Source organism: Scleropages formosus, chromosome 23 (genome assembly GCF_900964775.1).
Source record: "Scleropages formosus chromosome 23, fSclFor1.1, whole genome shotgun sequence".
NCBI classification, from domain to species: domain Eukaryota; kingdom Metazoa; phylum Chordata; class Actinopteri; order Osteoglossiformes; family Osteoglossidae; genus Scleropages; species Scleropages formosus.
In genome coordinates this window covers 6,349,469-6,487,801 of record NC_041828.1, presented here as the reverse complement: position 1 = coordinate 6,487,801, position 138,333 = coordinate 6,349,469, and the positions used below count along the sequence as shown (strand labels likewise).

General features: G+C 48.1%; 11 protein-coding genes across 25 annotated transcripts; 4 read left to right on the top strand and 7 right to left on the bottom strand.

The window, feature by feature from the left end:
* Positions 1–24,403: 24,403 nt before the first annotated feature.
* LOC108935596 (sclerostin domain-containing protein 1-like) lies at positions 24,404–26,671 on the bottom strand. The gene is made up of 2 exons (XM_018754349.2): positions 26,375–26,671; positions 24,404–25,338 (listed from the first exon to the last, which is right to left on the bottom strand). Exons 1-2 carry the CDS (start codon positions 26,568–26,570, stop codon positions 24,872–24,874), a joined length of 663 nt encoding a protein of 220 aa, XP_018609865.2. The 5' UTR covers positions 26,571–26,671; the 3' UTR covers positions 24,404–24,871.
* Positions 26,672–26,711: 40 nt separating this feature from the next.
* bzw2 (basic leucine zipper and W2 domains 2) lies at positions 26,712–47,682 on the top strand. The gene is made up of 13 exons (XM_018754459.2): positions 26,712–26,864; positions 34,420–34,493; positions 39,113–39,183; positions 39,953–40,129; positions 41,374–41,477; positions 42,228–42,293; positions 42,553–42,688; positions 43,103–43,212; positions 45,080–45,250; positions 45,659–45,805; positions 46,052–46,190; positions 46,283–46,405; positions 47,333–47,682. The coding sequence occupies exons 1-13, from the start codon at positions 26,733–26,735 to the stop codon at positions 47,359–47,361; spliced, it is 1,479 nt and encodes a 492-aa protein (XP_018609975.1). The 5' UTR covers positions 26,712–26,732; the 3' UTR covers positions 47,362–47,682.
* Positions 47,683–48,696: 1,014 nt separating this feature from the next.
* Positions 48,697–55,639, top strand: tspan13b (tetraspanin 13b). Its single transcript, XM_018754367.2, has 6 exons — positions 48,697–49,181; positions 51,939–52,106; positions 52,790–52,870; positions 53,519–53,632; positions 53,836–53,946; positions 54,759–55,639. Exons 1-6 carry the CDS (start codon positions 49,119–49,121, stop codon positions 54,831–54,833), a joined length of 612 nt encoding a protein of 203 aa, XP_018609883.1. The 5' UTR covers positions 48,697–49,118; the 3' UTR covers positions 54,834–55,639.
* Positions 55,640–57,605: 1,966 nt separating this feature from the next.
* Positions 57,606–61,701, bottom strand: agr2 (anterior gradient 2). Its single transcript, XM_029248494.1, has 8 exons — positions 61,685–61,701; positions 59,878–60,020; positions 59,496–59,559; positions 59,332–59,384; positions 58,423–58,499; positions 58,025–58,086; positions 57,846–57,931; positions 57,606–57,655 (listed from the first exon to the last, which is right to left on the bottom strand). Exons 1-8 carry the CDS (start codon positions 61,699–61,701, stop codon positions 57,606–57,608), a joined length of 552 nt encoding a protein of 183 aa, XP_029104327.1.
* A 3,359-nt stretch (positions 61,702–65,060) lies between these two features.
* ppp1r10 (protein phosphatase 1, regulatory subunit 10) lies at positions 65,061–70,395 on the bottom strand. Of its 2 annotated transcripts, none has more exons than XM_018754319.2 (17): positions 70,289–70,395; positions 69,953–70,039; positions 69,696–69,831; positions 69,440–69,491; positions 69,238–69,330; positions 68,983–69,120; positions 68,704–68,809; positions 68,434–68,534; positions 68,221–68,321; positions 67,911–68,070; positions 67,545–67,691; positions 67,205–67,451; positions 66,972–67,047; positions 66,652–66,867; positions 66,429–66,555; positions 65,911–66,312; positions 65,061–65,639 (listed from the first exon to the last, which is right to left on the bottom strand). In XM_018754319.2, the coding sequence occupies exons 1-17, from the start codon at positions 70,393–70,395 to the stop codon at positions 65,530–65,532; spliced, it is 2,406 nt and encodes an 801-aa protein (XP_018609835.1). In that variant the 3' UTR covers positions 65,061–65,529. The 2 variants fall into 2 exon arrangements, with proteins under 2 accessions (XP_018609835.1, XP_018609836.1); XM_018754320.1 differs by having other exon boundaries at positions 67,911–68,019.
* Positions 70,396–71,988: 1,593 nt separating this feature from the next.
* On the top strand, positions 71,989–78,563 carry mrps18b (mitochondrial ribosomal protein S18B). Of its 3 annotated transcripts, none has more exons than XM_029248234.1 (8): positions 71,989–73,657; positions 76,073–76,227; positions 76,709–76,880; positions 76,964–77,061; positions 77,318–77,386; positions 77,822–77,888; positions 78,011–78,070; positions 78,245–78,563. In XM_029248234.1, the coding sequence occupies exons 2-8, from the start codon at positions 76,153–76,155 to the stop codon at positions 78,439–78,441; spliced, it is 738 nt and encodes a 245-aa protein (XP_029104067.1). In that variant the 5' UTR covers positions 71,989–73,657; positions 76,073–76,152; the 3' UTR covers positions 78,442–78,563. The 3 variants fall into 3 exon arrangements, with proteins under 3 accessions (XP_029104067.1, XP_029104068.1, XP_029104066.1); XM_029248235.1 differs by lacking the exon at positions 71,989–73,657 and adding an exon at positions 74,974–74,989; XM_029248233.1 differs by lacking the exon at positions 71,989–73,657 and adding an exon at positions 74,986–75,036.
* Positions 78,564–78,574: 11 nt separating this feature from the next.
* abcf1 (ATP-binding cassette, sub-family F (GCN20), member 1) lies at positions 78,575–88,505 on the bottom strand. The gene is given in 28 exon segments (XM_018754452.2): positions 78,575–79,078; positions 79,297–79,369; positions 79,468–79,532; positions 79,628–79,796; positions 79,901–79,933; positions 80,018–80,088; positions 80,650–80,724; positions 80,841–81,012; positions 81,257–81,369; positions 81,460–81,584; positions 81,779–81,862; positions 81,952–82,100; positions 82,201–82,340; positions 82,553–82,638; positions 82,956–83,056; positions 83,364–83,486; positions 83,573–83,668; positions 83,773–83,856; positions 84,139–84,222; positions 84,380–84,475; positions 84,852–84,923; positions 86,264–86,413; positions 86,664–86,698; positions 86,835–86,958; positions 87,380–87,454; positions 87,708–87,737; positions 87,740–87,759; positions 88,286–88,505. Coding segments are annotated over 28 exon segments (2,676 nt in total). The 5' UTR covers positions 88,350–88,505; the 3' UTR covers positions 78,575–78,911.
* Positions 88,506–89,399: 894 nt separating this feature from the next.
* On the top strand, positions 89,400–94,825 carry c23h6orf136 (chromosome 23 C6orf136 homolog). Of its 2 annotated transcripts, none has more exons than XM_018754337.2 (7): positions 89,400–89,459; positions 90,625–90,874; positions 91,287–91,979; positions 92,079–92,167; positions 92,356–92,556; positions 92,900–92,969; positions 93,291–94,825. In XM_018754337.2, the coding sequence occupies exons 2-7, from the start codon at positions 90,776–90,778 to the stop codon at positions 93,432–93,434; spliced, it is 1,296 nt and encodes a 431-aa protein (XP_018609853.1). In that variant the 5' UTR covers positions 89,400–89,459; positions 90,625–90,775; the 3' UTR covers positions 93,435–94,825. The 2 variants fall into 2 exon arrangements, with proteins under 2 accessions (XP_018609853.1, XP_018609852.1); XM_018754336.2 differs by having other exon boundaries at positions 89,411–89,524.
* A 283-nt stretch (positions 94,826–95,108) lies between these two features.
* On the bottom strand, positions 95,109–108,035 carry bag6l (BCL2 associated athanogene 6, like). 5 transcript variants are annotated; one of them, XM_018754474.2, is made up of 25 exons: positions 107,320–108,035; positions 105,879–105,974; positions 105,366–105,483; positions 104,660–104,898; positions 104,202–104,273; positions 103,997–104,119; positions 103,553–103,716; positions 102,921–103,050; positions 102,222–102,425; positions 101,853–102,075; positions 101,442–101,501; positions 100,806–101,125; positions 100,643–100,721; positions 100,227–100,555; positions 99,760–100,057; positions 99,445–99,614; positions 99,244–99,297; positions 99,048–99,150; positions 98,140–98,264; positions 97,842–97,976; positions 97,683–97,751; positions 97,279–97,497; positions 96,667–96,774; positions 96,108–96,254; positions 95,109–95,955 (listed from the first exon to the last, which is right to left on the bottom strand). In XM_018754474.2, exons 1-25 carry the CDS (start codon positions 107,344–107,346, stop codon positions 95,854–95,856), a joined length of 3,714 nt encoding a protein of 1,237 aa, XP_018609990.2. In that variant the 5' UTR covers positions 107,347–108,035; the 3' UTR covers positions 95,109–95,853. The 5 variants fall into 5 exon arrangements, with proteins under 5 accessions (XP_018609990.2, XP_029104265.1, XP_029104267.1 ...); XM_029248432.1 differs by having other exon boundaries at positions 97,279–97,494; XM_029248434.1 differs by lacking the exon at positions 107,320–108,035 and adding an exon at positions 106,839–107,164.
* A 1,730-nt stretch (positions 108,036–109,765) lies between these two features.
* Positions 109,766–117,938, bottom strand: LOC108935675 (regulator of G-protein signaling 18). 3 transcript variants are annotated; one of them, XM_029248400.1, is made up of 8 exons: positions 117,806–117,938; positions 117,653–117,736; positions 117,267–117,541; positions 115,997–116,556; positions 115,759–115,817; positions 115,550–115,680; positions 111,126–111,292; positions 109,766–110,764 (listed from the first exon to the last, which is right to left on the bottom strand). In XM_029248400.1, exons 4-8 carry the CDS (start codon positions 116,465–116,467, stop codon positions 110,594–110,596), a joined length of 999 nt encoding a protein of 332 aa, XP_029104233.1. In that variant the 5' UTR covers positions 116,468–116,556; positions 117,267–117,541; positions 117,653–117,736; positions 117,806–117,938; the 3' UTR covers positions 109,766–110,593. The 3 variants fall into 3 exon arrangements, with proteins under 3 accessions (XP_029104233.1, XP_029104234.1, XP_018609986.1); XM_029248401.1 differs by having other exon boundaries at positions 117,385–117,541; XM_018754470.2 differs by having other exon boundaries at positions 117,385–117,541; positions 117,653–117,938.
* A 1,764-nt stretch (positions 117,939–119,702) lies between these two features.
* On the bottom strand, positions 119,703–134,371 carry atat1 (alpha tubulin acetyltransferase 1). Of its 5 annotated transcripts, none has more exons than XM_018754481.2 (13): positions 133,958–134,371; positions 133,324–133,384; positions 132,620–132,711; positions 131,081–131,138; positions 130,512–130,625; positions 129,701–129,802; positions 127,407–127,452; positions 124,847–124,921; positions 124,406–124,631; positions 122,063–122,166; positions 121,581–121,773; positions 120,190–120,685; positions 119,703–120,090 (listed from the first exon to the last, which is right to left on the bottom strand). In XM_018754481.2, the coding sequence occupies exons 1-12, from the start codon at positions 134,047–134,049 to the stop codon at positions 120,385–120,387; spliced, it is 1,464 nt and encodes a 487-aa protein (XP_018609997.2). In that variant the 5' UTR covers positions 134,050–134,371; the 3' UTR covers positions 119,703–120,090; positions 120,190–120,384. The 5 variants fall into 5 exon arrangements, with proteins under 5 accessions (XP_018609997.2, XP_018609998.2, XP_018610000.2 ...); XM_018754482.2 differs by having other exon boundaries at positions 134,163–134,371; XM_018754484.2 differs by lacking the exon at positions 133,958–134,371 and adding an exon at positions 133,473–133,551.
* Between the last annotated feature and the right edge of the window lie 3,962 nt (positions 134,372–138,333).

The following is a 138,333-nucleotide window of genomic DNA, read 5'->3' as shown; positions in this document are numbered from 1 at the left end:
CCACATCTGGAAACATCTCTCATTCATGTGAAACAATTGGCATGATTTATATCATTGCGCTGCGCTCATTAAGAGGGGAGGAAGTGGAAAGTGAAGCGAACTGCAGCCATGTGTAAATCATGCCTTTGAAACCTCCTCGTGGTTTACGTTCTCATTCTCCCTCTAACCAAAGCTGTTGTTTTGCGAGAACCGCGCGGCAACAACCCAGACAAGGTGCCAGGACGTGCGCCTGTGAACACGACCCTTTCAGACCCTGTTCATCCTGCTGCCAGCTCTCAGAACTCTCCAAATTCATCTCTTTTCCCTGAAATAGTACCGCAAAGACTCTGTGCAGCGGCGCTGCGTATGTATCCGTCCAAAAATTGGAACTAGGCTGTGACTGACTGGTGTTCCATCCAGGGAGTACCCTGCCTCACATCCTGTGCTTCCAGGATAGGCTCCGGACCACCACGGCCCTGCATCAGGGAAGCGATCATTGATGGTGAAATAATAGATAATCAATTAAGACTCATAATTAGATTGATTTTAACTTGAATAAAATATTTCTTTGTGTGGTTATCATCTCAAAGGATAATTTGTAAACAGCTCTTTGGGGAGCTCAAGGTCAAAATCAGCTCAAGTCTTCTGCACTTTCATCTCATCATCTCCACCCCTTGCCACGTATCACAACACTCTAAACCCCCCCCATGGTTCTGCATTTTCTCAGTTAGTCCATTTAAGTATTTTTGCTGCACCTGAGTCCCATCATCTACTCAGGAGCTGATGGTAAATGAGCAGGTGGGTGTGGCTTCACAGGTATTAACTATATAATACAGTTTTTAAATTGTGAATGACTGGTTTAAACTTTTAATCATACTCATGATTTTATGTATATGTATCTCTGTAGATACATATAAAAGCACTGAGCAGATAGCATGTCAGGGGAGAAACAAAGCAGCATGCATGCACCTCCGGTAGAAGTTTCCAACCCCCCCCCCCCCCTTATCCTTTACCATCCATCCATCCATCCATCCATCCATCCACCCACCCACCCATCCAAACTGCTATGAGCTTCCACAGTGGGGGACCAGAGAGTGAGGGAAGGGTCAGAACAGGAAAGAATTGGTCTACTCAGATTGATATGGGAAAGGCCCAGATGTGATGGCAACAGACAGCTGGGGGACCAAGCAAGCGAAAGTCCTGGAGGGAGAGGGAACGAGCGAAGTCGGAAAGGTAAGAAGGCGGGAAGGGAGGACTGAACCCTAAAATGCAGTTTTTGCACTCCGGACAGTTCCTACGCGTCATTTCGACGGGATTCCTAACGCTCGCTGAGCGGAAGAGTCCATTTGTTGCGTTCAGGTGGTAGTGCCTCCCAGCCGTAGTGCGTGACTAGGGTTAGGGTAACCGTTAGTGTTCAGGGTGAGTCCTGGGGTTATAGCTAAAGTGATACATGTACAATCAATCTGTTTTGCTGCATGGCTGCAGTTCTGAGTGGAGGCTGCTGAGTGGGTCATAGGTGTTAACAAGGAAATAATAATAAAAAAAAAAAAAAAGAAAAATCTCTAATTTCTCTGCAGAGCTTCTCGGCAAGAAACGGTAAATGACTCTTGAACGTTTTCCTTCTGAAGGCGGAGCGTCTCACCCTGGCTGCCAGAATGTAAAACAAATGATAGATGGTATTGACTTGCACAAATCCCACAAACAACTCTCCGTTAATCCCGAAATCGGCTCCGGCTGCCTGCATTTATTTTTCAAACAATTAAGGGGAAACTCTCGGGATTTACTTTCCGGAGAATGAGGCCTCATCCACTCGGGTTTGTTTTTCAAACAATTATGAGCAATCCCTTAGTTAGTGCTCAATTATAGCGTTAGGTAAGATCACTGCTGATTACTAGTTTAACCTTGGGTGGCCGTGTGTGCAGCTGCTGTTTTAATACCTTCAAAAATACATATACTCTGTGTGTGTGTGTGTGTGTGTGTGTGTGTGTGTGTGTGTGTTTCCAGAGTCCCAGGGACACCTTTGTGCACAAGGAAATGACACATACTTCATCACTCATACACGCAAAGGACAATTTGGAGCCTCCACTTGGCCTGAAACCCATGTCTTTGGAGTGTGGGAGGAAACCAGAGCACTTAGAGAAAACCCACATGAACGTACAGGGAACATAAAAACTCTACACAGACCAAGCTGGAGTTGTACCCCGGTCTGAACCCAGAGTGTGTGAGCCGTAGGCACCAGCGCTACCTGCTGCGCCGCTGTGCCATCCTCTAGTCAGGGTTAGTGAATTTTTTGGATGACTATAAAACCGTCTCATACATAACAAGAAAATGAGTAATAGGGGCTCCCTCTCAATTCCTCAGCAACTCACTCCTCAGTTTTATTATCCTGTTAATTATTAGTCTCATTCATAAATTCTGGGGCAAACACAGCAGAACGATTCGCTGTCAGGTGGCGTCTGCCATCATTTCGGTAGGATTTTGGAACGCGGGGTGGAGGGACCCGGCAGCGTGGTACCTGGATGGGATCGGCTCTCGCTGGCGCACTTCACGCGGCTCACGTCATGTTTTTTGTGGCGCGCTGAGTAAATACACACACCCTCCAGAACCACGAGGAGACGGAGCTGAATCCCCGTCTCTCTCTAAATGGGGCGTGTCGCGTATCGCTCCGTGTTTACGCTGAACTTGGTCGACCTTGCAGGGGGCCTGATTAGGGAAACGCATGCTCATTAGGATTAAAAAAAAACCTCAATTTATACCATGCGCCAAACGCTGAGTGTTGTAAACTCAGTTCGGGACATGTTTACAGGTCCGTGCCACGGTTTGGTTCAGTTCGAAATGAATCAGCCTTATCGGAACGCCGTCTGCTGCTCCAATGGTGCTGGGAAGTAAATAGGTTGTAAATCAATGCTGTGTCGGCGATCAACGTGTTAAGCGGTGAAGAACGGCCTTCTTGTGCCTCCTGTCATCGGGAGAAGAGCTCACGGTTGGCAAACTTTACACCTTCGACATGAACGAGCCATTATGCACCATGAAGGGGCAGCAGGTAGCCTGGATTTGTGAATGTTGTTGGTTCAAGCCCCACTGCTGCTGCAGAACCCTGGATCAGGGGTGTTGACTCAACGGCAGTTGACATCAATGTCAACTCCTTCGTCCGTCTATCTGGTTGCTGCTCATCATTTTCTTTCTCCTCTAAGTTTTACATTTATTTAGCAGATGCTTTTCTCTAAAGAAACTTCCAATGGATACTATGTAGTGTTACCAGCCCACACATGTTATTCACCGCAGTGATTTACACTGCTAGATACACCACTTACACTGGGTCACTCAACCATACATCAGTGGCACACACTCTCTCTCTCTGTCACTCGCACACTATGGGGGACCCTGAACAGCATGTCTTTGGAGTGTGGGAGGAAACCAGAGCACCCATAGGAAACCCACACAGACACAGGGAGGACATGCAAACTCCACACAGACTGAGCGGGGATCAAACCCATGTCCTCTCTCACCACCCAGGTGCCGTGAGACGGCAGTGCTACTCGCTGTACTACCGTGCCGCCCCATGGTTTTACAGACGTTACGATCTTCTGACATCACTGTCATCTTATGTGCTTCCAGAGACAGTTCTGGTTTGATCCAATATCCATCTGTTTGATTTCCTGGCTGTCCATGGTGTCCTTAAAAGTCTACCCAGCACCGCAGTTCAAAGGGATCCATGGTCTCCCTACTCTTTTTTTTAAATTTTATTTTATTAAAAAAAAAAAAAAAGGTCCAACTCTATAGTCTTACAGAAAATTCCATTGCCTGAGCAGTTTTTGTCAGTACGTTCAAGAACTTTCTCCAGATCTTTCCTTGGAGCCCTGCCCCGTGCTAGTCCTTGTGCATCGCTTCGCAGCTAGACCCCTCATTGTTGACTTTAGATCGCAAGAAGCAGAAGATGTCAGCTGCTGCTATGTCTGTTCCATCAACCTGGAAGGTCCCTGCTCCCGATCAAGGTACTTAACCTGAATTACCATAGTAACACCACCAAGCCGTATAAAATTGGTCCACCACTGTTTGGATTAAAATGTCAGACAAGAGACATTAAGAATCATACCTCAGTCAAAACTGTGGATTGCACTGGGTCTGTATTAGACGGGTCGTACCGCGGTAAGGGCCAGGAGGTCGTGTTGAGATGGTCCGCGCTGATCTCCACGAGATGCACGGAGGGGCTGGAAACCAGACGAGGGATTTCGGCGTCAGACGCTGGGCGACGCAAGACAGCCCAAGTGATTGATCTCCTTACCATCGAGCTTCAAACATCCTTCCAAGGCCAAAGGTTGGATTTTATTTCCATTTTAATGAAACACGTAAGATGTCCAAAACCGGGTTGAAGAAACGTGGTTTTTGTACTTTGCTTATATTTCAAACTGATACATCTTATTTCCAGCAAAGCCATGGTAATTTAGTCCCCTTGTTTCTAGGCAGTGAAATTGTATTTTTATGAAAAATACACTAATATTAAGAAAGAACTGAATATTGCCGAATATTATTTTTCAAGTAACGAGTACAAAACACTCAATTTAACCAACAATTTTAGTAATAAAACACGTCCTTTGCATTTTATCAAGTAAATTCGGCCTTGCTCTGATGTACCCTGTGCGGTTTTCATTAGCAATAGGGTATAAATCCAGTTCAATTCCAGCCGTGAAGCCAATATAACGTTTTCAAAAAGCGGTTTAATACACGGTAAATCAGATAAAAGCATTCGGAATAAAAATGAAACATGCGAACCTCATGTGAAACAGTGTCACACGCCAGTGACGCAAAACAAGAACATATGACCTGTGACACTGGGGGAGGGGGGATGTGGTCACATGGCTCAGGGTATTAATGGAAAGAAAGCCCCCCCCCCGTCCCCCAGCCATCCCGCTAGTCCTGGGCTGGGTTTCCTGCTCCAGAACTTGAATTTATTTCTGGGCTGTAAACTCACGGAGGCCCCGCTTCCCTGTGATGTCGCCCCCACCGCACCCCCCACGAGGCCCCGACCACAGGGGAGCCGCGCACTCCGACGTTACCGCACCGTGTTCTGAGATGCGCTCCCGCGCCGTCGTGGTGCTGCGGCAGCCCAGGGCTCCTCGGTCTGGGTTTTACATCTTTAATCAGAACGGCCTGGTCTCTCCGAGCTCCAAACCCCAACCCCCCCCCACCGCCAGCGGCCCTGCTGTCAAAGGTCTGTCGTATCAGGCCTTAAAAGCAGGAAATGACATCACCGGCGGTTAAAAAGCGTTCTGTGACATTAAGGAACACGAGGCCCCAGGATTTACGGCGCGGCTCCGAAAACTGCTCGCGCCGGCAGAAACGCTGGAGGAGCACGAGATCGGGACGCAGCCGACGGGCCCTTCGCTGCCGGGTCGGAATAAGAGCGGCCCGTTGGAGGTTCTGAAACGGAGATGATTTATAACGTGTGCTGAAGTATGAGCGTGCGCCAAAACCAGGCCTGTGGAATGGAACACCCGCACCCCCCTCTGGGATTCTGGTACCGTCCGGCGAGGATCCGCTCGGCGACAGTCTCTGAGCTCCAGGCCCTGCGGTAAATGCACGCCACGTGTCCCCTGGTGGGGCGGTTCAGCCAGAAGTCCCGGAGATAAACGTGTAGAGCAGGTTCCACACCTGAAGGTACCCGAGGGACCTTTTAATACCTAATATTGCAACTCGTTAAAGTCCCACAATCTGCATTCTGTAAATAATTGTTTAGCTGATCACCATTTTTCCGGCTCAGCCGGTGCGCAGTTTCTATGCTCTACCTGTGTTCACATGGGTTGTTCACATGGTCCTCAAAGACATGTGTTTCAGGCGAACTGGTCACTCTGAATTGCCGTGAGTGAGTGAGTGAGTGTGATTGCCCTTCACGCACTGCTGTCCCAGCCATTGTGTATCACGCCTCGTGCCTTATGCTTCCAGGATAGGCTCCAGACCACCGTGACTCTGCATCGGACGAGCGCTTGATAACGAATGTTACACGAGTAATGAAGTAACTATGATAAGACTGCGGGAAACGTAAAGAAAAGATTGCAACTATTTGCATCATTCCTTAAAGGGATGAAGGACCTTCACTTTACGGTGCGTGTGAGACATCGATGGCTCCGAGCTCCCAACTCTTGAAAGGCAGAGGCCTTATCCGGAACCATCTCACGGAGCCATTCGGCGTGGCAGGAGCCTCGCCTGATTGGTCCTGAGCTAATCCAGGCAGTAGGTCCACGTCTGTCCAGTACTGTCCGGTTCCCCAGTAAACTGTGTTTCACATGGTTGATGTTGGGCTGGTTTAAGCGAACACTGCTGGCGATTTTGTTGGTTACACATGCGGTGCTGCCGCACCGGTGATGCCTTACATTTATTCATTTAGCAGATGCTTTTCTCCGAAGGCATGTACATCTCATAAAATATCACCGCCCAACACGGGGCTCGAACCCACAACCCTGACATTAAGAATCTCGTGCACCACCAACTGAGCTAGCCGCTCCTCTCTGGGCCTCGTTCTTGCCCTCGGTGGTGCGGACGGAATATTCTTTCACTGACCGTGAACATTAGAGTGGATGATGGATGGCCGGCTGTACTTAGCTGATGCCACGTAGTTGCCTCCAGCAGGGGGCGCAGCAGTTCACATTCACACTGACTCATTGCACTCGGGTCCAGTGCGCTTGTTCTACGAAGCAATGAGTCGGTGCGGAGGTGCAGCGGTTCGAGCTGCAGCCTTTCGGAGCTGGAGACTGCAAGTTGAAATGCCCCCTCTTGCGGTAGTACTCCTGACCAAGGGGTTTATCCCGAATAGTTCCAGTGAAGTTTAATCTGCTGTATAAAGGGGTAAAATTCGCTGCAGGTAAGCCAACGGTCTAAGTCGCGCTGGAGAAGCAGGAGCTAAATGAATAAATGTAATTATTTCCTGGCGCTCCGCATTCCCTGGCGTCCAGCGGCCTCTAAACGAAGGGCTCTGCCTTTTTTCCGTTGGCGTCTCCCTCGCGGCTTTATTTGCGTCCAACGTGGAGCCGCGGAAGCTGGGGAAGGCGGACTCGCGGAGATTTATTCATCTCCCGCTTCTCCGCGGGTTCTTCTCCTGCGCCGTGACCTCTGAGCCCAAACCTGCGGCCAGACCTAATTACCCAGAGTGCCGCTGTGGCGGACGGCCAGCTGCGTTCAGAAGAGAAGCGAATGGAAGGCTGTCATCATTTTCCCATCTGTGGTGCGCTTATGAGCGCAATTACCGCAGGACGGGGGAAGCCGTGCGGATAGACGGCCAGTCCGTTCTTTTTTTTTCCCCCTCTCATCAGGCTAATGACATGAGGCGGATTTGTGGCATGTGGTTCGCTGGGTGTCTCACAAAGGCCGATGCTCCCTTGGGTGCCAAATGCTCTTGATGAGAAGGAACCCTGGAACCCAGGGCTCCAGAATGACCACCTAGGGAGCAGTTTAGGGAACAATTCTCAGAAGCAAAACGGACGATAGGTTAAACCTAACATGGTCACTGAGTATAACGAACAAGTTCTGTTAATAAATTCTTGATCGACTGATGTATGGGAAGTTGGGGGTGTGGTGGTGCAGTGGGTTGGACCACAGTCCTGTTTTCCAGTGGGTCTGGGGTTCGAGTCCTGCTTGGGGTGCCTTGCGGCGGACTGGTGTTCCGTCCTGGGTGTGTCCCCCTCCCCCTCCGGCCTTACACCCTGTGTTGCTGGGTAGGCTCCGGTTCCCCGTGACCCTGTATGGGATGAGTGATTCTGAAAATGTGTGTGGGTGTGTGTGTGTGATGTATGGGAAAATATTTGGAACCAAATTTACACATGAACAGGTGAGCCATCTTTCTGTTTGTCAGGCCTTCCGGGAATATAATAATTTCCAAATGAAATGCATTAGGAATTAAACGGTGACATCAGACAAACTATCCGCATTTATATCCCTCTGTCTGTTGCCGAAACGCAAGTGGCTCCGCAGAAAAACGTCTGCTGAACGAAAGCGTGTAAAAGCCAATAAATGTTTTCTGGAGCCCCCTACTGGCGCTCTGTGGTATTACAGCTGCAAATCTTAGTGTCGCACAATTATTTCACCACCAGATGGCAGTGTTACTAAACATAAGATCCCCGTGTCCACCCTCAGCGCAGGGAGACACCAGCGCTACCCGCTGTGCCACCGTGCGGCCCTGAGTATAAAAATATAAACGTAAGATGTAACCTGAAGACTGTCAATGACGGTAGAAAAAAGTGTTTATTTAAATTAACCATAAAAATATCTCCTCCTGTGGTAAAGGTGTAGATCCATCCCAGAACAAAAGACATCCACCTCAGCTCTGAAATCACACTTCATGAACTGTGGCCATGAGGAGAGAGAGAAATGTGGACAAACCCTCCTGTGGCCATTTCAAGTATGAGGGGGGCCTTCTTGGCAGAAACCCTGAGCCATTGCAAAAAGTAAACGTAGCCTTTACTGGGACTGGGATCCCATGAAACAGAGTGGCATCCCACCCGTGGTGTACCCTCCTTCATGCCACGTGCCTCCTGGATAGGTTTCCGACCGCTGCGACCCCGCAACTGAGAAGCAGTTAATGATAGTGGACAGATGGAACACTTTATTTTGTAACATCTGTGCTTTTCCACTACACTGTACTGCATCAAAATAATTAAATCATTTTTTTCCCCCAAAACGGCCAAAGATCTGTTTTTATTTGTTTTGAAATACAGTATGTCGTGAAATATGTTTTCTGATGTGTCTCCAAATTTCAAAACGGATCGATCATGAAAGCAACTCAAGTGTGAATGGGGTTTATGGGGAACAGGGGAGACGTGGAGGAACAAGCAGTTCAGAGATGTTTGCTGACGACCGTCTGAACCGCAGCGTCACTCGGCACTCTCGGAGAAACACGCACACACCCTTAAAATGACTGGAAAAGCCACTTCTCTTAAGTCTGCCGTGTGCGTAAGTGCAGAAGAAATACCCCGGACTCTTGTGGCTTGTTGCGTATGTCAGATTTTGGATGTGGATTCAAATCCAGGTAATCGTGCGAAGTTTGTTCTCCCTGCGTTTGCGTGGGTTTCCTCCCACACTCCAAACACAAGCGTTTCTGGTGAACTGGTCACTCTCAATTGCTCATGGTGTATGTGTGATTGCCCTGTGTTGGACTGCTGCCCCATCAGGGTGTACCCTGCCTCATTTCCTGTGTTTCTGGGATAGGCTCCGGACCATCGTGACCCTGCACTGGACAAGAGGTTCATCATAATGGATGAACTAAATAATGTACACATGAGGCAGAGATGGGGAAGATATGAAGGAAATTGTAGAAGACAGCACAGAGGTTTGTCAGCCCTCTTTGGGTAGGAAAACAGCATCGTAGAATCAGAATTATGTCTACATGTTTGGGTTATTAAATACAGTAAAGAGAAACATAACTGTTGAGTGTTAGTTTACTCTTGTTTATGATCCCTCCCCCGCCCCCCCAGTCGTTGCTGTCCTCCTAAAGCCTGTTAGTCATCTAGTTCTGTTGGAGTGACTTTCATTTAGCTGATGCTTTTTGCCAGAGTGACTTGCAGTGATTTACCTATTTACAGAGCAGGGTAACTTTTATCAGAGCAGTTCCTTAGAGTAAGTACTCTACTCAAGGGTACTACAGCGGTAGGTGGGATTGAAACCTATGACCTTCAGAGTCGAAGACAGCAGCTCTGGCCTCTGAAGGTGATCGTTTCAGGATTACGGTGGCCTACCGGAGTCTCAGGAAAAATCTCACACTTTGCCTAAGAATCTCATGAGGTTAAAAAGGATTTTTAAAATCCGGTTCTCAGGGGAGACCTTAAAGGTCCTCGAGCGGCTGTGTTTTTGCCAAGGTGCGGCGAATGAAATTCTGAGTCACCGCAGCCTCTCGTGTGATCCCAAAAGAGCTCGTTCAGGCCGCTAGCCAAACACGTGTGCCCCACGTATGAAAAGGCGTAGCCGCGCAAAAGTTCTCTCGGTGAACCCAGCATCCAAGATTCATTGATGCGGTCATCAGTTCCCTTACGCCTTTACCTCCGGCCCTTTTACAGCGGCGCAAACGCCTCGGTGACGCTCGCTGCTGAAGACGTCCCGGACCCGGATGAGCGTTTCCCGCTTTGCCGACGCAAAACAAACAAAGCGGGCAGCGCCACCAGCTGTGCAAATGTGCTGCATCGCAGGAGGTCGCCCCCCACGACCGACGTGCAGCACTCTGTCTGCGGATGATGCCTGGAGGGAGTGCGGGAGACACCTGAAGAGTTCACCTGGTCACCCGCCCATTGGCTCCGCCTCCAGGTCCCCCCCCAAACACTGTTTGTGCTCAGCACCCGCCGGTTGCTAGGGTTCCCTCTTTGGCAGTAATTTTTAATTATATACCAACCGGGGGGACGTTTTTAATCTTCTCAGGTATCATTTCGCGTATTCGTAGGGTTGTGTGGCTTCCGGCTCCGTGCCGCCACCTTTACTTTGTTTTTCCGAACCCTCCGCGGTGTAATTTAGATCATACTGGTCACATGATGTTTTCCTTGGTCAGGAGAGCGTTTCCTTTAACTGAAGGTGGAGTGCGGATCTGATATAACGTTTTAATTTGTGCACTTCTGAACAAGCTTGCGGCGAAAACCCAGTGATTAGTCGAGCTTCCTGGAACGTTTAGATTCCGGAACGTTAAGATTTGTATTTATTCATCGCTTAAACATCCGTCTGACGTTATCGATTCTCGCTTCGCCGCGCCAAACGCTTTTACGTGCGGCAGGAGTGCGAGCGCCGCTCACTCCAGCCTTTGCACCTGGACACTTGCGGTTGATGGTTGTCATGACAACCGCCGCTGAAGAGCATGCTGCGGTGCTAACGAGAAAGCGGCAGCACTGTGGGACGGGGGCTTGTCAACTGCCGTGACTCATCTCGCCGTTGAGAACCGTTTGTTTGAGATGAACAAAACAATAGCATTTAATAAAAGCTACATAAAGTAAAGAAGCGATGGCTGGCAGACCACGCAATTAGCAGGGCTCGCTTCGCTGCAGTTATTAAACACCGCAGTGCCGCTGGGTTCTCTGTCAGACACTAGTAATAACCCTCGGCGCACGTGACAATGACGCAGAAGCGAAGGAAGGACTTTGAAGGTCCTACATCAGCAGTTCTGTGTTTAACGGTGTGATGATTGGCACTTTTCTGGGGGCTTGAATGAGACCCGTCAGGAGGGTTCGAGGCCACAGTGGAGAAGCAGTCTGAGCTCTGTCTGAGCGCGACACTTAAGGAGTTCCTACAGCTGCTTTCATTACTCGGGACGCTATTTTGGGGTGGCAGGTAGCACCGGTGCCACACAGCTCCTGGGCTGTTGGTTCCGACATGCGTTCAGACTGAGTTTGGTCCATGTGGGGGTTCGCATGTTGTTCACATGGGTTTCCTCTCGTAGGTCAAAGACATGTGGTTTAGGTGGATGGGTGACTCTGAATTGCCGTGTGTGTGTGTGTGTGTGTGTGTGTGTGTGTGTGTGTGTGTGAGAGAGAGAGAGACTGGTGTCCTGTCCATCCTGTACTCTGCCTCCACCCTGTGCTTCTGGTATAGGCTCTGGACCACCGTGACCCTGCGCTAGACAAGCAGTGATGGATGAATGGAACCTATTAGGATTACAGAAACTCGCAAATTCCAATTTCAATCGAGCCACTTGATCGATTGCTTGTGTTGCACTTGGACAAAAAGGGCCGTCTAGCCCCCGCTCGAACCGCTCGTTCCCGGAAGACGCCGAAGGCCGAAGCGTAGCGAAAGGGAGCCGAACCGCTCGGTTATTTGTGTTACTTTGCCATCGTTGCATGCGACGTAAAATTTAGCTCTGCGCCCGGACAGCTTCAGCGAAATGTGCCTTCAATCGCGCACGCCACCCAGGCACCAGAGTCCGCCGCCGCTTCATATGGAACACATCAGCGCTCGAAAACTGTTAATAACTAAATCATGTTCGGTCACTCATCAAAAAGGCTCGGATGCTTGCGTTGGCTATGAGGTTGGTAAAAATGTGACCCGAGCGGCGCACTTGTGCCTTTGAGATAGTGCCACACCGTCCCAGAATGCACATGAGCTCCGGGCCGCAGCACGCAAGCCGTTCCGCCGAAACGAAGAGCGGACGAGGGAATCGGGGGCAGCCGGCAAGACACTCTCGCTCAGATGCGGTGAAGCAACGTTCCAGCAATCGGAAGAAACCTCAACCGGCTTGACTAGACAACACCGGCCATGGATGGGTTGACGAGGTGCCCAACCAGGGCACAGGTGGCACGTGCCTTCGAGGTTCGCAAAGAACGCAAACTCTCTAGCTCCACAAGGCTCACGGCACAGAAGATCCATCGAGTCCCGCTCTCGAAGAAGGAGCCTCGAGAAACTCTAATGACTCGGCTGGAATATTTCGGAAGAATGTGAATTAAGGTATCTACGGTAAATCCGGCGGCACCATTCTTCCGCAAACAAGAGAGCGTCGGCACAACGAAGGGATCGCGGCAGCGCGCAACGCGGTAATCCTCCGCGCGCTCGGTCCCGATGGAACTCGAAGAGCTCGCCGGCGCTTGGTGGGTGGTGACATTCCGAGCCGTGTGAGGAAACGCATCCGTGTGCGCTTGAGCCGTGAAGCCAAACGGGGGCCGCATTCCTGCGCTTTTACGCTGATTAAAATGTTTACCGGCGCTCGCTGCAGGAATCCGTTAATTACACTTGATCTCAGAATCCATCACACGTATGAAATTCTCCCTGCCCGGAACAATTAGAAACGAGTACAATAGCTGAAGATGAGCGATGTTGCCGAGAAGAGAACAGCGGAGCGGCTCGTGTGACCGGTTCTTCATCAGGCCTCGGCCTACCGCGTACAAGGCTCGCATCTGGAGCGGTTGAACACCCTTTCGCTCTGCGTTCTTTACCATCGTGAGCATCGCCTTCCATCGCTGCATGTCAGTGCCCCGTAGTTGTGAGAGAACCAGTCGTTCTCGTTCTCAAACATCGAAAAGTTGTCTTTGCTGTAACGGATCAAGTTCCTCGTTCACACGACCGCAGCGTTGCGATGACATTAATTACTCGAGATCTGAGTACAATGTGTTTATTAGGACATGAATCCAGGCTGCAGGTTGAGGAGGTGTTTCGTGATATGAGGGATGTCGATTAAGGGTTTCCTGATGAATGGTCTCCAGGCTGAGGAAGTGCTTCCTGAGAAGGTGTATGTAGATCGAGGAAGTGCTTTCTCGTGAACTGGGTCATTTGTGTGCATCTCTCCCCTTTCCCTCGGGTTCATCACGGCCAAAGGTGGAAACGTGAAGAGTCGGGCTGTTGGATCGAGTGCAAACAGTCGGTCCGGTCAACGCGACACCGCACGCTCAGAATCCCCCACGTTTCTTCATCTATCCTTCAAGAACCTCCCTGTTCTTGCAGTCCTTATTGACTAAATTTTTGTGAACGTTTAAATCACGCATTTCCCAATCACTGGGAACATGATATTCTATTAGTCTGTAAAACTTGTCAGTAACTGGCAAGGAGCTTTGCAGGAGCAAAAAAAAAAAAAAAGTACCGTTAATGACACCGTATTCTTTATTGGACTGCTGCCATTCCATGAGGCCTTGGAGTCATCCATTCATAAGCTGCTCTTTAAAAGAGGAGGTGCCGTCAAAGGCGTTTTCGAATTCTTTACCCCCTCCCAGCAGCCAGCGGTGACCATGGAGACTTGCCTGGAGAGGAAATCCACAAGGAGACACGGCGTCTGGAATGAGGGGCGCGAAGGTTCCTTCCTGCGTTCGTCTTTCATTCCTCGCAAAGTGCGCATTCCTGAGGAGCGCTGTGCAAGCGGACCTGGGCGCCAGCGGACGCGCGGAAGCCGCGGCGTTCCCTTGCGCCCGGAACACCTGAGAGAGGAGCCCGGTCTCGCCTCCCTGCGGCCGCAGAGCCGAGGAGGACGGCGAAGGCGGCGGCTCCGCGCCGTGATCCGTAGCCCCGTTATTTGAGACCTGATCCGTTTCTGCGGAGGCGCTCGGGACTCTTTAGCTCAGGTGCTCTGAAGTAGAACGTGTCTGAGGTTTGATCTTGTACCATAACTATCCCGTGCTGCACTATGTTGTATCCGTTATCAATAACCGCCGGTCCAGCACGGGGTCCCGGTGATCCCCGTAACCACTGGAGGCGAAACAAGGTACAACCTGGCTGAGACACCCGTCCATTAGAGGGCAGTCGCTCTCACACGCACACTGAGGGCAATTCAGTGTCTCCATTTCACCTGGAACACAGGACTACGAGAGGAAACCAGAGCACTCGGAAGAAACCCACGCAAACTACACGCACAGCTGAATTTGTCCAAACCCAAAACTCAGGCGCTGGGAGGCACTCGCGCTACCCGCCGCACCGTCGTGCCTCAGACCGGATGAGACGAACATTTGAACCCGAACGGAAGAAGGCGAAATACAGTAAATGAATTCCAGAGGCAGCTTATCTAAACGTGCCACTACGAAGGGCTCCTTTACCTTCGCCGATTTCGCGGCGCACCAGCGCAAGGGTTTGCTTTCGCACACGTGTACGAGCCGAGTGTTTATTCGAGCGAGATCCGCACGGCGACGGGCTGAACGCAGAGGTCGGGACCGTGCGCTCGAGGGACCCGCTCTCGGAACGCAACCGTCGAGCTGCGGCCGTGCCGCAATTTGGAAGGATCGCGGTATCCCCCGCTTCACGTTTACTTAGGAGGGTTTTGAAATCTTTGCTCGAGTCGGACTTGTCTCGTCATAATGCGACGTGTTTGTTCTCCCCCCTCGGAGCGGAGCCGGCAGAAGAAACGCTCGGGCTCCTCGCCGCGCACGAGAAAGCGGCTATTGTTTGCGGCGCGGCGCGGCGGCGAGAGTAAGCCCTCCCTCCAGGCAGCTTGGCCCGAGATCCTCTGTAAGCACGCCATTGTTTGGTTCGAGCTCCGTCTTTATACAGTCGAGGGGGAAAAACGTCCGGGCTTTAATCAAGTCAGCGTATGAAATTTCACTGATTAAGAGCTGTTGTGAAAGCGGTATGCTGGATGGCGACCAAAGCGCCCGCCGCTTCGTGCTTTGTTTGTTTTGTTCCCTTTTAAACGCTTTCCTCTTGAATCATGCGCTTCCAGGGGTGAAGGAGTCGCCGCTCCGCCGAGGACGAGTCGGGCGTTTTCCGTCGGCTCGTCTTCGGGGCGCTCGAAACGTTGCCGTGCGACCGACGGGTTCTCGCCGCCCTCTGACCCCCCCGTCATGACAACGGGGCCTCGAAGAAGGAGAACGCAGGCTTTACCGTTTCTGTGATGTTCTCTCACGATCCTGTTCGAGTTGTTTGCTTGATCCCTGCAGGTGTTTCATGGCCCGCTGATCTTCTCTTCAGGTCGTTGATGGCCAAATCGCCTTCAGTGTGAGACTCTCTGTGTGTGTACGCGCACCACTGGAATACCGTTGTTCACCATGGACCACACCTTGTGCCCCACGCTTTGAGATGGTAGGTAGAGGGAGCAGAAGATGTTTGCAAGTGTCAAGCAGGTCAAGAAAGATAGATTTGGCAGGAAGTGGATGAGCAGCATTGCTGGATGGGATGACAAAGCCCCACCCCTGCAAAGAGGCAGTGCTGCTGGGGATTTGGATGAGACCCCATGTCCGTCTGCAGACTCGGCAGTAGAGGAAGGGGGCGACAGGTTCTAGTGGGGTTAGAGCCGTCTCCTTTTAAAGTGGAAGGCCCAAGGTCTGAATCGCTGCTCCAGCAGCTGCACCCTTGACCAAGGTCTTTACCATGAAACAAAACTGTGTAAATTACAGCTGTATAAATCGGGAAATTACTGTAAGTATCTCGGTGTGTGAACCTAACCCTGCCAGCAGCCTTGGGCAGAGGCTTCGGAGAAATAAGTGGTACCAAGGCACCGTTTTCCTAGAAGGCCCTTTTGCTCTAGATGGTTCCATTTCTTGAGCCCAAACAGCACCGGACCAAGTGAGGGTGAGAGGTCACTCATGCAACACAAGAACGTTGTTTCAGTGTTAATTTATTCACTATCAATAGTTGCTTGACCAGGGCAGGGTCACTCTGGGCCAGAGCCTGGCAGTGAAGTGATAGATACACCCTGGATGGGACTCCAGTCCATAACAGGGCTTCACACACACCTGCCATAAGGGCAATTCGCAGTCACCAGTTCACCTGAAACATGCAGCTTTGGACTGTGGGGGGAAACCAGAGCACCTGGAGGAAACCCACGCAAACCAGGGGAGAACATGCAAACTCCACACGGCCCGAGCTGGGTTCCGACCCATGTCCGAACCCGAAGCCAAGGAGATACGAGTCACCGGAGCTACCCGCTGTGCCGCCGTGCCGCCCTTCGAGGTCAATAATGCGGAACAAATTTGCATTGTGCACAGGAATGCAGAACCAAGTGAGTCTTATCATTGGAATTGAAGTTGAAGCGCGGCTTCTGGGCAATCTAATTTATACGTTTAAACAAAAACACGGCATCGCGAGAGATCAGTCGGGCTCTGAGTCAGTGTCCCACAGCAGACCTGTAAACACATGGGAAGCGGAGTCGCAAACATGGCTTGCGGCACAGCCTGGCATCTCCGCTCTATTGTGCAGCCTGGAATGTTAAGATGGGGAAGTGGGGGGGGGGAATCACGTACGAGACTTATGAGATTTTGCTGCGAAAAGCAGGTTCATATTTGCGGTTGTTTTAAAAGGACAACCAGACGTGTATTTAGACAAAGCCCGTTAAAGAGGGTAAGAACGCGGGAAGCGTACCGGATCCAGCTGGCAGAGCGGCGTCGGCCTGAAAATCTCTGCTCGGAACCTTTGCCTTGGATGTCGTTGCATTTTCTCACATTTTTCAGAATTATTTGGTTTTGTCCTTAATCTGTTTAGACGTGATTGTCTCTCAAAATTGCCGCAATTCAAGGTTAAAGCACGAACTGCGGTCCGCGGCTTCCACGGAGGAGGTCCATCCCTGCGTGACCGTTCCGAGGGTGTGTGCACCGAAAGGGCACGCCCGCTTCCTTACGCTCCGACTCGCTTCAAATGTTGTGGAAGTACATTCCCGGGAAATTACTTCCCACTCCAGGTACTGATGACTCCCACTGGAGTCTTTCAAAAGTATTTTTTTTTTTTTTTTTCCTTTTCTTTTCCCGCAACGTGTCTCCCAACAAAGTGGCCGCGGAGATCAGAACGGAAGACAAGACTCCTGGTTTGATCGGTGACCGATGTTCCAGCGATAACGGCGACTCGGCGGAAGAGAGGGAGAAACGCTCGGTTCACTTATTTCAAAGAATTTTCTTGAAAATTGTCATCTTTATTGTGGGGGCTGACAGAAAAGAACTCGTTTTACAAGGCCTTACATCAGTGAAGTGCGTTCATTTCAGTTTCTCGGGAGGAAAAATAATAATTAATAATAATGTTAAGGGGAGGGCACGGTGGCACAGCGGGTTTGGCTGGGTGCTGCTCTCTGGCAGGTCTGGGGCTCGAGTCCCGGTTAGGGTTCCTTGTGATGGACTGGCGTCCCGTCCGGGGTGCGTCCTCCTCCCTCTCCAGTCCTGCGCCGCCGGGTTAGGCTCCGGTTTGCTGCAACCCCGCTCAAACTGTGTGTGTGTGTGATTATTATAATAATAAGGGTGATTTCATGCTGTAGAGCTACCAGACTCGAGCGTTATTCATATTAACGTACTAATTGACAATAATTAAACAGGCAGTACAGTAAATGACTGCATTTTCCAAAGACCTCTACCCCCAGAGTACCAAGAATTCGATACCAAGAATTCACTCAAGAATGTACATGTGGAGGCAATTTCGCAGAGGAAGGCAGATGAATCAGCCAATTTGCACGGATCCAAATATTGCTCTTATGGTGAATTTATAACAAAGCAAGGCATTGTAGCGTCTGGAGAGTGTTTACTCAAAGCGGAGCTTTCCAACACGTTGGAAAAACGCAGAAGAGCGCCGATCGACCGACGAGCGTTCCCGTCGACCGTCTTTGAAGCAGGACTAAACCCTAACCTGACCGAGAGTCGGGACCGCAAATTGCCAAGTAGGATGGAAACATATTTTATTGGGTAGCCGTCGGTGTTTCCCGGTGTCATTGCATCGAACCTAATATTAGCTCCCGCCCTTGGAGAGGCGAGGGACAAAGATTAACTTGATCGGGTCGCTAAGTCCCGGCCACCTTCCTCCCCGTCTCTGTCCCAAAGGGGAACTGAACCTGAGCCTGGACCTTGAATAAAATACCAAAGAACAACGTTTTTCATCTACATCCAAATGAAAAATTTAAATGTTTTAATTTTTTTTTTTAAACGTGCATTTTCGGGATCCGACGTTTCGTTCCGTCTTCCGGCGCACCCCTCTCAAAAATGCGGTCATTTACTGTCCTCTACCCAGACTGCCCAGGAGCGTGTACTAGTAAGTGTGCTCTCTTTCAGCCAAAGTGCCAAAACCAGCACCGCTTCCAACACCGGTGAAATATGTGCGTTGGGAGGGGAAACGATCCCGAAACAGAATTTCGTGAAAGGTTGTGAAAGTTTGGCACATCAGAGTAGCGAATACGTCTCATATATTCATTGCGGGAGAAGCGAAGCGTTAAACTGAGCGGTGGGATGGTTGGAAAAGTTTGCGCACCCGTCATACATCTTGGGGAGGAGAAGAGGGAGAGAAGACCTCCGCGCTGACCTCTCCGGGGGAATTCTGCAAACGCCTTCGCGCTCTGTGCTCTGCGATAAGGACCGGCCTGGCTGTCATCCCTTACTTTTATTTCCCCCAGTCCGCAAGGCCACGGCTGCGCTCTCCGGGAAACGCCAAACGGGACGCGTCGCCGAACGAGAGCGAAAGAGGCCCGCGGTCGCCAGAGGAGAGCCGTTTATTTGTGAGAAAGAGCAGTCTTTACGACCGAGATGTTCTCGCGTTTCGTCGGCGCGTTCTTCGTTGCTCTGGGAGGGCGATCCACGTGGGGAAGCGATGGAAACGAACCCCGGAAAGGGAACGTCGACTGGTGCCAAAGCCCAAAGTGCGCACCAAGAAGAAGGTCTTTAAACCACATTCTCTTTGAAATGAACCTTTTTTTTTCCTCTCCTCGCAAGACACATTCCGGCTGTTCGTTTCCTCACCTGGGGTGTAGCAAAAAATCCGTCCAAGAAGCGAGCAGCATTTCACGTGCGACGTCGACTCGTGCGCATCGGTTGGGTCACGCGGCGCAAATGATCTCCTCGCATGCGTGACTGTTTGTTTACTCGTAAATGCGAGCCGTTTCTCTCGAGCGCTCCAAGTGACTTGGATGTGGAACTATATTTGGACCACAGCAAGAACAAGAAATAAAAAGCACCCATCCATCCCATCCATTTAAGACAGATGTTTTGGGAATTGGCAGAAAGTGCCAAAAAAAAAAAGAGAATTCTGAGATTTCCCCACAGTTGTCAATCAGTCTCGCCACAAATTAACTGAGAACCGACTCTGGTGCGATGACATATATTAGATGGTAAAATACCGGGGGCTTCTGGAGGACTTTGGAGGACTTCGCAGGACCCGGCGCTGTTGCCGAGGCCGGTCGGAAGGAAAAGGCAGATTTCCCAAATATGTGCAGCTGAACAGCACATTTTTATTGCGTTTATGAACCACACAGGGTCACAGCAACACACTGGGAGAGGCTCTCCTGGAGGTGCGAGTTAAAATCGGTCCAGGCATGGTCCTCCGACAGTCGTTCCCAGCACACCCTCACTAAACGCTTAGGCCTACCGGGTCCGTCCATCGGTTTTCCCCACCATCTGATCCAACTCACCAGCAGAAGGTGATCCGTTGCCAGCTCAGCACCCCTCCTCACCCGAGTGTCCAGAACATGTGGCCTCAAGTCAGATAAAACGACTACAAAGTCAATCGTTTACCATTGGCCCAAGGAGCTCTGGTACCAAGTGCGCTTATGAGCATCCTTGTGTTCGACCATGTTATGGACAATCCATGACCAGCACAGAAGTCCAATAACATTTCACCGTTCGGGTTCAGATCGGGCAGGCCGTTCCTCCCAGTCACCGCCAACGTGAGTGTTGAAGTCCCCCAGCAGGACTATGGAGTTTGTAGGTGGGGCCCCATCCAGAACCCCACCCACTCTCTCCAAGAAGGTTGAATACTCTGAACTGCTGTTTCCTGCATAAGCAACACAACAGTCAAAGTTTTCCTCTCCGCGACCCTAAGTCGCATTGAGGCGACCCTCTCGTCTACCGGGATAAACTCCAACCGTATGGCAGCCAGCCGGGGGGCTTGCGAGTATCCCCGCACCCGCCCGGCACCTCTCACCCTGTGCAACTCCTGAGTAGGAGAGGGACCACCCCCTATCGAGGAGTTTGGTTCCAGAGCCAACACTGTGAGTGAAGGTGAGCCCAACTATATCTAGTTGGTATTTCTCAACCTCCCGCACCAGTTCCAGCTCCTTCCCCCAGTGATGTTACATTCTACATGCCAAGAGCCAGTTTCTGTTGCGAGGGGTCGCGACGCCACGCGCCACCCTGCCCGCTCCTGCGCCCGATACGCATCGCACCCAACCTCCATGTTGGACCTTGAGGTGGTGGGCCCGTGTGGCGCTCGCCTAGGAACACTACCCCCAGGCCTGGCTCCAGGGGTAGGTCCCGGTGACCCTATTCCGGGCAGGGTAAACGATCTCCTGTTTACTGTTTCCATGGAGGTTTTTGGGTCGTCTTAGTCTGGATCTTCACTCCAGACCCGTTTGCCTTGGGAGACCCTACCAGGAGCATAATGCTCCCAACGACATAGCTCTGGAGATCCCTAGATCACGCAAGCCCTTCCGCCACGCCAAGGCCCCGGTCCGGGAAGGGGGAATTAAATTGGCGTCCCATAAAATCCCAGATAGTTATTTCATAATGCATTTTTGCCTCCTTTCCCCAAAAACAAGGGATGTTTTCTACCTGGCATATAGAAGCTCAAATGCGCTATAGGTGACATCACTTTTAATTGTAACTCGGTGCACCGGTTGTGTCTCTTCGAACCTCAAGCTGTCAGGGTTATTTCTTCGTATCTCCGGGGATTGGGTGGCGGTTTGCAGTCTCGCTCGGCCTGGAGGGAGTCTTTTATTGCCACGCCTGGCACTTTCTTGGGCTTTTTGCGATTAGTTAAGGTCCGTTGCAATTGTTTGCACATGTTCAGGAACCTTTTCGTAACGGCAGACACCTGCAGAGGTGCGAGCTGATTTCCAAGGTGGAAACCTGATGCTCTCGTCCTGCAGAAGGTACCGTGTCCAAGGTGACAGGTATTATTATTATTATTATTATTATTATTATTATTATTATTTTATTTTTTTATAGAGCGCTCTTCTCACACAGTGACACAGAGCGCTTTAACACAGACATAAGGCAAGAAAAAGATACAAAGAACAAAGAAAAACAGATACAAACAAAGAAGACATTTTACATTTATAATTATTCATCTAGCGCACGCTTTTCTCCACAGAGACGTACATCTCAGGCCTTATAGCGGATGATAAAATATATGGTGTGAACCTAAGTTCTCATTAAACTGCCTCCTCCACGTGGTGCCGAACCTGAGCGGGCAAAAAAAGAAAGAGATTGTGTCCCGTCTATAGGGACACAGGACGTTAATTTCCGCCGAACATTTTACGACAAAGATGCGGACTGAGTTTCTCAGCCTCGTTGGCTCTTCTGGGAATATAAAAATAGTTGACTGGTAACGCTTTGAGACTCCCCAGAGGACGGACAAGTATTTTCAGCCAACAGGGAATTTTATTAAATTCACATTTTCCTGCTATTTCTGTAATACGGGAAGGAGATAACGTAGCGGTCGCTATAATCCAAAGACGTGGCTTCAAATCCCCAATCCTGTGTCGGCCAAATAGCGCTTAACGATAATTTACATTTACATTTATTCATTTATCAGCTGCTTTTTTTGCATCCAAATCTCTCCTCCTGTTGAACTAACATTTTTTGTATTGCTCTCTCACATGCACATCACTAATGAAAAGCATCGGCTACATGAACGAACGTAAATGTGCCGCGTGCGTCTTCTGTATGTTTAGGTGTACTTAAAAGAATTTCTGCCCTTATTTAGTCTTAATTTCCTTCATTATTTTTAATATCATCCTAATATTTTGATTACTAATTCGTAGGACTTTGTAGAAGATCCAGAAATGAATCTTTTTCCCCTCATTTAAATAATGGGAAAGAACCTCCCAGTTTATAGACTCAGTATATGGACCTTTTTCGGCAACAAATTAGGTCTGTACAACCAGGGATACCTGAGCATTTTTTCCACACCAATAACGTAGTAAATGTTTATGCAGCACGTAGGAGGCCAGGAGGAAAGTGGCTCTGAAAGAGATGTGTTTTGAGGCTCTTGTTCAATGTTGAGGATTCAGTAGTTCTGAGTGAGAGAGGGAGTTCATTTCCCCACACCGGCGTCCAAACTGAGAACCTTCTGGCTACGTATGGCTGCAAAGCTACCGCAAAGTGTCTCAATTGCCAAAATATTGCACACGCACTTTGAAATCTGCAGCTGCCTCATCAACACAAACAAACACTCAGAAATGTGCAGATGCTCAACAAACACAAACCAGCTTTTTTGGAACAGCTTTTTATTTTTTTTCCACTATATGACTGTTATTGCAGGGAAGCCTCAGCCTGTTGGTGAGATTTAGAGATCCAGTTATCTTTGCAGGATATCAGGGTGAGATTTTAGCAACACCCCCCCCCCCCAAACACACACACAGTTGAAGCTATATGAAGAAGTAATTGTCAAAGACCAAAAAAAAGCACATCCCATACCCAAAATGATGCAACGATGAAATGATGACTCTCGGTACACAGACGTCCTTAAAGCCAGACACAAACATGCGCAAGAAGACCGTAACCTGTATGAAATTGTGACGGTATGAAAAAGGGTTACAAAATGTGTAAAAGAAACACTGGAGAGCTAATAATTAGAGTCTCTCTAAAACCACAGCCGACTGCAAGCGCTGCGCTGTTGACAAAACTACGGTCTTAAGCATGAGGCTTATACATAATAAGGAATTTCAATGAAAGGATGCTTGTGGAAGAAATCACTTCAGTCTTTTCTCTTTAAATCCCAGAAGAAGTCTTTCGTCATTATCTATCCTTCGGTTACTGATGACCTCTTGTTCGGTGCAGGTCACGGTGCTCCAGAGTCTGTCCCAGCAGGATGGGGGGGGGGGAGCAGGGTACACCCGGGGCAGGATACCCGTCCATCGCAGGACAATCCCCCATCGTTCGCTCATTACGCGCATACCGGCAAATACACGCAAACTCCGCGCTGATTGAGCCGCATTCGAACCCGCGTCCGAACGCGCGACTCCAGCTCTGCGAGGCACCGCCACGCTGCCCTTAGACCCGTAACGTATAGCAATGGGTGTCATGCGAGAGCTGCCCAGCATTAGGAAGAAGGTACAGCTGAGCTGCACCCAGCGCGCATTTCGGTGGAGGGAAAAACTCGAGCTGATCTCAGCGCAGTACCGTACTTGCTGGAGTCGGTGAGGAAGTGCTGCCGGGAAGCTTCTGGATGCATTGCGCAACTGTCCCTGCGCTACCGGTGTTCTGGGGAAAGATCAGCCAACAATTACGGCAACGGGATTTATGCATTTTTCAAAAGGAAGGTGCCAAAGACGCCGCTCCTGATGGATGAGGCGACCGCGTGTCAGTGTTCCTCGCCGTCAGCTCCTGGGCTCTGGGTTTGGACCTCCCACGGTCCAAATCATTTCTTTCAGATGAACTGGCGATTGCGAATCGCCCTTTGTATGCACCCCAGCTCACACCGTATGTTTTGAGGATAGGCTCCGGACCACCACGGCCCCGCGCTGGGAAAGCAGTTACTGTCGTCGGATGTGAAGGATCTCGGCAAAGCAAGGAGAGACCCCCCACCGCACCGGGGAGGAGGTACTCGTGAGGCCGTTGCGAAGGGAAGCCGCGCGCTGGAATGTCCCACCTTGCAGGAAGGTGCCCTCGTGTAATTCAGCACCTCGTAAAAACAGCCGGAGGAAAACGGGAGCGGCGGGAGAGGCGTTTGAACCCCCGGATCGTGCCGCGAGCGAAGTCCCGCGCCCCGTGTGGTCCGTCCCCCCCACCCCCTCGCGGGGCTTCCCTCCTCCTTTCATTTCTAAAGACCTCCTTATAACTGCACCCTTTCAAGGGCAAAATGAGGGGTTCCCGCCGCGCGCCCTGCCAGCTCCCCCCGCAGCGGCGCCCGGATCGCGTGGGGCCGCGCGCGGGTGGTGGCTCTCGGGCCGGAGCCTTTCGCATCCGTGCCGTCGAGGTTGCGAACGCCGGGAGTTATTGCCCAACTTTGGCGTTTACTACATTGTGACACGTAACAAATGCAGCGAGGACTCCGCCAATTACACAGGCCTGCAGCTCCAAGTGCTCCTCGAGTAGCTCTGTTACAAAGTTCTGTAAAATGCGATCAGTACAAAATAGTGAAAAGTAACAAATATCACAAGAATATTTAATAACATAGAGGGAAACACATTTTTCCATGTGCACTTCAGAGCAAATTAGCCCCAGTGAACCGCAATGGAAGGAAAATCTCAGAAGAAAGGTGCCGTGAGAGCCGCTCGGTTTTACCGCGGATCACGAAGGACAGGGCTGCACGAACCACGGAAAATTAAATATTAAATCTGTTCCAGCAAGACAACACTGTACGCGGGGGGGGGGGGGTTATGACAGTGTGTGCTATGTACACCTGGGAAGGCGGGTTGCTTTTTGACTCATCTCACTTTACAAAACCTGAGCAAACAGGGAGATTAAGTCGAGAGAGAGAGAGAGAGAGAGAGAGAGAGAGAGAGAGAGAGAGAGGGCGCACACACACGAGCGCACGCGCGCACACACACACACAGTCTCTTAAATGTCCGTAGCATGCAGTGGAGAACTGGTCCCAGACACACAGTCACCAGAGCTCATTCATGCTCCATTACGGCTGCCCTCCATTTGTCGGTAGCGTCCTCCTTCCGGTTGCCATGGTGACTGCTCTTGGGCTTGGGCTCCTTCCGTCGAACCTTGGAGCGCTGGGGTCGCGACGGGGCTGCCTCCTGGGGCCTCTGCCCAGACTCATTGTGCTGTCGCGAGCAGCGCTTGCACTTGCAGGAGGTCACCACCCTAACCCTGTAGGACCTGGTGCTTCCGTCCGGGCACAGCAGGTGGACGCGCTGGACCCGGGTGCGGTCCGTAACGCAGCGCCGCTGCCGACCGCCTCGCCGGGCCCAGAACTTGCCTCCGTAGCCTCCGCCGATCCAGTTGGGGAGCACGCGAACGGGGACGCACTCCCCGGCGCACACCAGCTCCTTCACGGGGTTCGGGCTGGTGCACCGGCCGTCCGAGATGTACCTGGTGGACCGGAGCTCCTTGCACCCGAGGGGACCGTCCTCTGTGGACGACACGACAGGGCGACGCGCTTCAGTCCACGCGAGCGCCACCGTACCCGTCCTCCGGGCTACGGTTTCGCCCGAAATCATACTTTGAGCGGCTGCACAACTAGCCGTCCCACCCGGTCTTTTCCTTCTCCGTTAGCGCAGCTGTCATTTTACGCCGTTTCACCTATTTTAGACCCGATTACTCACCCGTTAGTGCCTTTCTGCACTCTGCTCATAAATCTAATAGACACCGCACTCTCCGTGACCCCTATGGATTTAATGAACCAGGAGCTGGGAGGCTTTTTCCTTCCTAAAACATCCTCATCTATGTTTACAGGCGCGTACATGCATGTTTGTCTACGCTATGAGCCGTTGGGAACCGAAGCCAAATCGCCCGTGCGTGCGCGCGTACTTGGCCAAATAAACGGGATCCTGATTCCGAGAGCCCAGAACAAGCAGGTACCGGGTTCAGGGTTCGAGAACGAGCAGCAGGGTCGGTAGACATGCCTGCAAAATGTGGCGCCAGGTCTCCTGCTCCTCCGAGCAGCTGTCAGTGTTGCAGCGTTAAGAGACTCTGTGTGTGTGTGTGTGCGCGCTCACTGTCTGCACTTGAACGTGATGACTGTTATTATTACTATTGTGTGGCTCATGCCTTTCACCATGCTTTACAACAGCTTACAAGGTAAACTACTGGAAGATGAAAACGCAGGATAAATATTGTGCTGCAGATCAGCAGGTAGCGCTGGTGCCTAGAACCACTCCTGGGCTGTGGGTTCGGATGTGGGTTCGAATCAAGCTCAGTCTGCGTGGAGTTTGCGTGTTCTCCCAGGGTTCAGTGCCAGGCAGGGCAGGCACGCGAGCACCAGCGCGACCCTCCAATGACGGACCGACGGACGGATGAAGAAAAGCAGTAAATTCAAGGCTTAATAAACGAGACGCGACGAGAAGAAAGCGGGGTGCGAGCAGAGCGCGGAGAATCATGGGAAGGAAGGCAGAGGGTGCAGACAGCGGTACCTCCTGTGTTCGTTTGCTGCGGAGGGCACCACTCACCTCCCCGGAGGCTGTCCCCCCCGCGGCGCCCCCCGCTGCGCGCTCTGTTCAGGGACGCGTTGTCCGCGCGCTCCCGCATCGGGTCCTCCAGGCTGGAGGCGCGCAGCTCCGTGGCGTCGTTGCTCAGGGGCTGCGCGCTCTCGAGGAGGACGCACAGCAGAACCGCCAAGGGGAACTCGCACGCGACCAGGGCCATTTCAACTCCCCCCCAACACACACACAGGCGCGCGCGCGAGAAAAGACACGTTCGCGCAGGGGGTGGGTGCGTGGGTGTGCGTGCACGCGCGCCGCCGTCCTCCCGACGCCCGTCGCTCTCGGACGCGTTGTGGATGAGCGCCTCTGCCGCAAACCTTTATGAATGGCACGCGCGCGAGAGAGCGAGCGAGTGCGCGCGCGCGCCCCTCGGACCACGCCCCCCCACCGCGCGCTCCGCGTTGCTCCCGAAACACCTGACACCTCCGCGCCGCATAATTCCGGAGCTCCAAGTCAAGTGCGTTGGTTTGTAGAGAGCGAAAGAACGAACTGCATGAGAGGCGTTACAAGGGAAGAGGAGAAAACGCCGAAAATCATGTGCTGCTAAGTTTCCCATGATTTACTGTGTTTATTTACTGTGTTTCCCGCACTGCTCCTGTTCTTCGGTGTGACACAGCAACGGCTCCTCTGATCCTAAACCAGGGTAAATCCAGCACTGGAAGCAGGGTTCCCATGCAAGAGTTCACTTTCGGGACAGCAGGTGGCGCAGTGGTTAATCCTCTTGCCTTATAGCCTGAAGGTCCTTGGTTCAAATCCCTCTCCTGTTTCACCCTTGAGTGTCGCTAATACTGCGTAGAGTAAACCGGTGTAAAGTTGACTACTGTTGCGGGTCACCTTGGACAAAGCAAAGGTGCTGGCGAAGTGGAAATAATTAATTTATATTGTTAATAATGTTAATGTTGGTTCAATCTGTCGCACAGTTTATTCCCCTCTTCAGCTTTGCACTAAAGTTTCCAGTTCGAATCCCAAGCGAAGCACCTTCTAGTAAGTACGGCAGGTGTAAGAGTCCGTGGACGCGGGTACGAGAGCCTGGGCCGCCCTGCCTGCCGCTTTATTGACGTCGCGCACTAAGAGCGGCGAGGACTGATTCCCCACGAGAGAGGAGAAAAAGTGATGGTCACATTTTTAAAATTTATAGTCATGTTTTGCGAACTCCTATCTGTAACTTCTCTCTTGACGCCGCTGACCGGAAAGGTGTTGGAAACTATGTCGCCTGTAAATATTTTTGTCAGTTTTACGGCACCCCGTCATTGCTGTTAAAATAATGTTTTAGCGAGCAAGATGCGGCGCAGATCTTCTGGACGGAGAGAGCCAGCGGCTTCCAGGAACGGGAAGAGCGCCGCGCTCGTGTCCATTGCGCGTGGAGTCCTTTTCACGAGGACGCGCCAACCCGACGACCGAGCGCGCGACGTGAAGAAGGCCCGAGTTCAGGAAACGTGGCCGTTTCCGCTGCAGGCGGAGGCCCGTCGCGGGAAAGTGAGACGTGGCGCCGAAGTTCATGAGAAGAACCCTCCGAGAAGCACCTTTCATAAGGGACTTTCTTCACGCCGCGTTGCGTCTTCCTGGGTTCCAGTCTCATCTCCACGTGTGAAATATCTGAGCGGCTCATGAAAGCAACGAAGGTTCAAAAATAAGTTCCGTATCAAGACGTTTCAAAGTGCAGTTTGTTCCGATGATGGTGACGGCAGAGGAATTGTGCTTAGAAATATGAGCGAGGAAAGAGAAAGGTGGCCATCTAGTGTCGGATGAAGAGGTGCTGGGGGGGTTCAGCTTTACTGCCTCGCGTCTTAAAACCTGTACCGCAGAAATACCATGGTATACATTTTAATTACATTTAAAGCGAATGAACGGAGCCCTGTTTTTATGCGGGAGGGTTGCGCTGTAGGTGTATTTGCATGTATCATTTATCGTTCCAATTTTGGCCCAAGAATGCATCAAAAATCATACGGATGGAGTGCGCTGGAACGGCGCGGCTTCTTCGTGAGGCTCTTTGGCTTAAAACATAGAATGCGGGAACCCAGCTTGTAGCGTGGTGGATGGAGCTGCTGGCGTGGGATCCAAAGGTTGCGGGTTTGAATGTTGCCCCCTGCCATAGTGCCCTTGAGCAAGGTACTTACTCTAAAGTGCTGCAGTAAAAATGACCCAGCTTCATAAATGAGTAAATAACTGTAAGTGACTTAACACTGTGTGTTGCTTTGGAGAAATTAATACATGTAAAACATCACTGTAATACATTCATAGTTAAATGTAATGGGCGGCACGGCGCTACAGCGAGTAGCGTTGCTGCCTCACAGCACCTGGGTGGTGCGAGAGGACACAGGATCGATTCCCCACTCTGTCTGGAGTTTGCATATTCTTGGGGTGCTCTGGTTTCCTCCCACAGTCCAAAGACATCCTGTTCCGATTCACCCACCCATAGTGTGTCAGTGACAGAGAGAGTGTTACACTGGGTCGCTCATCCATACATCAGTGTAAGTAGTGTATCTAGCAGTGTAAGTCACCTTGGTGAATAAGGTGTGTGGGCTGGTAACACTACATAGAGTTCATTGGAAGTTGCTTTGGAGAAAAGTGTCTGCTAAATAAATAAATGTAATAATGAAATGGATTTAAAGATAAATATATTAATGTCCACTGGATGAAATGAAATCATTGGACAAGGTGACCAAAACACAGAAGGGATCCTGATCTCCTGAGTGAGACACAATGTCACCGAGGTTCCCCAAACTCATGCCTCGGAGGGAACACGCAGCCGCCCGCTGCTCTTACCCCTCTCAACCACAAGGTGGCGCAACAAATAACATAATTGATTTCATGTGGGGCCTCTTTTGCTGGGCCATTTCTTCATCCTGTGGCCCTCCAAAAGCCATAAATAAAAAACATATGACAGATTCACAGACTTAACAAAAAATCCTTAGTGCGGTCACCGTTTTTCTCTCCATTACCAAATTTTTTTCTCTTCTGTGTGTTATAATGATGCATTCAATACAAAGAATTTTTAACAGAGGAGCTGACAGTGAGGCTATTAACTTTACCGTACTGCAGCACTAATCCATCGGCGCAGTACCGCAGCACAGTAGGAATGCTGTGTACCGACAGCACTCCATGGGCACGGAGCCCACAGGCTACAGGTTCTTTACCCGACCCGTTCTCGGGAACGCGTGGTAGTCGGAAGAAGAGGGACCTACCGCACATCACCACGGTGAAAATGACACGTGTCCTGCTCGGAACCGACACCCGCGTGCTCCCGAGTGTAGGACGGACTCGGGCGGAGACGCTGTCCACATGGCCGACACGAGGCCTGGAATTAACCGGGCCTAAAATTAGAACGTGCAGCTTTATCCCTGTCGGAGGACCTGCTTTTGCACGAGCCGCTCCCGCGCGGCTTCGTCTGGCCCCGACCGGAGCCGCGACCCTGCATACCTCACGTTCTCTTCGCCCACGTGAGACGCACGGGAGAGGGAGCGACAGAAGTGTGGCCCTCGTGCCCCGGACAGGTCCGGCTGCTCGTGGTTTTCAAAAGAGGCGTGAGACTGAGATTGTATTTTAGCCCAGAGAAATAAGGAAAATGTTGTATCTTGTCTCTTCTCTTCATCCCGTAGGTCCAGCAAAAGCACTGTTTGTCTCATTAATAGATTTTGACAGTGTAAGTGGTACAGCCATAGAATTCATGGGCATCGCATTCGCAAAAATGTACACATTTATTCACTTAGCAGACGCTTCTCTCTGAAGCGACTTCCAGTGAACTCTATGTAGTGTTATCGGCTCACACCTTATTCACCGTGGTGACTTACACTGCTAGATGCACTACTTACACTGGGTCACCTATCCACACGTCAGTGGAACACACACACACACACACACACACACACTCTGTCACTCACACACTATGGGGGAACCTGAATAGCATGTCTTTGGAGTGTGGGAGGAAACCAGAGCACCCCGAGAATATGCAAACTCCAGACAGACCTAGCGGGAACAGCAGCGCTGCTCACTGTGCCACCCACACGCGCACACCGTCGGAAACCGCTTATCCCATACGGGGTCGTGAGGAACCGGCACCTAACCCGGCAACACAGGGCGTAAGGCTGGAGGGGGAGGGGACGCACCCAGGACGAGACGCCAGTCCATTGCAAGGCACCCCAAGTGGGATTCGAACCCCGGACCCAGCGGAGAGCAGGACCTGGCCCAATCCACCGCACCCCCCTGCAAAAATGTATGATTAAAAAAAACCAAGGTTACATGAAAATTCCATTAATTTAAACATAAAAGTATAAGTATAGTGTTGCAAATATTACTTCCTCGTGGACTATTCGATACACACGATTAATTCACTGGGGACAAGTTGTAGAAATGAGCCATATGCCCGAATGTGCTGTGCTTCCGAGGGGGCGTCTCATAGCTGTAATTTCGAAGATGATGTGCGCTGCCAGGGCTCGTCAGTCAAGTTTCGGGGGGGTTGTTTTCCCATCAGTCACGTCAGCACAAGTTGAGCGATTGGAAGGCTCAATAAGAATATAAATTCCTCCAGTACGGAGCGCCTCTATGTGCAGGTACACATAAAGTGGCTCAAAATTTTTTTATATGCTTTTTTTTTTAAGTTAGAGCTTTTATCCAGTGTTACAGCTGTTTCCAATAACACATTTGGACATATTAGTACGGTAAATTAAATCATATAACCACAGAAGGACCCCCCCCCTCCCGTAAACTCCACAGGAATGAAATTTGTAAATCTGAAAATCCCTAAAATACCCCAAATTCACACCAAGTTGTTATTAATTCATTGAACTGATACTTTTCTCCAAAATGACTCGGCGTTGTATTTGTAAAGACTTTCCGTTAATACAGCGCGGTCATTTTTACCGTATTAATTCAGGGTGAGCACCTTGCTCGAGGCTACTAGAGCAGGGGCGGGATGTGAACGTGTGCAACATGACAGCTCTAACCGCTACGCCACCCTCTGTCCCCAAACGACCGAATCACAAGGCACGCGCGTCTGTTTTATATTCGCTCGTTTGGAATTGGTCACGGTTAGAAATGTAAATGTGTCCGAAACACGCTGGAAAATTTTGCACCTTTTCCCGCACCAGAGCCCCGCAGTCTCTCCCTGACAGTTATATTTAGAGAGACCTCGTGTGGAATCCGGGGGCTCAGCACCATTCCGGCGAGCGCCTCGGAGGAGACGGACATGTCCGGCAACGCGACGCTGGACCGCACGTTCCCTCAGCAGGGCTCCGTTCGCTGGAATTGTGATTATTTATTCACCCCCCCCCCCCCCAAATCAAATTATACAGCTAGGTTCATACACCAAAATACTCATGTATCCATTTAAATACTTATTTATACTTCCGCTGTATGTACAACACTTACTTACCCTGGGTTATTTTTAAAATTCGTTCATGGTGAGGAAGGGTACTAGACCTAGGGGCCGAACCCGGGTCCTTAAGTAGAAGGGGACACGCAAGCGCTGCACCACCCACTGGCCTGTGATGTTCCTATAATAATGTATAATTATATTCCTCTCGGGGGGGCGCAGTGGCGCAGTGGGTTGGACCAGGTCCTGCTCTCCAGTGGGTCTGGGGTTCGAGTCCTGCTTGGGGTGCCTTGCGACGGACTGGCGTCCCGTCCTGGGTGTGTCCCCTCCCCCTCCGGCCTTACGCCCTGTGTTGCCGGGTAGGCTCCGGTTCCGCGTGACCCCGTCTGGGACAAGCGGTTCTGAAAATGTGTGTGTGTGTGTGTGTGTGTATTCCTCTCATAGCAGAACACGCTCTTCCGTGGACACCTTCTCTTGTTCCCTCCGCTGAATACGGTCAGAAAGTATTACCTTATTTACTAAAGATGAGGTGCTTCATGGTTATGTGGCAGGATACATAACACACACACACACAGGATGTTTTTTTCTCGTATCATGTTCTCATCAATACTCTGCATTGGAGCCCATTATTCATTATGGGGGGGGTGGCACAGCGGGTTTGGCCAGTGTCCACCGTGTGGTGGGTCTGGGGCTTGAGTCCTGCTTGCGGTGTCTTGCAATGGACTGGCGTGCCGTCCAGGGTGTATCCCCTCCCCCTTCAGCCTTGCACCCTGTGTCTCCGGGATAGGCTCCAGCTCACGGCGACCCCGCTTGGGACACGTGGTTATTGATGTCGGTTGGTTGTTCGTTACTGATCCTTATGACTTATTTATGACTTATTATTAATAATCCTTAATCCTTATGAACAATGTTGCTCATTATCATGATGCCAATAGAAGTTGGAATTCTCCTATTATAAGAATATACGAAATAGAACAATACAACGTGCTTATAAACAAACCCATGTTTATTCTTTGTGCTGTTGATTTAAACACCCTGAGGGCCCCAATAAATCCGAAGTTTTACGGACAAAAAGATAACTATACTGGTATATATTGTAATTAAGTGGTTCATGGGTAATAAGTTGTAATATGGTTAATGAGTGATGTCTTGAAGAAGAATAAAAATTTAAAACCAATCAAAGTTACTAACTACCTACTGCAGTTTTTACCCAAAAAATTCCTTTAAGCATTTAAGTTACTCTTTGCACAAATAGGTGTATAAAATTTTAAATAACTGTTAAAATAATTTAGGGACAGCACTCTAACAGTATTAACATGATGCACAAACCGTGCATTGCTTATGTACACAGATTAATAATGTTACACCTCTTCTTTCTTCCTATTTTTATTCGGCTCTTTGAGAGATTGCAGATTAGAAAGAAATTTTTAATCATTCTATTAATTAATTTTAGGGGGGGCGCAGTGGGGCAGTGGGTTGGACCGGGTCCTGCTCTCCGGTGGGTCTGGGGTTCGAGTCCCACTTGGGGTGCCTTGCGACAGACTGGCGTCCCGTCCTAGGTGTGTCCCTTCCCCCTCCGGCCTTACGCCCTGTGTTGCTGGGTTAGGCTCCGGTTCCCTGCAACCCCGTATGGGACAAGCGGTTCAGAAAGTGTGTGTGTGTTAATTAATTTAAAAATGAAATGAGCCAGATTTGTTTCAAGTTCCTGTTACTGAGACCATGCAGAATCACACACACCCGCTTGTCCCATATGGGGGTCACAGCTTACCGGAGCCTAACCTGGCAACACAGGGCATAAGGCTAGAGGGGGAGGGGACACACCCAGGGTGGGATGCCAGTCTGTCCTAAAGCACCCCAACGGGGACTTGAACCCCAGACCCACCGGAGAGCAGGACCTGGTCCAACCCACTGCACCACCACACCCCCCTCCATACAGAATTTGTTATAACATATTTTTATACCCACATTTCTGCATAATTTTACTATAACGCGCAATTTCATAAGATGATAAAATCTTGCCTTCCATAAATGACATCTATTGAAAAAAATATGAGGACAAGTGATACTTTTCAACAACAAAGAAAAAAGTAGTTCATTATTTTCCTTCGCTTCAAAATCCAGGGGTTCAGGGTCATTCATTACAACCTTCAACGGACTGGTAGTGGAGGTTGGACTGAACTGAACACCTGGTGGAAAATCACAGCAAGGGTCCAGCACAGGAACACTGTACCACACGTGTGCTCACACACACACCTGGAATATGAAAAGGTGCAATGGGCTCCAGACCCGATCTCCCTTCTCCAGGGAAACCGCGCCGTGCGGTTGACCGTGCGGTTAAATAATTCCAACGTGGCCAGAGACGGATAAACTTCCCTTGCGTGCGATTCATTCGCAGATGCATGCGTGTCTCACACGGAAGCCCTAACATCACACGTCTCTGAGACGTGCACCAGCCTTTGTGTGGATCAGACCATGTGGAAGCAGAAAGAGGGAGACATGCTGTAGTACATGGCAGAGTAAATAAGCATCACTTTCATCGCTGGTACTCCTGTTATTCGGTCTCTAGGAGATCGCCGGCATTTTTCGTGCCGATCGTGTTTCGGGAACCATCTGAGGGCGGAGCCGGAGTAAACGCAGTGCAGTAAAAGTGAGTAACCCCTGTGTTTGAGCCCTGTGGATTAACACCCTGTGTTTATTATAGGACCGGAGCTCCAGCCTCTCACTACATGGTCTGTGTTCTTCTCCACAACTCGGTCCTGGGTCTTCCACTGCAAGGTAAGGCCGGGCCCCTTTGTCAGGTGCCACACCTGGACAGAGACGCTGGACGCACCCCGGTGACAATTTCACATCGTCGGACGGGAGGGCACGTTTGCGGATGCGTAACTAATAACCTTTGCCGAAATATATTCTGCGGGGTCACGCGGATCGTTGATGGTTTCCGGCGCAGGAAAACCAGGAAAAGTCATTTCCTTGTGTAGGAGAAGGGCAGAGAAAGAGAAATTAGGGAGATGTTAGGTTTTTTCATGCGTTTTCCCAGAAAAGGAGGAGATTGATGTTACCGTCATTCAAACTTGCTTTCTATTGAAGTGCCGCTTGAGGATCTCCAGCACTGGAAATTTAACTTCAATATAAAACGAGGCACTTCAGTACGAAACAAGTTTTTTAACTTTTTTTTTTTCTTTTCTATGTAAATTGATGTTTGGGAGTGGAGCAAATGAGCTTCTGCACTGATGGGAGTTTGAGAGATGTTCTGCATGTGCTGCTGTTGAGCCAAGTTGTCAGAACCTGAGATGGACCTTAAAGAAGGTTGAGGATCTGCGGGTTCTGGTGGTGCTCTTGGCTTCTGAGATTGCGGAGATTTTCTGGGTGACATTGGGATTCCGGAATAGCCGGTGGTGTTGTATGGCAGCTCCTACTCGGGGTAATCACCGGCCAGCAGTAAGCGTGTCCAAGCTCTGACCGCCCTCGTGCCTTCGATACCAAGACGTGGAGCGGCGGACTGATGCTGAGCCCTTCGCGGTATCAGAAGCACCGCGACAAGCCGTGACTGCCTCTTGCACCCAGCTCGAAGGGAAAACCTCTGAAACCTCTGACCGTCACAAGCAGTAGGTGAACTAATAAGCTCGACCCAGAGGGCCACAAGCAGACTGCAGCTATGAACATAGACTTTTAAACCTGTAGGTTGTTAGGTCAGATCCCACCGCAATCGCTTCTGCCTCGACTCGAGCAAGACGCTTAATGTGAATTAGTCCACTAAAATGTCCAAGTGTATGGTGTGGGGACTGGACCTTTCACCGGTATTGCTATTGTGCCCCAAGGAGACGCGAGTGCTGGACTGGGGAACGCTATAATTAGCCGGGCATTAGCGCTACATGACTGCGCGCCACACTATATTTTGCCCGCGGCCCCGGAGAGCGGTAAGCGCTTAAAAGGCAGTGGCACGTGGCACCCGTCTCCGGGCGCCCCGCTTTGCTCGGACGCCGTGTCCGGGAAGATATATGCACACCTTCTCGTCCTTTCTCTCTGGGTCTGCCTTTCGGTCCCGACCGCATGGATTCCAGGGATTTCGCAGGGGCTCTTATTTGGAGCCGTGCCGCGAATGGGAATTGTCTTGTAACGAGGACGTGCGCGCGATGTGCGCGAACGCCAGGCTGCGTAAACTCCGGCCCGCGTCCCTATCTCGCCGAGAGACCTGGTGTATAACACACCTAGAATGGAAGCGCGACTGTTTATGACAGCTTTTGGCAGCAGGTTCTTCCGGCCTTCTCGGAACATCTGAGAGGCTTCTGGAAAGTTCTGGGTTGTCAGACGCTTGTTTGTGAAGACCAGAGCCACTCTGATGGCTATATAAAGTATGTCGGCGTGTTCACTCCGACAGCTTAGACGCAGTAAAATGCGCAGCGGTAAAAGGAACTCTGAGAGGTGTCTGTCTGAAGGTACAGAGTGATGAGTTACAGTAAAGTGAAAAAAATGATAAAATGTGGTAAAATTTCAACGAGTCTCAGCCCCAGTTTTAGCGTCACATTCACTTATAGTTGATTAAACTTCTAACTGAACTTGAGACCCGGAGGAATTCCTTCCGAGAAACCGCGTTTGGTCTCTTTCTAGCGGAGAACATATGAATTAATGGACTTGGTCAAAACCGAGCGCACTAGAAATTTGCTTCATTTCAGCAAAAATTTCAGTAATGAACATCTAGAAGGGAATTTAAAATGTAACGCTGTTGTTGTGCTCAAACGCTAATTGATAATACTTAATTTAGGTGCGTCGGATTATGTGTCTTTATTTGGCTTGTTTGCCGTCCCAGATAAGCACCCAGCGTGAAGTGAAAAAAGCCAAAAAGTCCAAAAGAGCCTGAGTTGTGATGTGTCCACCCAGCCGACACTTGTCTGGGGAGGAGAGGGAGGTGCAACGCCCAGACCCGCAGCGACGCTACGCCCAGTGGCGCAACACGACCCCCCCATCCCCCGTACGACGGCCCACCTCCCAGGGCGAATCACGTCTGTGGCTCATTTGCAAAGTGAAAATTGCCGATCTCTAACACACCCCTCCACTTTCGCACATCCCCCACAGAGCGTTCGCTGCTCCGGGGGAGCCGTGCAAAGCTGAGGTGTGACAAGGGAGTGTGTGTATGGTGCCTGCCTCCTCCCCCGCCAAACCTGAACCCCCCAGGGCAGATTGTGCTTCATTCCGTTTCGCTGGGCCTGTTAGAGGGGTGCGGTGGCGCAGCGGGTTTGGCCGGATCCTGCTCTCTGGCGGGCCTGCGATTCGAGTCCCGCTTGGGGTGCCTTGCAATGGATTGGCGTACCGTCCTGGGTGTGTTCCCTACCCCTCCGGACTTGCGCCCTGTGTTGCCGGGTTAGGCTCTGGCTTGCTGTGCTCCCCCCCCGCTTGGAACAAGTGTCTTCAGCCAGAGTGTGTGTGTGTGTGTGTTTGTGGGACTGATTCACCAGCCCTCACCCTGCTGTTTACCTTACAATGAACAGGGTACTGAAAGTTCTGCATGTCAGCAGTGAACTGACTGTACTGTACATCATATGGGAAAGTCCAGCCAGGAGGTGGTGCAGTGTTCAGAGCTGCTGCCTGTGGACTTGGAGGTCCCAGGTTCAAACCCCCCTCCTCTTGTGGTACCCTTGGGCGGGGTACTTAAATTGCTGAAGTAGAAATTACCCAGCTGTACAACAGAATAGGGTAAATCACTATGAACTGCTTCTGAAAGAAAGTCAGCTAAACAAATTAGTGTAAATGTGCAGACTGCTTACCCCGCTCCACTGTCTCCCTACACACAAAGCGATGCTTGACACCAGCACCCGGCATGGGACTCAAACGGAGAACCTTGTGCTGCGAGCGCATGCCTTGAACCAAAAGGCGGTCTATTGCCACTTAGTGGTGTGAGAAGAATGCAGCTCCGCGGTGTGTTTTCATGCCGCCCGATCCATACCCACGCGGGGCAGTGCAACTGAAGTTTCCCGAGCAGTCTAAGATGTTCCTCAGGGTTACCGTGGGTTTTCTTTGTAATCCAGACTTCCCCGCAGCGCATCTCCCGGCACGAACAGTACAAGCTTGTTAACAGACAAGGGCCTTGGGTTCCTGTCACAGTCCATGGTAAAGTGTTAACAAGGCAGAAAAGCTGTGGGTGCTGCTGGAGCTGCTGAACACGGGGGTGAGGATGGGGTGTGTGGGGGGGGGGGGTACTCACCGCACGGTCTTTGTGTTCCTGGAGCACCGTGACATCGTGGCAACAGTGCCGTAACAAGGCTCCCGTGCAACTGTTTTTCGATGGAGTCATTAATGCAGTTTGCGTATAAATGTATGTTCTCATTCAAACATATTTATGACCTTTATTCATATCCTGCTATGATTTCTGCTATGTTGCTTTGATTTGTGTGATTTAGTGAGTATTGTTCTGTACGCTGAGTGAACGGTGGTCTTCTCGACACGAGCGCTTTTGAAATGGTGTCTTCAACCGGTTCCCTTCGGTGTCGGCCGCAGTAGCCGTTGGCCGAACGGGTGCTTTATATAAGGGTTAGGGTCTGGACCGGAGCGGTTCTGCGCACCCGGCTCAGCACAAGCACCTCTGAAGGTAGCGGGTCTGTTCGTTATGACCAGGGGGTGCACAGATCAACAGTCCCAGCCAGCTGCTGGGGAGCCGGTTAGATCCGGCGTGACGGAACGACCGTGCCCTTGCGGTAACACGAGACGCGTCCCAGACCCGAGTGGATCAGGAACGCGGATGAGCCCTCTATATATAGCCCAGGGCACGAGGCAGGCGGACGGACGGGCAGGAGAGCCATGCGAGAGCCATTAACCACTCGCTGCGGTGCACAGCAGCCGGTCGACATGAGTTCATGGGTTGTTTATGTTTGACCCGGCACTCTGGTGAAAAAACCAAGTGACACTTGCCAGCAGTAATTAGACAAGGGCAACTGTGGTTTGGGGCAAGTACTTTTAAGGGCAAACCGGTGTCATCGAGGGTTTGTCGGCAAAATCACAGATAAATGAAGTGCTTGTTGTTGGAACGCTTTCGGAACGGGAGCTGGATATTTCTTTATTGATTTACATCAGCTTTTGCGTTTCGTCTCAATTTTGATGCAAGTGAAACGAAAGAGCGCTTTTAAGACACATAGGAGTTATCAAGGAGTGCTGTTACTCCGCTTTACCGCGTAGGTGTCGCGCTGTCAAAGTCCTACAGAGGTGTCTGTGTCTGTATGCAAAGGTCACGGAAAACCGAAACGCCCTTCAGCGGGAGTGAAAAATAGCGGTTACTGTAAACGTCGAGTTCCTGTTCGATTTCGTTGGACTGCGTCGGCATCGCTTTAAACAGCGCTGTGTGTTTCTGCCCGCTGGATCCGCCTCGTCACGTCGTCTGCTTTGCGCCTTTTTCTCCTCCCCAGGACTTTTATGAATACCGGCAAGCAACAGAAACCAGTGCTAACGGGGCAACGGTTCAAGACCAGGAAAAGGGGTGAGTGTCCAGACCCGTCCCGTTGAGGTCGAGGGCCGCTTCGACGTCTGGGGCCGTTGTGCTGGAGGGCCGGGAAGGAGTCTTTCACCGCACCTCTGTGCGGTGGCGCTCGGAAGCTGTGCGGGAGGACTCCAGCCCCCAACACGTGTGCCATTCCAGAAGTTCCCTTCCACGAATAGACTATCTTCTGGCGGGGCTCTCTCTGGCCGCGGCGGTGATGCCGTTATATTCCGTGGAACACGGCAGCGGGACAGCGACGTAGTAATCGCCTGCTGGGCGTGAAACTGTGAATAACGGACCACGCCACGCGTCTTCTCGCACGCCTTACGTCACGCTGCAAGTTATCGGAAGGCGTTCACGCAGTGAGTTTGAACACTTTGGATGAGGCTGGATTGCCAAATACCCGGAAGACCTCAGCTGTTGCCCACCTTACTCCCTCTGAAGCTCTCTAATCTGGTCTGGAGAAGAACGGCATGCAGACCCTGAGAGGTTGCTAGTAGATGATAGGTAGGGATTGTTTTACCGAGCCAAGCAGTGTGGTTCATATTTAAGGTAGACCAGTAAAAAAATTCCACCACCCTTCACAGATCAGCCTATGATATATATCGTACACATGGATGTTGTCCCCATTTAGCGTCATTCACTTCATGCGTCTGCTCCAAACCTGGGGCAATTTCATGCAATGCTCCTGTGGAACTGATGGGACCCCAGGCCACATGTTCTTGGAGAAGGTCTCCTGTTCACAGCGCATTCCTCCCCTCTCCTCCAGATGAAAAAGAGAAGTTTGAGCCCACGGTGTTCCGAGATACAATCGTTCAGGGCCTCAACGAAGCAGGAGGGGACCTGGATGCTGTAGCAAAGTTCCTGGATGCCACCGGGTCGAGACTGGACTACCGCCGCTATGCCGATGTGCTCTTTGACATCCTCATCGCTGGGAGCATGCTTGGTGAGTTTCCCGGTGGCCTGCCAGAGATCTTGGGGCACGGGTAAAGCCTAATGGGTTCGTGTAAAATTGAATGACGCCATACTGTTTCATTTCGCGACTGTTTAAAATATTCTGCTGGAATTTTCGGAAGCACTCAATGTACTTCCTCAAGGTGAGTACCGCAGCGTTGCAACTGGGGCCTGGGGCACCAGCGGTATTTAGAACCGTCTGAGCTCAGGATGTTGTTGACAGAAACAAGGGCAACGTGATCGCCGCGGGATTTGGCAGATTACGGGGAATTACGGTATTAATCAAAGGGATCTGCTCCCTTCTGTGTTGGGGGCACCATGTGGTCCTGCCACTAACTGCACTCTCCAGTTCTTGTCGATGCTTTAAACGAGGCTTAACGGAGGAAATATTCCATTTTCAAGTTTTTCTCACAGACGTTATTAGTTTTGATGACCAGAAACTCAAAGGTGGCGTCCTTTTACCTCTTTGTTTTTGTCCCCCGAAGTACAGAGAAGTGTTCTACTGAATTTGAACATCGGGCTTGTTTATTAGAAGATTTTGTACCCTTGCAAAATTCAAAGTTGTTCTTATCCAAACATAACGGGAAAAGCCCCTGTGGTGTGTTTTCCTGCTCTCCTGCTTCCTTGGTATCACGTTTGTCTTTCGAAACACATGCGGGTGTCGTCGGTCGCATTTCTGTTCAGAGTAATGTGCGTGACCCAAGTCCAGAGAGGAGATGATGTCCCGGTAATCGGACCAAGCCGACGCGCACCCTCCCGCCTCGTGTAATCGGTCAGGAAGTAGCTCCTTTTTGCCCACAGCTGTGCCCTCCTCCAGGATGGAGATGTTGCTCGGAAGCCAATTAGCTGCTAAAAGGGTTACCGTGGCCCGGGGGGGTGCCCTAAGATCTAGCCTGCTTCTGGGTTTGGAAGAACCCGCAGTAGATTACTGGAGCTGTAGGGGGTGGGGATGAACCGCTCTTGAATGGAGGACTTATATTTCAGCACCGATGGTGTCCTGAAGCTCCTGCTGTATCTTTCCGTTTGTTTACTGTGTCCATGGGAATGACTTGCTATGACACGGTTTTGGGTTCTGATGAATATTAACTGTGGACCTGGCCGGGCCATCTATTACCTGTGTGTTTATTTAATGACTTCTTAAAAATTTGGCAGTAACTTGTGTGCACGCAGTGGTAAACAGGCTTTGTTGGAAGGCCAGGGAGCCCCTGATGGCGCAGCTTACCTCTCCTTTCCCAGCTCCGGGAGGCACCCGCATTGATGACGCGGACAAGAGCAAGGTCACGACGCAATGCGTGTTCCGCGCTCCGGAGGAACACGCCGCAATCCGCACCTATGCCCAGGTGAGCCCGCTTTCCGTAACGGGGAAAAAGGAACGTCAGCCAAATGTTCACCGCTGCTTTCTCAGATATGGTATGATGTCACTTTTTGGCCGTGAATCCGATTCCTTCATTGACAGGCTGCATGTTGCCCCCTTTATTTTCATTCATTCATTCAAGCGGTCATATATTTATGCCTGCAGAACGGTTAGCGTGCGTTTCGCATCTGCAGGGCTAGCAGAGGTGGGATTGAGGCGAGGGGCAGCCAAAATGGGACGGAATGTGGTCCTGAAAGGTTTTAAGATCTGCTGCCAACCCCTTAGATACCCTGGATATCCAATATGTCATCAACGCCCCATAATTTCATATAACCCTAAGATTACCTCCCGTCCAGCTCGCCCTCCCGGCACGGCTAGACAACAGGCTCTTCGGTCGGCCGCGTTTTTGAGCATCCATCCCTCGCGCTAAACACGACTGCACCCCCAGAGCTCATGGATGTAGTCTAGCAATAAGGCACTGCACTTTACCCATATTTGGCAGTTTTCCAGCATTCGGGTTTCACTCCGTCAACTCCAGAGCAATTTGGACCTGTTGAGTGCAGTCTCTCACGTGCTGTTTTTTCTCTTCTCACCTTCCAAGAAGACAATACCACTCAGTCACGCATAGCGTTTAAAAGTGCGGAACAGATGGCTGGTAGCGGCACTGATTTCCGTCTGGCACGCGTCGGGATTGCTGTGTATTCCTCACTTTTCACTTTCTTATGTGCGCTTGCAGGTTTTCAACAAGCTCATCAGGAGATACAAATATCTAGAGAAGGCTTTTGAAGAGGAGGTCAAAAAGGTAAATGCACCCTCATTAAACCTCTGTTCAATGACATCATTCTTCTGGTGGGGTCAAAATTCCATATATGCACGTTGCCCACGTGCCCAATGTGTGGAAAATGAATGGTCCACAACCAAGAGGTGCACCTTCTTCTAGTTACAAAGCCAGCAGTGTTGACCCTCCAGTCCCTACAAGGGTGCGGGATGCAGCCGAGGTCAGCGTCACCCCTCCGCCGTCTTTGGTCACCTCCCGTCTCTTTGGGCCTCTGCACATACAGCTCCTGCTCTTCCTGAAGGCCTTCAGCGAGGGTGAGCAGACCAAGCTGGCCATGCTGACGGGGATCCTCCTGGCCAACGGCACGCTGCCGCCGTCCATCATCACCAGCCTCTTCAGCGACAACCTAGTGAAGGAAGGTCGGTTGGCACCATGCCATGTGTGATGACAGCCGGCAACGTTTCTGCGTTTAGCGGCATCAGATTTCCACTTAAATCCCATTTCCTTCTTTTGGCTGCAGCTTCTTCCTTTTATTTTGTGAATGTGGAACTAGCGACTATTTTACATGCGGCATTATACTTTCCATGCCTTATACGGTACTGAAATATCTGCATCACATACCCGCATATTTAACAATATTCAGTAGGTACTTGGTGTTTTGCATCACTGCAGTGCAGGATTGTAATACTTCCACGTGCACTCTGATCACTCATGTCTGCATGATGCCGTCTGATCCCGCAAGAGCTCCACGAAGACCTGCGGTGACTGTGCCGTAACAGATCTAGGATGAAAGGTTGCGCTGTAATGTTTCCGACACTGTTCCCGATGTGCAGGCATCTCAGCGTCCTTCTCCGTCAAGATGTTCAAGGCATGGATCGCCGAGAAAGACGGCAACGCGGTCACCTCCGCGCTGAGGAAGTCCAACCTGGATAAGAAGCTCCTGGTACTGGCTTGGCTCTCGTCTCGCCCGAGTCACGTGCGCCGCTCAGGGAAGCTCTGCCGTCTCCGCTGCGGCTGTGTTGTCTCAGCACAAAGTCTCCATGGTGCCGGTATTACACGGTCCCAGCGGGCGCAGGGAGCTTCATTAGGTCTGCAGACGCCTAGAGAACATTTTCATGTCATGGGAACACGAGGAGCAGAGCTTCTCGGGGCGTTTCCACAGAGACGTGTCACGGGAGGTTCCCTGACTTTCACAGCTGTGCACATCTGGCCCCCTGGTGAGCAGTGGCACATGGAGGAGCTCAGTGCAGTGGAAAGGCAGCAAGAGGGCAAAAAATGCTTGTAATGGAAGCTTTTTCTTCTTGATGGGTTCCTGGCTGCTGTGACTTTACCCTACCGGTCAGATAGCCCCGAGAGAGCCGTCCTATAGCTGCACAACAGTCCCAAACATGCATTTCTCTTATAACACCTTCAGGATCCAGCTCCTTCTCCTCGAAGCCAGCACTGGCCCGAACCCATAAATGGTCACTGGCGTGGGTTCCAGACAGTCTGTCTCAATGCGATCTGCGCTGATGTTTTCAAGAGACGAAATGTGGAACAACAAGCGGCGATGCCTCGGTGCTCGGGTTCTGCGGGATTGCGGCGGGAACCCGTTAATTAGGATCTGTATGAGCGCCGAGTGTCGTCTAAATAATGAGCGAAGCCGCCGGGGAGCTCAGGCCTGCAGCCAAGTGCTCTGCGCCGAACGGAGGCTCCACGTGCCGGGTGTTGTTTGCATTCTTTCTCTGAGCGTGTGTTAAAGGCGTTTCGCATAATTAATATTTCATTATTACAAAATAAATGTTCTACGAAAGACACGCAGCCACAACATTTTCGTTCTTCTCAGTCCTGAGTGTATTTTATTTATTTAAATTGGTGCGTATCATCCATCGACCACAAACCGCAATCCTGATTTTGAGAGACTGGGACTTATAAGTAGAGGCAAAGATTAATTTAGTGATGGAAAATATCTATGTGGAAAATATCCTTCCGTTCATCCTCTAGAACCACCTGTGCACTGCAGGGTCGTGGTGGTCCGGAGCCTATCCGGGAAGTGTGGGGTATGAGGCAGGGTGCATCCTGGATGGGATGCCGGGAGGGCAATGACACACACACACACACACACACACACACACACACTCACTCACTCACTCACTCACTCACTCACTTACTCACTTACTCACTCACTCAGACACTAAGGGTGATTTGGAGTCGCAGATTCACCCGATACACACTATTAGGCAGTGGGAGGAAACTCCAGCGAAGAGAGAAGATGCTGACGATGCACTGATGTTCGAAATGTGTTCCCTCAGTCAGTGTTCGCAGGTAAAGGCCCATGATGAACGACACCAGGTAATTACGCTCAGTGATCAGAAAAGGACACAGACAGGTCTTTATAATTATTAGTGCGCCGATAAAGAGCACATCCAGTTGATAAAGAATGATTGTTTATTATAGACAATATTATATACACACACACACCATCTGAAACCGCTTCTCCCATACGGGGTCGTGGGGAGCCGGAGCCTAACCCGGCAACACATGGCGAAAGGCCGGAAGGGGAGGGGACACACCCAGGACGGGACGCCAGTCCGTCGCCAGGCACCCCAAGCGGGACTCGAACCCCAGGCCCACCGGCGAGCAGGACCCGGTCCAACCCACTGTGCCACCGCGCCCCCCACAATATTATTATACAGTATATTATATATTGTTTAGACTCATTGTTTATTATAATAGACCTGATACTGCCCTCTGGTGGACCAAACAAACATGAGGCGATATTTTGACACACCTGGAGGTTAATTTCCTTCGTTCATCATCGTTCTTCCCAGGAGCTGTTCCCAGCCAACAAGCAGAACGTGGAGCACTTCTCCAAGTACTTCAACGAGGCGGGCCTGAAGGAGCTCTCCGACTTCCTGCGCTTGCAGCAGTCCTTGGGCACCCGGAAGGAGCTGCAGAAGGAGCTGCAGGAGCGCCTGTCTCAGGAGCGTCCCATCAGAGAGGTACCTACGCACTGGTGCACCGGTACGCTTGCGGACTTGCTCTGCCGGCAACTCACATGTTCACATCTGCACATGTGGACCTGGGTATGTGGACCTATACCTGGCGGCAGGCACTGGAGTGTGAGGGCAAGGGTGATGAGATGTAGACCATATCTCCAGACCTTTGGTAAACCAGGTTGTCTATCAGTCCCACTTGTTCTACTTACCTGCTTATGTTGAAATACCTCTTACTTCTCCAGGTAAACAGTGTAATGGTTTGGAATCCAGGTGCAGAGTCTCTCCCCACATGGTGGTGTGTGACAAAGAAAGGTGGAAGCAGGCTCCAGAGGCGAAGAGCCAGCACATGGATGGTGTCTTTGCTGGCTCTTCACCTCTGGAGCCGAAGCCAGTGACCGCATCTCCCTGCAGATAGTGGTGTACGTGAAGGAGGAGATGAAGAGGAACGACCTGCCGGAGCAGGCTGTCATCGGCTTGCTGTGGACGTGTCTGATGAACGCGGTGGAGTGGAACAAGAAGGAGGAGCTGGTCACAGAGCAGGCCCTCAAGCACCTGAAGGTAGTGTCCCACCATCCAGCTCCACCAGGTGACCGGCAGGCGGCCGCGTGTGATCGGCTCCTGGTTTCTGCATAAAATCTCAAAACTAAACCGGTTTACTGGTGTCTTGTGGAAATCTGTTCGGAAAGGAAAGATGCAGCCTGATTTGAACGAGTGTTCAGATGATTCCACCCACTAGCGCCCCCTACTGGCCCACGCTGATCACAGCGGACAGTGCTCTGAACTGTGCACCCTTCCCCTTCCCAGCTCTACGCCCCGCTGCTGGCCGTGTTCAGCACCCAGGGCCAGTCTGAGCTGGTGCTTCTGCAGAAGATCCAGGAGTACTGCTACGACAACATCCACTTCATGAAGTCCTTCTCCAAGATCGTCGTGCTCTTCTACAAAGGTGGGTCCTCCAGAAGCCGAGCGCGAGCGCGGTTCCCTTCCTCGGGGGAGGATGTAGCTGTGACAGGCCTCCATCTTCCTCTGCCTCCCCAGCCGACGTGCTGAGCGAGGAGGCCATTCTGAAGTGGTACAAGGATGCTCCGGCAGCCAAGGGGAAAAGCGTCTTCCTGGAGCAGATGAAGAAGTTTGTGGAGTGGCTCCAGAACGCAGAAGAAGGTAAAAATCCTACCACAACCACGGTCAACTCTGCACAGAGGTCTCTGCGACGATCAGAGAATGACTCTTCTTTCAGATCTGTTTCTGACTGGAGCTATTTATACAGATGTATTATAATACCAAAAATAAATTTACATTTATTTATTTAGCAGACGCTTTTCTCCAAAGCGACTTACAATGGATACTATGTAGTGTTATGAGCCCAAACACCTTCTTCACCGTGGTGACTTACACTGCTAGATACACTACTTACAATGTGTCACTCATCCATACATCAGTGGAACACACTCTCTCTGTCACTCACACACTATGGGGGGGAACCTGAACAGCATGTCTTTGGAGTGTGGGAGGAAACCAGAGCACCCCAAGAACACGCAAACTCCACACAGACTGAGCAGGGATCGAAGCCACATCCTCTCGCACCACCCAGGCACTGTGTCACCGTGCCACCCGTTGTTGGTATATTATATAAATAATAATGCAGTATTTGCATAATATACAAATATTAAAGTGTATGTTGTTTGTCTGACGCCTTTACTTTTACCGCACACGTGTTCAAGTGGCGTCCTGTAGGAGTGACATGTGAATAACAATATGCACATGAAACAGTAACCGGTGGGTACAGTTTAAGTTACAAAGCAGTCAGTAGCTCGGGAGAAAAAGGGGTCTGAAATATGTGATTTGATACCTTCTTAGGTTAATATTCATCTGCCTTGTATACAGTTGTTGTTGAGGATTATACTCCATTTGCTCTGAAAACGGAGGCAGCCAGTAGCTGGTGCTGCAGTATTAAGGTGTAAACTGTTCTTCCACCTTTTTTTCTTTGCGGCAGTTCAGAATTTGCCAGAATTAAAAATGAGTTGTCTGTCTCCTCTAAACCAGAAGTGCCCCGTATTTACAGTACATGACATTTCATTGCTTCTTCAGAGTCTGAATCGGAGGGGGATGAGGACTAGCGATGGATCCGAGTGTCCGCTCCATGCGGTCTTCCCATCGGCGGCTCAGTAGCGTGTGTGTAGCGTCCAGCCTAGAGCTGCGGACTGTCCATGAACCGCAGGGGAGCAGAGCGTCTCGCATCACCTGTGTGTCACGCGTGTTCGTGGGTTTAGAAGTGCACAGGGTGAAAGTTCAGCAGCCGTTTAGACAATATCTTAAAAAATGACGAGTTTTAACAGCGAGTCCTTCCTGCTATTCAGGTACAGCGAAAAGGCCTTAGAATCACTCCTTAGTTTTCCGCGTTTATTATTCATACTGACCTGTATGTTACTTGGAAATGCTTTTTTTTTTTGTTGTTTTTATGAATAAAGTGTTTTTTATTTACCAAGTGCTCGTGTTTCGAAATCTTTCTTGTGTTTGGCGTCAGTTAATGTGAGTTCCCGAAGGAAATGTGGAGCGATGCTGCAGGGACGCCGACGGGAGACAGAACAGCAATACTGCGTCATCGTGATCTCTGACGGGCGCCGTGCGAACCTGCGACACCCCCAGCCGAAGGAAACCTGTTCATTCGAGCGAGTCTGAAGTTCGAAAGCTTCAGATCCTCGGCGACCGTCTCGACGGGACCCGGAACGACGTCGCCCAACTCAAGCCAGGTTCCAGACAGTTCTCCCCGAGTCGGACCAGTCTGGCTCCCTGGCCTGCCTGCTGCCAGTTTTCGGTGCGGCCCAAGGCTTTCATCGCCCTTCAATGCCCCAGCAAGCGCCTCTTCCGCTGGCTGCCGTGGAATAGAGAGACTCATTGTCACGTCTCCGGCGCCGCGTCCCTCGGCTTTGTTTTGGGGCCGCGGGGGTCTGGGGCGGACGGCCCAGTGCTGGAACCGGGACTGGATCCTCTTTCTAGGGCAATAAATCATGAATGACTTCCGGTGGAATGTGAGTGGGGCTTAGGGTTATAAACAAGCAAGGAGAACGTAAGTCGACACCGAATGCACAATAAAGGCAGGAACCGATAAAGGTATGTATGTAATGTCTCTTGGATTTTGCCAATTTAGTTTGTCAGCAGCATCTATATTTCCTATTTTTAAAGTGATTATTTTAATGCGTCAGTTAGTCACTGAGAGCTTGCCGAGGGCTGGTTGACTAGAATCTCCAAAACAAAGAAATTCCCTCAGCTGGGAGAGCAAAGAGATAACCTGGGTTTTTTATTACATTTGATTTGATTAAAATTATTAAATTAAAACACTACAATATTTTTTATTATTGAGTTAACGCCGGATCTCCTGTGTCTGCGGCGTTCGTGTTGGGTTTCCCACAAGAAAACGTTTATTCTGCAAACGTTGCAGTTTAATTCCTCAGTTCTGAAAAACAACCAGATATGAAAACGTCTAAAAAAGGAAGGAGACGCCATAAAAATGATGGATTTTGCACTTTGATCTGCACCTGTTCCACCTGGAGCGCGACGTCACGGCGCCTCACGCGATTCGCAAGACGGGGTGTTTCTGACGCGCTACTTGCCCCCTGCATTGATTTACATAAAAATGACGTATGCACCATCTTGACCAATCATCGCGACGCGGCGGCCACATGACCCGCCCTTTGCCCCGCCTCTTTTAGAGCAGCACCGCCCCTCTCGCATCCTCGCGCTGGGCGTGTTACTCGGCAGCCGCTCCGTGTGCGGGACGAGTCCTGTTATACATCAATAAAAACATCCTGCAATTCTGTTCTTTTTTATTATTCTTTATTGTTCTTTTTTATTATTCTCGAGCGGAGCCACCAGCATGGCGTGCATCGGCTTTTCCTGCTCAAAGAACTCCCTCTGCGCCCTCAATATCCTCTATGTTGTAAGTACATCTGATCTGTGTGTGTTTTCTAGAAAATCATCAAAATGTCATTCATTGTAACCACACACACTGGTCAGGGGAGTCGGCGGGTGTTTTTGTGAAGGAAAAACCGAAGCAGTGGACACTGACTGCGGGAAAAAGGAGGCCGTTAGAGACAATAGGCGGTGATGCTATGATGAATTATGAATTATTGAGGATGTCATTCAGCGGCTGAAACCGGAGCGGACCGTCGCGCGCACCTCCGCTCCGGGTTCCGAGCTGCACGGAAAGTGGGTCAGAGGCACCGGTGGTGTGGAACCGTTTCCAGCAACGCCAACGGTGTCCGCATCTCATCGATTTAGTCCCTGCTGTTCTTTCCATTTATTTATTTAATAAATATGAAGTGCGGAGATGCCCGATCGACTGACGCCTGTGTCACTAATGATGATGATGATGATGATGATGACTGGTTGCAAGGTGTGTCTTCTGTCTCTGCATGCTGTTTCATGGTGGTGATGTAATGGGGATGTACAGTACATGGTTACAATGTAGCAATCCCATTTTCATCAGGCTGGTGCGATACAGTGTTTTACCGGCTCCGTGGGCCTCCCAGGGAGGAGGCGTCGCCCTTACATAACACACACAAAAAAAAAAAAGCTGTGGAAACACCGGATCTATCGCTGTCAGTCGACTTTGGGTGGATCTCTGATTTGATCTGTTGTACCTGTGATAACACACTGGAGTTGAGTGTCTAATGGTCACGGAAAAGTGTGTTTTCGGCGGAACGGCGGTGAGAAGGATGACGGGGCCTTGATGTTCGGCGCTGGCTCTGGTAACTGAAGTGTGACCTCTGATATCTGGTGTACTAATGGGGTTATGGGCAGCGCCAACGCGTGAGTCACGGATGGCTTACAAATGTTGGCTCAACACAGTGACAGATATTTAAAGGGCGCAGGCTGTGTTTTTAATGATGAACGGTGTATTTTGAGGAAAGCTTGAAGATACTCATCCATCCACCCATCCGTTATCAATAAGCACTAGTGCAGTGGAGGTTTATGGCGGTCCAGAGTCTCTCCTGGAAGCGTGAGGTGGGGGAATCCTTGGGTGGGGTGCCAGCCCAGTCCATCACAGAGCAATCTCACACACACACACACACACACACACACACACACACACACACACACACACACACACACACTTCAGGCCATTTCAAGTCAACAGTCACTGTGAAACGCATGTCGATCTGCTGTGCCAGCATGCAGCCCCCCCTCCAAAATAAGGAGAAGAAATGCGGTACTTGGTGTGAACCGCTGCTTGACTGTACACACCAAAACGGCTGTCTCGGGAGCGGCTCCGACGACAAATGGGCAGCACGAGCGGTACGGGTGTAACACGATACCTGTAGAGTGAAAAGCCCACCTGGCGCATGGAACCCCGGGGCGCTATGGGATTGGTGTAATTGGAGCGATCGGTCGGTTCAGCGTGTGCGGGGTGACAAAGTGCGGTCCTAACGGGATACGTTGCACCACTCAAAGTCATGCTTTTTATTCTCAGCACACCCTCGAGAGCTCGTGTCTTTTTGAGTAATTGAACAATTTAATAAAATCACTTGAGCCACTTCAGTAAAAATGTACCGACAGTTCCGCAGTGCCGTCCAACACTTGTTATTGCCTCTGAGAAAATCTGGGCAGGACTGGCACGTTCCACATTTTGGAATAGATAGCAGTGCCTTAGTGAGTAGAACGAGCTAATGGTTCATGTAGATCACGTCCACACGCTCGGCCCTTCTCTACTCCGTTCTTACATCGTTCCTCATTTACTGTATCGCACCAGTTTGTAAAATCCACAACATCAAGCTGGCTTTTATTTCCACTCAAATATTACGATTTTTCTTGAATGGCTGCATGTGTAAATGGTCAGTCTGTGCATGTCCTCCCCATGTTTGTGTGCGATTCCTCCGGGTGCTCTGGTTTCCTCCCACAGTCCAAAGACATGTGTTTCAGCTGTTAGTGATTCTAAATTGCCCTTTGTGTGTGTAGAGGGGGGCGTGGTGGCGCAGTGGGTTGAAGCGGGTCCTGGTCTCCGGTGGGTCTGGGGTTTGAGTCCCACTTGGGGTGCCTTGCGATGGACTGGCGTCCTGTCCTGGGTGTGTCCCCTCCTCTCTCCTCCCCTTCCAGCCTTGTGCCCTGTTAGGCTCTGGTTCACCACGACCCTGCTTGGGACAAGTGGTTTCAGACAGTGTGTGTGTGTGTGTGTGTGTGTGTGATTGGACTGGTATCCCATCCAGGATATATTCTTCAGGGTTAGAATCTGGACCACTACATCCCTGGAGTGGACAAGTGGTTTCTGGTAACTAATAGATGGAGGAATCAGCACATTTGTAAACATTTTCCGAATGCTCCCACCTTTCTCACACACACACACACACACACACACACACACACACACACACACACACACACACATTTTCTGAACTGCTTGTTCCATTCGGGGTCGCGGGGAGCAGGAGCCTAACCCGGCAACACGGGGCGTAAGGCTGGAGGGGGAGGGGACACACCTAGGACGGGACCCCAGTCCGTCGCAAGGCACCCCAAGCGGGACTCGAACCCCAGACCCACCGGAAAGCAGGACCCGGTCCAACCCACTGCACCACCGCACCCCCCCCCCACCAGTGCTCCCATGAACGTGTGATATTATATAGAATTAGCCTGAAAATACATCATGAAACACGGACAGGAAGTAATGCTTAGCCTGCTGTTTGTCCCGCCCCTCTCCCAGATGGTGAGCCTGCTGATGATCGGCATCGCCGCCTGGGGCAAGTGGTTCGGGCTGGTCTCCAGCTTCCAGGTAGTGGGCGGGGTCATCGGCGTGGGCGTCTTCCTCTTCTTCGTGGCGCTCGTGGGCCTCATCGGAGCTGTGAAGCACCATCAGGTGCTGCTCTTCTTCGTATCCTTTGCTGGCGGAGAAGGGATGTTCTTTCCCGTGGGCTCCTTAACCGGAGCAGAACCTTCCGCTCCCGCCGTACACAAACCGGACCGCAGGCTTGTACGTCGCAAAATCATTTCACGTAACTCTGTCAAGATCTTTAAAAAAAGGTGAACGGGCAGAAGTTGCTACTCCGGTGCTTTTTATAGTCATTTAACGCTGAATGTTAGATGGGAACCCATGAGATGCCAACATCTGTCGGTTGCAGTGCCCCTTGGTGGTTTCACGTTCAGCAGGGGGCGCAGTGGTTAGTGTTTCCCCCCAGACTTGGAGGTTGCGAGTTCAAGTGACAGCCGTGGTTAGACCCAAAGGTCACAGGGTCAACTCCTGCCTCCAGCTGCAGTACCCTTGAGCAAGGAACTTACCCTGAATTGCTCCGGTAAAATTACCCAACTGTAAAAATGGGTAAATAACTGTAAACGGCTTAACGTTGTAAGTCGCTTTAATCAGATCTCACGTCTGCATCACATAGTTTGACATGAAGGCATTGATTGATAAATATAATTTGTACCGAAACTGTTCTGGAGTCTGTGACCCACAGCGTGTCCACAGTAAGTGTCCTCGTCTCCCTCAGCACGGAGCAGCTCCTGCTCTTCTCATCTCTGCAGCACGGCTGCGCGGTGGTGCCTTAACCGCTGATCCAGTACATGATCGTGCTCTTCATGGTGTTCGTGGTGCAGTTCTCCGTGTCCTGCGCCTCTCTCGCCATCACCAAGGAGCAGCAGGTACGAGCAGATGCTTCCGCGTTGGCAACGTGTCGTATTGTTCCGCTCAAACATGGCGCTTCACTTTTTTTTTTCCGTCTCTCATCAGAGAAATTTTAATCGGACGTGACATTCAGCGCCGTACTGTTTCTGTCTCCACTATTCAAACTGGGTTAATAAGAAAGCAAATTAAAAAGCGTGACTGAGGAGCCAGCGCCGGGCAGGAGCCGCCCCACTGGGGGCCACGGAGGTGCTCCACAGTCCACGCTTGTGTGTTTTGTGTGTGTGTGCGCACGCGCGCTCGATGCCATGCTCCTCAGCAGGCTCTTCTCTTTATTTACACACGCAGGCTTTCGAGTCAAAGGCGCTGATTTATTCCGGCTGCACCTTGTCTGACCGCCCCGATCCACCTGATGTCTGCAGAAACTCCACTCCCGTGCTCCTATATACACATAACGCTGCTGTATCCGTGCATTTCGCTCACTCGAAAGGGATTGTGTGTTTATTTAGCCTCTTAGAAGGAAGCTTTTGCTAAATATGTATCTAACCGCTCACTGACACGGTAAAGATGAGGTGCCGTGCCGATCTGTGCAAAAGCGGGGGTCCCTTGAACCTGGGATCTTTTTTTGGAGTCGAGTCCCATGTCAGCGCCCTGTGTCCTCCACGTAGGACCACCTGCTGGAGGTGGGCTGGAACAACTCTCAGAGCACGCAGAGGGACGTGGAGAAGAGCCTCGACTGCTGCGGATTCTACGCCGTCAGCTACGCGGACGCCTGTGACGCGGTAAGACGTCGCGTCCCGCGCGTCGCCCCACCGGGCCACGTTACCGGTTCCCGCTCGGGTGGGGTTACCCAGTCGTGCGGGTCGGCCTCGTCTCGTGGCCACGGCGGCGGCGTCCCTCCCAGCCGCCCTCCTCCTGCTCGAGAGACGAGCCGCCGCGCAAAATGCAGGCGGCGACTCCACTCCTCCCGCTCTTCCGCCCGCAGGTCTGCTTCTCGAACCACGCCTGCGAGTCGTGCGCGGCCAAGATCCAGGAGCACGCCGGCGAGGTGCTGCGCTTCGTGGGAGGGGTCGGCCTCTTCTTCAGCTTCACCGAGGTGGGGGCGGCGAACAAGTCGACATCGCAGAGTACAGACAGTGCGGCGGGCGCAGAAACAGTGCATAAATAATAATGTCTCTCTTCTCAGGAGCTTCAAGTGACTGAAAGACACGGGAGCGACTCTATGCAGGCGTTATGAAGGAAGTTTATAATGAGATTCTTAATTGGGTTATTAATTAGTCGGTGAATAAGGTGATCAGCGTAAAACAAAACCCATGTAAACAAGGTAAAAGTGCACATTAGTATGTCTTGTCATATGTATTAGTGTGGCGTTCTGAAATCACTGCTGTCCACTAACACACACACACCTGCCAAAGGCAGAGTCAGCGGTTTTAACCTCGAATACAATCAGCAGTGGGTACATGCAGGAAAACCAGTGAATGCGTTTTTACCGGAGTAAACGCAAAGGGTCGGGGGACTGGGCTTTACTTGCTGGTTTACTTGCTTTGTTCCTCCTTGCGTCCACAGCTCAGCGGGGTAAGTCATGGTTTGGAATTGTACAGTACAGTACAATTGTACAGTATATCCCCCCCCCCCCCCGACACACACGCACACATCCATCCAGATTTTGCAAGGAGTAACCAGAACCTGATGTAGTAACTCAGTTATCGGAAATGAATGTCCACATACCATGTTCAGCATCCAGTAGCTCCGATGGCGGATTTCCGCATGCAGGGAACGCACACGATGGAGAATGTGCCGGAAGACGCGTGTCACGAGCGGTTCCCTGGATAAGCGACGAACGGGCCATACGAGGACATACCGGGGTCTGAGCGCTGCTGTGTGTTTGTTTGTTTGTGTTCGTTTCAGATTCTGGGCGTGTGGCTCACCTACAGGTACAGAAACCAGAAGGACCCTCGTGCGAACCCCAGCGCTTTCCTCTAACGCGCTTCGCCCGCGAATGGGGGAAAAAAAACGGAGGAAGGAAGACGCTGCTCTGCTTGGGACTTCAGAACGTTGCTGCGTGTTTGTGAGCGAAGACGATCTGCCGGTCTTCGTCGGAACGGTGTCGTGTGCGCGTGCGTGTACTCCGGCGCCCCCCGGTGGACACTTGAACCCCGTACGACACCAATACATGTCTCGACTTATTAATAACCTGGCTGTGAGCTTTCACATGAAACCCTAACCCTAACATCTGAATGTGCGTGCTCGACTGAGTGTGTGTGTGTGTGTGTGTGTGTGTGTGTGTGTGTGTGTGTCCAACACAATAAGTGAAGTGCTCCCGGCGGCGTACTAAAGCGCCCTCTTGCTCCTCGGCGTTGGACTGTGTGCGTATGTTCGTAATTGTGCATATACATTCGCATCGAACTTTCCGTGTGCGTTACACGTAGCGCGTAAGCGGTGCGCTTGGAGTTGCTGGCGCTGGAGGATTGTGTGCGTGTGCGCAGTAAGCGGTGTGAGGGCCAGAGCGGCTCGGCGCTCACATTTTGGTCGTTTGCTCTGATTTTCTCTTAATTTATGGTCACTGCAGCAAATCGGTCTCACGGTGTTTGGGGAGACAGTCTGTGGTGTGTGTGTGTGTGTGTGTGTGTGTGTGTGTGTGTGTGTCCTCTTCCCCTGCAAAGTGTGTGCTCAGCCTTTCCCTGCATGGGTCCTTTACTGGAGTGTGTGCCACAACGGCCGACGGTTCTGTGAACCGCACACCCGTAACGTTTGTAAATCACAAATAAAGGGTTTGATACACCGCTTGTCTCGTGAGCGCTGCCCGCTTTCACTCTTTTGTTCACGCTGCCGTTGTCGAGGCGACGCGCCTTTTCGGGAAAAATGTTGTGTGGACTGAGGGATCGGGGGATTCTGGAAGTTCATCCAAGGAGGTTTAGTCAAACTGGAAGTTAAAATCTGTGTCCTGCACCTGGACGAAGATCAGCATTAGTGTATCGCCTAGAAAAGCGTTGCTCTCGAAGGATCGACCGACCGACCATCCGTCGTCAACACCCCCTTGTCCCAAGCGGGGTCGCGGTGAGCCGGAGCCTATCCCGGAAACACGGCTCGCGGGGCCGAAGGGAGAGGGGAGACACCCTGGACGGGATGCCGGTCTGTCGCTAGATACCCCAAGCAGGGCTCTAACCGCAAACCCACCGCACCATCAGCCGCCCCCCCCGACCCCCTGCACTCGAAGGACTCGGGTTCCAATTCTACCAGCCCCTGCAGTACCCTTGATCAAGGTACTTTCCCTGAATTTTTACAGGAAAAAAAACACCAAGCTGGAGAGATGGGGAAAATCACTGTAAGCAGCGTCGTGCCGTAAGTCGCTTTGAAGGAAAAATGAACGGATAATAAATAAATTCTTGAGAGGGAGCATTAGGTTCACGTGCGGACAGACGTTCTGTATTCAGACCACATCGCACTGTCGTTCTTTACAATTTCGCTTCTTTCACAACAGTACATTTTTCGTGTGTACAGTATTTCGGTGGACTAAACGAAAGCACGGTGTGATTTGAACCAATTAAACCCCTTTTTGTGGAGGGAGATGTTTAGCATTTATATTTAGTGTGTATATATACGCACTCTGATCAGCCACAACATTAAAGCCACCGGCAGGTGAAACTCTGGACCACGTACTGCTGGAAAACCTTGGGTGCTGCACTCATGGGGATGTTACTTGGACACGTACCGCCTACCTAAAGATTGTTGCAGACCACGCGCACTCCTTCGTGGCAGCAATATTCCCTCCTGGCAGCTGCAAACACACACACACACACACTTTCTGAACCACTCGTCCCATACGGGGTCGCGGGGAACCGGAGCCTAACCCGGCAACTCAGGGCGTAAGACTGGAGGGGGAGAGGACACACCCAGCACGGGACCCCAGTCTGCCGCAAGGCACCCCAAGCGGGACTCGAACCCCAGACCCACAGGAGAGGAGGACCCGGTCCAACCCACCGCACCACCGCACCCCCAACCGGCTGCAAATATTGTTCAGGAATGGTTTGAGGAACATGACAAAGAGTTCAAGGTGTCGACTCGGCCTCCGAATTCCCCGGATCTCGATCGGATCGAACATCTGTGGGACGTGCTGGAAAAACGGGTCCGATCCACGGAGGCCCCATCTCGCAACTTGCCGGACTTAAAGGATCTGCTGGCGTTGGTGCCAGATACCACAGGACACCTTCAGAGCTCTTGCGGAGTCGATGCCTCGACGGGTCAGAGCATTTTGGCGGCACGAGAGGGACCTACGCGATATTAGGCAGGTGGTTTTAACGTCGTGGCCGATCGGTGTATATCAGTACAGTAATGTCCGTCCTGCTCCTCGTACGGCTTTCTTAATGGACCGGCTGAAATTCTCCATCGCTGCGGTGCCGTCGTGAAACCCGGACGAAAGGGCTTCTGACGATGCAGGTACGCGGCCGATGCGCAGGCACCCGACGCCGCGCCGCTCGCCCTAATCTCGCCGTGGAGCGCGAGAGCCACCGGGCCCGGCGAAGACCCGTAATCCGCTTAAGAGAGCGGCTACGTTTATTGAAGAGACAAACTTGCACACAGGTTTAAAGTAACACGAATAACAGGAACGGTATCGGTGAAAGACGACATTATCGTTTTGAAACTGCACGCGCGACGCCTCGCTGTTGGGTTTTCGTTCGGCGAACTTCTGCGGCCCTCGGGACATCTTTAAGCGTCCCTAGCCAAAGGTCAAAGGTCGTGGCGAATGGTCCCGGCTCACAGTTCCGTCTTCAGCAGCTTCTTGGCTTTCTTCATGTTGCTGATCGCTGTCGGGAGTGGAAACAGGACACGGGTGACGCCGGCTCCTCGACGGCTTCCCTGCATCCGCTTTACGCCTTTGAACCGTCCGAGACGCCTGTCCGCGTCCCGGCGGTTACGCGTCCCGCATTCTCCGTTCTAGATCCTTCTACGCTTTTCGGTTGCGTGTCGCGGAGCGGCGAGCGGAGCCGTACTCACGGAGACCGACGTCGCTCGGCTCGTAGGCGTACAGGCGGTCGGCGTATCGGCCCGTGATGTCGGCCCGCACCGTGAGAGAGGGGTCCGCGAGGCGGAGCGAAGGAGACGCGAGCTCAGAGCGGGGAGCGGAGGCCACGGCGCGCGGGGTCCTCGCCCGAAGGGCGCCCGGCCACTTACCGACAAACAGGATTCTGGGAACGTACTGTCCGTCCGGTGAGAGATGCTTGTCTGTTGTTTCAAACTGTTAACGTAGTAAAAATAAACTCGGTTCACTTACATTACCGCTCGTCTTCGAGAATAAAACTCGCCTCATTTAAACACTTAATATTCTCACACGGACTCTTAACTCATATTTGGTCGAAATATGCGCACAGGGAAGAAGGGAATTAATGGACATTTACATTTATTCATTTGTCTGACGCATTACCCCAAAGCGACACGGTGTTAAGGTACTTGCAGTTTTTTTACCCATTTGCACCACTGGGTACTTTTTACTGGAGTAATTTAGGGTAAGTACCTTGCTCCAGGGTACCACAGCTGGAGGTGAGACTCGAACCCGCAACCTGTAACCACTTACCACAAGATTAAGCAGGATGAAGTCTTCATCGGCCATCTTCTGGATCTTCTTATTCTCAGCAAAGGCTTTCTTCAGAGCTGTATGAAAAGGGAAAAAAAAAAGTCGGTTAAATGCAACATTAGTGCCATCTGAGCTGATACACCTGACATTTGAAGGCAGCAGCTCTAAAGGTCCACTACCTTCTGTCTCCAGAAGAGCTGCCGAAATTCAGGAGAGAAGCGGGCCTTTGCAGAACCTTCCAGAACCTGAATTCAGGTGCTTCCACCTCACATCAGTAAACAAATGCTGTACAGCGTGTTGGGCAAAGCAGACTGAATTCACATGGTGAACGTTTTTTTTCTGAGATTCTCTGTGATTTACAGCCATTAAAGATGAGATGGAGAAAAAAATCACATCTACTTGTTACATTTAATAGATGCTTTTCTCCAGAAGAACTTATAATTTACCAATTTATACAGCTGGGTAGAAGGGGATGCAGTGGCGTGGTGGTGCGGTGGGTTGGACCGGGTCCTGCTCTCCGGTGGGTCTGGGGTTTGAGTCCTGCTTGGAGTGCCTTGCGATGGACCGGTGTCCTGTCCTGGGTGTGTCCCCTCCCCCTCCGGCCTTACACCCTGAGTTGCCGGGTTAGGCTCCGGTTCCCCGCGACCCCATATGGGAGAAGTGGCTCAGAAAGTGTGTGTGTGTACAGCTGGGTAGGTAAATTTACTCTATTATTTCAGGGTAAGTACCATGATCAGGAGTACTACAGTGGGAGGGGACTCGAACCCGGGTCTATCTGCTGTCCCACCCTTCAACTCTTCACTGATCTGTTCCTATAAATACCACCTTCCCACCCATTACAGCTATTGCAACACTGAGAACGAAGAGAACAAATGTGCCAAACCGGACTGAAAGTGAACTCACGCTTACCTGAGCTGTGTGGACAGTTCTCCAGGTGGAAGATGACCATTAGGAACTTGGTGCTGTGGAAATGGAGAAACATGTCCATTCCATCTACACGTCTATGCAGAATATATATACAGTACATATATATGTATAAAACATGGTACATAGTCAGTATAGCAGTGCTCTACCTGGACTTGGCTCTGTACAGAGCCTCTTCGTACGTCTGGGCCCAGATGAGCTCATCGCCCCAACCTGGTGAGGGAGCAGAGCGAAGGGGGACGTGTGACTTTGAGAGCAGCGTCGGAATGATCCGGACTGTTGTGAGCAGGACGCCGAGCCTTGGGAGGTAGTGCTGATCTCGGAACAGGAGCTCCAGGCGCATCACGTTACTGCTCGTGCCATCACCTCGTCGTCTCACAGCTCCGTGTCTATCAACGGTGTCTTTGTGGGTCTGCATCTAGCCTCTTCCATAGGACTTCCATGAAAGTGTGTCTTCCAGAAGTATGGTGAGCACTGCAGCTACGTGTAGGACTTGCGGTAAAATGAGACGGACACGTGGCAGGAGCTCACCTCTGGAGAGTGTCTGAGGGACCCTCTCGGGCTTCGGGGCGGTTCGGGTTTCGGGCTTCCCCAGCGAGGAGGACACGGCCGCCAGGAGCACCGGCGCAGACAGCAGACCCGGCATGATCTCAAGGTCTCTCAACCTGCTTTCCCTACACGACAACACACGCAACCGACCCTTCCCAAACCGCACGTCAATCCAAAGAAAAATGAATAACGCCGCGAGCCTAAAATGTCTAACGGAACCGTCCCGAAGCGGAACGGGGGAGGTAGCCGAGACCGAGGAATAAGGAAGCCTTTGTGTCTCCTACCTGCCAACAGTGGTGTCTTTGTCTTCGCTTTGCGTCCAACTGACGCCAAGTCCTCTTGCGCCCCCCCAGCTCACCTGTTCGCTCTTATATACCTGCTGGACACACCTCCGAGCAGTGCGGCGACCCAGAGGACCGCCAGAGCCCCCCCCCACACACACACACACACACACACATCCCCTTGCCGTCGCAACTCTTTCTTTTCTCTTTCAGATCTTCCCTCACTTTAGTCGCCTATCAAAGTGTGATAAGAATTCCAGCCTCTTCAACCATGTGTCCTTTTTTGAGAGAACGTATTCATGATTGGCTTCTTTCCAAGCACTGGTAAGTGTAAATTTGGGTACATTACACCGATGAGTCGCTTCACTATTGGCCCAGGGCGCACGTAAATGAGCTCCTTCTGAATGAGCGTTTAAACTCAAGTTCGGCGAGATGGGTCTTGAAGACGCCCTAGCGGCCGGTCTTGGCGCTCGTACGTTTCGGCGTCAAGTGCAAGTGTACGTTCGCAACGTAACCGCTTTCGTACTTTGTAGCACATGCACAAGAAACGCAGAGTCAGAAGATAAGCGGTTGAACCCAAAATATCTTAGTACTGAGCAATGAGTTTGTTTTTTTTGCATTAATTCATTTAACAGCGCTTTTCTCCAAGCAACTTAGTTATTTACACATTAATACAGCTGAGTAATTTTACTGGAGCAATTTAGGGTAAGTACCTTGCTCAAGGGTACTACGGCTGGGGGTGAGACTCAAATCTGCGACCTTTGCGTCCAATGCTACGCTACCAGCTGTCCTGCTTTTCTCCTATATAAACTATATGAATGAAATTACCCAATGAAACCCTGCTCTATATCCATGTATATATCTACATAGATATAGCAGTATAGATAGACAGACTGGAGGACTACTGCTTTGTTTAATGGTCATGAATGTTCTGGATTCATTTACATTAATTCATTCTGACACTTTTTTCCAGTGAAGTTACAATTATTCACACATTTATACAGCTGGGTAATTTCAGGTAAGTACCTTGCTCAAGGCTACTACAGCCAGAGGTGGGGATTAAACCTGCAACCTTCAGATCCAAAGGCAGCAGCTCAAACCATCGTGCTCCTGGCTGTGCCGTTTAGAGTTTGGAGAATTGGTCCTGGAACTGGTCTCAGTCTTTCCCTTAATGATGTCAATAATTATGTAGATGTTTTCTTAAACTATTGATATACTCAATAGATGAACTGAAGAAATGATGTATCCTTGAGCATCAATTTAGTTAGTCTCAGAAACTGACATATGTTCAACTTGGGTTTCTCCTGATTTTAATTCCTAGGGCCGATGAATGCTGCGCTTTTCTGTTTTAATGCATTTACTCGGCGTAAAGGTAATATGAGGTGTTTTTGAACATTATCACTTAAGTTTGTATGGTCTTTGACATTTTTGAGTGATTTTTATGAAATCTCTGGAACTAATGGGGTGTCCTTACATTTTAAAGCATTAATTCAACAAAAATTACATACGATCCATTTCCAAACATTTTGACACGAGACTGCAATACTTGTAATATATCCTTTTGATGTGTTATTTGTTGCCAGCATCTAAATCCTTGACAAGGTGGTAGCATAGTTTAGAGCTGCTGCCTTTAGACCCAAAGGTTGTAGGTTCAAATCCTCCCCCTAGCTGTAGTATGCTTGAGCAAGGTACTTATGAGTGTTAAAAAAAAAAAAGAAAAAATATAGTAATATATAAAGGGTGCAAAAGGACTGAGAGCTTGGTGACAGGTTCAGGTATGGTATGAAGGGTGTATGTTGTCTCTCATTATTGAGTCCCAGCTTCTTGGGCCTTTCCACTGCTCTCCGTTACTAACACAGGGTACAAGAGCCAGTTCTGCATACTCACCGGGTGATAGAGTTACAGGCAGTGCATAAAGAGCAGCTTTGTACAGGGCACAGCCAACACACCCACCCCCCCACAGACAGCTGGTGGACCTCTCATTCGACTAAATCATCATCTACTGTCCTTCACGAAGCATTTTTTTTTTTTTTTACCATGTTTACATTTATTCATACAGCTGACACTTTCCCCCGAAGCAACTTACACTGTTAAAGTACAGTACTTACCCATGTATACCATTGGATAATTTTACTGGAGTAAATTTAGGGTAAGTACCTTGCTTAAGGAAACTGCAGGTGGGGGTGTAATTCGAACCTGCGACCCGTGGGTCCAAAGGCGACACCGCTACGCTACCAGCTGCGCGGTTGCTAACTGTGCATCTATGGTGCTTAATGTTTGGATGTAGTATCTTCAGATATGCGCAATTTTTGCAGCAACACCTGAATGTTATATAATAGAAAAAGGTGTAAATCGGTCAGCGAGGTAAAAGAGTTGACACGTGAGCTGAATGTTTTCATCTGTAGCGCCATTTATTGAGAAGCGATTCCAGAAAAAAGGCGCCGAGCTGTCCGTCGTGCTCCCCGCCCCCGGCGCATCCCGCCGCCGATCCGGACCGACCGAGCTCTTGACCCTCCTCGTCAATATTTGCGAGAGAAGGGAACGATTGAGGAGCCGCTCCCGTTTGCACCCTGGGGAAGCTGACCGGACCGATCCCCTCGCAGCCTACCGGGATCTGGTCCGGCGGGAGTTCAGGAAACCTTCCTGTTAAGGCCATCAATACACAGGCTTACAACACAAGTCATTACGCAAACATGCCGTGTCCCACATTGTCCCCATTCACTGAATGCACATCCTTTCGTGCTGTAGCATCACGTCCTATTTGTTCAGCGTTCTTGTTTTTCTTTACAGTTCTTGCTACCTGGAGGCAATTTTTAAATGTACCGTTTTCTTTAGGGTCACTTTTCACATTGAAATTCCAAACGTGATGCAGCTCTTCGTCAGACTGTAGGTAAAATATCCTCTGGGCCTCCGCAGTACAAGTAATATTTTATTTACACAGACTCTTTTAGCCGTCTTTTTTTGCCCCAACACAATTAACTGTGGCAGGGCAGCTTATGATTTACCGTTTTGTACACCTGGGTGATGTTTATCGGCGCAAGTGAACGTGGGTACCTTTAAGCCTTCTTTAACAGGCATTCGAACCGGAGACTAAAGGCAGCAGGTCTAACCCCTCTACTACTTGCTTATATTTATAATGCTTTTGATTTTACATTTTTTTTCTGATTTCAAATATTATCAGATGTTTGTGTCAAGGTAGCGGCTGCGAGAGAAAATGTGATCCACAGGGTGTAAAGCAAGAGGCGTGGAGGAGTATCAAAAGGTGAAATTTCTTGCCTTTAAAACCGAGGAGCCACCAGGTGCATTTCTGGAAAAATCATATGGAACTTTGAAAGACAAGAGTCAAGAATCAAAACATTAGTTTTTTTAATCCACATTTATTTAGTACATGTACAAAATATATCAATATACATATGTTTGTGAATGTGTTGAGGCTTTGATATATACATACACATCCACCGCTTCAGTATAAACTCAACTTTACATGGTAATAAATCAAGATTACTTTGTGAATATCAAAATAAAAAAAAACCCCAAAACATAATTAGTCCCACAAGAGACACGAGGGTCAATTGTTTTCACAGAAAACGCGTGAATAAGTCCCGAGAGCTTTCTGACGCCCAGCAAAGTGCTGGGTTAACACTGACACATTCAATAAAATCTTTGCAGTCAAATGTGGCGCGACTTGAAACCAGGATATAAAAGGATGCACAAAAACAGTGGGATCTCTGAGCCTGGCCACTAAAGTGGGTTTTGTGCAGAAATGCAATTAAGGGCAACATTAGCAACACTGCAAGTGGCAACTCGTCTTATGAGGACCGGTTCAGTATGACACAACACGACGACACGTACCGACGTTAGTGTTCCGGGCTCAAAAAGCTTCACCGGATAACTCACAGCTCAATACTGCCACCTATCGTACACTCGCGCCCTTGGAGAAATAGTTTCGTAAACTGGAGGGTCTGCAGCGACATTGAAGGGGACTGGATTTCCTCTGTAAGCACAAGAAATGCTGGATAAATCCCGACAGCCATCTCTGCCCTCCCCCTTGTCAGCTGTTCAACACACTGAGACCAAAACCTCTTAAGTGTCACTTAAAGCAATGAATATGCTATGTGTGTATTAACTACACACACAGATATTGGGGGAAGACTGAAAACTGCAGATGCAGTTTGGTAAGCTGTAACGACAAAAGAAAGAAAAACTAAAGATATTTTTTGGTAATTGCCACCATCCAGCTATTCGGAATACTAAAGTTTAATTTCATTTGTGAGTTGTTAAGGCTTCAGAACAACAACAGAGCAACCAAGCCTACATCCATTAGTGGCTCCTACTGTGTGTAGTAGCTACTGTATTTAGAAAACAGATTGTCCACGGCAACATTGTGCCCACAGTAAAGGGATTGGACCGGTTTCCTTAAGTGACATGGAACGGCGCTGGTCACTAGAAGCAGGAACCCGGGAGGTGCCAGTTACAGCAAGAGGCGAAACCTGAGACCCACGGTGCCACGGGACACGAGCTGATCACCCCAGTGCCACACAGGGGGTCACAATCCAGCAACAGGGCCTACATGTCCTTTCAAGTTTTAAAGGGAGTGGGGACTACCTTTCCACGTGGAACACCCAACAAGCTCCCTTTAGCAGCATCGAGAAATGTTACTGGCGGAGAAGTCTAACCAAAACGGTGGGCAATTCGGGCAACGACAGCTTTTAGTTTAAGATTAAGAGAACGGGTAAGTGGGCTGCATATGGAGGCATCGCAGCTCTATCTCCCAAACTGTAGTGGAGCTTTAATTATAAATGAAAAAGACTAAAATGTCGTAGTGGTCATTTTCCTAACATTTCCACAGTGGTCATAAATGGATTTCAATTCATTATTTGGGGGGGGGGGTCTTTTAGTCACTAGTGCAAAAAGTAACCTTTCGTTTACAGGAAAGAGTGGAACCAGTGATCAGTCCCCTACTGGGTTGTAGGTCACCAATATCAAAGCAGCACTTGAATAATTTTAAATGAAATTGTCTTTTGTTAAAGCTGTAGGAAAGCTAAACTTCACCCTCCTCCACTGTCGTATTTTCCGACCGCCGCACCGCAGTTTTCAAATGCACGTCATTGTCATTTTCATCCAGAGACTGGTAGGTGATGTGCAAAATCCTGGGTCAAGTGTCTAATCTCACGTCTGTCCTCAATAGTCCACTGAAGGGCAGAAACGCACAATGCCCAACCAAGGGATGGTGTTGGTCCACCCCTAAGTGGCGAGGGGCGTTGTGGCCAGAGGCCACGAACCTCCCACTTCAGTCTATCCATTCCATGGCAGGAACGGTGCAGGTAGGAGATCTGGGATCCTCGCCAGCACTCTAGGGCAAGGGTGGTCCGTTCACACCAGGGTGGTAAAAAGCGCAGTTGTTCTCGTAACGGCAGTTTCCTTTCATCATGAAGTGCCGACACACAGGACGGTTGGACATGTCTGGGAGTGCGAGAGAGAGAGACGCACATAAAGTCATCAGTTCATTTGCTCAGAGTTGAAGAAAGAGCTCAATTATTTTTGAAAGAAAATGACTGGTAAGTCGTCATCATTGAGGGGTAAAGAAAAAAAATTAAGTAGTTCACCAATTAATTCATATTTCAGAGATGAATCCATGTTAGAATCTTAAACGTGTAATTAAATATTTCAAATATGTTTAAATAAATTTACTTAAAGTGAATAATATATTTTAAATATCTGTGATGCTCCTTACCTCCCATGTGTGAGTTGTTGTGGCCCCCACCTCGGGGAGGTCCACCACCTCCACGTCCCCCACGGCCTCTGTAGCCCTGGTCACCGCCCCGGCCCCCGCGGCCACGGTGATAATGGCCTCCACCACGATGTGGACCTCCTCTCATGGGCTCCTCCCAGTAACCACCCGAGTCTCCGCCTCGGTGAGGAGGAGGGGGTGGACCCATCATCCTGGGGCCGCCGCCCTGATTGAAGTGCGGCCCATGGCCGTGAGGGGGAGGCGGGTGGTTGAAGTGAGGGCCTGAGGGGGGCTTGTTAGGAGGATAGCCGCCGTTCATCGGCATCTGCATGTTCATGTTGGAGTTCATGTTCACGTTAGAGTTCATGTTCACGTTGGGGCTGTGGCCTAGCAAGCCTGTGCTCACTGGTGGAAAAGACAGACAGCACATAACCATCAGACTAGGAAAGAACACATTCAGAGTACAACGTGACAGCGCAGTCCAGAGGGGCTACAAGTGGAACATGGTGGCAATGACTTACCTGGCGGGGGTCCATTGGGTTGGGACTGATTCTGTGTGTGCTGTAGAGAGCCTAGCAGCTGCTTTATCTTGTCAGAGAAATCAGGCTGCTTGATCAGGTCCTCTGCAGACTGATTGTTTTGGGCACCCTGAGCAATAAGATGAGGAACAGGACAGTCAGTGACTGGAATTTTACCACTTTCTCTTGTTCAGATAGATATTCGGTCTGCTGGCTAGCCTCTTACCATGATAGAGGTTAGCAATTCCTGCACATTGACAGAGGGGGAGCCGGCGTTGCCAGAAGAGGCCTGAGTCTGAGGGCTGCGACCGCTGTTCCCAAGTTTGTCCATCAGGTGGGCCAGCACAGGTGGCAATTTGGAGCCCTCGGAGGGGGTACCATTTGAGAGTGCTGGGGTGGTGTCCATGGGCTCCATGTAGCTCTCATCCATAGAGGAGGAGTCCTGCAAAGAGAAACAAAGGTTCATTCACGGAACTCCGAGAGGATCACCATGGAAAAACGGAAAGGATTCGAGGCGACCAACAATAAGTGCGTGAAGGTCTTTACCTCATCCAGTGGTATGAGTCGTGGGGTCATAGGCTCGTAGGGTTCTGGGTCTGGCTCATGAGGGGTGTCGGGGACACTGGAGCAGGACAGAAACCTTTTGGTCACATACTGCATTCACAATTACCGCATGCACTAAACAGACCTACATCCATGACCATGATAAAAGTGCAAACTTAAGTATAGGCCCTAAAACTTAAGACATCAGTCACATCTCATTTTACTTCGAGCTTTACCTCTCTTTGCTCAGGAAGATCTCCTGCAGAATGCCCATCTCTCGGTCCCTCTGGAAAAACTTCTCTTTGCTGTTAGACCCTGGGATGATCAGGGAGCCAGAAAGGGTGAGGGGCTGGGGAGGCACCCAGGGAATACGCTCTTCCATGGTGTCATGGGACAGCCTGCGGGCCTTCTCGAATGTTTGCCTGTCCATCATGAGCTCCCGTCTTGCTGCCTCACCAAAGTCCTTGATTTTGTTGACGTTCACTGTAAGGGCAGCAAGGCCATTTAATGACACATACAGTGGACGCACAGAATGTAAACAACTGAGCTGCATCTACATCAGGCACGTCCACTAACCTCTTTCCGTCTCGTCCAAATCAAAGTAGAAATACTCCTTGAGCTGGTCCTCCTCTGCCCAGTGCACACTCTTTTTCTTCTTCCCTTTTTTGGTGAGCTGACTCTCTTCTTCACCACGGGGCTCTGACAAAGCATTGGGTTTCTCTCCTAGAAACGGTGACGAGCAGCAGGTAAGGACGCTATGCGGACCACAAATAAACCTGTCCCGTGTCCCTCATGTCTCTCAGAAAAGACAAATACATTAGTACAGCACAGGAATCAGTACTAGGAAACATCCATCCACGGGCAGTAACCGCTTTATGATAGCAGTGTTTCAGCCTAACATATGGCTGAAACAGTGAAACCCAAATGAACAGCATGTGTCACCTGTATCCATGGCTTCTGTATCATCACTGGGCACTGGTGTTCCTGGCTGCTCCAGGTCTGTAGTCTCATGCGGAGGAGTGTGAGATGCCAGGGCATCAGGAGAAGATGCCTTGTTTTGAGATGAAGTATAAGCTTGAGACTTGCTGTCGAATAGGCAGGACTGAGACAAACAGAGAGGTGTCTGAAACCACTTAACTAGAGGTGACCACCACAACAAAAAGTTATATTTTCAGGCTTGATATGTCAGCTCAACTACTGGTAAGAGCGTTACAAAACGGATTTGGAATGCAAGAATGAGGTGGTGTGGTACCTTGTTTGATGTTGGAGACAAAGCTTTCTTCTTCTTCTTGATTTTGATGCCAGGCACTGGGGCAGAGTTAAGAGCATCCAGGAAGCCTGTGCACTCCATGGCTGAAAACAGCAGAGCAAAAAAGTTGAAAACAGGAGCAGCACAAATTAAAAGCCAATGATACCAGTGGTTTACTCTCCAGTTTCCAACTGAGAAAGCAGGTAAGGTACATACGCTGAGCAGGTATGATCTTGACTTTGATTTCTTTGGTGGAGTTGGGTGTAGTGTTGAGGGGTTTGTATTTCTTCTCTGCAGGGGGGTTGTCTACTGGAGCACTGTTGAGAAAGGAAACGCAAAGCTCACCACACAAGAGTTCTGTAGGGCAGTGGAGAGGTATGAACTGAGTGCAACAGCTGTGAATCATGAAGATGGCGTCTATCAATAGTTCTACATTCCATACAGTAGAGCAGGTTGGACAGGACTGCGAGTGACATAAGTGCTCACCTGGGCCTCTTCAGAAGAGGTGGTTTGATGTTGTACTTGTCTCCAATCTGGGGAGTCATCTGGGGCTTCTTGGAAGGGACTGGGGTAGGTGTTTCCACTTCTAACCCTGAGCACAGATACAAATTCAACTGTTAACGTTTAAATCCCTATCAAAAAAAACTAAATGTGACCCATTTCCAGGGAGACATAAAAGAAGAGCCTCACAGCAAATCTGTTTATACTGGCCAGAGTAACAGGCAAATAAGCTGTTGCATGTGAACAAGTGTCTTGGTAAGATACCTGTCGATCGAATCTTGGCATGGCTTGGGGCATGTGCTTTGGGCTTCTCTCTCTTCTTCTCTTCAGCAACCTTCCCAGTATCTCCGGGTTTTACCTCGGAACCTCGAACTTTCCCTTCCTCTTTCTTCTTCTTCTTGTCTGAGATGAGGAAATGGCTCATTATAACAAAAAAATCCCACCTTGCACTCTGTTTTTTCAGCTAAGATTCAGTTATTGTATGGAGAGTAGAAAGTAAGTTAAAAAGGGATCACATACCTCCTGCGTTAGATGCACTGGAGGAAGCTACACTCTGGGAGCGGATGATAGCCATCCAGCCATCGACTAGCACAGACGCCAGTTTCCTCAGCTCTATTGAAGAAAAAATATACATGCCATTAGTGGTGCACCCTGCTATGATACCCAACATCTCAAATTCGGTACAAAGAAATTAATGCAGCAAATGGATATGCAAAGTCACCTTCAGTCTCGCCGCTCTTGCTCAACTGTTTCACCAGTTTGGCAGTGTTGTTCTAGGAGAAAGAGAAAATAGACTGAAAGATATAAAAGCATAAACTGGAATGTTCCCTAACGCTGCCTTACTTCATCTGTGTGGTTCTTATGAAATGTTCATAAACATCCTTCTACCCCATCTTGACAGTGCAGTTACAAAGTAATCATTAGGAACAGTATTTCTGTGGCTCCTATCTACTCTTTCTCAGTGCAAAAGGTGATACCTGTTTGAGGTGGTCCACAGTGAGGGGCAGATTCTGCAGTGTGAGCAGGATGAGCTGCAGCAAAGGGGTGTTGTTGGTGGTCTTGGAGTAAGTGAGCCATGCATTAAGCAGCTTGTATCCGCCGATTTTAATAAACCTGCATGGTGGGAAGTAGAAAGGCACAGGTAAGAACTTTAACTGAGACTAAGCATCAGAATGAATGAGATAAATACACAACAATTCATGGAAATGTTTAGCAACTTAAAGATGGAACTGACCTGTTGAGAATGTCATGTGATTTTGTCTGGAGCAAGATATTCAGGTACATGCATCTACTGACCATCTTATGAGAGGCTTTCATTAAACTGGAGGGGGGGAGAAACAGCAGCTATTATGATCATGACAATCCATCAAAAGCCTAAGCTCAACCCAGTAGTCATGTGTCAATAACAACTGATCATTCTACATCACAATCACTAACATAAAAATTGATAAAGGCATCACACAGTTGGTACAACATAATTAAAAGACCCAGAACAGGATGTCCTTCGACTCTTCCTACAAGAGACAAAAACCAAACGTGATCAGGCTTGATGTCACACGCCAAAACTCACCTGACTATCTTGACAACTCCATCCGGGCTACGGAGTTCTCCCTCCTTACCAAGCAGGTTCTCCACACCCTTCAGGATCTCTCTGGGATCCACTGCGCCCACAGCCATTTCTAGAATGAGGAGGAAAATTGAGGTTACTGTGATGTGCCATGTTTGAAATATACTCCACCGGGATTTTGACACACAGTACAGTTATTGAAAGACAACAGAGCAATCAACAGTATTTAAATGTTCATGAGTCAAATGAGCAACATTAGCACTACATAAACACAACGCACAACATACTGATCACTGCTGGGGGAGAGCTCAATGGAACAACTTCAAACAACGCAACACTTAGCATATATTAAGAACACTTTTAAAAAAAAAAAAAAAAAAATTCAGCCTGGTGCTAAACTTCGGATTTTAAGTTTTTTGCCATGTACTGTTAAATTGCCTTAAATAGGAACTGAATGTCTCATATTTCTAACATTTCTGCTAAAGGGCCAGTAACAGGAAATGTGACTAAAACAAAGACTACGCAAATGCAGCTTGTAACAAATGCAAGACTATTTTGTCATGTCAAACCATTGCTAACATTCATTGTACTTTTAGCACCTCATCAATGTGAAGTATGAACTCGAAAGATTCATAAGCCAGGAATGCAAGTCTTACTTTGCATCCTGCCAGTAAATGTTCCTCACGTAGTACCTGCATAACCCTAACATACTAATTATTAATTATGCGTGCCTTTCAAACTGTATACGTCTTCAAGAGAAAACATGGCATCCTCTTTTCTTTTTCTAAGGGGCATGGACAGTGTGGCTAACCACACAGTGGTGTCCCTACCTGAACCTCATTTCCTCTTTGGTAACAGGTTCCATGGCCAAGAAGACACAAACTGCTGGCCAAGCATACTATTTGTTCTAGAGATGTTTATAAATCAATCTTCTAAGGCAGTTAACAGGTAGCACTAGTGGGAAATACTTAATCACTTACTACATACTATCTAATTAATAATTCAGAAATTTGGACTTTGTTTCATTAAGCTATAGACCTACCTGCGCATTGAAACGTAAATGAAATGCCTCAAAACTGTTTTTATGGACTGCATCAGACGGCATGAAAAGGCTTTGTTCATGTTGCCAAGAGTACTAAACTCTGCATTAGCCTAATATAAAGTATACAAGGCCATTCATGCCCACTGCTCAAGCTGAGTCTTCATGTTTATCATCAGCTAAAATACAATGAAACTCAATCATCTGAAAAAAAATTCTCAGAGTGATTGAATTTGCAATGGTACATAAAACTAAACAAGTCTTGAGCTGCACTATACTAAGACCTGCACATATTTCAGGTACAATCTTACTGCTTTTCCCATTCTTCATTGTCTTCGGGGCTTGCTACCAGCTTTGAATATACTGAGCTGAATTCCCTCTGTGGTGATACCAACGAGCCCTGCGCACATACAGCTTACTGCAGTCCATTGTGCCTGATGAACATTCAAAAATGTACACGCATTTGGAAACTGATGAATTTGAGCCTCAGCCTGACATCTTCCCAAAAGAACTACATTGTAAAAATGTTTTTTTCAAAAAATAATTTTGAATGCAAGTAACAGCAGGCAGAATGGGGTAGACTGATTCATTAAATGCAGCTGCTGCAAAAATGTTGCTGTGAATGCATTTATTGTACAACTACAATGAACAAATCACAGCAAATTGATAAGAGTATGGTTCATATAGTAGAAAAAAATTGCTGAGTGTGTGCATGACAAACAAAAACACACACAAAGCAGTACATGTACTGAGATATGTGGCAGCGCACTCCATTGGGTTTGCATTTGAACAGGCAAAAAAAAAAGCTTTCTTCTGAACAATAAACCAAGAGGGGAAAAAATGTGAGAATGAGGACATTAAAAAAAAAAGAAAAACAACATATCAAGTTGTCTCTTCCAACTAACCTCAGGGAAACAAATGGTCTTGTTTGTATATAAAGGGCATTTTCCCATCAAATGCCATTATATAGTGCCACTGGTAGTTTCGAAAAATACAGACAATGCACAGCACTTGGACGATATACAAAAATGTTTAAATATATTGCAGATGGTGGTTTGTAAATTGTATATTAATTATACAGCATCTAGAAGCAAAGATCTACACATCTAGAAAAAATAGGTGACTACCCATTTTACTGAAATTAGTCTGACAACACGTGGCTACGTGGAGTTAATGTCCATTTCTGCCTGGGCTGGATCAATACTTGCCTTGTAAATTTTGAATAGGAATCACTGATGTGAAGACTTACGGCTCCCTATATTGTATAACAGATCGCACAGAAGGGGAGAAAAACCATTAATTACTGCAGGGGAAACATTTTATAATGGCAAATAACCTTGTAACCACTATCTAAACCCAAGTTCAGCAATGCACACTTTTTTTTTTTATTATTCTGCAATATAAACCCCAACGTTCCACGAGAGTATGGAGGTTGCGTGTTCGTGCCGAGGTCTCCACACACATGAACGCAGCGTGCTGGGGGTGGGGTACCAGCACTGCTGGGGGGGGGGGGGTGTCAGTCCAGAGCAGAAAGGCACCCTTACGGCATCATCTGGATTTATGCCCATTGATCCGTGAACTGCATTCCTACATCAGTCTTAAATGTATATTTCGAGGAGGGAAAAAAAAAAAAATCGTCAGGTATTCTGATTTGACGTTGTTTTCCCTGGATGACTAAAAAGCTTAAGTTATTAAACTGACAAGTTTCCAAAGGAGGTCCTGGTGCCAGCAGCCAGTCTTACCCATACAAAGTCTATGACAAACCTGACCTTAACCATGAGGGCAAATGCAGTTGATATTGTAAGGCATAAACAGTATTAAAACACCCAATGTATTTAAAAAAAATTTAATGTTCACAATATATAAAGCCTACATTTACATCATTAATTTTTTTTCCCCACTGTTGTATTAAATATAAAAGAGGCTTAAATGCGTAATTATACAAGCGCGATACAACCCGGAAACCGCCCCCTTCTATTATCAGAGACGTGTCCCCCCCCCATTCAAACGGACGTCGCAGGACGACAACGGAAAATCCCCAACTCGGAAGCCCCGCCTCCTGACTAAACGTTGACGAAAACCGAGCAGCAACGGAAGAGCCGGACGACCGAAGTCCCACCCATTTTTTATTTAACCCTTTACGAGCAAATGACTACGAGTGAACGGCCGCCATTTCGCAAGACCTGTAACAAAAGAAAAGCTACGTTCTTAGAAAGAAATTAAACACAAAATGAAACCCGACCTACTACAAATTAAGACATTCGGCTAAAATTTGAAGTTCCCGTTAACTTCGCGCGGGTTCAGCCGAAGTCTACGCAAGCGGACCAAAACAAGTAGGTAGTAGGCTGTCCGCCATTATCTGTACGAGCCCACACCCTGCGCCTGAAACGACAACTCGTCCGCCATTTTGTTGGAACACAAAAGCTCGTAACTTCTCATTTCTCACCGAAACGAACGACTTCTTAACTAACCACATGTACGCACATTTTTGCAATCTTTATAGCCAGATTGCTAGGTAAACAAGTTTACTTTCGAAGGTTTATTTTTAACGTAAAGCACTCGAGTCAAAACTAAAACACCTTTAAACAATGTACAATATGCACTGTTCCTCGTACAACTTTAAACATCCAGTAAAGTCCGTCTGTGGGGCAATCTTTATACACAGATTGCTACCGTCCGTTTTGTTCCAATGAGCGCTCCCCCTTTAAAAAGGAAAAAAATGAAAAAGACCTAAAAAAAATAGTGCGTTAACGTTGCGGCAATCTTTATGTACAGATTGCTTATAGGTCGAACCATTATTTTATAAACTAACAAATTCAATCTGTCTCACGTCTCACACACAAAGAAACGACGCCGTTCAGCTCCGTACTTTGGTGTGTGAGCTCATTAACAGATATTGCCAATAAACAGCTAACATCACAGTATAAAACAAGCCCTGTACCCAATTCCAACATAAATTTGGAAATCACTTTCACAATTGTAACGTTCGAATTTGCTGGAAAATCGACACTTACTATAAATACCTCTCTTCTCAGCGTCTCGGGTTAGTTAATTGTGCTTTACAGCAACAATCTTTGCTCTTACAACAGTTTAGAAATAAACTGTCATGGCTTTATCATCATAAGCAAGCTTTATGGTTGAAAATTTTGCTGTTAGATTTTATGGGCAGATTGTGATAGCTAAAAGGCTAGCTTTGTCTTCTGAAACGAGATGGAGGCAAAAATTAGTAATCAAATGTCCATTACTTGAGCAGAAAAAATGTTTTTGGTATTTGTCTTCGTACACTTAGATGAGTGTCCACGTCGTCGAATCTTCACTGAAACAATACAACCTGTAACACAAAATACGGAAACCAAAATTAGTGGCCAAACAGTCGTTTGTTCTTAAACACTCTTTTCAACTTCTCGAAAAGGGAAATATTTTAAGACACAAGCAGGGTTTTTTTTTTTTTTTTTTTTTTTTTAAATACGCAATCAGTTTTTAGAACAGGAGCAACATTTCTTGTACTCACTTACCTCTGAAAAAATCCAGGAATGAGGTAGAAGGAGGAGGGATTACGATTTTATAGGGCGTTCGTTATGACGTAACGTTGTCATTGGAAACGTGACATTCCGCGAGTCTCATTGGAGGAAGAGGAAGGGTGGGACGAGCGAAAGGGAGAGGGGGTGAGGGAGAGACTGCGCACCTTAGTGAATGACTAGGCACTCTTACGGTATTTACGCATTTAGTAGAAAAGATTTTCACCAGAATGATATATGTTGTAGGATAAATGGAAAAAAAATCTGAAAACATTGTTTGGCAAAGCCGTATTTGGTGGCCTTTTGAGCCGTATGTTTGAAAGTTAATATAAAACATAAAAGACCTAAATTATTGCAGAGACTGTTTTAAGCAGAAAAAAAACCGTTGTGATTGTGAAACATTCGCTGATTGCTCCTCAAAAAGCCTATGGTTAGCGGGTTTAATGCTTAATGTATAATTAGCATGTCTATTATTACCCTTTATCCATTCTAGTTGTAATACAACGTTTGAAACAAACCAAGATAAGTGAATATGTTGAGATGGATAAAGAAACCAGAAATGGGGGTCTCAAATGAACATTCTCTTTCATTATTTTTGTTCGGTATCGATACCACACACCGAGAGGCAGAGCTAGTGCCACCTACAGAGTTACAGAATCAGAATTAGCGCCACACGGCTCTTTAATTTCCAGTTTTTAATTTGATGTTTTCAATATATTAATGATAGCGACGATGGATTTTAAATTTAAAGTCTGATTTAAGACTTTTTTTTTATTCATTAACACACATTTAAATGTGATTAGATTTAAAAGCCCTCTCTCTTTCGGGTCACCTTGCTTTAATGTGATTATGACGTTGTTCGTTTGATGTGTTTCTGATTTCATTATGTTGGGAGCTTTGTTTCCTTGATGCTCGAGTAAACTACTGTTTCCACAGCAGTGGATTTAAAATCAACTGAAATACGCAGTAGAATAGTTGCGGCTATATCCGCAGTCGGCACTATTTTCAAACGGAACAGAAAATATTAATACAAAAATTACAAGTGATGTGTTCAACATTTTACACGCGGAAAGACCATAAATGGTCATGTGGGGGCTTTCATGTAACGGCGTCACGTGCTTCTACGTTCCAACGTGAACGGCTATATCATTTTTAAAAACCAAAAATGCAGAACAGTTTTTTTTAAGCTATGGATATAATATTTATTCTGGAATAAATGCATGTTTATAGGAGACGTAGTGAAACCCGTCCTGGGAGCTCTTTACTTCGGTGTTCAACTTCCCCCTTTACACCGCGCTGTCGGAGACAAGATGGCGGCACCCGGCGCGCGACTGGCGCTCTGCGTGCTGGCCCGCGTGCGGCCCTTCTCGTCGCGCCTCGCTGAGGTACCGTCGTACGGGGCCGCTCTTTCCGTGGAGCGGCGATTAGTCATTAGAAATGTGTTTCAAGTGTGTGTTCGTGCTGCTTTCGCCGTCGTGCCTCTCGCATCTGAGGCTGTGGCTGTGTGTGTGTTCACACTGACATCGGTTCGGGTTTGCCTGGCCCCCCTAGCTAGTATTTTCTAGCTAAAACATAACCTTAGAACGTTCATGATTGTTAATTTTGTTGCTTTTATTTTGCTCGGCTTTCATCCAGAGTATTTAGCCCGTTTAGAGCTGGGTAGGTAGTGTAGTAAATCAGGGTCAGTACTTAACTTTTCAAGGCACTGACTGACTATGCACAGTGGGACTTGAACCAGCAACCTTCAGGTGACCGGTTCTTGCTTAACCACTGCACCCCTAGCGACGGTTAGCTGTACAGTGACTTGGGTGCAGAATTGTGAAGAGCGGTGTCTTGAGCGCTCTGCTTTCTCCCAAATGTCACCAGCGGGCACAGGGGATCCCAGTTTGGCCTTGGTCTCGACCCCAGTGCCCACTGCTGCAGTTGGGTCGCCCCTCGTGCTCCGCGGCGTCCCGGTCTGAGAAGACGAGCGGCGACGGCGCAGCCGAACAGTCGTCCCGCTACAAGGACCAACCCTGGAATTACCTGGAGAGCGAAGGTGTGGCACCTTGCGCAATAATGCATCAAAACACTGCTTGCCTTCCACTCTGCCAAGGAGTTTGAATAATCTGTGTTTTCCAGAGTACAAGGAGCGTTATGGGTCAAGACCCGTTTGGTCAGACTACAGGAGGAATCACAAAGGGGGCATTCCGCCACAGAAGACACGCAAAACGTGTATAGTGAGTCTGTGCTCTATTTTTGTTTGGGGGGGGAGAGACCATTGGAAACCATGGCAACAGGAACATTGCGTACGCATCCCATGGTGCGGAGCTCTCTCAACCCATACAGAAATGCACACCTGGCTACTTGACTCAAAGAGCTATTGCATATGTACATTTATTAATTTAGTGGGTGACTTTCTCCAAAGTGACACATTTATGTGTATCAATGTTGTGTCCTTGCATGGCCACATCACTGATGGATTTCTTGTTTCAGAGGGGAGACAAGATCAGCGGGAATCCATGTCCAGTCTGCAGGGATGCTAACATCATCGTCCACTATCAGGTGTGTGTGTGAGAGAGGATATACGGTAGGGACACTGGGAGGGATGACCTACTGCACCCTTTGTGACTTTTTTGGCACTTGCATGGCTTCCTGCTGCTAGACTCAAGCACTTTAAACACATTGGAATAGCACTTTCCACCCCCACATTACATCTCTGAAAACACTTATTGCAATTTTGTACCTTCCCTGTGTGAAGGACACCATCTGTGCCATTTGACCTTGACACTGAGGTTTAGTTCTGCACAATGCAGGTCATAATGGTCTTTGACTATGTGAGTATGGGCAGTTCATGGGGTTTAATCTGGAGTAATTTTAAGATTTATGGAAAATTCCACTTGGGAGAGAATCCAGGAGGTGATGAGTTGGGGGTGGGCTGCTATATTGCACTTAACATTCCTGGATAATGTGCCAAAATCCACCTCGTTTCTGTTATAGAATGTGAAACTACTGGAGCAGTTTGTGGATCCGTACTCTGGGGAATTATACGATGCCACGCGTACAGGTAAGCAGTTACTCTGCTGTCCACTCACATTCCCCCAGTCTTTTTTTCCACAGATTTGGGCTGAGTACATGCTGTAACTTACTGTGTTGTGATAGCAAGGTGAACTCTGCTCCTTCTGCCAGGTGTATGTATGAAACAGCAGAAACAGCTGAAGCAAGCTATTGACTCAGCCAGAGACCATGGTAAGAAATCCTCCTTACTGTGCAGAACCATAGCGGTGTACATAGGGGAACATCACCAAGGGCCTCAGTGTTTCCCCAAACTATAGTCCCTACAGAAACTCAGTTGAGAGAAGTTGTTCAGCTGCTGATTTTAATAGATTCCCTCAAGTCTGCATTACCCCCCCCCCCCCACAGGACTACTGCCATTCCAAGTGCCCCTTGTGGACTTCTCGGGGGAGGACTACTCCAACTCCCATGATGCAGTAGGGTGCACCCCTCCTTGTCCTTCCATGGCTCCTGAGGAGCCCTGGTACCCATGGTATGAGGCCAAGCCTGATGAGCACGAGGTAGCTAAAGTGAAGAAGATTTACAAGGCTTTCCTCAAGCAGTGAGTGGACAGTACAGGCGAGCTGCCTTTGTCCCCTTGGTTACAAGGTCAACGTGATACAGCTTTAGAAATGCTAATTGTAACATGGGTCCTGTGTTTTATGAAAATAAAGTTGTCAAAGAGTTGATTGTAAAATTCATTTATTTTGTGTGACATTTAGCTACAGCAAAAGATCCACTTAAATTGAATCTTGGAAGTGATCCTGTCACATCTCTGCCCAGAGCTGTAAATACTTTGTATATGCAGGGCCAGTGGTAAAGCATTCTTGTGTCTATTCAACAGTGCAGAAGCATCTCAGTCTGCACATCCCACCTTCCACTTGGTTTCTGAGCCGTGAGAGAGTGTACCCCTTACTGTGCTGGAAAGAGCCAGGCGTTTCGTTGGCTGACAAGACACAATAGGCCCCTAAGTAAACGCTCCCCATGTGCTGGTGTACCCTTGTGGCCCTTTCTGGCATGTCTCTGCTGCCCACTCTCACTCCCTACTTTTGTGAGCCAGGGTCTCCCCCAACGCCTCCAACACCTCCCGTTTGTAGTCCTCAAAGTCGCCCTCGATCTGATTCACAGTACTGTCCTCTACCACCCAGAGCTGGCACTGGGTCTCTGTGATGAGCCGTGCATCATGGCTCACGATGACCACACCTGGAACACAGTGAGGGAACAGAACACCGTTAAGTGACAGTACCATTTTTACCATCTTTCAGCTGCATATAGCCACATTCATGGCACCTACTACTGTATTCCTGATCTGATGAATACAGCAACAGTAACCAGGTTTGAAAATGCTACATTAGTGCTGAGAGCCACAAAAGAACAACTTGGCTGCAGAACATGGGAAAAAAAGTCAGTAAAATACACACCTCCTTTGTACTCATTAATGGCGTCGGACAAGGCATCGATGGACTCGATATCCAAGTTATTAGTAGGCTCATCCTAAGAGGAAGAAAAACGTTACACCAAGTCTCCCTTGTGTTTAGAAAAAGGTCAACTGACTTGCAAAGGTTAAACACGGAAACTGGACAGACACCAACCAGAATGAGCACATCAGGTTGTCGACAGGCCAGCTCAGCAAATACCACCCTGGCTTTTTGGCCTCCTGCAGGCAAGAGGGTTCCCTCACTATTAGACAAGTCTGTTTACAACATCTGTAGAGCTGCCGTTGCAACAAGCTGAGTGTCATTGGCCACTTACCTGACAGTTTGGAGATCTGGATGGTGTGTGCGTGGCTCTCGAGGCCAAAGCGGCCCAGACACTTCCTGCTGTCCTGATAGGGCAGGTTGAAGTTCCTCTGCAGGTACTCTGTGGGTGCCTCTTCCATGTTCAGCTGGTCAGCGTACTGCTGGTTGAAGAAACCCACTTTCTGCATAGTAACAACCAGAAAAAAAACATCAGTACCCAGACAAAGGAATGATGCGATTCCTTCCCCCAACATGTAGTCTAACATAACTGTGAGCAGAGACTCACCAGTCGGTGATTCTTTCGCACCTCCCCTCGAGTCTGAAACGCACAGCAAAAAATGTTTTATTCTCATTCTGAATAGATAATCGCATCATCTCATTATCAGGAGAGAGACAGACTCACCGGAGTTAATTTTCCGGTCAGCAGCAACAGTAAAGTACTCTTCCCAACTCCATTGGGTCCAACTATACAAACTTGGAGGGGAAAAAAAACAATAGAATTGAGTTACTCAAATCTTTTACCTGTTTGTGAAGAGTGCACTTTGTTTCTATCAACCTGCTCTTAAACCAGCTTATAAATTTATAATAAATTTGTGGATGAAATAAGTATGGAAAACTGGTGTTTATTTACTGCCCACATTTTTTTATGATTGTTTCCCTTATTGAACCATGTTGAACCAGTGTGTAAGACAGCCTGAGAACAACACAGCAACTGCATTGAGTAAAAGGAAGCAAGTGTTCCTACAATCACCTCTTTTTCTGCACCCACCGTGGAAGTAAAACAATTGAACAACGGACAAAAATGCCGTTGGACTGAATTATAAGCCTGTTGAATGAAAAAGAATTTTCACGGACCACTGGAGCTGTTTTTCATTACGCAGGACCCTGTCATATGAAGGCTGAGTATGAATTATGAAACATATACAGGGCTGAAAGAAAAAGTAAACCAATACAAAAAGGTATAACTGGAATAAAAAGAACACAAAGAGAAGATGGGGGTAGGGCAGGACTTCTGACCGTAGCTACTTCACTTACTTCTGGACTCCATGTCGATTCCAAAGTCAACATTCTTAAAGAGACCTTTCTGACCCTCGTAGCCGAAGTCCACACCTGAAGGCGGACAGACGGATGAAGGGAAAGGTATAGTCAGCCAGGTGTATGTACACAAATGGCCAAACCTGAAATCTTAAGCACATTCTAAAAAGCAACAGGGGAAGTCAGCCTACTGTGAAGGCCCAGGATGGGCGGGGAGAGCGGTGGAGGGTCAGGGAATGTAAACTTGACGGTGTACTCCTTGGGCCGCTTGAGAAGTTCAGTGGCCTCCAGGCTCTCCTCCTCTTGGCCCTTCTTCTTCCCCTTCTGCTGCTTACGGGTCAGAGCTTCCTTGGTCTGCTTCTCCTGGGACGCAGATGGCCAGAGGTGCCAGTCAGGAATGAACAGCTAGGCACTTTGTGGTGAGGGCTGACACGTAAGACTGCAGCACGCAAGACTCTCACCTAAATATTTTTCCATGAATAAGGTTTTTGGAGTCACATTATAGGTAAATAACTGGTCCAAGAATATCAGAAATATCTCAGCTGTGTGAGTTACAATTTACACTTTCCCATATACTGTACACGCAGAGACTGTGTGGGACACTCACAGCTTGCTTGGTGGACTTCCCTCCAGCCTTCAACTCCTTCAGCTTCTTCTCCTGTTTGTCATACTGTTTCTGGAGCTCTTTCTGTTTCTGTATGTACATCTTCTTAAAGGTCACTGAGGGTCAGAGGTATAATGGGAAAGAGCAAATGAGAAGGTGTTTGTATTGTCAGTACAACAAACATAGAGCTCAGTTCAATTACTCACAGTAATTGCCCCTGTAGTAGTACAGTTTCTGGTTGTCCAGGTGGATGATGTCAGTACACACATCGTCTAGGAAACTCTGGTCATGAGAAACAATCAGGAGTGTTTTCTTCCAGCTCTGCAAGTAGCTGAGGGTAGGGTTACGGGAAGAGGAAGGGGACAGACACCATGAGAAGAGTGGGGTGCAGAAGATGCAGCAGGAAGGGTCCAGAAGATGACAAAAAGGAATCAGTGCAAGTCACACAGAGAAAGGGCTCACAGGGGCATTCATACACAGCGAGACCAAAAACTCTGGCAAACAAGTGTAAAAAAAGGCTCGTACTTGTTGAGCCAGATGACAGCATTCAGGTCTAGGTGGTTGGTGGGCTCATCCAGCATCAGCAGCGTCGGCTCCATGAACAGCGCTCTGAAAGCCAGAGAGAGAACTATCTATCGGTTCACTTGAGATAGAGCAGTGTCAGTCTGCAGCCGTACCACTGGGGTCCCCAAACCCACCTGGCCAGTGACACCCTCATCCTCCACCCGCCAGAGAACTTCTTTGTGGCCCTGTTCTGCATCTCAGGTGTGAAGGAGAGACCTGCCAGGATCCTACGGGCCTTGGCTTCAGCAGCAGCAGCACCAATCGCCCTCAGCTCCTCGTACACCTGAGCCAGACGACAAGGCACGGGGTCAAGCGGCACCCTGGACAAGCCAAATATCCTGCGCAAAGACCCTGGATACTCCTTGTCACGTTACTCCTCTTACCTTCTCCAGCCTCTCGGTCACATTGTCCTCCCCTTTATCCAACAGGCTCTGCAGCTGTCGCTCCTCTTCCAGGAGCTTCAGCCTGCGTGTGTCCGCCTTGAGCACAGCCTGCACTGCTGGTGTGTCGTCCGCTATCACCTCTGTGGGCGGAAGGGGGAGACAGTGAGCCAACATCATCCTGACAACCTGATGGGCACTGACAGAGGAGGGAGGTCGGTTCAACCCCCAGCCGCCAGTATCACATCACTGCACATAACTGAGCACAAGTGAGCAGCTCCTTCGTTCGCCATTTTAAACTGTTGCTCTGGTAGTGCAAAACTTAGGAGGACTTGCACGCTCAAAGGTACCATACCCTGTTCGCAGAGCAGGACATCGATGTTCGGAGGGATACTAAGCGCCCTGTTTGCAATGTGTTTCAGCAGTGTGGTCTTCCCTTTCCTAAAAGAGGAGGGAAAGATTTAGCACATGCGCGTGGCCACACACACCCTCAGCAAGGCATATGAGAAAGGACAAATCACTGTTTTAAAAGATATTTTAGGAAATACATTTCCCACCCATAACTTCAGTAACATGGTTTTACAAAGTTCTGTGATTCTAAATGGGTTTAAAAGGCTCATAAATTAACCATTTCCCATGGATCAGCTCAATTTGACTTAACCAAAAAGCCAGAGTCTTAGACAAACCTGACCAACCTGAAAGAGTCTAAAAGAGATGGAAGTGAAAGACTGAAGCAGTAAGAGAGGAGGAGCACTTACCCGTTTGGTCCAACCAAACCGTATCGTCTTCCAGCCACGATGAGCAGGTCTGCGTTGACAAAGAGCTCTTTGCCGTGGGCAGATATACTGAACCTCTCGAGCTGGACAACAAGGAAAGAATAACAGTGAAACCTGTGTTCCTCCACACATTTTAGACACAAAACAGGTATCTGCATCACTTGACATGGTGTAAGCCTCTGTTACTGTCAGACGTTCATTTTCGTCACACTGTAAACCTTATTCTGAATGCTGCGTGAAGAATTTTTTTTTTTTTTTTTTAAGTCAAAATGTATATTATCAGCTCTGAAATCTGAACCTGGAACCAAACTCAGTCAGCGCATCCAGGCCACAAAAACACATCAATGTTTAAAAATAAATGTTGACGTGGCTACTGTGGTGAAGCATCACCTTGATGTCAGAGGCGTTCTCCAGCATGGCCTGTCTGGAGGACATCTCAGCCTGGGACACAGCGAAGTCTCCTTCTGCAGCACTCTGGGCCCGAACGCTGGCCACCTGCCTCTCGTACTCCAGCTGAGTAGAGACACAGACCACATTACACCTTCTCCGCAGCTGGGTGTTCATGGGGATGAAGAAGAGCAGTTACTCCCTCAGTTTACCTGTTTCTTCTTCTTCTTCTTCTCCTTTTTGCTCAAGTTAGCATATGGGTCCTCAGGTCCCTCTTTTGCCTGTCCATTGTCATCATCGTATGCATCCTGTTGGCATCAGAAGGAAAAGAAGCATAAACGGGCTCTCAAGCCGGATCAATGACACAAAAAGAAATGCGTATGTAGCGCCAGGTTGACCCAGTCCCTTGTACCTTGCCAACGTCCTCTCCATTACTCTTCTCCTCCCCCTCCTCCTCATCGTCATCCTGGTTTTGAGATGGACGGGTAGCCTGCGTCTTGCAAAACAGCGGCCACAATTGTGTAAGTTTACAAACTACTTGATGAAACCCCCACCTGAAAAACATTCAACATTCAACCATCTGACCAAAGCATTAGGTCAAAACCTGAAATCATCCCAAAACTGGTAAACATCCCATGAAGAACAGCATCAAAGCTTGAAGAATCAACATGTTGAGACAATTTCTCATTACTCGTCAACTCAAGTCCTAAAAGCCTTCATTTATAAGCTGCACCAACACGTCACTCAGAACCCACCCTTGTAAAGTAGATATTCATACCTTTGGCTGATCCTTCTTGCCCTTCTTACTCTGCTGCTGCTTCTCCATTTTCTCATCCTTCTCTTCTTCCTCGTTGTCAGAGACCTGCAGATGCAGAAAAGGTGTTACAGAGAGAAGTTAGACTACACCCCTAGTGGTCCAAACTAAAATATTTTACAGTGAATTTGTTAGAAATTGTGATAAAACATTAAATATAGGAGATGTGACCTGAGACAGGTATTTGAGATGATCCAGGACTTACCTTCACCGGCTTTCCTGCTGCCTTCTTGTTCTTTTTATTGCTTTTATTCTTCTCATCTTCATCCTGTTTTTCTAATTCTTCACCTTCAGAACCCTCCTAAGAAGAAGGATGTGAGCAGTTAAATAATTCCTTGTTAGGAACCATTACTTGAAATTGGATTAAATCATTGTTAATGTCTGCTATAGTTTGTGTAGGGATCAATTTGGCCTTGAAGAGTGTCTCTGGACAAAAGAACACCTGGGAAACAATCAACAAGAAAAGAATGAACAATAATATGGGAGGAGGGGAAGGGGGTGATGAGGGGAAGGGGGAGAGACAGAAGGGTGGCCAATAGGAAAGGGCAGAATGAGTTAGCACTGCATTGCCTGCAGCGCAGTCCTGTACATCTGGAGAAGAACGAAGAAAGCAGCAGGGAGGTAGACATGCAGGGGCAGAGAGAGAAGGTAATAGATGGCGAGGAAGTAAAACTCACTGCATCAACCACCTTTGTCTTCTTGCTCTTAGCCTTATCTTTTTTCTTGCCTTTTTTCGCTCCCTCCTCATCCTGTGTCACAGACACACACAAACAGGCACAAGAGGTTTTACATGCTCGCTGCCTGTAGAAAAGGATGGCTACGCTTCTAACACACTGGGGATAATGCTCTCCACCTACTTCCACGCTTCTCCCAGGAATGTCAAAGATTTCATCACAGCTTGGAAATCTCTCCATCATACAAAGCTTCTTAAAATACTGAAGAATACTGCCCATGTATTTGTTAAATGCGCTCTCTCTCTCTCTCACTCACACACACACACACACACACACACACACACACACAAAGATGCAAGTAGCTGGTCAAAAACATATGCCAACAGTTAAGGTGGACAAAGCAGTGAAGACACCCACAATTTAGATGGACTCAACACAGAGGTAATAAACAGTGAAGAGGAAGCGGTGGGGACAGTAAACACACAAATGGTCATGGTAATGCAGGAGGAGTGAGTTGTGGGCAAGGTGGGATGGAGGGACAGCAGCAGAGATGGGGGAGGTCCATGGTAAAAGAACTGTGGCCACATGCCCACACCATGGGAGTGCTTCAGACAACACCGTTTTTAGTGCTGTTAGAGGTGACGCAAGCAGCTGGATTCACACTTTGATGCACAAGGACTTGACGAAAAGGCTTTAATCTCTGTGGCACATTGGATGAAAAACTGACTTTAAATGCACATCCTTCTTTAACTGGGAGCAGTGAGTTTACTGAAGCTCACGCAAAACAATTTGCAAGCAAAAATTACGTTTGATAACCGGCACAAACGGACCAAGAGAGCACAACACTAACGGGACACATCAGACTAACTTTGTTCCAAGTAAAGGGGCTTATTTAAGTGTGATACACAGCTCTGCTCCTGTAGCCTCAGCACTCAGAGACATTCAGCATAGCTCTGCTGGAAAATCTGGCTTTTGCTTTATAAAAAAGGATTTTGCACCTATGTAGTTATGTTTCAAAATGGAGTTAAGTCTCCAAAGGACCAAGAGGATGGAGGGCAAATGAATCCCTGAGTCTGAAACCCCCTCGGAGCCAGAACACCACCGCAGTGCCTGTGAGCAAAGGCACTGGGCTGCAGAGAGGTACTCCAGCAGCTTTTAAAAATGTACAGTCACACATCATCCCATGTGGGCCAGGACAGATTTACCGCAACTAAGTAAAGAGCACTGTCCAATACAGTGAAAGGTACATTTGTTTGGTGAAACTTAAAATATTATTTGAATACATATACTGTTGTTTTCGAATACAGCAGGAAATGGAGTGTAAGTTTTACTGTAACATTGGGCATAATCTTTTGTTAAAAACTGTACTGACACCTTACAAAATCATCAAGTTGAACCCAGTGTTACACACTCACCTTGCTGCTTTTCTTATTCTTTGGTCTCTCATCGTCATCTCTGTCACCCACTGCCTCTTCCTCTTCCTCCTCCTCCTCCTCATCATCATCACCACCACCACCACCACCACCACTTTGCCCCTGACTCAGAGCAGCAAATATATTCCCACCCTGAGAAACAGAACCATAGTGGGATTAGTTACTCTTCTAGCAAGAGAAAAAACACATCCCACTGACAGCTGTAAAGCATCTGCATCTCTCCATCTGTTATGAAACACACTTCAGCTTCCTCTGAATTGTACTTCACTTTGGAGAAAAGCGTCTGCTAAATGGATAAATGTAAATGTAGGGCAAAAAGTAATGAGACAACAGAGCATCACCGGCCAATAACTGACTTCATGCTGCACAGAGCAACACTCACCTTATTTCTCTTGCCACTTTTCCTGGGCATGATAACTAAAGGGGTAAAGGAGAAATATAAAACCCAGATTTAGCATCTCATCAACTTGACCTTCCATTCCAGCACTGAATTCTAACAGGTCGCCACCAACAGAAATGCATGCGGCGCTGTAACAAGAGTGTCTGACTCTACCTTCTTCGTCCTCCTCATCACTGGGTTGGACGGACAGCTTTTTGAGCCTCTGCATCACCTCAGCGTCATCGTCATCCTCCTCTCCTCCCTTGCCTTTTCGACGGTCTTTCTTCTTCTTCTGGGGCTGACAGTGAGCGGTGAGAAGACGACAGTCGCAGCACAACGTTAGAGTTAACAGGATTGTTTCAAAATAAAAAATACCTGATGCCGCCACCTCCTCTCAGAAAGGTCTTTTACTCCAGAAGGGTTGGGGGAGGAATGCACACAACCAAAACTGCTACATCAGATACAAATCTATCTTGTGAGAAACAAACAAAAAAAAAAAAAAACCCCCATAGCACATAAACTCAGTCTCTTCTTGCATTGAATGTCCATCCATCTTCTATCCCACTTGTCCTGAATATATTTTTGAATATTTCTAACATGTTATTATGGCCTCTCACACTATAGGCAATAATGGCACTTTCCATGGGGCTGTAAGAGATGAGCGAAGAAAGAATCACCCCCAAACAGGAGGGTACGCGACACCTCCGACTCCCACGTACCTGTTTTCCCTGCACCTCCTTCACCGCAGGTTCCTCCTTCTCTGCTTTATCATCCGAAGCCAGTTCCTCGAAGAACTGAAGGAAGAGAGAGCACCATTCATTCGCACCACAACCACGAAACACGGAGGACGCCAACCTACGGCAGAAAGCCGTCACCGTCGCCTTCAGTCAGTTATGCACCAGCTGCACCCGAACTGTGATCGGAGCAGAGTGGTGCAGGCGAAGCTACACACCGCAGTGACGCTGGGGGGAAAGGGCACACAGCTCCAGTGTCAGATCAGCAAAACCACGGCATGATGTGGGGTGAAAGGAGCGCAAGAGCACTTACAGACTTCTTCCCCTTCTTATCCTTCTTAACTTTCCTTTCTTCACAACTTTTTCTGCAAAAAGAAAGAGAGAGAGAGGACGGGATTTAACCACCCAGACGAGGCTCTACACTCGTGACGAGCGCGCGGTCACAGCGACTGGATGGCGCGAGAACAAACAAAGTATTCCGAGCAGCTCGTGCCAAGAGGCTTTGTAACGTAACGCGCCGTTAGAAATGCTGTGTTGACGAAACGCAATTTCGTCAACACAGCATTTCTAAGGGCGCGTTACAAAGACAGTCCTGGACCAGAGAGACAAAATTACCGCGACGTTAAGTTCACAGCCACGTAGTTGTGGTCCTGTCAGCAGCCCGAGCCTGTGTGTGAAAAACAGGCGACAAGTTGTTCCGACTGTCCATGTTTAATGACGCAACTTTGCAATAACTAGCTCTGTCTATGGCGCAACGCTGTAAGTTATTTTAATCCTGAAATATGTGTCATAAATTGGTATTTTGTAATAAAATGAGGAATTGTCACACGTTTTTTCAGCGAGTCAGGACTGAGGGATATCACTCAGATGTTCCGCGGAGCTCCGCGTTACCTGTTCGCGCTGTCTCGTCCTCGGCCCCTTCCCACTCCTCCACTTCCTTCGCTTTCTTCGGCATCTTGTGTCACAAAACTCAGGTACAGCAGGTATATCTCGTGCGAGCGTGACACGGCCTAGACCGATAAGTGACGGGACACGGACGGGCAGAACCACACGTGCGGCCTCACACTTCGTTTCCCACACCCACTGACACCGGGACCATAGAGATTCCAGAGCAGCGTCTTCAAAATGCGTTAATTTCCCGCAGCACCACCAGCGGTCAGGAGGGGAATTGCAACAGAGCGGCTGAATCTGCAGCCAAGATTATTGATTACGAGTCGGAAACCGACTGCCAAATACTGCGCGCCTGTCTAGTATGGCGTCCTAAGTGGCTCACAGCGTCTGGTAAATTAATACACCGTGATCCTAATTTAGGGCTTAACTTAAAATTAAGCAGGGAATTCGTTACACTATTTACTTAACTTACGTTTGTCTCCAAACTTACCCATGCCGTGCTGGGTAATTTTCACTGAATACTTTGCTCGAGGATATCTAATCGGCTGTCTCACACAATTGAAATCGGGTGCAGATTCATCTCTCCATTTCCCCAGGCCATAAATTACCTAGTGAGTAGAAATAAAATATAATTAACAAACATGTTACACAAGCATATCTGGAATAGGTTCTTTATGTTCTATAAAACTAATTCATTTCCCGTAAAAATACAAGCGCTTTGAGGGGACACAGCCTTATGCAATGGCAATGGGCAACACTTACTCTGCGAAAAACTTAGTAAAGTCAGTTCAATCATTATTGAATTTCTGGAGAAACTGAAGATTGATTTCCTTTCACAGAGACGATTTTCAAAAGCTAGTTAATTTACCATAACTATTTTGTATAACATTCGATTAGATCATGGTTTACCCCTAATGGTTTAAATATAACCATATTTAAATATATGCTTTTTTATCTAAAATTTCCCTACCAATGGGACTCTAATTTTGAAACCACTGGCGGTTCCTGAAGGGAACTACTTCCGGCTTACCTACCAATCAACAATAAGCCGGTAGGCGCGTATGAAGTGAAGGGCGTGGCCACAGGGTTTTTTTCCCACCTGGAAGGGTAGTGACGCATGCGTGGTTGGGTGCGCAGCGGGCAAGGACAGAGAAGAAATGACATTTGTGTAACGGTAACGGGACTACTGTGGATTGCACAGCTTTTAGATGGAATCTCTACCCTCGTGTGCCGTCGGAGGTGATTCTGCTTTAGTAGTGCCCTCTTGAAGTGCTGAAGTCAAGTGTGCATATTTTGTAGCGCTCTCACTGTGGCGGTTGTCGTAGCAGTTGACAGGATCGCATTCACTCAGTTATTTAGCAACGACGTTACTAGCGTGCTACCATTCAGCCAGGGATGACTTAAGGAATATCTTGGTTAAGATGAGGTGGTTTGTATCTGTTGCTGAAAAGTTTCACCTTTTTGGCTTTATTCGTATTCGTTCGCGTTTGTGACACTGACAGCCAGGACGGACAGACTGAGAGTCGGTGGAGTTTAGCCACCACCAGGCACCAGCAGCTACTTGGTTAGCAGGTTAAACTGGCTGCGTGCATGACTGCTGAGGCTCGCCCTGACGAGTTTGGGTAAAAGACTCATTCTCTCTCAATAAAAGAGGAAGAGGGTTGTGATTCTAAGAGACACAAAATAAAATGAAAGTGGGGTACTGGCAACCGGACATTTCGGGAAACTCGAGGGCAGGTTTTCACAGTATGCTAATGAGCACTGACTCGGCTGTGACGTGGACGTCACGTGATCGCCGCGCGCGCGCGCTCCTAATTTGTCTCGAGGCGTTCGAGGTTGCGACCTAGCGCCTAACCGCAGTCACCAAGGCAGATGAGAAAAATTATAGTTTTGAATTATTAAAGTTGCTGTTACTTGAGGTCCTTGGAAATGTTTGTTTTTTGCCTGCTCTGGTCACTGTGATGCCAACAGTAGTGTTACTGACTTGGTGGAGTTTTATCCAAACGTCACACAAAACTTACAGGATCATATTTGCATGTTGATCAGAGGGAAATATGGCAAAAAATGTGCAAAGACTGGCAGAGGCTATGAGGTTTTTTTTTTTTTTTTTTTTTTTTTAAACACAGATCTTAAGTCTTACCTACGTTTACATTTAGGTGTCTAGGACCCTACTCCAGTTGGTCTCTTCGCCACTGGACCTTCTGTGTTTGTAACACAGAGAAGTAAAATCTCATGGTTTCAGCATCATCTACACACAAGTTCAGACAGTAGCTAAAGTTCTGAGAGCATTCAGGTTTTTTCTATTTCCATACTCCCCCCCCCCCATTTTCTGTTCCCAGGAATTTGAATAGGAGAAAGAACTGAGGTTTGGGACAGCGATCTGCAAGAAGTCAAGAGACCGGCATTTCCAGGTCCTGCGTGATGGCCACTCAGTAGTGGAGCAGTTTCTGGACACGCTGCAGACCACAATTGCTCGATCTATTCCGCTGAATGGCTGTGTACAGAGGGGGCATCGCTTTATGGGTGGGCTGTGGGAGGAGTCAAGGCTGCAGACAACCAATCAAGCGTCAGTGTTGGAGTCTCACTCAGGTACATTGGCTTTTTGTTAAACATTTGGGATGTATATAGGTGTTGTCATAATTTTAGGAACTAGAGTAAAAAATTGTAATCCAGCTCATCAAGTAATACATTTAGTGATGTAGTTTTTACCCTCCGTGACGGAACTATGCTCTTCATCCTGAAGAGTGTTGTCAGGACAAAGTACCATAACATTCTGTCCACTTTGGCCCTTTGCTGGAGTATTTTAAAGCTTTTTTTAGGGTAACTTAGTGATTTGTGAGAAATCTGCTGTATGTATTTAAAATTTGGTATTTTACATAAAATTAGTTGATGTAATTCCTGTCAATACAGTTTTTCCTGCTAAATAAGTGCCATCATTAAATGGTACAGTAATATTTAGTTTTAACGTCTACACTACTGGACTCTTACTATCTGTTTCCAGGCACTCGATTTTCAGCTTAATGGGCCATCTCGACCAATAAGTAACATATCTTCAGCACTTTCTCCTGCAATCTCTCTTCGCCATGGGCAACTGAGCCAGTCTACTTTTGAATTATCCCTGTCGCACCATAACTGGCATGTTGGACACCCAATCAGAACTCTTGGTTTGGAAGAGGATGAGTGGGATGGGACTGTCAGCCTGTGTCTGCTTTTTGGACCTGGCGATTGCGAGGGCCAGCGTACCATTGTGGAAGTGTCACTCTTTGGGCAGACCAGAGTCGGCGATCAGTCAGCCTTGGGATCCACACGGTTTGAGGAGTTTCTTTTTCCCTTAACCACTGTTGATGGATGCAGGGAGGATGACATAAATGTGCTAGGAGAAAGTGGAAAGGAGACTGAAAGAGAGGGAGAGTCTTTCCGAAGCTTGTTTTGGACAGAGAGCTGCCCGGCCCCTTTTGTGTGGGGCTCTCGTTTCTACTGCTTCCATGGCCCATTCAGGGAGTCTGTGACCAGTCGTGTGGAGAAGCCAAGACTGAGGAGTGGACTTGATCTTCAGGCCCCAAAGCTTTATACATCACTTCCAGTTGCTCACTGTAACTACCCAGATAAAGATGGCAGAAGGAGGATAGAGAATGACAGAGAGAGGGAACGAGAAGAGAAACTGGCGCTGATGTACGAAAGGTTAAGGATTGAGGTAAGATAAGGGGATTTTGGGAAAGGCCTTAGAAAGTGTCAATAAGAGTAATCAGTGTCCTCCTTCTATCTAAACATAGCTATTGTTGTGGTTTTGCAGTTGCCCAGTTTTTTCATCAAGGATCACGACTACAGCATGTACTCTGTCGATGTGGAGTTCATCAACGGGTTGCTGAACACTAAAACCAGGTACATGTTAAAATGGAGTCACACATATCTATGCAGCTGGGTAATGCAAAGCAGCTAGTAAAGTTCAGCTGGTACAGAGGCAGTCCAGGATGAGAGAAGGCATCCTGGATGAACGTGAGGGACCTGCTGCAAGTGAGGCCTAAGGCCTGGAGACTCAGCACCTGTGCACGTGTCCTCTCCCTCCATAGGGGTAGAGTGGTCTATCGGATGACGCTTACACTCTGGCAGCTGCTGTGTAGGCTGTGCCTGGCAGATGTGCGGTTCGAGGTGTTGAAACTGACCAAACACAGCGAGGACGGGACGGTGCGGGCACGCTGGAGGGTGCGAGGCCAGCCTTTTTACCTCATGCCGCTGCGCTTATACAGGCGGGACAAGACTTCTTTGTACAGGTATGGCAAAAGCGCTTTGGGTGAAAGGCTGAACTGTGTCGTACCTGAGAGTAAGATACTTCATACAACTTCAGTAAACATTTAATTGTGCGCAACTGTACGCAATCTGAAGACAGACTAATAATTTTCTGTGGACAAAAAAATTCAGATGCGAGATGCAGTAAAAGTCATCAAATCTCATGAGATCCATATAGTACCACCCTGTTATAGTGGTGATGGTACCATACGTTGGGTAAGTTGCCCAAGGATAGAAAAACACAGGTATGTAGAGGTGCATCAAATCACTCTGACATTGTCATAGAATGGTAATTGTTTGTTAATGTATTAAGCTTTGCTTTTGCAGGACTTATGATGCCTTCTCCACCTTTTACCTGGGCCCTGATGGACTTGTGCACTGCCACAGGGTGGAGAAAGTGAGGCTCTCCTGTTGCTCAGTCACACATCTGCAGTGTTCACAAAATGTTTTTTAAATAGTAGTCATTGTTGGTCACCTCCAGTTCCAACAGTAATGCCATACGTATTGGTTTTGGTGTGAATCTTAAAGATGCACCTTGTCTGTAATTTAAATTTCATCTAGAGATTTCACTGCCTAGCCAGTCAGAGATGGATGACACCCTGAATCACTGTGGTGATGTGTATTTGAACCCTGTTGACAACAACATAGAAAAGGGTTCCATGTTTATAACATTGAGATGCTCACCTAATGTGTTTTTTTTTCCTTCGTTGTTTCCCAGGTGATGCAGGCCCAGCCTCCAGCCTTGCCCCGAGTGACATCACTGCTGGCTGGGGCCTTGGTGGCCCTCGGCACCCAGGATCATCGGCCGGCCCTTAATCTCCTGCCCTTCCTCTTATCCTCCCTGCGTCTGGGGAGGTACTGAGGCCCACGGGGTCATGGGTGCACCGGGAAGAGGGACAAATAATGAAGATAGAGGGAGGTTGTTTGAGAAAGCGCTAGAGAGACACTCATACAAGAGAAACGAAAGCTCAGATGTTATGTAACAGGGGCCAAAAGGGAGTGACCTTACACAGCAGGTGACTTTAACCCCGAGTGCTCGAAAGTGCTGTTCCTCTTGCTTTCCAAATAAACGTGAACATGCAAACGAGTCTCCAAAGTGTCAATGGAGGGGTGCGACTGTGCTTAAGAGGGCTGAGCAGATAAGCTGTTACCTGTGTGTAATCAACGCACAAAGGGGCAGGCGATGCCCCACAGGCATGCAAAGCCTCCTGCCGAGCTCTTGACCGAAGCTATTCCCCATTATGTGTGCTGCACCACAGCAGTCTGTCCCAGACTCTCAACATGTGCCCTGTGTTTCTGTACTTACTGCACTAACTTGGACAGCAGAGTTTGGTGAGTTTAAGGAGGAAGGTTAAATCAGTTTAACTTCTACCAGTTGAATCATGTTACTTTGTTCACAGGCTGAGTGGAATGTTAGTATAGCCGGTGACTCATTCTACATTTACTTAGGAGTGCAGCTTTTTCAATTCTGAAGAGCAGACTAACAGCCTAAACCAAAGTATAACAGCTGTTGGAGAAGATGACAGTAGCTGGCCTCGTATGAAAAGGGAGAGAATTTAGTAATGTTTGTTGCCTGGGGAAAGCACTGAAACTAATTCCTCAACTCCAAGGGTAAATAAACTTCCTGAACTTTTATACTGTATGCTTTCAAGAACACCAGCTGAAGTTGTCAACTAGTTCTGTTTTGTCAGTGTGACAAGTTAGGAACAGTGAAGTAAAACACTGACCAGGTATGACTGTGGTTTTGCAGTAGGTCTCAGTGCAGGGTATAAATGACAGCACTGATGACTGATGCTGGTTTACAGATATAATTCATCTGCATACAGGAACAGCACTTTGAACTCTTGCCAGACAGTAGCTGACACAGAAATTGCCACCGCTGTTCTAATGTCCCCACAAGGATCATTCACATTCACCAGTAGGTTGCTTTGTCATGTCCAGTTGAACAGTAAGAGCTGTGAAATTCACCAGTGACTTATTGCACACCAGTGTAAATTAAACTGTGGTCTTGTTCTGCCAATTTTTTGTCTACACTAATTACCTGCTCTGTTGTGCATTTGTGTACATATAGACAGTATAGATGCCTTGTTCAATTCTACATGCTTTGAGTGCATTGAGTGATGTTAAGTCACCTCTGATGCCCTCTAGGCTGCCCAAGACTTGATTATCATGACTATGGTAACAATACTGCTCTGTGGGTGTTATTAACCAGACAATAAAGCACTATACAGGCAGCTGTGCGTGTCTTATCTCCACATTCAACAAAACATGAATTAATGTGTGGTCCAAGAGCTGGTGTTCTGAATAACAAAAAAAGGCAAAGTATCAGCTACCAGCTTCAGCACTCCCAGTTGATGTTCCTGTGCCTTGGCAGTAAAACATTTTGGATGGGACAGGCAATCAGGCATTTATATAAATTAAATAAACCTTGCATGAATACCTGCATAAAAACATTTAAACTACATAAAACATTTCTCTGACCTCAACACAACCTCAGCGCTCCCAAGTTTAACCTCCTCACCAGGACTGTCCTCTCCTTCGAATCTTCTTTATTTTCACAATTTCAAAGCACAAGCAGCTTCTCTTTACATCAAAAACTGTAAATACAAGAATAGCCCATAAGAATAGAAACCCAGTCAAATGATAATGGTAGTTATACATCAGTGAATATCTACATTTACTTATTTTAATCATTCATAGTCACTATTCTAAATTGAAAGTGTTTCCTAACTGTTCACCTTTATGATGGTGAAAGACAAGAGTCAAGATCTGTTTTCTCCCACATTTAGACTGCAGTATTAAAAATGTACTTTTTTTTAAATAAGTAATCACCTTTCACAAGACAAGCAAATTGTTATAAACAAGTTCAACTTAATGACCATTTACAGTTTTAATCACATTCATTTACAGTGGAAGAGCACAAAGACAGACATGGAGTTACAGCCAAGACAGTTTGGTCCAACGTTTTGGGTCTTCATCCGCATTGACTCCCCGACACACACAGTCAGTTGGTCAGGGACATTAACATTGTGGGAAGCAGAAGGGTAACGAAGTAATCCACATGAAGTTCAGACTGTTGATCTCTTTATAACTAACAAGGTTATAGATCACCAATGGCCAAATGTAATGAGTCAGTTCAGTAACAGCTTCCATCTCCAATACTATGTTTCCTCTTCCAGATCCAGAGAGGTGTTTTGCTCTGCCAGTATGAGCACTTGTGTGCCATATATCTGGAATGAATGGACACACAAGGGACATTGCTGGGTTTGGAACCGGTGGGGTTAGGAGTCAAAGGAGAAAGCCCGGTGTGTGTTGGGGAAACGCTGAGAGGAAGGGCTGAAGTCAGGGTCCTCTCGAAGCCTCTTCTTGATATCACTCTTCATCTGGGGAGGGGCAAGAAAGTTAACTTGTGACATTTACACTGCTATACCTCCTTGGGCAAAGATAAAACTGGGCTGCATTCAGGAACTCTGAGCTCAGTTTCTGGTTTCTTTCTTCCTTCTTACACACCAAAAAAAACCTCACAATGACCTACCTGTTCTGTGTAGGCTTCCTGAAGCTCAGGTCTCTCTAGGTCCCGCTGTAGGACCTCTGGGGCAGCAACTGGGCGGACTCCAGCTGACCTGGCAGCCCGATTTACCGCCTCAGACAGGGAGAGATGGGGCCCGTCGCTCTGCGTGGTCTGTCAAAGAAAGATACTGGAGTGAACAACAGGAGTAAATCATTGCATGTTCACATTTCCCAGCAGATTGCAGCAGCGCTCTTCCCAACACAAAATACAAGACAAAAAAAAAAAAACACACATTATGATTTATTGCTTTGTTACCTGAAATGTGATATCAGTCCCCATGGTCATCACAAAACATGCTTTCAAAGATCTCTTCATATGAGAAACCATTACAGCTGTTGACACTTATGGTTTAACTAAAGAAATTAAAACTAAGTAAATCATGATTGATGAACACATTCTCTACCTGTGTGAAATTGTAGGGAAAACCTACAGAAGATGAACAGCTGTAAGTGCTCCTCCCACAGACAGACTTCCCACCACAGGGCAAAGATGGTGAACTGACTTTAGACGGCGATTTTCTTACCTTCCTGCGCTTGGCTGGCATGCCATGTAAGTAAGCATCTGACAGTGGGGGCTGTGCTTTCATTTTCCTCTGAGACAGCAGGTCCTGCCGGATGATTGGCACCCACTCCTGACATGGGAACAGAGAATGAAATGTGGGCTGTGCCTGGCAGGATAGCTCCCTCTTCACTTATTTGGCTAGGACAGAGCAATACCGTGCTAAAAATGTAAAGCACTGAGTATGAGTGGGGACAGTTGGTAGCGTAGTGGTTAGAGCTGTTGCCTTTGGACCCAAAGGTCACAGGTTTGAATCCCACCCTCCAGCTGTAGTAACCGTGAACAAGGTACTTACTATAAACTGCTCCAGTAAAATTACCCAGCTGTATAAATGGGTAAATAAGTGTAAGTCACTTTGGAGAAAAGCATCAGCTAAATGAATAAGTGTAAAGTGTGACAAAGTGCCACAAAATAGCACTGGGATGCTGAAAGGGAAGCAAGATGGTCATACACCACTACATGTGGACCTGGAGTAGTATTTACAACTGGGACAGGGTCAAGAACAGCACGGAGACTCCAGCACAAGCTAGGACGTAAGCGGTACACGTGAGGGATGGCGGTAGGAATGACATCTTACCGGAGGAACTGAGGCAGCCCAAGGCTCCGCCTCTCCCCCAGATTGCTCCCTCCCTCCAGGAGGGATAGCAGCAGCAGCTCCTCTCGTTTCCCCAGCAGATGCCCCTCCCACAGCACCTGTGTCACCTGATGAGGTCCCCTTGTCACCCGTTTCACAAGACGATGCCATGGCTTCCTCTGCTGTGGTGGCCGGTGCAGGAGAATGGGTCTCCTCCACCTGCTTAATCCAAATCAGGATGGATAACAGTCCAGGGGGGACATGGTCAGTATTTTACAGTGCTTAAAAAAAAAAAAAAAAAAAAATTCTATGGAACTGTTGTAGCAGCCCACTGGCTCAGCTTGACACTGATGCAATCCACCAGAAAGACAGTTAGGTGAAGCGCTGGCATTCACGGTTCCACTCACCTCCATACTCTGAGCATCTGATTCCAACAGTGGCTGTGATTCCGGGTCAGTCCTCACTGTTGGTACACTCTGTCACACGGTAAGCAACAACCAGATAGTGAGAACACTAAAGAGCAGTAATATTTGTGCATGTGCCCACGAGCATGTAAAAGCCATTACCTGTGTGCGGACAACATAATGTAAGATCTGGTCTTCAGTGATGGGATTGTGCTCCAGGATGACATGCAGCCTCATTGACATCATGCTGGTCAGCCAGTTGACCAGACTGGGGTTTACCTCGGCAGACATCCTCCTCTATAAACAGAAGCAGAAAGGACTATCAGACAACAGGTAGGGTCAAAACTCACATCCTATTTCATGTTCAATCAGTCTAACAAAGGTCTAACACAGGCCTCCTACAGACACGTGTGTGTGACTGGGAGGGGAAGAGCAGCAGAAGAAAAAGTAGTGTACTGACTATGCGGTTGTTGATGACAGTTGTCAGGGCTCTCTGCTCCCCTTGCAGGCAGTAGAGATTAAGGGCCAGACATTCAAAGAGTCCCTGGGTGCAAAGCAGCAGCAGACGGGGGCCAAAGGTGTGGTCTGTATGGACGCAAAACGGCAACAAATGTTTATAATACAGACACCTCTCTACTTACGGAGACCTGGATTTACATAAATTCCTGGCATACACATTTACGCATAGCGCTTTTATTTACGCAAAACATCTGAAATGCGTTAAGCCTAAGTCAGCATAGCCAGACAAGGCACGAAACTGCATCTTGCCATTTCCCGTGTTTTGTGCTGTGAACGCACTCTCGTTAGTGCAGTGTTTTTCTTCCCCACTTTTTTTTTTTTTTTTTTACCCATTTCATTTTTCACAATGTCTGGTGTAAATGTGCACTCAAAGGAAAACAAGAACCATCTTGCAAGCGTACAGAAATCAACTTGGAGATGAGACTGAAAATAAGTATGAAGGTGGACAAAGATTACGGTCTATAGCACAGGAACCAGGTTTAGCCGTATTCATTATAAATATGATAGCGAAGGATGCTGCACGTATAAAGGAGCACTTGATGTTGAATGGTGAGGGAGGAGGGGGAGTTTGACATACGGTATATAACTTTTGACTTACATAAGGGGTTGTAGAACAGTATGTGTGTAAATCGAAGGGTATCTGTTTTCCACCATATTTGTAACAAATATTCTTGGTCAGTGCAGTTTCAATATAGCTCACAGTTAAATATATTAAGTCAATAATACTTGCAATGCAAATACAGAACCTAATCAACACATGAGACGTTGAGATCAAAATTAATTGCTGTGATAAATCCTGCTCACTTTCATTAGAAGGACAGCACGTTGTGAGCAAGGAGGCCCATGTACCTGAACAGCGCAGGATGTGTGTGGCAATGCGTGTGAATTGCTGCCTGAAGAAGGACAGATTGGTCTGCGTGATGTCCACCCCATCTTGCACTGCCACAGTGGACTGCAGATAGGTACAAACACACGGTCAATGTAGCATTTACAACCAGTCAACTGATGGAATGCAAAAGCCCGTTACCACCATTGGGACACTTACAAAACTCTCAGTGATGTACTCCTCCAGTCCATTTATAAGATCTTCTGCTGCACTCTGTGGAGATCAATACATAGTTAAAAAGCATACATACAAATGTCATGAATCAAAGTACATAGTTCAACTGATACAGAACTTGCAGGTACATAAAGCAGTATGAGCTGGCAATATGAGAGCATTTCAAGATGGCTGAGAGGCACTAACAGCAATATTGGCATCTGTGGGCTCCCTTCCGTGCAAGTAGTGCTCGGTAAAGAACTCCGTGAGCTGTGGCTGAATGCGGCTCAGTGGCTGGTGCTGGCCATGAAGCAGGAGGACCATGTCAACCATGGAGAAGCTCTGGCACACCAGTGACAACAGGTCCCCGAAAAACCCTGGGAGGAAACATCACAAGCTTCAGCCTTAACCGCAGCAAGTTTTTCAAACCCCCCCCTCTCATATGACAACATGCAAGGCATGTCATTCAGACTTCAAGCCACGTGAGATTGGAACTCCCGCACCAGAGGAGAATGTACATACCTACAGCATCTCCCGTGCCAGGGGTGAACAGATTGGTGGTGTGGGAAAGACGCTGTATAAACTGGGCGATACTCTCCGTGTTGTTCTGGGAGGCCCCCAGTGAGCCCATCATGGTGGACAGCACACCCTGAACTATGCCTGTGAAGAGCTCTGAACCCAGCATCTCAGCAGGACCACCCACACCCCCACTGGAGGCAGAGTCAGGAGGAGCTGTAGCTGCAGAGGGAGAGGGAGCAGGAGCAGAGCCAGAGGAAGGAGCAGATTGCTGGCCAGGCTGAGGAAAAACAGGCTGGTTGCTCTAAACAAAAAGTGCAGAGAGAGGAGGGGGGGGGAAAAAAAAAAAAAAAAAAAAATTGCATAAAACTTACTTCAAGTATCATCACACAGTAAGTAATTTGCAGTTCATGAAGAGCACAAGAAAATTCTTTTCTGGTCTAAAATAAGGAACCTCTAAAGTAGACACTAACCTGGATGAAGTCAGTCAGCCCCTGGATAAAACCAGGGACACCAGGCATGGTCACTGTGATTGAGGGGGTGGGCCCAAGGCCTGCCGCCATGGCCCCCGCAGCTCCTGCACCCACGGCTGCCCCTGTGGCCCCACCCAGTAGAGAACCTAGCAGCTGTGCCAAGCCAGCCTCAGGCGGACCGTCCGGAGGCTGAGAAGTGTGGCCAGTGGAAGCTGTGCTTGTGGAGGTCTGACTGGAGGAGTTAGCAGATGAGGATGGAGGAGCGGCAGATGAAGAGGACGATGAGAAGGTAAAAGTCTGGGAGGACGAGGATGTGGACGTGTGCTCACCTGAAGGATATAAAGATTTCATACAGAGATATGAAAAAGAAGGCTCGCCCACACCCAGGGAGATATGCGAGAAGGAAGGTTACTCACCCGTGTGGACTGGCATGAGGAGCTGTCCCACAAGACCACTGATCATCTGTGTGAGGGAGGAGGGTGGCAAGGGGCCAGCCTTAGAGAGAAGGGACAGGAAAGTTCAACACACAAGCACACTCACACCACAGACTCTGCAAACCCCATAAGCCACACCCATCACCTGTCCTGGCTGTGGTCCTCCGCTGGGAGGCACTGTTGCCCTCAAGTTGATTGTAGCTCCCCTGCTTGCCACTGTGGGTTGTGGCATACTGGGAGAGAAGGAAGGCCGAGTGATGACCACTCGGGCCTGGGGTGGGTGAGGACCCGGAGCTGGTGTGGCTGTATCAGCACCTGCGTTGGAGCCATGGTTCGTCTGTTGCTGGCCCTGCGGCCCTGCAGTTGCGGCTGTTGCCATGGCAACAGCCTGTTGGGAGATCTGGTGCATGATTGCCTGCATAAACTCTGGTGGAAGGCCTGGGATCTGGATTGGAGGTGTGGTTCCTACAAAAAAAGGACAAATTACTAAAATAAGAAACATACATAAGACCACCAGGTGGAAGCTGAAGGAGGGCATCACAGCACATTGTGACACCAAAGGTCTCGCACACAAGACAGCTGCATCCTGTTCCACATCAGTGAGGGCCCCGTGGCAGCACTGGTGCCTCTGGGCTCCAAGACACAACGTGCTACACGGAAACAGCTGCTGGGAGAACCCTGAGCACAGGCTCAATGAACAGTGACGTTACATATGAACGCTCACGGGACGTTTGCATAACATTACAGCCACATCAGCAATATAGGAGACCAAGGCACTAACCGGTCTGTCCAGGCCCGGCAGGGTTTGGTTGTCCTGCGGTCTGATGCTCACTACCAGAGTCTGCCAGAGTACACAGACACACTGGGTTTGCAATAGAGATTAAGGCTACATAAAACAGGCAAAACGTGTCATACACAGAATGCAAGGACACTGGATTTTAAAACTAAATAGCTGGTTTGTTACAAAGCGTTCCGTTTAAATTTACTCCCGTTTTAAGGAACAGCTAATATACTGTCAACAGGCAACAGCAGCAAAGCCTCACTTCAATGTGTTCCATACATACTCAAGCTGCTTTCCAAAATAAAATGCTGAAAAATGTAATTATTGCAAACCGCTACATGGGTAAAACAAGCAGGGACCCTATAAGGACGCGAGAACAAAAGGGGAAGAGGAGGACGAACAATGACGCACCATCCAGGTTCATCTGCATCATGACAACCGGCTCCATGGTCTGATGGGTGATTCTGATCACGCGAGGTGCACCCTGACCCTGCCCTTGAGAGGAAGTCTGCGAAGCCGAAGGCTGCCCCTGTGTCGTCTGCTCCGATTGACCAGGAGTCACAGAGGACTGCGACTGGCTCTCTACCGTCTGTCTGCCATTGGAGGTCATCGTCACCGTCGTTCCCATGTTTATCTGCAAGTGAATGTGATGCTAATGCCACTTTGAAAATTTAGCAGTGATAAAATTAAGTCAATCATGCTGAAATACTAATAGAGATGTGCTTTTAAAAAAAAAAAAAAAAAAAACGCTGCATCATCACATATGCAGCAGCGACCCACCGGAATGGGGATGTGGGGCACAGCCCCAGAAAGCAGCATAGGGGAGGTGTAGTGGGACAAAGGTCGAACCACATGCAAGTGACGGGGGGTCGCCGTGGACAGGTTGCACCGGAGGTCACTCAAGGCAACTAGGGCGTTGCCGATGAGTCTGAGTGCTTCTCCGACCAGATTGAGAACACGCTGGTCCTCCTCCCTCTCGTGGGTCTGCAGGAATATGGTGGTTGATGTTCAGAGCTCAGAAACACCTAAGTCTACTGAACAAGCTGCACTCTCATAGACATGGAACTCCATGTCTGTGGTTTGCTCACTATACTGCTATACAACACTATTACACTAAATACTCCTACAGAACAGAAAACTTTGAATAAACAAGAACTTTTAATGTCTGTACAGGCCATCAGGTGGCAGAGTGGTAAGAGCAGTCACCTAACACTCAAAAAGGACCCAGGTCCAAATAACCATCCTGCTGAAGTACCCTTGATCAAGGCACTTATCCTGAATTGCTCCAGTAAAAATTCACTATCTATATAAATGGGTAAATCATTGCAAGTAGCTTAGAATACAAATTATAGACTGCACGTCAACTTGGAGAAGTGCATCTGCTAAATTAACAGTTAAAATGAGAAAAACAACAGCCACAATGGGGGAAAAGCTCTGCTGACACTGTGGAAGTAGGGCAGGAGTTGAGGCATTGCTTACATTGTTATTGTAATCAGCTGATGCTGCAGCACCCAGGATGGAATGGGTCCTCTGGATGAAGGGCTGCAGTCTATCCTCCACCCTCCGCAACTCTGATAAGACCTCCACCAGCTCAACTGGACTTGGGTGGCTAACGCATGGACACAGAGCGCTCCATCATTAATGACAGGATAACAGAGCTAGACCCATCCCCTTTTGTCCAATGTCCATATCAATGGACAACAGCCATCCTCAAATACAAAAATAACCAATACCCTCAAGGGCAAAAACAGAAATCTTTTTAAAAAGAAGAACTGTTGCAACTCCACCAAGCATGTATTTCACAGCTTATTAAATATCACTTATTTTACTAGAAAACATTCAACCAAATAATATAAGGTTTACAATATGTTCCACTTATAATACTGGTACTGAATTGCTTCTGCAAGCACACAAACCACTACTGTTCTTGACAGAATGCTACAAAACTGAAATATCAAGACAGAATATAAAAGAGTATTAGAATAATGGGAAAGGAAATCATTTATGTTGCAAAGTGCATTTTTAAGTGAATTGTCAGCATACCTATAAATATAAAAAAAAGATGTGTAAAACAGACCAGATAGATCATTTCAGATGTTCCGGGATCTTACTTGGGTCCAGAATGTGGTGGTCCCTCAGTCTGGGTGGAGGAGGTAGAGGAGGATGGAGGTGGTGGAGGGGAGGTGTCCATAGGCTGAGCCGAGGGGTTAGAGGAAGATGCAGACGATGGCGGAGCAACAGGATCCTGCTGAGTAGGAGCATCACTAGACTGACCCTGAAAGAGGGTAAGGGAGCAGGAGAAGCGTGAGCCCAGCAGTGACAGAAACCACTGACAATTTCAAAGTTCCAAATACTATCTAATAAGAGCACTTACAGATGAGGGATAATAAACAGCTTCTGTACATTGTCAAAACAACTAAAAATCATTTTTCTCTGAGTGAAGCAGGACAGTCTAAAGCAAATTCTTAGATATCCAACTCTGACAACATAGCATGATGCAGCAGGTTAGTCCTTCAGCTACATGTCCACAGTAAAGAACAACCAGTAAACATCACCTCCAGTCTGTGGATGAGTGAGTGCGTATCCCTCAGCAGGTTCTCAGCCAACAGCAGCCTCAGGCGTGGTTCGCTCTGGACAGACTGGTCCACGTTAATGTGCACGTCCACAGATCCATTGCTCTGATGTAGACAGGGAGTCCATCAGCATCCTTTACACACACACAAAAAGGACTGAAACAGGCAAATGACAAAGAACACATACCCCTGTGCTTGTGCTGACTCTAGCACTGCGACCAGTTTCCCCAACACCAGCCATCATCTGCTGAACTGACATCTGAAAGAAATAAGTGGGGGGGGGGGGGGGGTGAGGAGTTTGTTTCCTGCCAGCATACACCTTAGAGGCCCCGTAATAAATCTGAATATTCATGACAACGGTATAATCCAGGTTGTTTTCCTTCATGAAACTCACTGCATGTTCACAATTTAGAATGCAGGCAATGACCTTTTCCCTTTGATGTGCTTATGCCAAATTCATGAGTATGAGTGAATGACTGTTCGATTGTACCATGATACACGAGTATCCTATCCAGGATGTACCCCGCCTCACACCATGTTTCCTACACAAGCTGGTAATTGATAATGTCTGGATGGAAAAATAACTTCAAATGCATACATTAACAGACACACACTAATGAACATGAAGATGTTAATCCCCAGAACCTGAATCTGCTGGGGGTCCATGATGTTAACCGGCAGGTTGAAGGTGCCCAGCATGACGTAGCTGTTGGCGTTGCGGTCATGCGATGCACCCTGGGTGGTGTTTGCTGATACTGAGTGCGTGGATGGTGAAGCTCCATCTGATGTGCCTGCTGAGCCAGAGACCCCAGGTCCTCCAGCACCAGAGTGCGTGGTCTGAGGGGGAGCCCGCTCAACCAGGTGAATGACCTTCCCATCGACGTCTGACAAAAGTACAGACGAGAGAAAGTTACAGAGAATGCCCCAAGATGGAGAAACTCAACAGGAAGCTATACTCCACATAGGTGTAAAGCAGAAATCAGACACGACTGGCTGGGATATAAAAATGATCATAGTGCAATGCTGCAAAAAAAATCTGAAGTCTAAATGTATGGTTTCTCTGCATATGCCACAAGCATAGCAGACAAACAAATGAGGAGACATAAAAAAGGCAGTCATCACCAGGGAGACAGACCCAGGACAGCAGGAGGAATTTCCTTAAGGCAGCTATTAGGAGCACAAAAGGTCTATAGTAATGATACACCAGTAAGAGTAAGGTTTCCCTGGGATTTTTGTTCTCAGAATTTAGCTAAATGCTGCCAGTGCTGCGCTAGAAGAGTGTTGATATTCTGGCTTGTGTTTATGAAGCAACTCCATGTAGCATAGATACGAAGACTGTCAAGTCACTCACTGTACTCGGCGAGCGTTTTTTCATCCTGCAGTACTCGGCCCTGGTAGATGAGCCTCTGCTTGTCCGGAGGGATCTCCACAGAAGCGGCAATGTGTTCCTTGAACTCCTTCACTGTCCACTAAGAAGAAAAAGCAGACACGAGGTGTTAACACCATCCAGACACACTGATGCGAGTTACACGCTGGACACAGGAAATCAACACTACACCTCGGAACCACCGAAATGTACATTTTCATCTTCATTTCTAACAACCTGCGATATGTAGACCGAGAAGATTTTAATAGCACCCTCAACTGCTCCAGCAGAAAACAGCCCAATATATAACAACACTTACGATTTACCCATTTATACATTACACACTGTATTACAATACACCTAGAGGCTACTACACAAGCCTAATACTGAATTTGCATTGTACAAACAATCAGTTAAACGACTAATCAAATAATGAGGGGACTGTACACAGGGTTGCTTATGGAAGAGTGGAGAAAGGACTTAGTGCAGGTACAGTACCTCTCCCCTGACGGTGTAACTCCTGCTCTGGGAGTCCAGGGTCTTCACCGTGACCTCTATGCTGCCCGATTCCGCCATAGTACCGCTGCTGGGACCCTGCGCGGACACAGACAGAGCCACAGACACAGGACAGTCACAGTGAACACGATCAGCAGTTCATCTCATCAAGACTTTTCCTGCCACGCCCCCCACTCCCAAGCGGAATTATTTTTAATTTTGGGGAAAAGAGTGCCCGTCGTCGTGAACGGGCCCTTAGTCGGCGGAGACGAGATGGGATGTGATATGCATATGGAATAGAAAACGCACGAGTCGTGTGGGCAGTTAAAGGAGGCGCGCTGGCACGCGCGTTGTCGGTTGAGCCGTTTTTTGACCGTGTTGCGGGCTCGAGCCCGGCCCCGGGCCGGGCGGGTGCACGCGGCCTCTCTTCACTTCATTTAAAGTTTACCGAAACACTTCGCTACTAGGCTAGCGACATAACAGGACTGTAACACACTTGTGTTGTGTCAAAAGTTCCCCATCACACATCTTATCTTCACTACTATCGGATATCATATCTGTTTTGTTATCAGGCTGCCGCCGGCAGCCATCTGAGGAAAACCACCTCCCTCCCGCCTCACTAATCCCATTTAGGATCCTCCGAAATACCTTCGTCTGCGTTGGGTGTCAAAATTATTTACACGCTACGTGTAAAATATCGCCAGATGCTCCGATATGGGAAAAGAACGCCGCTGTTATAGACTCGTTCCTGGGAAATAAATTAAATTTGGCGTTATTCCTGTCGTGTGAGCCGCTCATACTCCGACGGCGCCGCTAGGTGCGCCCCCTAATAATCCAGCGACGCTGCAGTGAGAGGACCCTTCGGCTCGCGCAGAGACTGGCTACAGTGGACGCCTGTTCCGTAATACGAATGTGTGTCTAGTTTAAGAATGACAGCGAGACAGTATTATGAATCAAATATACCTGCGTCTGGTTCTGTCGACTGCGCAAAATGCGATGTCAGCAGAACGCAGGAACAGTCTCGGGCAAACGACGCAGAGTGTGACGTCAGCGCGCACGCGCGCGTTGAGGGAGCGTGCCGTTCACCGTCCTCAGGTGGCCGGTCGTTGGAAAACCTTACACACCAGCATTGTTTCGTTTTTAATGCTGGGTTTCTACTCAGATTCAGATAGGCTCACGTTTACATTTGAACCCTTAATATAAAATACATAATGGCTGTGAAGTCAGTAAAAGAAAACCAGTCGCGAAAGCACAATAAGGTGCTTTGACTAGAACACATTCGCCTTCCCACCTAGTCTTGGCTCTTCAACTTCACTAAACATCTCTCGCCAGCTCGTCATTTTGTCCCCGTTTATTATTCATTTCTTTACCCAAATCAGTAAGGATAACTTCCTCTGAACAATTAAACAATAAACCGTGAAAGGGCACCAAAATTGAGGCAAACCTGGTCGTGCTTGGGAGGAAGTTGCATAAAGAAAGATGAAAAGAAAGTTGCGAAACGAACATTCGTGAAGAAATAAAACAGGAACGAAGTACAGAAAAAGTATAGAACCAAACCCACGAAGTTGCTCCACGGCTGCAATTTATTGAGAAATAACCGTGAAACGCCTTTGTTTGCATCATGAAGATGGAGGGTAAATTTCTAGTAATTATTAGGCGACTGCATGCACTCTTAACTCTTTCAATACTACGGTAGTTAGACATTAAGATGAAAACACTGTGAAAATGGTACGGTTTGTATTAATAACATATTGTTCACATTTCTGGTGACGCCACAGATGATCAAAATGTTGATGTTTACTATATTTGATCTTTATTACTCCTGTTCTTCGTGGAGATTTAATATGGGTGCCGTACCAATCGCCTCCTGCAGGTGGCAGCACTGCAGACCAGGGGAGGATGACATCAGTGTCACACACACACTCCTGGCAGCGAGTGTGTAGAGGAAACCCAGAAACTCCTTGACTGTAATTCAATCCTGTTTTTGACCTTACCCAAAACACGTTTTCAGCCACACCTCTCAACTGACCACAGCAGCAGGGAAGACACCAGGTGCAGATGTACTGGAGCAGCTGGTAGTGCGGTGATTGGAGCCGCTACCTTAGTTTGGACTCAAAGGTTGCAGGTTCAAGCCTCACCTTCACCTGTAGTACCCTTCAGCAAGGTACTTACCCTAAAATTGCTCTAGTAAAAAAAAAATATATATATCCAGCTGTATAAGTGGGTAAATAATTGTAAGTAGCTCAACAGCACAAGTCACTTTAGAGAAAAACATCAGCTAAATAATGTAAATATACTGATGTTTCAACAAACTTAAGTTTTCAGAGGTCTGTATATGAATATTCCTAACATGTATTTTAATTTGATTTACTTGCATTTGTAGTGTTAGGTGTAAATAATTGCATATTTTAAACATATAGTACAGCAGTGGGAATGGTAATTACATGTAGTCCCTACACTGCAGCAGTGAGTTTGTGTGTGTGAGAGAGAGAGATTGCTGAGTGTCTCTCTCCAAGGCTGTCACTACAGATTGCACATAAACAGCTGAGGTTTTCACACTCCAAGCGGGTGTGAGGAGCACGATAGGTCATTCCCGCTGCACTGAGGCCGACCGAGGCAGTTTTTCAGCACTTGTGCCCGTTTACAAACAAGAGAGGGACAAGTGATAATGGTTGTCTCAACTTTTTCCTCAATGTGTTGATCTTTCTTCACTTTGGCGATCCCAGCAGGGGTGTTGCATGCATTCACCATGGTCCAGTCCAACCCCTGTTCATGAGCACAGATGGACAAGGCGAGCATCGTCTGCCGCGCACCCACTTGCCACTGTTGCTTTTTTCCATTTTAATCTACATGCCCCGGTTCATATTAACCCCACTATCGCCATACGCTTTTTCTTTACGGGACTGTTTGCATGACGAGAGGAATATTAACAGAGGTTATCTGTGCCTCACTGAACACCTACTGGGAGTTGTGAACGGAAACCCCAACGCTGAATGCAAATATACTGTGTTGCTCTTCCGAGAAACACAGCAAATATAGCTTAAGCAAAATACACAACCTACAGGGTGGGGTCACCTGCAGAAAGAGGTACTGGACAACTACTTATAAATCAACATGACTGTAGTTACAATCAGACACACTCTTGCATCCCAGAGAAGGAGCTGGTTGTGCACAACCTTAGGACACTTAGGTAGAACAGCTTAATATAGACATCACCTTATGTTCATACTTTCTCACATTCCTTCATAATGGAGGCCTGGACCCCTATTTCTTTTGGTTTATGTCTAATTCTTACAAGTGCTGTGCAGTCGTAACCTTAAAAGGTCAGTGTTCTCTAGGGTTAGGAACACATTCTGATTTGCACTTCCTCCAAATCCTAAACAAGATAGGCCACTTCGTAAACAGGTGCTGGAGTGGTTTAAGCTACTGGTCTGAAGAGTGAAGGCTGTTGGATCAAGTTCCACCTGTATCGTAGTACCCTTGACCAAGGTACTAACTGAATCAACACAGTAAGAATACCCTGTTGCATGAAGGGGTAAGTGCTTGTAAAGTTGACTAACATAGTATGTGCCTTCGGTAACAGTATGAGACAATTGCACTCATTTAAAGAAGTCCTTGTGAACCACACCTGGTCAACATTGTCCTGGAGTCTAATGTAAACTAAAGATGCCAAAGTTGTCATCACGATCTTAAATAAAAGTATAGGCGTCTCATCATATCAATGCAGTTCATTGTGCTTGAAGAATTTCCAAGTCAAACACAGATGGCAAGCTCACCCTTAAAAATACATGAGAGCACTCATCAATTCAAGACATTGAGCACAGCCCTCAAAACAAACGATATCATCCGGCTCCTAGAAAATAATACTTAAAAAAGTGCTCCTGACAATATTTACATATAAAAATCATCTTTTATTTTCTAAATGCCCTTCTTTCAAGTAGACTCAAGACATAAAATGTGCCATTACGTGAAATATAAATCAACTGTATAAATATATCCTGTATTTATCTGGTGCTCTCTCAGTGCAGTGATAACATGGGAACTTGGCAAGGCCTACCAAGGAAAGTATCTCTCATGACAAGATGCATATCTGAACGGATGCAGTGCTCGTCTTGTAGACGAGGGCACCAGAAGAACTAAACTGATTGGTTGACAGAGGACAGGAATGCAACTCTTTTGACGACAGCACAGCAGTGCATTGTGGGAGAGGAGATATAGCGATAAGATGGAGTTTGCCGTTTGGGACAAAATTCCCCAACTTGCCATCATCTCATTTTCTTCTGAACCCAAGATTCCTCTAAGAATATCCTAACAATATCTTTTAAAGTTGTTCAGACCCTTCATGGTACCTACCAAAGATACCGAACATGAGTAATTTTACAGTGTTGGCAGAGATATAAAAGGTCTATCCTCCTCAGAATAAGCAACTTACAAAGGGAGCAGACCTTTTACACTCCTGAAGTGTTTTCCCCCTCCAGAGTAATGTTTTGGTTGTGCTCAGTAGACCGTGTGACCTACTTTTGGTGTAAGTCACCAAGGAACTAAAAAAATTGAAGAAATCAACTAGATATGATATGCGGGCTTTGAGAAGCAGCTCTGACTAATGGGAGATGGCTGCCTCTCTCCAATGCCCAGTCACTCAACCCACTACCTATAGCCCTCATATACAGAAGGCAACTTCCCCTCCCTGCTCTACTCCCCCCACAGTCTTGCTCCTGCTAGTAGGCATCCCTGAGCAGGGACTGGTAGAGGCCAGACTGCAGGAAGCGGGGGTAGCAGTCAGTGTCCAGCAGCGAGTAAATGCGGCGCTGCGCATGTAACAGGGAGCTGCGGGATGGTGCCTGGAGCAGCTGCAAGGTGAGCTCTCTGGTCTTACAGTCCAGGTTCACCTGGGGAGGGAGAGAGGGAAAAGGGAGAGGCTTTGTTAACTGTTACATCTGCATACTGGAGCAAGACATGGTGGAGGGAATAAGGCAGCTAACTCACACCTACACACACACACTCCACTGTAGCATATACAGATGAGAAATGAAGGACAATGGTGGGCAGAAGCACACATCACTGAAGAATATAAAATAGAGCCAGATGGGCAGTCAGGCAGAAAAGCTTTTGCTGGGGTGGATAACTATGGGAACAAAAAAAGTGTTACACACAGGCAGACACAAGCGGGAAGACCACGGGTCAGACACACGGTAAGTCAGGCCAGGCAGCAGACAGGTTGTCCATCAGGGCAGGAACACCGTGGCGTACCTCTCTGGGCGAGCCCGGCTGGATGTAGGTGGAGCATATGTCCCTTGCCCTCCTCTGCAGGCTGAAGTTGTTGGAGGAGTGTCTGTACTGCTCACAGGCCAGATAGAACTGCAGGTTCTCCTCACTGAACTCAGAGCGTAGGAATGCACCAAACACAGACACGCCCACTGTGGGAATGGGGGAGGGGCTTTCACACTCCAGGAATGAAAGGCAGTCATGTAAGTGTCCCAAAAAGAGGAAGAGACAACGATTGTATGTCTAGTCGCTGTGCATGGACACAGACACATACTGTATATATGCACAATAAAACAATACCTCAAAATGTTCCAGCAAGAGGCACAACTATGTCCCTCAAATTCTCATATTCTCCATGTTCTTATAAACCTCTGCCTTGGGCAGCTCATAAATACACCCACATCCTCATTCCCACTCTCCCTCCTGCACACACACGACCGCATCCTTTCTTACTCTACTCTCTCACACACACAGACTCTCCTTTCCCTTTGACTGAAGGTTGTGACATGTTTTGTAGGAGATGGTGTGTGTGGGTGGTGACAGGAAGGAGGAGGGGAGGAGATTGTTAACAGACACTAACTGACTAATTTACAAGCTGCGCATTACAAATGGATTCACACAGCCCTGTGGGAGAAAGAAGTTCCAGCCTACACACTGGCTGGGAGGATATTGAAGACACACACACACACACACACACACACACACACACACACACACACAATTTGGACCTGAAAATCAGATTCTAAGGGGAGTTTAGGAAAAACACTTAGCCACCATTCATTTAAATTGGAAAAGCAATATATGAAATGCATTGTCTATTCATAAGCTACAAAAGGTTCATTTATTTTTTCAAAATGCAAAATCCGTTAGCCTTTAATGACAAATATAAAACTGCTCTGGAACCACACACACACACACACACACACACACACACACACACACACAGCCTGAAACTGCTTGTCCTGAACGGGGTTGCGACGAGCCGGATGGACCCTAACCCAACAAGACAGGGCGCAAGGCTGGAGGGGGAGAGGACACACCCAGGACAGGATGTCAGCCCACTGCAAGGCACCCTAAGCAGGACTCGAACCCCAGACCCACCAGAGAGCAGGACCTGGCCAAACCTGCTGCGCCACCGCACCACCCACCATTTACATTTATTCATTTAGCAGACGCTTTTGTCCAAAGCGATGTACATCTCAGCAAAAGTACCACACCACACATACAAAAGTTGCTTATATAGAAAACATTTGAGTGCTACCTCTTTGTAATTCTTATTTCCCCCGAGTCTGTTTTTATTGTTGGAATTTAAATGCTGATAATTCTGTTTCTTGGAAATATCTGTGCTTTAGTGTAATAGACATACCTGGGTTATGAAAGTGCTTTGAGAAATATTTTAAAAGATGCTAAATCAGATGTATTATTAGATCACAAGAAATGCCTGTGTTCTAATTACTGGCAACCCTTCTCTGCTGAAGAATTCATAATGTATCATTTGTGATAAATGTGTAAAGATATTGCCTTTCACAAAGATTGTGTTTTATTGCTTCAAGTTTTAAACAGTCTTTTTGATGCCTTCTCAACTCTCAGAACTTTAAAACTCTTATGGTACATGATGGTTTCACAATATGACAAAGATTTCTGAGAAGTGGGCACATTGCTACAAGACAGGAGGAGAAGTCTTGCCATGCTCGACAACAAAGCTCATGTTCCGAGCGAGAATCGTTTTAGTAAAGGAGTTTCTGTTAACAGAGGTGATGGTGTGGATTTTTTTTTGATTCATGCGACATGTACTTCTAAGTAAGTTTGTAGTATCAGTGTTTCTTACAACAGGGAAGCTTGTACACACACACACGCGCGCGCGAGCACACACACACACACACACACACACACACACACAGAGAAAGAGAGTACATTAACACTGCATTGAAAGAGGTCAGTTCCATAGTAATGACAATGAAGCATTACCGTGCTCAGAAGCTGAGGCTCTCTGTCTGCAAGGGCACACCGGGAATCAAATCCAGCATTCAGTTGGTTCCAGTAAGTCTTACAACAAGGCACTTCCCTCCTCTCCTATTTAAGTGTCATACAAGTCTGAACAGGCCTCTGAGGCTTCGGTGAGAACAAGCCAGCCCCCATACCTTCACCCATCCAGAGATCAACCACCCAAGCCTCTGAACGTCACCACAGCCAGGGGAGATGCAGACATTTCTGCTTGGATGGGTGGCTCACAGGTGCCTGGGCTCCCAAAGGTAGAATTTCTTAGGCCCATCTGAAACTTCAAAGCTACCCAGACACTGTAAATCCATCTCAATACCACAACCACACTTCTTAGTTATACAACTGAAGCCTCTGCTAAGTGCATCAGATACACTGAATGACTTAATCTCCCAAGACAGCAGTAGAAGCCACGGATTCTCAGCCTGTGGTAATAAAGTGTGTGGAACTCTGACCTCTTATTAACCACAAGCAAAAACAGTGGACACCCATTTCCCCTCCTATTCTAAAGAGGACAAGGAAAACAGAACTTGTTTTTCCCCCATGTCGTGTCATAGATCTTGAAGGAGATGAGGCTGTTGTAACAGTAAGAGGGAGGTGTGTGTACTGCTAGGAGACCAAGGTATAACCTTTAAGAAGAGTGGCACAAAAGATTCAAAGTATTCACAACTGGTGCCCTTTCCAAAGGGTTACGTGCAAACATGCTCTTGGCTACTTTTTTTTTTTTTTTTTTTTTTTAACAGGTTTGCACAGATGATCATTCCAAGCAACAGAACAAAAGTAGATGAGTATATCAGATAATCAAAACTATAACAAAGCTAAATCTTTCAAGCTTAACAGGAACTGACCTTTCAATAAAAATCTGTGTATATATTACACCATTATATGTAACAGTTACTGGAAACCTAAAAAAAAAAAAAGTTTGCCAACAATTGATGTGAATGGATTAACATCTAAATATGCTGAAACTTTTGTTTTTCCCTTTCTAGCAAGGTCTACCCTTTTACATGACCTCTTCAGAGTCTTATGCAGCATAAAAACATTGTAAAATTAATGTCTATTAACATAGTAACATTTATATTAGATTAACGGTAATATCATAGACTTACGAAGAGCACCATTACCATGTGACAAATTCAAAATTAAATCAGATTTAAATCCTACTGTCTTATGCACATAGCGCTAAAACGCTGATATGGCTTATGCTTATTTATCAGTACTTATTAGGCTTAAAACAGCAGGAACACTCCTTGATTGCATGGATAAAACTTCACCTAGATAACAAGGATGTCATCATGCTCAGTCCTGTCCACTTTTGACACATTTTCCACCGGCACTACTTGACCAGTTTGCTTCTAAAGTTGCTCACACAACAAACTCTCATTGTGTAAATTTAAGATGTCCAACAAGGGGGACATGCTGTTGGCCTTTGAGTCTCAGGGCAAGCATCAATATTGCTCCCTTCCTGTTTTACTTTAACTTCCCCCATGCTTGTATGTGGCTGTATCACCATTATTGTTATTTACTTGTTGCATGTCTCTCCAAACTGCTGCACACATCAATAGATCATGTTTTCTGCTAAGGTAACCATGATGAGAACAATATACAAGAAATTTAAACATACCACTAAAGTTCAAAAGGCTATAATTGTACATCTGTTGTCTGCTAAACAGCTACACAAGTTACAGAGTTCAGTTTATAAACTTTCAGTAGAGAAGAAAACTCCATCTGTAATTCACAGCTTCAAAATTCCTTAGAACCACAGGGGTGATTCTTAAGAATTAATGCCTTTGCAGTAAGCAAGCAGCATTCAGAACAGCACGGACAATGTCGAAGCACCCCAGTCATACCCACACAGATATACAAAAATGCAGCTTGGCATGCCACTGTTTTGCCCCAGTGCTCATCTTTTAAACACTGGCACCATCATCATATTTAAGGCGTGTCCTACACTCACAATTAGGAGGAAGTCTCCTGTTGTGCACAGCGTCATGGAAATGCTTGCATCACACTTCTCGAAACATGTTAGACACTTGACAAACACATACCAGCACACAGATTCATTTCTGTGATGTGCCTGTTGTGCTTGTTCAAAATGTCTTGCTCTGATATTTATCAGAGTGTACCTGGAACCCCAACTCCTGGGTGCTGCAGTGTAAGCTGCTTCAGACTTCACTTAACTGCTATACTGAAGTAATTATTAACTCAAGAGCAGACCAAATGCTACTTTATTAAATTAATTCAACATGACCGAATTCCCATACTGTCCAGCTGTTATCCAGGGTCTTAGAGCAGACAACAATGGATTCTGGGAAAGGTGCACGTAAACAAATCACGGGAGGAAATGAGTCACCCGCCGCAATGGGGACCATCACCGAAAGAGAGCCCAAGTAAAGGAGTGCAACACTCACTGCGACTGGCCAGCAGTGCACTCAGAGACTCCCGCCATTTCTGCAGCTCCTCTCGACTCAGCCTTGCGTTGCTGGGGCCCACCTGGCTCCACTGCCGGAAAAACGGCAGACGGGACCTTCTCTCTCTGGTTCTGAGAAAGGGAGAGAGAGCTCAGAGCATCACATCTATATGAGAGGCAATGTACTCAAACTCCCTCTTGCCATCTCACCTGCTCTCGTGATCTCTCTGTTCTGAACTGACTGTGTTTGAGTGGTGGGCATGGTGATTCTGGAACACAACAGGAATGCTCAATAATGCATAAAAATCATCCTTGCACAGAGAGGAACTGAACCAGGTGTGCAACAACGCATCGGAGCACCACTATTCTCACACACACAGATAGGCAGGGACTGATGGAATCCCCCCCCCCCGGCGGAGAACGGCCGACCACCGCCATCCCACCTCACCTGTCCGAACAGACTCTTCAGGTGGAGCTTGGCTGATGTCAGCTTGGCCTTGGTGTGCTGTTTGTGGACATATCTGGAGGAGAAAGAGGTGGCCAAGCTAGGCGAGGAGGTGGAGGAAGAGGTTTCCTCCGTACCAGCTGCCTCACGGTGGGGCGCGCCAGGGGCCAGCTGGCTGTCGCTGTAGGCCCGGCAGCCCTCGCTGATGGGTGCCACGCCCAGGAACCCAGCCCCAGGTTCCAGCTTCTCCAGATCCATTACATTCTCAGTGCTGAAGCTGTGATCCTTACACAGCTCCCCCTGTGCATGCGCCTGCGGGGCCGTCGCTCGACCGTCGACCATGTCAGCACCCTGCTGCAGCACGCAGGTGCTGGACACACCATCTTGCGCATAGTCAGATTTTAAGGGGGACACCCTCTTCCAAGGGAGAAAGTCCAGGTCCAACAGAGAGCCCTCAGAGCTGAACCGCCGCATGGCTCACAGCGGGGGAGACAGGGAAGGGTGCCAAATCGGGGGGGGGGGGGCTATAAGATGTAACAGGTGAATCAAACTGCAATAGGGAGCTATAGAAAGAAAGGGACATAAGGACAGGGTCAGGTAAAGCAGTCAGAGCGACAAGAAGCATTAGCCTAGGTAAAACTGACCTTTATACTGGAGGAAAAATGACAGATGGGGAGAACAAAGTGCACAGCGACCGACTGGTTACGGCAACAACAACATAGAAAGTGAGACCTGATTTAAAGCTGCCAGATGTAATCTTGTTAAAGTCAGATTACTAATCTTACTGTTCCAATAACAATCTAGGTGTGGCTTCTAGTAAACGCGTGTTCTAGCATACATTCTCGGAGGACACATGTAAGAGCACAGCGAAGGATGGCAAAACATAACTGCAAAACCTTTCAGGCTTCAAGCACATAACCTTGTGATCCGTAACATGTGACAGCTGAAGTCCCCAGACAAAGTGTGTGACAAATTGCAGTTTGTGTGACACACTGGGCAGCACCAGACATTCCCACGGTGTGTGGAGTCAGGAACAGTAAATAGACTAATCTATCTGCTTCTGACCTTCGATGTGTGTGTGTGTGTGTGTGTGTGTGTGTACGTGGGTGTAATTACGCAGTCCAACATTGCCTGTCAGAGTGCAATCGATGCATAAAATAAAAGGTAGCAACTACTGCAAGTAGTACACACGACTGCGCGCGCGCGCGCACACACACACACACACTTACTCGGTGGAAACGTAAAGAATTAAACTGGACATGTTTTCACTTACCGTATCAAGTGTCCATGTGCGCGGTGCTGTGTGTTGTGAATAAGCCCGCGAATCTCGAGCCGTCCGCGCGCGGTGTCTCTCTCTCTCTCTCTCTCTCGTCACTCCTCTCGGGTTTTACCTCCTCTGATTCGCTTTTCTTCACACTCCCACAGCCGAAAGTCACATCTGTACACGATCATGGACGTGTAAATCACCATTCGTGATTTCCGCGCCGCTCAATGATCGCGCGTGGTGGTGGTGACACCGCACGGACTCGTCGCCGCACGCGACTAAGGCTGTCGACGGAGGAGGGAGGGGGGGGAGTTTAAAACCTGTTAATGTTTTCAGATGCGGAGGTGCATTTATATATATGAGAGAGAGAGAGAGAGAGAGAGAGATTCACTCACCACACCCGGTGACCGTGTTCTGCTCCAGCTCGCCTCTTTTTTTTCTTGGCTCTCAGGGGACTGTTTATATTCTGAGGTATGTTCCTGAAAAACGAGATTACCGACCTTCTCAGTACTTCATGTCACGAATATTTACAATTATTAACGTCTTACCTGAGGAACCGGCCTTCTTGAATGACTGTCCAGTGTCATTTACGTTACTTCACACTTAGAGTTATGCAACCAAAAAGTAGAGGTTAAAATAACCCAAAGGAATTTACTGGCTTTATGTTTTTGGGGGAGGGGGCAGAAATGGCAACAGTCCACACTCGGAACAAAGACCAAGTAACTTCTGCCAAAAAGCCTCTCTGATTGGCTAGGTAAACTAAACTAAACTTTTTTTTTTTTTTTTTTTAGAAAAAGAGTTCCTTATTGGCTTGTTAAAGTTGAAAAGCGGCTCCCCGATTGGTTAATTAAGCCCTAAAAAACCAGCTCCCCGATTGGTTAATTAAGCTCTTAAAACCAGCTCCTCCGATTGGTTATTTCAAGCTTTGAAAATCAGTTCTATGATTAATTACAATAATTAAATGGTGATTAAATAAGACTAGTAACGTAACCGGAAGGTAGGATTAAATCCAAACAAAGCTGGCGTTTGATGAAACTTTGAGAAAAGTACACATAACGTAAATTTCTTCATTTAAATGCTGAGGTGTGATAATCTGAACGTCTAAGTGACGTGTCTTTTTCATTAAACAAACGTGATTATATGTATGATTTCTTAATAATTTAAAATATGGCAATTTTATGTACTGTAAATTAAAATGAAAGCTGTTGCTCCTTATCATTCAGTAATTGGATTTGGTTTATTAGACTGTTCCACATGCCCACCTACAGCTAGGGGGTAACAGCCACACAAAACAAATAAGCAAAAATTTTTTTTTTTTTTTTGGTAGCAGAAATTGCAGTAAAACACGTGAATAGCTTTCGAGGTATCACATGCTTTGTGTTTTTTCCACGAAAGACCATCTGGTGTTTGTGATTTAGCGCAGGAACAAAGGCCCTGAGCAATTGACATCAACGCGCTGCGGACGGGACCCCCCACGTCTGTCCTCCGCTTCTCCGCAGGGCACCAGCTCCAGTGTGTGCGAGAAGTTCTCTTTCCTCATCATTTCCAACACATCTGTGTCTTAGCGAGACCAGTGGGCACAATCCTTAATAATCCTATGCTTACCCCTCCTTGTGTGCTCATTTGACATGGAATGTGAGTTCCTGTGTTGCTATGCGTTACCCTGTTTTTAACAGCTCTTTCTGTTGGAAATGTGGTGCTGCCTTGGGAGAATGTGCATCGCTCATGGATGCGGCAGTAACGCGCCACTCAGGCCCAAGACAGCTTGGAAAATCACTGCTAGGTGCCAGTGCTTTGGTACCTCATTATAACACCACACTGGAGAGCATCTTTATAGCCAACTAAAGAGAATTCTTAAAAGAAACAAGACAGATTTTTTTTCCCTCTTTTGGATAATGCAACATAAAATTTCATTTTAATTTGCTGATCTGACTCTTAAGCAACGCTTTTCGTAAGGAGACACGCACATGCTTGTGACCGGCGAAAGGTTGCAATGCGTAGGATTTAAATGGGTGTTAATGCATCTCAATATTCTGTTAAAAATGGCCCTTTTCAGTAAGTCGTTCAGTAGACACTTACGTGAACATTTTCTCAAGAAACTAAAAGGGGTTGACTCCATATTCTCTCATCGTTTAGTAGTGCCCAGGTATCGAGCCTTTAAAAACAGCAGACAGCTACAGAGCGTACAACTAGCCCTGCTGTTAAAGAGTTAAAGAACACTTAATGATCCGTCTCCTGCAATATCAACCATGTGTCTGGTTTGTCTCTGGGACCGTGATGTCTTGCACCAGAGGGACCCGTGGGGGTGGTGGATCCAACTGGACGGAGGACACCGCAGAGCACTGAGGGTGTACATTCAGCCGAGATCTCATTAATGACACAGAACACTGAAACAGGGCAGACGGCCACAAAAGAGATAAACCCATCATGTAAATCACTGTGCCATTTATTTTTACGTAAAAATGTGTTTCACATAATGATTTCAGATTTTAAAAAAAAAATGATGATCAATTCTTACAACGTATGATAAGACTGAGGGTGGCACGGTAGAACAGCAGGTAGTGCTGGCGCATCACAGCTCCTCTGCTCTGGACTCGGACCTCACTTTGCATGTTCTCCCTGCGTTAAGTGTGGGTTTCCTCCCACTGTCCAAGTACGTGTGCGGTTCAGGTGAACTGGTCACCCCAAGTTGTTCTTAAGTGTGTGAGTCAGTGTTTGTGAGCGTAAGTGTGTGTGTGAGTGCGACCGCCCTGAGATGGACTCGCATGCTGTCGAGGGAGTACCCTGCCTCTCACCCTGTGCTTCCAGGAACAGGCTGCTGAGCACTGCGACCCTGAAGATGATAAAGTGTCACAGGTGAGAGCAATGAACACGCCTTCAACATTCAGAAAGGCCTTAGTTCCTCCATTCTCTGATACACACTCTTACGTACCCTACTCATTTGCATTGCTCTGCTGTCCCAACACCGGCCTTTGTGAGTCTCTGGTTGCATCTGTCCAAGAGGTACACAGTCAGAGGGACAGGAAGTACTAATGGGAGCGCAGGATGCTCCCTGCGGGTTGTTCTGGGAAGACAGGTTCAAAACACAGGGCATCCTCAGGCTCCTGTCCTCCCTCTACACTTCACGTTACCATGGCCGGGTGCTCCGGTACTCTTGTTTACGGCGAACCCACTGTGCATTCCAGGGCCCCTCCCCCACCGTCCAGGACCACACCCCCCTGCCATTTGCCACGCTGACATCCTCCACTTGTGCGTTTCCCAGCGATGGCCACGCACCCTCCTTAGCTTCTCTCTCTTCCTTTTCCACCCTTTTTGATTCCGTCTCCCATTGCCTCTCTCGGGGGGCTACGGGGGTCTCCCGGGACCGAATCTCCACTCTGGAAAGCGGAAGCGGGGGAAGGGAAAGAGGTGGGACTGAGGGAAGAGCCCTGGCAAGGGAAAGAGGCAGGAAAGAGGAGAAGCAGGAGAGATAAAGGGAAAGGAAATGTTACATTTGCATTTATTCATTTAGCTGATACTTTTCTCCAAAGTGACTTACAGTGTTACATGAGAGCGTCATCATAGGAGAGGTGGTAAAAGGTAATTTCCTATTCCAGCCTTCGGGATGTAATGTAAGAACACAGTGGAGAGAGATGTTCATGAGGTACAAGTAGGAGGCACTGATGTGCATGAATGGCATCATAACTGACACCCCTAAGCTGGAAATAATTAAAATTTTTAAAAACTACAGGCTGATTGGGAAAAGCAGAGGCGTGTCTGTTTACGGTCTTCACCAAGATTTCCTTCCTGTGTTTCTTCTACAGGCTAAAGGCATATGTAACCCACTGGAACGTGTTGCGTGGCTCAGGAAGTGTTCAAACCCCTTTACCCAAAGTGTTCACAGTTTTCTGGCCAGGAAGAGTAAAGAGCAGTTTTGAAAATGCATTTTTCCATACGGACAAACGCACGAGGTTTTGCAGGTGAGGAGGGACGGTCGTGCTGACCAGCACACCCATCTCCGTCACGTCTTCGTTGGCTGCTTGCCCATACAAGACCTCTGGGGAGGACACACTGGGCCTTCAGGAGCAGCTTGAATTATGTGCGTAGGGCGATAAACCGAGCGGCAGTCTTCACAGGCCGCTGCTTGTGAATGTGAAGGAATGGACCTCAAGAGTCCCGGTGCAGTGTGTTGGTGCGTGTTTGTGTGTGCAGAGGAATTATATACTTTTTCTTAACAGATGACGCAATTCAGGTTAAGTAAATAAGCCCTCACTAGGGCCCAACAGAAGGGACCGTCTAACAGTTCGATGGTTGGTGTGGAAAACGGCAATGTGCCCACTTTACCTGCTGCCGTTACTGTGTGCTACTACACTGTGTGCCACGCTCACTGCTCCAGCGCGCCCGCCGTGCGCTGCGGCTCCTGGGTGACGTGTTGCTCTCGCAAACCTGTGTGTGTCTGTGTGCCCGAGAGCTGCCACCTGCCGCCCTGTGTCAGCCACTGTGTCTCTCTCTGTCTCTTTGTGCACTGGCTGTAGACCTGAAATGTACACACATGACAGCGCTGAGGCCCGAGGCCAGGGCCACGCCCACCCCGGAAGAGGTGGCGTTCCACGCCGCACGTCATGCGTTTCAGTGGGTACCTGTGCAAGTGCCACGCTGTTCATGTGTAACACAGAAACTCACTGGCAAAGCTTTAATTCACTGATGTGCTTCTCACTGAGATTCTCTTCAAAAAGCAAATCTCATGCTGAATGGGACCTGTGCTTGAAATCCTAACCGGAGCGGAAAGAAACACGCCCACAGGGGTAGTTTCGCCGACACTTTACCTGGTAGTTTCAGGGTGCTCAGCTGTTTCTCCATCAGTGTACCCTGGCTTCTGTTGTTGATATCGTGACTGCAGAGGTTGCCCTGGGCAACCAGGCTCTGTCGACTATGTGGAGGGGGGGGGTGGAAGGCAAGGAGAGCAAAGAAGGACGAAGGACAAAGACAAAAATGCAAGATACAAAAGGAGGTAAAAAAAAAAAAGTAAGAAGGCAGGGGAGGGGAGGAGAATGACAGGGAATGAAGGAATGTAGGAAAGGGACACAGAAAAAAAAAACCAACAAATGAACAAAGAAAAGTAAGGTAAAAGCAACAGGAAGAAACAAAAGAAAAATCATGATCGGCAACGAAAAAGCAACACAAAATGAACGCAATCTGAAAAGTATACTGAGGAAAACTATATAGTCAATATGGAAATGAGAATAACAACAATGTGTTGCAATGTCAGGTATTACGAGCACAAAAAGAACACCAAGTGACAAAAAACTTGGTTCTAATATCTACAGCTATATATACTTTGAGCTACTTAATTTATGCACAAAAAATTAAGGCCTTAGAACAAATCAGTCAGTGAAATAAAAGTTACACAAATTCTGACACCAAAAAAAGTTAAGAGTTACACCTAAACGAAGTAAAAAAATTGTTACATTTACTAATGTAAATTTCTAAACAATTTGATCTGCTGGAAACCCATCACAGCCATTTTCGAACGGCTTTAACGTGTGTCTCTACAATCTGTGCACTGCCTTCCTGTGATATCTGATATTACAAAAATGCAATTTTTTTGTTTCTCTTTCTACTTTTACTACTACTTATGACTCACTAAGAAGCAATCCAAAACACATACATGTCCCTTCCATGTCCTTCAGGAACGTCATGATCGGCTAACGACCGTCATCACAAGACGCGACACATCACAAACCGTTCCCCGGTTACAAAGAGCCACACTGCAGCTCGACACTGTCAATCGCCTTTATTTCGCAGTTGAAATCAAAGCGGCTGCAAAATAGGGATTTCGGGAAATGTTATAAACAGCCATAATAGAAAATAAGTTCCGAATACTCCATGTATCAAAAGAACTGAAATAGCTGTCGTGTTGTTATTGGAGATATTTCAATAACTTTGAAACTATGTAAATATTAACTAGGACATCACGTTTACATCAGAGGGGACAAGTATTGGACAAATTGTGTTTTCCCTGATCACTTTCAGTCCTTTTCTCTCTAATCTCATCAAGCCCCCTCTCTGCATCACTCTTTCCACCGTCAGCAAGTAATCTAACAGGCAGATCTCGCGCCGTGCTTCTCCCGTTGCACAGCAGAGAGCAGGTGCGGCGATGTACTCAAGAAGCACACCCTGCCTCTGTGCTGAGGACGGGAAGCGCGGAGATCGAGTGGGTCAGCGGCGCCCATTCAGTTGAAGGAGATCTGGGAGCGGTTGAGCGAACTGTACAGGCGGGGGTAGGTAGGTAGGTAGGTAGGCAGGCGGAGACCGTGGTGGAGAGGGGCGACGGCACCGTGGTTGGGTAAGATTTGGGAGTGTGACAGAAGAGTGGTTGGAAAATAGAAAAATCATAGTAAAAACATGAGAGCACCAAAGTGGGGGTGGGGAGGGAAAGGCAAGAGGAGGCAGAGCAGAAGGAGAGAGGAATGTTAAAACGTTTGACGCAGTTCAGAGCGACAGACAGACAAAGAGACAGAGAGAGAGGTCAGATAAGAAATGAGAGAAGAACGGAGTGCGTGCAAGGAGCCAGGAGGTACACGCTGGGCTGTCCAGTCACACGGGGGCAACACACTGATGCTCTCTGACAAGATGGGCGTGAGAAAGAGAGGCTCAACAACCTACCCAGCCAGTTCTTCTCCATCTTGTTTTATACACAAAGGCAGGGCAGGTTCAGTCTCAGACCGACTGAAAGCAGACCGAGTTCAATCTCTAACCCTTGCGTCACCTCCCACTGACTACTAACCATATATGCAGAACGGCGCTCACTTAATCTACTCAACAAAAGACAGACAACATTTCTTACTTGGCAGAAGTACCCTGCCTCCAGTAACCTCCTGAAACCCTGCAAAATTCTGAAGGTCCTTCTATATTCTGTAAGGTCTGTCTATCTCTTAGGACCGTCAGCACTGTCGCATGCAGAGTTTGGGAGAATCCCTTAAAAGCGCGTCCTCTAGAGGGGACAAAAATGAACGGCTGGGTCTCGGGACGATACTGCATTCCAACCAGGTGACACTGAATTAACTCTATATTACAGCATATACTCATGCAACCATAGTTCACGTGAGGGACATGCGGTGCCAGCCCCGGCCCCCTGCGAAATCTGGGCGACAGCGGTCGGCCCTTACCTGGTACGCCTGGCCCTGCAGTTCATGGACTCGATGAGTTGGGGGTGTGCACTCTGGCCCCTGTAGGAGCTGGGGGCCAGGGAGCGGTGCGGAGGAGCCCGGCTGGGGGAGGACCCCACGCTGAGAGAGCGGGAGAATGCAGAGGACTGAGCGTGGGGCGGCGACGGGGGCGGAGGTGCGGGGCGGGCGAAGGGCCAGGGTAAGGCCTTCTGCTCCTCCCGCAGAGCTGGCGTGTGGTTGGGGGTCAGAGTTCAGGAGACACAAGAGCACCAGAGAGCATCGTTACCCTGGGGGGTTCGGCAAGACCCCGGCGAACCGACGATGAGCACTGAACTGAGGAAACATCAACACCCTGCCGGGGTTCATAGACGCGTGGTGTGTTCGGCTCCCTAAATACAGGTGACAAGAGTCTCACATAACGCAGGAGGACACGTTTCTCACCCTCCCTCTCCGTCAGAGAGTACGGTTTGATCTCTCCTTCCGGCTTTCTTGGGGGAGCCTTTCTCAACTGGACCGCTGCAACAGAGAGACAGAGCTGTCACACTCCCTCGGAGGAATTCCACCCCGGGACAAACAATTAAACAGGTAAACACGCACACGCACACACACACAAAACAGAAATGCCCAGCTCTTGCGGCTACAGTCATCCTCTTGGCTCAATTTAGACAGACACACAGTGAAGGGTAGCAGACAAGTTGCTCACATCCGGTTAAGGTCTGGTGCAGCTATGGTCAAAGTCCCACCGGCATTGGGGGGGGGAGGGTGTAAGGGCTAATTGAACGGATTCTGGTTACAAGCTTTGCGTAATTTACGGGTCACAAATGGACTGAGAGCTGGGAAAACCGTGGGGATGAACAGTGGGGGTGGAGGTGTTCTGCAGCTTAACTAGGAGATGGAGCGAGCGTCTCCTGTAGAGGACCAGGGGTTCTGGACGCTAACAAAGACAGAGGGCGAGGGAGGGCGGGAGAAAGGCAGCGAGTTCTTACAAAAAGCCGAACATCCCCTGTTCCACCACGGGGGAGCACGGAAAGCCTTGGGGAGGTCGTCAGGGCGAGAATCAAAAGAAATAAGATCAACCCGGAGGCTCAGAACGGAGCTTTCAGAGTCACCGGCCTACGAGCACTAATGGGTTTTACAACAAAGCAGGAATGAAGCTGCAGACGCAGGATCGCAGCGCCGGATTCCGATATTGTCACATCGTAAAGAGCGAACAAACACAGAAGGCGCAGCTTTTTCTGGAGGGCAAACACAAAATGCAGGACACTGGCTAAGAAAGGACGTTTGGACAGCGACAGCAGTGATTTCCGTGGCACAAAGAGCAGCAATCAAAAGTGTGAGTACAGTACACTCGGTGCAAAGTGCTTCCTCATGTGTCCCTAACTATAGCGCTCCGCTGCGGAACAAGCGCTCGTGTTACAAGGACTCGCGCTTACGAGCACAATGTGTACCCTGAAATGTGCAAGATGAGGCATCAGTTCACGCTTGAATTTTTCAGTCTGAATAATGTGATCCTTGATGACGAACAACACCACACAGCGCAAGCGGCAGCCTCCCCGTGCAGGGAGTGGTTTCTCCTGCGCACATCAGCTGTCTCGCAATTGTGCCGCATGCAAGCATCTTTCAGAAGCCTTGTTACTTTCTGTCATAGTGTGAAACAATCATCCATCACAATAATGAGCTTTAAAGGAAAAAAATTAAGTGCTAACAAGCAAAAAGGTGGAAAGGCAAAAAATATGTTTCTGAGAAGCTCCACACCACAAACTTACACTGGATAAGAAGTATTGATAAAGGATGGATGGATGGATGATCACAAATGACAGATAATTAGCAGACCAATAGTGGGTGGCTACGAACATTACGAGTGATGACGGTAATTACGTTACGAGAACTACCATGTTAGACAGTGTTGCGCTATTCTGGACTTCGTGTTGGATTTCAATTTAAAAAGAGAGGGACAGGTTAAAAGTGGATACAAAAAAATGAGTATGCAAATATGTGATGTGTAAGCCTGGATTTAAAGGTGTCCTGAGCAGTTCTGATATTCTGGATGTAGTTCTCAATTAGATTTTCATCACATTTAAAAGATGGGACTCTTGCATGTTGGGTGAAAAATTGGGTGAACCCTTTATGAGTCAGGAATGTAATATTTTTCCAATTTAACTTTAAGGAAATTAAGAGTTTGCTTTACAAGAATTTACTTTATGAGCAGATTTTTCAGGAACGAAATACATTAAGTGAGGGATACCAGTACCTGAAAATGAAAAAACTGAAAATTGTCAATAAATTTCAGATTTTTTAAAAGTCACCATTCAAAGGCATTCGGTTAACATCTCGTGCACTCGGACTTTCGACCGAAACTATATTAATATTAAAAACATGCGGGATAACATCAGCAGTGTCTTCACGGGGAGCAGCAGAGTACCAGGCGTCCCATACGTTTCAAACACTGATACAACTGCATGAAAACATCTGCTAGGAAGGGCTGGACTGGGGAGTCGTGTCACATGTCTTTACAACCTTAATGTCGCACAATTTTGTTATTTTGCACCGCTGTCACGCTGGACTGTAATTTTCTGGCACCGTGATTGTTGGGGTGCACAAGCCATCCGGCACAAGCTGTCCTTATTGGTTTAGTCCGCTAAACAAATTTAAGGTAATAAAATGCTGCTAAGGATCTGCAGGGCTGGTAATGTGGGGCGCTGCGGCAGACGGTGGATTTCCCGAGATCACGGCAGCACGCAGGACCACCGCCGGACCGCTGGAGGAATGCCGGAGGACGCCGGAGGAAGAGCAGTGAGCCGTGCTGCACGGACAACCCACTCGTCCGGAGGAGGCAGACCCCGCGAGCCCACGAGGGCAAGGATGCCCACGCCTGCCCAAATCCGCACTGCTGGCAGAGTGTGTTACGCAACCTGTTCAGAACCAGTCAACCCCCACACGCACTCGTATGGAGACACACTCTCGCTTAGAGAGAAAGACATCAGAGCTGAGACAGCAGTACCTGAGCGGTTCCTGAAGAATCCATCAAACACGACAAAGTTATTGACCTGTGGTGAGAGACAGGGAAAGAGACCGTTATTCAAAATTCCAGAAACGGCAGGTTTCGCTGGGGATTCGTTCGTAATTCAGGCCCTTTGCGCACCACGACCAGCCAGAGCCCAGTGTGACTCACGCCCCTCTTTCACAACTGCAGCACAAGGGCTGCAAGCCCACTCAGGCTGTGAGTCACTGCAAGGGTTCAAGGCTCCCTTGCTCTTCCCCGCTCAGTCAGCCCTCCCTGCCCCCGACCCCCAGCAATGGTGTCCTGGTGCTGCTCCATCCGGCACCGCGGTCGGCGTGACGGCAGGGACAATTTCTGTTCGTCTTCTCCAACGGCATGAAATGAAAACTGTACGATACCAAGAGGCCACCTTTTGTGTATGAGAAAGAGGACAGCTGTGGGGACGTGGGGGCCGCAAGCCGGAGGACAAAAACACCCTCGGTGAACAACGGGTTCCGCTGTGCGATTTCGTCGATTGCACATGCAAGAGGAACTCATGCTAATGAGCCTGCGTGAAATGGTACGGGTGACGGCGCATTTCATCAACAGCTCAAACGTTCAAAGGCAGAGCAGCTCGAAACCAAAGAAAAATACTCAGAACCGAGAATTTGCACGAGCTGCTCGTTTTCCAACAGTGTCGGGGGATTGTGAAGCGTCCGCCCCAGTTGCATGTGTAATTACAAGAGAATTTCAAAACGGCTCCAGTAACAGCTCCAATTTACAGATAATAATGACACGTGGCACTCTACACACACACACACACACACACACACACACACACACACACACACATCATCTGAAACCGCTCATCCCTTATGGGGTCGCGGGGAGCCGGAACCTAACCCGGCAACACAGGGCGTAAGGCTGGAAGGGGAGGGGACACGCCCAGGACGGGACGTCAGTCCATTGCAAGGCACCCCAAGTGAGACTTGAACCCCAGACCCACCGAAGAGCAGGACCTGGTCCAACCCACTGCACCCCCTACGTGGCACTCTAATACGTCTCTAAATGTCGGAAAGCAAAGAGGAGATTCATCAACTCTTTACTGCAGAGGCCCCACGCAACAGCAGCGCTTGGATCCCCTCTCGAAGACGTCTTGCTTTCGGACGCGGCCCAGATAAGGCGCACTTTATTCCGAACGCCAGGCTGCTCGAAGTGACGCCACTTTCCCCCTTCGTTTATTTTGACAGCGCTGCTGTGCGTAATAGAGCCTCTGTGGATCTCGACATTTCAGACGGGTCCAGCTGATCAGCCTCCTCTGGGAAGACTTGTTATCTCCTGCTGCTGACTGGGACTTCAGACGAGTTTCTCTCTTTTTCCACATGATAATTATTTGGATCCTTTTATTGCTATTTATATTCCTGCACCTAATCCGTCACTGAACAGCAGCTGTTATGTGCGGTTATGAACCCTGATGTGCATTATTTTAGTCCAGCACAGTGGAGTAGTGGGTAGCATTACTGCATCACAGCTCCTGGGCTGTGAGGTCACACGGGAGTTCGAACCCGGATCGCTCTGCGTGGAGCTTGCATCTCCAGCCCGCGTTCATGTGGGTCTCCTCCCGCAGTCTAAAGACACGTTTCAGGTGAACTGCTGACTCTCAATTGCTCTTAGTGTGTGTGATTGCCCTGCAATGGACTGGTGACCTGCCAAGGGTGTATCCTGAATCCAGCACAGGCTCCAGACTATCATGAAACTGAACTGATAATGGATGGATGTATTATTTTACAAAGCATTTTTGACACTGGAGTAAAAACACTGAAACAGAATCTGCACATCTCCTTAAAAGATACTTTATCCATACGTGCATCTGATGCAACTATTTATTACAATTATTTATTTAGCCGACGCTTTACTCCGAAGTGACTTCCAATGAATTCTATGTAGTGTTATCAGCCCACACACCTTATTCACCATGGTGACTTACACTGCTAGATACACTACTTCCTCTGGGTCACTCATCCACATGTCAGTGGAACACACTCTCTCTCTGTGTCACTCACACACTATGGGGGACCCTGAACAGCATGTCTTTGGAGTGTGGGAAGAAACCAGAGCACCCAGAGGAAACCCACACAGACATGGGGAGAACATGCAAACTCCACACAGACTGAGCGGGGATCAAACCCACTTTCTCTCACATCACCCAGGTGCTGTGACAGAGCAGTGCTACCCACTGTCCCAAGGTGCCGTCCGTTTATAAAACTGCATTTCATGCAGAGCTAAGCTACTGCGTGATGAGTGGCGATACCTACCTGAGGTACGCTGTCCTTCAGGCCAAAATGCTTCTCAAGGAAGGACAGGAATTTGGGAGAAGGTCTGTCATAGGCCATCTGCACAGGATCCACCCTTTTGTGCTGCAGTACAAATAAATCGATCAGATGACGCGTCTTTCCCGTAGACCCGCGTTTCCGGTAAGAAGCTCAGCTCATCTTGTTCTGATGCGAAAAGTGCTCAGTTAATCATGTGACATAATGGCATTAATTGCAACGCAATCCGTTCTAGATGAAAAAAAACACACATTTGCATTTTCACAATATAAGCTGCTGTATATTCAGTCAAAGCTGTGCACGATTAGAGCATTAACAAAGGTACAACAGCTGGGTCCCGCTTGGGCAATCCGCTGTCCACTAAACACACCGCTAGAATTACGGTGCTCTACGACAAGACACCAGCAGCATTACACACAGGTATTGTAGTGTCTCTCGCAGTCAGAACCCTGGCCCCTGCTATTGTACCCTTGAGGAGCGTACTAACCCTGAACTCCTTTACATATATACATACATGCATAAATATAGAGTGATTTACAAATCAGTTTTTTCTTGGCAAGGCTGAGCACAAGGCTACATGGTAAATACGTCCGCTGCACTTGTACTACTTGAACACGGTGCTTTGTGTCTTCTCTGCTCATCTAAAGCGGTTCATTTAACTACAGTGAAGTCATTACAGTCCCCTTCTATCTCTGCTTGAGCCCTTCCCGCCCGGGGTTCGAACTCCTCTGGTTTTTTTCTGTAGAGAAAGGCTCACGTCCTATGCACCTCCATCCCTCCGCCCTGCTCTGCTCACCTGCAGCATCCAGCGGAAGAGCTCCAGCCCATAGCCGTGCCTCTGCAGTCTCTCGGCCACGTAGAAATCCAGGACGCAAAGCGGTTCTGTCTCCACGTGCGCCCCCCGCTGGTCCTGCGGCGCCACGACAACACAGGCAGCGTAAGCGGATCGGTGAGCCGAGCCTTTTTTCCCCATTCGAGTGTACAAAGCATGCATTTCCTACAGTGGCAGTCATTGCTGCCATGACAAGGCTTTACAATCAGCAGCAAATACGTGAAACACTGCAATTGAAAGAGAAAAGTATGTGTGTGCGACCAGTGACACCCACACGTCCGAGAACTCCACATCAAGGAGCAGCACTGGCGAGAAAAAGTGTCTTATTGCAAAAAAGTGACATCTGCCAAGCAGTGCCGAACCAGCACTACTCCACAGTGCCACATATCCATACCGGCCACGCAAGATCAAGAGTGTGTTCCTGGGTTCTGAACGTCCACGTGACGCATTGCAGGATTTTTCATCTTCGGGGAATTAATAGTCACTCTGTACCACCATAGCATTGGAAGGCACACACATCAGGATGGACTCACCAAAAGGAAGAGCTTCTTGTACCCAACCTTCAGAAATCCCACGGCGACCCCTCTGCCCCTGGGTTGGGTGTTGGAGACGTGGACAGGAAGAGAGAAACATTCTTATTCGACGCTGAACTTCCTCGAAGGGCAAAAACTAGCGATATGCCATCATATCCTATGTTAATTTTTTGCCATTTTGTACTCATACAGTATTATTAACACCCAAATGGTGGCCTGCGAAGGTGAGCCATAGTGAAACATTGCTCACAAATGTATCTCAATGAAACAAACCATAATCTACCGAAACGAGAGCTGCATATAATTTTTTATTTATTATAGTGAGTTTTTCCGTGAGACCAGCCTGGTAGGAGTGGGCCGTATTGTTAACCCAAGCAAAGGGGCTTCTTCGGATCATCTTGTCATCAGAATAAAGGGGGGAGGAGTGTGATTAAGGGACAGCCAGTAGCGTAGTGGTAGAGCTACTGTGTTTTGATCCAAAGGTTGCAGGTTTGATCTCCAGCTGTAGGGCCCTTGAGCAAGGTACTCACCCTAAACTGCTCCAGTAAAATTACCCAGCTGTAAAAAAATGGGTAAATAATTGTAACCTCAACACTGAAAATGGCATTGGAGAAAAGCATCAGCTAAATGAATAAATGTAAATTAACACGGTCACTGGGGCTGAGGGCTGGAATACGTGAACACACCACACGCTGTCTGCAGGGACTCTCTTCATTACTCTCTGCAAAACTGGAATTGAGTTCAGATAATTTGATGTACAAGTTCACATGCGAGTACGTTTATTCGGGCATGGAAATCACATGGAACTGTCCAGAAAGGTGTATACCACTTTAGAGGTCCTGTGCTGGATTGCAGGAGCTTCTTCACTGCCCTGCTTCCACAAGAATTAAGTAGCTTAATAAACATCTCCTGCATTTATGGAACGGGGGGCCGTGGTGCAGCGAGTTTGACTGGGTCCTGCTCTACGGTGGGTCTAGGATTCGAGTCCCGCTTGGGGTGCCTTGCGATGAACTGGCGTCCCGTCCTGGGTGTGTCCCCCTCCAGCCTTATGCTCTGTGGTCTCTATGAACATCATCAGGACCAAGAGCTGGTTCGTTACTCAAAAAGTCCATTAATTGAAAGTGGCTTCTCTTCAATTCCACAATTCTGTATAATAATGATAATAACCTTGAAAAAGTTCAGTGTAAGGTGTGCAATAAAAACATGTAAAACATTACAGCGTTCATTCGTGAGTGAAGGCGCACATCCTCATGCCTTTATGACATCGGGGCAGCTGGTAGTGTCGTGGTTGGAGCTACACTACCTCCGCACCCAAACGTCACAGGTTCGAATCCCAGCTGTAGTACCCTTGAGCAAGGTACTTACCCTAAATTGCTCCAGTAAAATTATCACGCTGTATAAATGAGTAAACAACTGCAAGTTGCTTTGGAGAAAAGCATCAGCTGAATGAAGAAACGTAACAAAGACTGACACCCTGTGAGCGGGAGGGAACTGTGTAACAGGAAAAAAAAAGACAATGGTGGCAGTTTGAAGAGGTACCCATTGCTTTCCCCGTCCTTCAGCAAGTAGAGATGATGCCGGTTCATCTGAAGCTTTGCTGCACTGGTAATGGGGGCGGCCAGTTGCTGCGCCTGTCACCGAGACAAAGAGACGAGACACATTCAGTGTCTCTCACACACACACACACACACCGTGCTGCCCCACGTTAACTAACCTCACTGAGAGCACCATCTACAGTAAACACCTGCGCAGCACTCCACTGTTCCTATAAAATATAAAACCACACACCCACATCCAGCCGCGCACACAACACATGGTGCAAACGAGCACAGATTCACTCGGTACAACACGCCAAAATGACTACGGGACTATGTCAAAGGAGCGAGGACTATTTTCCAAAGCACTTAACAAACAGCACTTCATCATCATCACCATATCGAAAGACCCTGAATATAAAGTGTTGCGCACAATTAATTTCGCCATGACAAAATACCCAATATCACAATTTAACTGAATCAATCTTAAAAAAAACAAAAGGACACAACTGTGTTTGTCTCCCTAAAACAAAGTACATCACACACACACAGAGACAGTCACTCTAGATAAATCATTCCTAAGGAGTCGGTCCTGCGTTGGAAAAGGCCTGCAGCACCCTGACCATACCATGCACGCAGAAACACGCGGACACACCCAGACAGAAACACACACACACACACACACACACACACAGTGGAAGAGATTACCTTAGCAGATGCTTTCCCCAGCTCGTCGATAACAGTGGCGATGTGGTGTTGATGATCAGGCCTGCAAAGCACACAGAGACAGGTGGTGCATGAACACACTGGACACCATGAGGAACACATGATCATCATGTATTCATCATGTCATGTACCATCATTCTGCCCTTTAGTTTCTCTCCGCAAACGGGCCTGCAAAGTTCATGTCTCTTTGCACAATTAGAGTGTGTATCTACAGGGAACAATCAGTGTGTATCTGTGGAGAACAATCAGAGCGTGTATCAAGATGTATGGAGAACAACTGAATTAGCGGCTCTGTCGCTGCCCAGGGCGGGGGTTCGAACGGTGACGTCATACACACACACACAGTTATCCTTTATTTTCATCAAAGTGAAACGAGCGCCGACCGAGGCGGAAATGAACGACAGTCACTCAGTCCGAGTGAGTAAAAATACACAGTCGTAATAAAAAAATGTGAGGAGAAAAAAAGACAAATTCGGCTCCCCGGCCCGGCGACACACAACACACACACAACACACACACACAACACACACCACAGCCGCCCTGCTGACTGAGCGAGTGCCTGACAGGACTGAGCTGAGGGAGGGAACAGCTGGACAACACCCTGTGGTGACAGTACCTTCCCAGGGACCTCCGCCCGGTCGTCAGGTTCTGGTCGAGCACCGTTATCCTTTCGGAGAAAAGCGCGTTCACGTCGAAGGGAAACTCCATGGTCGCGCGCGGCCGCTCTGCGGTGTCTATACTATAGTACTATCGCGCGCGGGTCTCTGCGGACGGAGCGCGGCGCGCGCGCGCACACACACGCCCTCCCTCCCTCACCGTACCTGCGCGCGCTTCACTTCAGCCCGCCAAGAGACGGACATCTGACGGGCAGCGAAAGACCGCTTCCGAATTTAATATTCCACTTTCATGCTCGCATTGAGGTAGCGGAGGCTGTAATTGTGCGCGATCGGGGGCGATGTGGCATCAAATGCCGCTCTGTCTCGCCATTGTCATTGTGTCTGAGTGCCGCATGTCCTGTACCGACAGGCGCTGGCCGTGGCTTCACCGAGGGGATCGCCGTAATACCACGGCAAGAGTGAGCGGGGAAAACACATATCTTCCTTATGGCCAGGGAAAGAACGGGATTTCACACACCTGTCCTGACTGAGTGAAAAAGCTGAATTTCTATCATTTATCAAAGTTTAAGTTCGCAGAGTGGATTAGTTTGACTGTTGCAGGTAATAAAATGCGCTCATATACTGGGTATTATGGTAATGTTTGACGTTTCTCTTGACAACAGCATAACTTCCGCTTTTACGTAGCGACGGCTGTGCAGAACAATGAGACGATCGCTTTGCTGTCGGTGATGTGGAGCGAAGCGCAGCTCAGTCGTCCGTCCTCTGTCACTAAGCACTTGTTCAGTGTAGGGTCACGGCGATCGGACGCATATCCCGGCCGGACACACAGTTAGTTATGAGGCAGGTTACACGCACTGTCAGCATTGATTGCCCGACACCAGTCCATCAGACAAAATCACTCACGCACGCAATGCTGGCAGTTTAAACTCTGTCCCTCAAACGCAAAGGTTTTTTTTTAATCCTCAGTGGTATCAAAAGGCTATTCTAAGGCCAAATGTGCTGTATCAACCTCTTTATCACACAAACACACACGTTGGTATCGCTACACATGTAGCGCCTCTGAAAGCTCCGCCTCCACGTGTTTTGTGGAGGCACTCGAAAATGTCTCCAAAAAGGATGGGGAAAAACATAACTGGGGGAAAAAATAAAGCATGTAAAGGCAAGTTATGGTATTTTTCCAGGCAGAACCAGATTTTTTTCTTTTAGAATTGATGACAATCCAACCCCCTCAAGAGGACATGGCCTAACAGGGTGATTTTGTTTCATCAGTTGATCCCATTACATGGATGACAGCCGTTGAATGAATAGTGACTCTCAGGGCACAACACACACACACACACCACTCGTCCCATGCAGGGTCACAGGGAGCTGGAGCCTAACCCAGCAGCACAGAGCAGAAGGGAACACACCCAGGATGGGAGGCCAGTCCATCATAAGGAACCCCAAGCAGGACTCGAACCCCAGACCCACCAGAGAGCAGGACCTGGTCAAACCCACTGCACCATCACACCCCAGCAGAGCACAATATTAAAGAATAAATGTGTAACACACTGCTGCCTGCAAAAAGGATGCATTTGAAACTTCTTAATGCAATATAGAAATTGTAAATCACCTAGGAATGAATAAGCAACGAAAATGTTCTCCATGGCAACTTGTTTCTATTTATTTTTCAAAAGGCAAAAATGACTTTGCGGTCATAATTTTTCCTACTGATCTGTTCCCGCACAACTGTACAGTCATTGGGCAAACAGTCATAGTTATGATGTTGAAGTGATATAGGAAACAGCATCTTTACAGGAAATAGGGTGTGAAAATTGTTCCCCCTTTGTACCCGAGCCGGTCGACAGCGAAGATGGTACCGGTTCGATACTCAGGTGGGTATCGGATCAAGTCATACATTACAGGACAGAAAGAACTGATAAAGAAATATGTGAAAAAATAGTGTATAAAAATAGAGGATCGCTACCTAAAGTGGGTAGATGTATTACCACACAATCAGAAGACCCACATCCAACCCCTGCTCCTACTGTAGTACTCCTAATCAAGGTACTTACACTGGATTGATACAGTAAAAATGACCCAGCTATATAAATGGATAAGTCATTTTAAATAGCATATTATACAAAGTTGGGGTGCAGTGGGTTTGACCAGGTCCTGCTCTCCAATGGGCTTGGGGTTCGAGTCCCGCTTGGGGTGCCTTGCGACGGACCGGCATCCCGTCCTGGGCGTGTCTCCTGCCCCTCCAGCATTTCACCCTGTGTTGCCGGGTTAGGCTCTGGTTCCCTGCGACCCCGGATGGGACAAGCGGTTTCAGACGGTGTGTGTGTGTGTGTGTGTGTTACTACACGAACCTAACATTGTAATGAAGAAGTGTCACCTTAGCGGATTATGACAAAAGACCTTGAAGATGAATCACCTGCTTTTATTTTTGCTCCCAGTTGCACAAATTTCGCATGCGTTGAGGTTCAACTGTCGAATTTCACAATATTTGTCCGTCTGTAATCATGATTAAGCGTAGAATGAATCAGATACATCAGGAGATCGCGATCGCAGCTGATGTTTGAGACGAAGTTAGGCGAGATCTCACACTAAAGCCATTTGCTCACAGCACTTTCTGTGTCTCTCCATCTGTACAGTTCAGACTTTTATTGTGGGATGTAGTCCTGGGGCAGAGACCCAGCACAGTACGACTGCCGTAACACACGGCGGAATACGGTTCGGGTTACAACGTGGTCAGATAAGTCCATACTACTTCCCACAGTTGGCTTTATTGCGAAAACATTTGATCAACATTTTAAAAACCGTGTTCCGTTTATCCATCATGGGGACGTTACTTATTGCCTGTCCGTTCAGCCGATGCTTTTCTCCAAAGTGATGTAGAACTGAGAGTGAACAAAAGTGCATTTCACAAGAGGGGAAGAGCTTTGGAAGCAGATCGGAGGCCGTCAAAGCGCAGTTTGTCCGGTACCACCATTATTGTCCCTGCACTACATTTAATACAGATGGTATGATTCAAGTTTGTGGAGCTGTTACGAGATGAGGAGGGAAACGGGTCCGAAAGAGATGGGGTTTGAGACCCTTTTTGAGTGCCCACTGCTACAGCAGCTCTGAGGGACAGAGGGCGCTCGTTCCACCACGTCGGCATTAATACTCATTCATTTAGATGACACTCTTCTCCAAAATAACTAAGTTTGAAAATGAGTCTACGTGGTGGATAAGGGCACTGCAGAGGGAACGGGGATTTGAACCCAGGTGTGATACACTCCCTGCTGCTCCGAAAACCTAAGTGACCAAAAAAAGTTCCTTGTTTAATTGTAGCTGTTTGTGGCAGAGGGTTACGTTACACTCCACACCACAGATGAGCAGATAAATTCCGCCAAAGCAGTCGGAATCAGATTGCCACTTACTTCAAAGGACATTGTGAAACTACTTTCTAAAAAAAGCTTCCTTGCGGTGCTCATGACCACAGCAATGTCATCGGTGGCAGAGAGTTTCGTCTCCCTCATTTCACTGGGGAATACGGTACCGCGGTGAAAATTCCCCGTTCTTTTCTTTTTTCTTCTCATTAGTATGAAATTAGTTATTTGAATATGGGTGTGTGGGGGGAGCAGGGGAAGGCAAACAAACAGCTACTATGAACAGTAATTCATGGAACCCCTTGCTTCAAAAAGGCATTTATACTCCCACATAGCTCCCCTGTTGTTTTTTTTTTTTTCCAAAAAAGGTTGCTCCACATCACAAAGTCATTTCTGACAGCCTCATTATGATTCAGGCCTAGAATGTGAAGCAGAGTGTCTCAAATGTGGAAAGGCTGCATTTTCAGAGCGATGCATGTCTCGCGCAGCGATAGCGCACACCGCACACGGGGATGGTGGAGGACGAGTGTGTAGGACAGAGGTTTGTAACGGTGTTGTGGTGTGAAAGTGGCTGGTTCCAATCCCGGTGCTTCTACTGCGCAATTTAGAGTCACCAGTTCATTGGAAAGGTGATTCTTTGTATTGTGGGAGGAAACCAGAGCACCCAGGGGAAACCTGTGCAGCCAAAAAAAGAAAATCCAAACTCCACACAGACTGAGTAGGATTCAAACCTGCTGCCCCAGTTTTTGCTCATTTAAAATTATAGTCTTTCCTTGTTTTATGAAGGCAACATGTTCCTGCAAAAACCCTTTACAGGGCGACTTCTCATAACTCAAACATGTAATCAGCTGTAGTTCTCATGGTAAAATTTGTACGTGTTCCTGAGCCCCGAAACACATCGTTTTGTGTTAAATTGTCACCAAATCCCATGAAAATGAGAGTAGGGCGTTGAGTGCGGCGTATCTCGCATTGTCGGTCACCTCGGACAGGTGTCTCAGCTGAACAGCTAACAGCCGTTG

Bases quoted from the DNA above. Each gene is read 5' to 3' on its own strand.
- LOC108935596 (XM_018754349.2), bottom strand. From the start codon at position 26,570: ATGGCCCTGGTCGCGTGCGAGTTCCCCTTGGCGGTTCTGCTGTGCGTC. The intron at 25,339-26,374 runs GTGAGTGGTGCC...TGTCGTCCACAG, and splicing joins GGGGGACAGCCTCCGGGGAG to AGGACGGTCCCCTCGGGTGC.
- bzw2 (XM_018754459.2), top strand. From the start codon at position 26,733: ATGGCACGCGCGCGAGAGAGCGAGCGAGTGCGCGCGCGCGCCCCTCGG. The intron at 41,478-42,227 runs GTGAGCCCGCTT...GTGCGCTTGCAG, and splicing joins CAATCCGCACCTATGCCCAG to GTTTTCAACAAGCTCATCAG. The intron at 45,251-45,658 runs GTACCTACGCAC...ATCTCCCTGCAG, and splicing joins AGGAGCGTCCCATCAGAGAG to ATAGTGGTGTACGTGAAGGA.
- tspan13b (XM_018754367.2), top strand. From the start codon at position 49,119: ATGGCGTGCATCGGCTTTTCCTGCTCAAAGAACTCCCTCTGCGCCCTC. The intron at 49,182-51,938 runs GTAAGTACATCT...CCCCTCTCCCAG, and splicing joins CCCTCAATATCCTCTATGTT to ATGGTGAGCCTGCTGATGAT. The intron at 52,871-53,518 runs GTACGAGCAGAT...TCCTCCACGTAG, and splicing joins CCATCACCAAGGAGCAGCAG to GACCACCTGCTGGAGGTGGG.
- agr2 (XM_029248494.1), bottom strand. The intron at 59,560-59,877 runs GTGAGCTCCTGC...CTCCCTCACCAG, and splicing joins CCCTCAGACACTCTCCAGAG to GTTGGGGCGATGAGCTCATC. The intron at 57,932-58,024 runs CGGTAAGTGGCC...GCTCCGCCTCGC, and splicing joins GTTCCCAGAATCCTGTTTGT to GGACCCCTCTCTCACGGTGC.
- ppp1r10 (XM_018754319.2), bottom strand. From the start codon at position 70,395: ATGGCTGTGGGCGCAGTGGATCCCAGAGAGATCCTGAAGGGTGTGGAG. The intron at 68,535-68,703 runs GTGAGCACTTAT...CTTTCTCAACAG, and splicing joins CCTCTTCTGAAGAGGCCCAG to TGCTCCAGTAGACAACCCCC. The intron at 67,452-67,544 runs GTTAGTGGACGT...CTGCCCTTACAG, and splicing joins TTTGGACGAGACGGAAAGAG to TGAACGTCAACAAAATCAAG.
- mrps18b (XM_029248233.1), top strand. The intron at 76,881-76,963 runs GTGTGGCACCTT...TGTGTTTTCCAG, and splicing joins GAATTACCTGGAGAGCGAAG to AGTACAAGGAGCGTTATGGG. The intron at 77,062-77,317 runs GTGAGTCTGTGC...TTCTTGTTTCAG, and splicing joins AGACACGCAAAACGTGTATA to AGGGGAGACAAGATCAGCGG.
- c23h6orf136 (XM_018754337.2), top strand. From the start codon at position 90,776: ATGGCTGTGTACAGAGGGGGCATCGCTTTATGGGTGGGCTGTGGGAGG. The intron at 90,875-91,286 runs GTACATTGGCTT...ATCTGTTTCCAG, and splicing joins AGTGTTGGAGTCTCACTCAG to GCACTCGATTTTCAGCTTAA. The intron at 91,980-92,078 runs GTAAGATAAGGG...GTGGTTTTGCAG, and splicing joins ACGAAAGGTTAAGGATTGAG to TTGCCCAGTTTTTTCATCAA.
- bag6l (XM_018754474.2), bottom strand. From the start codon at position 107,346: ATGCAACTTCCTCCCAAGCACGACCAG. The intron at 97,498-97,682 runs GTGAGTGGAACC...ATTTGGATTAAG, and splicing joins CAGATGCTCAGAGTATGGAG to CAGGTGGAGGAGACCCATTC. The intron at 96,255-96,666 runs GTAAGAAAATCG...TTTCTTTGACAG, and splicing joins TGCCAGCCAAGCGCAGGAAG to ACCACGCAGAGCGACGGGCC.
- LOC108935675 (XM_018754470.2), bottom strand. From the start codon at position 116,467: ATGCGGCGGTTCAGCTCTGAGGGCTCTCTGTTGGACCTGGACTTTCTC. The intron at 111,293-115,549 runs GTGAGTGTTGCA...CCATTCCCACAG, and splicing joins TGCACTGCTGGCCAGTCGCA to TGGGCGTGTCTGTGTTTGGT. The intron at 110,765-111,125 runs GTACGCCACGGT...CTCCCTCCCCAG, and splicing joins AGCCGGGCTCGCCCAGAGAG to GTGAACCTGGACTGTAAGAC.
- atat1 (XM_018754481.2), bottom strand. From the start codon at position 134,049: ATGGAGTTTCCCTTCGACGTGAACGCGCTTTTCTCCGAAAGGATAACG. The intron at 121,774-122,062 runs GTAAAGTGTCGG...TGTACATTTCAG, and splicing joins GAGCACCCTGAAACTACCAG to GTCTACAGCCAGTGCACAAA. The intron at 120,686-121,580 runs GTAAAGTGGGCA...TTCCCTTGCCAG, and splicing joins GCACACAGTAACGGCAGCAG to GGCTCTTCCCTCAGTCCCAC.